This window comes from Podarcis raffonei, chromosome 11 (assembly GCF_027172205.1).
Source record: "Podarcis raffonei isolate rPodRaf1 chromosome 11, rPodRaf1.pri, whole genome shotgun sequence".
NCBI classification, from domain to species: domain Eukaryota; kingdom Metazoa; phylum Chordata; class Lepidosauria; order Squamata; family Lacertidae; genus Podarcis; species Podarcis raffonei.
In genome coordinates, this window is record NC_070612.1 from 31,967,346 (window position 1) to 32,110,207 (window position 142,862).

At 40.8% G+C, this 142,862-nt stretch overlaps 2 protein-coding genes across 7 annotated transcripts; one reads left to right on the forward strand and one right to left on the reverse strand.

Moving 5' to 3' along the window:
* Positions 1 to 11,290: 11,290 nt before the first annotated feature.
* Positions 11,291 to 19,501, reverse strand: TMEM167A (transmembrane protein 167A). The gene is made up of 4 exons (XM_053407660.1): positions 19,375 to 19,501; positions 17,137 to 17,246; positions 16,142 to 16,176; positions 11,291 to 12,849 (listed from the first exon to the last, which is right to left on the reverse strand). Exons 1-4 carry the CDS (start codon positions 19,375 to 19,377, stop codon positions 12,779 to 12,781), a joined length of 219 nt encoding a protein of 72 aa, XP_053263635.1. The 5' UTR covers positions 19,378 to 19,501; the 3' UTR covers positions 11,291 to 12,778.
* Positions 19,502 to 19,599: 98 nt separating this feature from the next.
* XRCC4 (X-ray repair cross complementing 4) lies at positions 19,600 to 121,357 on the forward strand. 6 transcript variants are annotated; one of them, XM_053407654.1, is made up of 10 exons: positions 19,605 to 19,713; positions 26,445 to 26,697; positions 27,938 to 28,089; positions 28,451 to 28,603; positions 33,099 to 33,289; positions 61,444 to 61,610; positions 64,435 to 64,587; positions 66,595 to 66,731; positions 79,220 to 79,367; positions 121,086 to 121,357. In XM_053407654.1, the coding sequence occupies exons 3-10, from the start codon at positions 28,059 to 28,061 to the stop codon at positions 121,192 to 121,194; spliced, it is 1,089 nt and encodes a 362-aa protein (XP_053263629.1). In that variant the 5' UTR covers positions 19,605 to 19,713; positions 26,445 to 26,697; positions 27,938 to 28,058; the 3' UTR covers positions 121,195 to 121,357. The 6 variants fall into 6 exon arrangements, with proteins under 6 accessions (XP_053263633.1, XP_053263628.1, XP_053263630.1 ...); XM_053407653.1 differs by lacking the exon at positions 26,445 to 26,697 and having other exon boundaries at positions 19,601 to 19,713; XM_053407655.1 differs by lacking the exon at positions 26,445 to 26,697 and having other exon boundaries at positions 19,601 to 19,713; positions 79,223 to 79,367.
* Positions 121,358 to 142,862: the final 21,505 nt, after the last annotated feature.

A 142,862-nucleotide genomic window follows, 5' to 3' on the forward strand; every position in this document is an offset into this window, starting at 1 on the left:
TGCACAAAATACAAAGGAATCCTGTCAGAAATATATTTTCCTTTCAAAATATATGCAAAGGGGAACTGAAGAAGGCTGGGATCTTGGTTGCAGGTATGTTGAAGAGTAAATATGTGTACTGCAAATACCTTATGCAATAGAGCTGTCACAAATTTATTGTTCCTAATTACAGAATGTATCATACAAAACAGACCTTGCTTTGCAGCAGCTAAAAGAAACTTCAGATACAACACTGAAAATATCAAACCACTTACAAGGATGAGTGAGATGTAAGTCCAGTCAAAGGGGTTGTGGCGCTTATCTCGCTTTCAGGCCAAGGGAGCCGGCGTTTGTCCACAGACAGCTTTCCAGGTCATGTGGCCAGCATGACTAAACAGTTTCTGGCACAACGGAACACCGTGATGGAAACCAGAGCACACAGAAATGCCTTTTACCTTCTCACCACAGTGGTACCTATTTATCTACTTGCATTGGTGTGCTTTTGAACTGCTAGGTTGGCAGGAGTTGGGACAGAGCAACAAGAGCTCACCCCGTCACAGGGATTCAAACCACCAACCTTCTAATTGGCAAGCCCAAGAGGCTCAGTGGTTTAGACCACAGTGCCACCCACATTAGTATACAGGATGAAAGGCCAGTCTGTAGAGCTGGGTCTCCTCCCTGCTGTTTGTCCCTTCACTGCTTGCTCCACAAACAAACTGTTCTTCTTTGCTTCTAAGTGGAGGAACACTAGTGGGGAAAGGAGAGGGTGGATGTACCATTCAGGTATTGCAACCCTTTATTGCAGGGATTCCAACTATAGGAGGCAGGAGGAGCTTGGGTCACCTCAATATTTGTGGGGAGGGAGCAGAGTTCTCCCCCCCCCCCCAATATTCAGGAGACCACCATCTCCCACCACTGGGAAGAGTGCTGGAGTGCCAGGCAGGGTGGGATACGTCATGTGATGCTGGGCACCCTCAATGTGGAGGGCAAGTCCAGGGCCGTCTTTACCCAGAGGTGCAAGGGGTGCGGGGCACCCAGGCCCCTAATTCTGGGGGCCACCAGGCACCCGCCGCTGAAGCTGCCTAAGCATATTGTATTGAGCTGCTATGTGGCAGCGGGGTCAGCGGCACCTTTGACACGACTGATCTCGCGCCGCCTGCCTGCCGGGAGGAGGGCGAGAAAGAGAATGTGCCTGTCTAGCGACGGGAACGCGCACAGGCTCCGGAACCTTCCCAAGAAGAACTCGTATATATGTGTTCGCAAGGGCCCTCCCAGCTCCTCTAGAAATAAGGTTGTTCCCATAATGAAAGGCTGCCCAAGATGGCTCTCCCACACATGCGCACAGTGCCCGCCCGTCCCATCTTTCAGACACTTCCCTACGCCCATAAGCGCATGCATGGAGTCTTTACACTGACTCCCAATGTGTTCTTTGTCTTTTTTAGAAAAGCTGGTTTTAAACAAAAAACACACAAAAAACCCTTCCTTTTGGAGCTGCACAGGCATGACTGCTATTTATCAAATTATAATAGTGACAGATACATAATAAAAGTTAATTTGGGGCTCAACTAAATTTGGGGGCGCTGGGCGGATCCTTGCACCCCAGCGGTACATATGCTAAAGGTGGCCCTGGGCAAAACATCTCAAGGTTTTCAGAAGACTTGCAATGAACAATTGCCTTATAAACCACCTGAGTTTTGCAAACAGATGCTTCTCCATCCCTAGTGAATTGCTCTCCTACTAAACCACACATGAAAAGGAGTTTTCTTTGTTATTCTAAAGATATTTTCGTATGGTTTACCACACTTAAAATGAGTGAACTAGGTCACCCATATATACACCATACGTATATTTGAAGAGACAATGATGATATATGGGTTTCTTCTTACATTTCCCCACCCCCTCATTTATTTGCTTCCAATTTAGTATTCATCACTTGCGTCAGGTATTTTCATATTTCATATTCTAATAGAATTAATTTAAAATCTGCCATGTTAACATGAAATTCAAAGAGAATTTCTATTTTAGCCTGAAATTTGCTGGATTAACACGAAATACAAAGATAACCTAATTGAGAGGGAAATAGGAGGGAGAGTTTGGTAGCTTTATAGTTAACATTTCTAATTTTTGCCCTTATACCCCTTCCCCTTCCCTTTGAAGGGCACTCTTTGGATAACTGCCATGCATAATCCTTTATGTGCATAGTTTTTAATGGGGTTCGCCCCCCCCAACCCCCCACATCAAACCTTGAAATCACCTGGAGGTCTGTTTTATCTGAAGCTTTGGATGTGACAGGTTGACATAGTAAAACAAGCGCCTTTTGTGTCTCCTGGCTAATCCTCTGCATGTGATGAAAGCTTATGATGACAAATAGACTCTTTCAGCATATCTAAATGATTATTTTAAAGCACGACAAATATAAAAGAGAGAAAGCACAACTCCCTGCAACAGACAACATTTAAAATGCATGATTGTGAAAGTGTTTCTAGATTTAATATGATAAATATTTTTTTAAAAAACCACATCTTTAAAAAATAAATAAATCACACCCTACCATAGGTTAGTAATAAAACAGATGCCTCAAAAAGATACCAGTCTCTAGGACGAGCAAAATAAATTGGAATAGTCTTGCTATAAAAGGAAGTTTGACATAAAATATTGTCATTTCCTAACTGTACATAGTTTCACTGGTAGAAGTGTCTGATGAAAGGAGTTGGGCTAACGGGGTGCTCCTGCCAGCAGAAGGGGGAGTAGTATTTTTTGATGCTATTCTCTTCCTCCTGCAGATCATTTGCCCCTCAAAAATCTGCTCCAGAGGGTTGGGTGATCCTTTGCAGCAGCGTGCCACCCCATCGCCATACTCTAGTAATAGCCTAGATGGAACACCATTTTCCTCAACTAATGGAAGGAGTCCTACCATTCCTGGATGGCTCTTTGGTATCCAGGCCATTGTTCTTTATTTTATCTAGCCCATCCCCCCCCCCTGAAAGTGTGGACAAAGTAGAACCCGACAAAGGCCAAATCCACATGCATTTAAAGCACTGTGATACCACTGTCAACAGCCATCGCTCCCCAAAGAATTATGGGGACTATAGCTTGTTAAGGCTCCTCACAGTGCTACAACTCCCATTCCATGGCCTGCTTGGTGGGGATGATGGAGGTGTAGTCTAACACATCTGAAGGGCACCAAGTCAGCAAAAGTTGTTTTAATGCATGGAAAAGAATAATGTTAGGGTTTGCCCACCGTTTTCTGAAAATCTGGAGAGAGATAACCACTGTCTGTATCAGCCTCTCATTGCTTTTGTTTTGTAAAGTTAGGGGCTGACTGTGTCTCACCTGTGGATAAAGCATAACATAAAGATACAGAGGAGCCTAGGGAAATAATGTGTTGTAGTAAACCTGTCATTAAAAGTGCAGTAAATCACAGGAGTAGTCATGTTTAAGTAGCACATATGGGAAGGGAAAGCATCCATTTGGGTATTCATTTATTGCACTTCCTTGAGTACGTTCTCACATGTGCCACATTTGTGAAAGGCAATTTTTAAAGACATAAATTTTGCAAGAGTAACTTCACCTCTTTAGAGCTATTGGCAGTAAAACTTTCCTCCCTCAGGCAGAGCTGCTGAGAGATGTTTTAAGAGGATTTTGCTTTATCCCGGCAGAAATTAAACTCAACGAGACCATTAGAATTCTGCAATACAGTGGTACCTCGGGTTACAGATGCTTCAGGTTATAGACGCTTCAGGTTACAGACTCCACTAACCCAGAAATAGTACCTCGGGTTAAGAACTTTGCTTCAGGATGAGAACAGAAATCCCACGGCGGCAGCGGGAGGCCCCATTAGCTAAAGTGGTACCTCAGGTTAAGAACAGTTTCAGGTTAAGAACAGACCTCTAGAATGAATTAAGTTCTTAAGCTGAGGTACCTACCACTGTAATGACAGCAAAATACCAGATATCATAGACAACCGTTGTGACATCAGTAAGTAGGACTGCTGTATTCATGCTCATACATTTTATGCATATGCAAAATGATTGTCAGAGTAAAATGTAAATCCAATGTCATTACTAAAAGAGAACTTCAAAATGGCCTTGGATTGTCGCTGTCCCCCCTGCAAATCATATAGATTCTAAAAGGCAGCATTTATAGTCAAATATACCTTTTTAACTCATAAGAGGAATGAAGCATTTAATGCAAGCCAGACTAGTAGAAGGAAGAATAAATGGGTGGTTCATGGATAATGGGTGGTTTGTCTATAGATTCTATAGATAACAATATGTGAGAATTCCCAAATAATGCCAGCAGTTAAAAGGAACTGAGTGGGAATGTGAGAGCCATGCCCCCTTAAGCATGTGCCCTGGGTGTAACCCCCCTCCAGGTGGATTGGGGGCCACTATTTTCGATGGCACCTTGTGCAGCATATCTCCTAGTTCCATCCCAATTAAGCAAATAATTGTCCATATTTGTGAAATAAGCATTACCTACTACAGCCCACAGCTTGCTTAGTCATGGAGTCCTACTGAGTTTAAAAATACTACTTTGAGGCACCTGGACAGCTTTTTGCTTTCTCTTCTTCCATATAAAGGCTGGTAGCCTTGGAGGGCTTATTTGGGCTAAGGCTGGTGGCCCAGCAAAGAACTGATGAACTCTCCCTGCACATAATGTATGACTCAATAATATGCACAAAATGCATTGTACTTGGGGTCAGGTTCAGTGTTAGATGTGTCATGGCTGCTGAAGTGGGGTACAGATGCAAATCGCAGCCTTGGGTGGGTGAGGAGGGGAGGGTTAAACCCTTAACTGCCTGCCGCACTCATGCCCTGGATCAGATCTCTCACCCCACACAGAGTGGCAATCGTTTGAAATTAAATTCCAATATGAATTTGACATAACATGACCTTTGGCCTTTGTTTTCCTTGCACTCTTAGGATATAGCATCTGGATACTGGTCTTCAGATCATACAGTATTTCATTATGAGAAGAAAAGCTGAGGTCTTTTCATGACAGTGAAATCTCACAGAGGCACTCTGTGTGAATACGGTGGTCCTATTGCGCACTGTTGAGGAATGTGCTTCACTTTCTTTCATAAATGTGTTTTCCAAGTGCAAAAGGAGTGGATATGTGGCATGTGGGAATAATGTCTTGTCTTCAGTTCGGATTCCACAAGCACATATTGAATCATTTTATCAAGTTGCAGGATTTCTTTTCCTAAACCAGGGAGGTCATCACCTCCCATCTGAGCGAGAGTAACACACAAAAACAAGAAGTACTTCATTCTCAGTGGCCCATAAGGGTTGCTACAGGAAGCAGGTGCTCAAGTGTGGCAGACTTGGATCCAAACAAACAGGGAAGGGAATATGAGGTTAGACAGAAGGGTGAAAAACCAAACAATTGAACATTCATTTCTCATGCTCAGGATGCTAATTTCCCCGCTCCCTTCCCCACCCCCAGCTGTCATTGTGATGGACACCCAGCATTTGTTAACTTTACAGTAATCATGCTTTTTCTCCTCTGTGTGAAGCCCCACATGGCTATATCTCTCAACACACTTGGCTACAGAAGAACCTGTGCTTTGCCAAATATGTGACGTGTGGGGAATAGGGTGAACAATTACACACAGACTGTCTTCCAGGCCAGGTGGGTCATTAACCAAACAATTTCACCTGAGACTTTGAAATGTTTCCTACGCACTTACCAGAGAGCAGGCTCCATGAAATCAGGGGCCTTTCTTCCAAGTAAAAAAAAATGCATAAAGCCAAGCTGTTAGCACTGCATGATATTCAAACGTCAGAAATATTAATACTAATGCTAGAAAGATCCACAATGTGGATTTCAGGCTTTCACTAAATAAAGTTCTCTGTCACTGCTGACTTTTTTTCAGTTTTGGCAACAACTTTTCTAGAATAATTTTCAGTTGGGCTGACAATATGAGAGAATGGTGGAAAGGGAAGAATGAAGGAAAGAGAAAACACTACTAACCCTTATGTTTACTTACCACTTTTTATTTTATGCTTTATCCATCCTTGATTAGGAAAAAAAAGTTATGGATCTGATCAGGAAAATCTCATTGTCATTGGCTGACTTCATCTCTTTATTATATGAAGTTTGAAGTCAAGCTAAGCAAATTGTGTGAATTTAAAAACAAATAGATGCATTGTTCTGTTCTCTAGTTTTAAGCAGTGCTTTTTTGGGGGGGTACAAGGGGATACGCATACCCCTAAACATTTTGTGAATCTTTGTACTTTTGTCCATTTACTGTATTTATTTTCCCCGATTTGAACTATAAAATGGTGATTTTCTTGAGTCAAACTGAGAGTACCCCTACTCATTTTTTAAAGAAAAAAAGCACTGGTTTTGTGTGATAAAGTTCATGAAGTATTACTGGGTAAGGTTCATTTTAATAATGACTGGTTTCTGGCAATTCTATTTTCTTGTCCATCCTCTAAAACAACATATAATAAAGAGATGAAGTCAGCCAATGACAATGAGATTTTCCTGATTAGATCTGTAACACCCCCCACCCCTAATTGGTGATAGAAATTGATGATGATGAACAGAGGGGAGATTGCAGATTGGGTGATGTGCTATCAGAAGTCTAGAAATAAAGATTAGAAATGGCCTGTTCTTGAGATCCGATTGTTTGGTGGCAATTCAATCAGATGGAAAACACTGTAGTTTTTCTAGATTGGCTTGCCCTAGAATGACAGTATAGTAGTATAGGAAGCACAAACAATCTCTAAGTATGTTGGTAGCAGAAGCAAGTCCAGTTGATACCAGTTGGATTCATTTTCAAGTTAATGTTTGGGATCACAGCTTTATCCTATAACTTCATTGATCCCACTGCCTTTAATAGATCAAAACATTGGTAACTATGTTAAAAATAGCATTGAGAGGAAGAGTGTTGTAATTTAATTTCAAGATTCATTGTTTAATTTGTGTTCTTGAAAATCAATCAATAAATGCACGGGGGGTGGGACTGCAATCCAATTTGTCTTTCATCATCTCAGAGCATGAGGGTGGTCAGATTACCCCACTCCAAGATCTTTCTGATTTCATTTGCACACAAACCATGCAAGCAAGATGTTAAAACTACCTACTCTATGTTCTGACATTCAACAGCCAAAGCAGCTTGTTAGCTTTGGCAATGATAGAAAATGCAAATTATTGTCCAACCTTTTATTTTTCTTACCAGCTATGTAAGGGAAACAACTGTCTGCATCTTACACTTACAAAAGAAAACCCCCAAATTTTAATACAGTAGCAATGAAGCAGAATTCTAGCTGCTTAATTTTTGATCTAGAAAAGCTTTTTAACAATGCAATTCTATGCATGGAGGGAAGTTGCATTCAGATGTGGGTCTTTACTCCCAGGTAAGTGGGTATAGGGTTGCAGTCATAACAGTTTAAAAGCCATGACTTGCAAGAGGATTTCGTCCTTCTCACCAGTCTCAGCTAATTGATAACAAGACCTTGGTTGAAAGTTTGCCACTGACGTCAGAAGTCAGAGAATTTCACGTTTTACAGTTAATGCTTATTCCAGTAAAACAGAGAGCTACCACCTGGCAGTACATTCACTGCCTTCATTAATTAGAGGGGATGGGGTGGGCAGAAACATGTGGTCAGCATAGATGGCAGGGAAATCAGAAATCCTAGTGAACTTGGCTGGTGGATGCAATAAAGCTAGCTGCATTCTTTCATTCCTGTGGTACATATTTAAAGGTGGTAGTGGAAGTATATGTTGAGAAGCATAGCTTGCCAGTGGCTTAGAATTATTATTTCTTTGTGGTTCCTCTGGGTGTGTATAAACACATCCATTATTTTGCTAGACTTTCCCTTACTCACAAAACTCGGGTGTTATTTAGGAGGTTTTCTGGATTATGAAAAGAGGCAGCTGTCAACGTTCTAAAATATGGATATTTATTCATTCAAGGGTAGAATTCAGCATCATGCTATGCTGAATGTTACATCTGAGCAAGCATAGCAGCTTGCCAGACAGAAAGATTTCCCCTCCCTCCATGTGCTGATCTGGGGGTTCCCCTGACCTCCCTGGGGCAATTTTGGAGGGCACAGGCAGCACATGAGGTAGGAGAGGAGAAGCCCTGTTGTGCCTAATACAGGGCTTCCACTGGTGGGGTTCATTAAATGACTCCCACCCCAAGGTATTTGTTTGTTTATTATTTACATGTAAAATATGGGGGAAAGTCCTCTAAAACAGTGAGGGAGAAGACAGAAAGAACTAGAGAAAAATGAACCAATCACAAGCTGCTACTGAACCAAAAGGGTTGTGCCTCCCCCCCCACCATTGCAAAATACTCAGCTGAAATCTAATAAAAGCTTATTTGGGGATATGCATTATAGCCCACTAAGTTTTACTCAAAGGAGACCCACTGAAATTAATGGACGTAAGTTTGCCATGTCCATTAATTTCAATGGGTCTAGTCTGCAAAGAATTTGCACTGGATTATTTTCCCTTGCTTTTGTTTGTTTAAAGCAACTCTCTCAAAATTAGCACTTTTACTGACAAGTTCCTAAAGAGCTGTCGGCACCAAGATATTATTGGAGGGGAGTGGGGTGTTGAGGGGAAAAGAATAAAGCTTTTCATTTAGTATCAGCTTGAGGCTTGGCTCTCTCTCTCTCTCTTTCTTTCTATATATAAAGCGCGCAGTGATTTGCAATACTGTAGGGGCGGAAAACCAACTAACCAAAACCAACGAAACAAACCACTAAGAATCTGGTTGTACAATCGTCCACACTCCAGTATCCATTTCTCTACCATTCAACAAACTGAAGAGGCCATGTGCACTAGGTCACATCCCCATCCTAGGCTTAATGCTCATTTAAAACATTTGGCTCCCCCGCAAAGAATCCTGGGAAATGTAGTTTTTTAAAGGGTGCTGGTAATTGTAGCTCTGAGGGATAAATTTCAGTTCCCAGGGCTCTTTGTGGGAAGCTATGTGCTTTAAATGTACCGTGTAGATGTGACACTATATGTGATTCCAAGGTTAATCAGAATAAAACTCTCTGTCCAATATGGCACTCACAGTTTTAAACCCACAATCATAAAGAGGCACTCAAAAGAAGCAGAACCTACCCTTTCCTCATTCTCTGTAAATGTGACCAGGGAAGAAGCAAGTTCTTAAAGGATGAGAAAACCAATTGGTGAACACGGCCATGTGTTCAGAGGTTGCTCTAAGTCCGTTATCTGTATGTAAAGAGACGAGTCAAGAGCTCCTGAAGAGCCAGAAGCATTTTTTGTCCCATTTTCAACATTTTGAGTCTCTACGTCAAACCTAGGATTACGCAAAACATTAGTGCCCTTGAGGTGAAACTGGACGTACATCAAGAGTATGTGAGGCCATTTTTCCTCACGATTCTCTTCCAAAGAACTTCCTTCCCTGAGGACCTCTCTCTCCTGCCAAGTATTCACATAACTGCACACTCGCTATCTGACTGCACATTTGCCACACTACAGAAGTTCAGTTGGAGTCTGTACTCTTTAACCAGACATGTCGTTCCTAAGTGCTAGAGTCATTCATGTTAATTGCTAGAATTGGAAAGTTCAAGATTGCCAGGAAGACTTCATCTTACTGGAGTATTTAAAGCTAGTTATACACTGCAGGATTCTTTACAATGAAGAAATACAAAATCCGTCCCCCCACCCACACAATACCATCACTGTTTTCTCCATATTTAAGGAATATGCTGTTCACCCAGCTATGGCTTGAGGCTTTTAGGTCTCTTCCAAATTCATTCTCGTATAGGGCAATGCAGCCTTGGGCTGAAAAAGAACGTGTTAATGCAAATATTTTCTGACTAGAGTTTGCGCTAGGCGTATGTGCTAAAGCTCGTTATTAAAAGATCACAATACGATTTAAGGAACTTAAAAACACAACGTAGGCACCAACTCTTAGGGGCCAACCCCATTTTTCCTTGAAAGGGTCAGGGGCCCCTATTGTTCAAAGGGCAGGAGGGCAAATGTGGAGCTGGGTGTGGCACTTTGGTGGCCAGTGGCTCCTCCTGCTACCACCACTGGCCAGGAGCGGTTGCTCCATCTTTCCCTTGTGTGGCAGGGGGATGGGGGTCTCCATCCACTAGGGTGATGTTGCCGTGTTCTGCTCCACCCCTGGCTCCTTGTAACAATATGCATCACTTCACACTTGTTTATCAGTTACATCTGCCATTTTACCACCCATTCATTCAGTTTGGAGAGGTCATTTCAGAACTCTTTGCAATTTTTAATGACCATGAAGAGTACTATTTTTCTAGAAAAACAGGTGCAGGAACTCACCTTGAACGCCTCCCTTGTTCTCTTAAAATGCCAATGGTGCCCACCTAAGAGGTGCCGGAATTGAGTTTTGGCTGAAAAAAAGCCCTGATCCCGAAAAATTGGCTACCTTATTGCTAACCCCTAACTTTAGATTGTTTATGAATAAGTTAAAAATCACAGGTCCTGATACCAATCCTTGGAGAACACCACTTTCTACTTTTCTCCATGCAGACCACTGTCTATTTTTTCCTACCCTCTGCTTCCTGCTACTTAAGGGGTTGTGGAAAACTGAAACTTTTCATAAACATTGTAAACACATTCTGCTTTGAGCTACTTAATTTTTTTTTTAATCCCCAATTGTAACTGTGTTTTAATTCTGGGAACAAACATTTATAAACAATGGATATTATAAACTGAATACTTCAATACAGGATACAATGTAATATATTTTGTATTTCCTGATCACATTTGGAAACATTTGAACAGGCATGAACTTTCTGAAATAAATTTCTCTTAACATTACTGCTTTAAAAAAAGGAACATCTTTTCAGAATAAATTTTGAATCAATGTGCATGATGCGTTTTCTCAAGGATAACAAATTTTATTTGTTTTCTCAGGTTTGTATTCAGGAGCTTGATTATAGTTCTGGAACTGCCATTGTTAAAAACATGGTCAGAAAACAGGTTTTTAGAAACTCTGTGGAGAGGTATATGAACAGATCAGAAAAGCATACATTTTGACCACTCATAAAAAGGAAACAATGCATAAACACAGCATTCTGAAGTAGTCATGGTTGGCCCCTTCTGATCAGGTTTTCAGAAACTTCACACACAACAAATTGTGATGTGCATATTGGGAGTTCTGTGCATTCTTGTTCTGCAAATGCTACATGCAGGATTATGCCATGCCACACTGCTTTCAAAGAATATGAATCCATTGGCTGCTGACATCGCCTCTCAGTTTCATGAATAAATTTACATCTTAATTGTGTGAAAAATACTGCCTGCTAAATATCCTCCAAAATACACACCATTTTCCACACAAGAGTTTAGCAACAACTGCTCAACAATGACCTTTCTTTAATTCTGCGCTTGTTCATCCTGTTATTTATACAATTACTGTAATTTTGAAAAATATAACATAACGTATTGTAAAGAGAATTGTCAGAAGGTTGTAAGAAACTGAACACATCACTGAGTACAAAAATACACTTGAAGGTCCAAGGATATTAGCATTACTTGTTAAATAAGCACAAAATCCAGAGGGTTTCTGGTTGTTGTTGTTTACAGTAGCCCTAATATAAAGATAGCTAAGCAGAAATAGGATGGCCAGATTATAAAAGCTCAGTTCATAAATAAGCCAGTAGTATCAATTGTTCCTTTCTGAATTTTTGTATGAGCTGTAGTGAATATTCCAGCAGATACAACTACTGAATGAATATAAAAGCCAGGTTTCAGGAAAAGTTCTGGATTTCATAATAGGAGAAACAAATATATTTCTCATACATTCAAGACAAGTTTCAGAATTTAATAGCCTGCAGAGATCATAAGCACACAGCACGTTATTATATAAATGTTTATTTTTAAAAAATCAGAATAAACCAAAAATACTTGATTGTTAAGTGTTGACTTTAATACAGAGCAGCGTTTGCCTGAAGTAATTGCGAACAGGATTCAATCTTTGTAAAATGTATTTCTTTTATTTTACAGGTATTTTAACAACTAATTTAAAAATATTTTCAACCTGTAGTTATATGTGTGCCTGTGTGTGTGTATAAAACAATTAATCACAAATTTAATGTGCTTCTAATCTGAAACATTGTTTTGAACTTTTGCATATATCCCTGCTTTACCTCAATCTCTGCTTATTACACCACCACTCTTATTGATAATGGTACAATATTGATCTGATTTTACTTTGTCTCTGCCTATGCTTTTAAGATTTTATTGTTTCAAGGTGATATCCAGCTTTGGCATCCTGCTTGCACAAAAGACAGGCGCTCATGCAAACAGCACTTCTCGTTCGTCTCCTTCCTCCTGCATTTTCATGTTGTGGGAATCCTCCAGAAAAGACTGGAGAAGGCACAGGGGCCATTGGGGAAGGAGAAGGAGAAGCCCAATCATGTTTGCTAATGTGACACTGGAATTCTATCCTTGTGATTTTATATTTTTAAAATCAAAAGTTGTTGCAAAAAATATAAACTTTTTAAAAGGTTTTGTATTTTAATAGCAATTCAATTCTCAAAGAGAGGTTTCTACTTTGTCCATCTTAAAATGTCTCATCTGAAATTCAGAATACAGTTCACATAAAAGAATTCGGCAGAAGTATGACAGTGTTAATTAATAACTGCATTTTTATAATTTAATACACCACTGCTCCCCTAACTGAAATATGGAAACAAATTGTCAAAGGTGTATCTTGTCCAGCATTAACAAAGAAAGTGAAGTGTAGAACATATTTTTCATCTCTTCTGTTTTCCCCGAGTCTTTTATTCCGTATGCGCTTGACAAATATATTCCTGACATTTCCCCATTTTTACTGTATAAATAGAATACTGAAGGCCATCGCAATACAGCACACAGCTACATAAGGGCTCTTCCGCTCGCCTGGAAAAAGAAACAAAATTGAATTACTGGCTAGTTCACATCACACAAGTGAGTATGACTGCTTGAAAGAAATGCAGTAACGTGAAGCAGGGAGATCTGCAAGGGAAAAGGCACCGAAAATTAGAATTCCAAGCACGTTTTTGGGATCTACAGGAAGGTGAAGAGATGGAGATGAAGGAGATATGCTATTTGTATGAGCAACAGTCTATTGTGCAAGCAGGACACAACTGGATAGGATAGACAGAGCATAGACAGAGAGAAGGTACGACCACCCCTGCCCCAATGCAATATCTACAAATATGCAAAATGTGTCAATATCAGCCCAATTTTCTGCCCAGACCACTTCCAGTGAAGGCTATAGGAACAGTACTTGTAAGGTAAATCTGCAGCATTTCAGGGGTAAAGTGCATCAAGGGCACAAGAGAATCACAAATACAGCCTCTCTTTTACAATTTTAAGTTTGTAATCCCCCCTCCTTGTAACCGCTCAGCCCTCCCCTAAATCTTCTTAACAAGCTTCCCCTTGCACAAGAGTTTGAAACTGCTAATATGTACTACAAGCCTTAAACAGACACGGGCAGCCTCCAGCCTGTACACCAGTCTTGTATCATCAGGGGGTACAATTTGGCCCACAAGGTCATAGTTGCTAAACCATGCCATTTGTAGACATCACTGGTGATGCCACTGGGTTTAATGCTGCATTGGCTCTGTTCCCTGTTGGTGAGCACAGATTGAAGCCCTTTGCAAAAGTCCTTTGTGAAACAGCTGTGTGTTTTTCCTTTACCGGTAATTGAGCGGGTGGATAGTGGACGTTGATGTGGGAGGGGAGAAGGAGCCTCTTCTCCCCTATCTCCTGCCAGCTTAAATGGGCTACTTCAAAAACCACTTTGGCAAAGGGCATTATGACAGCGCCCATACTTCCTTTCAGTCTCTGTGGGTTGCTAGGTGCTTGGAAACCCTGCACAATGGATTTTAGGTGGGTGGGGCCTGCTTGTCAATTGCTCAATGTAATTAATGATGTCAGGTAGTTTGACAGGTGGGCAGCCCCACCCACCTGTCAAATTTGGCCTGCAAGTATGATCCTAATAATGATCTGGTCCATGGAGCCAAAAGAAATTCCCCACCCTTGCCCTAAAGCAGAAACATGTCAAAAATGTTTCTCTTGTAGTGAACAATTGTTGCCATATATCTATGGTGGGTAACATTTGGACAAACACCATAACATTTAACTGAATAAATGCTGTAATACCCAGAGTATGTTAAGAATGAAATATAATTCTTCTTCTTTGGTGATAACTCGTAGCTGAGTAAAATTGTCTTCCATGAACATGGTCTTAGCAGTGAGTCCATAAGTGACTGTAGAGGCCAATTCTGGATCCACATGTCCTTCCACAGTGGGGACATAGGTTTCTGGGTGGGAGTTGATCATGGTGAGGGTTTGCCAAACGTGCCTTCCTCTTAGCTCGTTTCTCCTTTTCACCTTGAATTCGTGCATCTTAAAAGTCCATGACACCTTTGGTAAAGGCTGTTCTCCAATTGTTTTCCAGTTATTAGTGTTTATGTTACCTTTTATTAGATTTGCCTTGAGAGTGCATTTAAACCTCTTTTGTTGTGCTCTGGTAATTCGCTTTCCATTCTCGAGTTGGGAATAGAGTAATTGCTTTGGAAGACGATAATCAGGCATCCAAACATGACCAGTCCAACAAAGTTGATGTTGAAGATTCATTGCTTTGACACTGGTCATCTTTGCTTCTTCCAGTACACTGATATTAGTTCACCTGTCTTCCCAAGAGATATGTAATTTTTTTCAGAGACACTGTTGATGGAATCTTTCGAGGAGTTGGGAGATGGCATTGCTAATGCTTCTGTATTGGTGGTGTGCTCAAAGGAATATGCATACAAGTATCCGCTCACACAAGCTGGCTGCTTAGTGAGAAATCTTTCCACAGCAAAGAAACAGTTCACTGAGTCTTTGCACAAGTGAGGGCCACCACAATTACATTACGAGACACTGTCATCATCTGGCACACATTTAATTAAACTGCAAATAGCTGTGCAAATTAACGTCTGCAATTTCACATCTGCTTAGAATTAATGTTGAGGAAGTCCACCTCCTACAGTTTTCTTACATGTTGTACTTTTCTGTTCTTAATTTTCTTGAGAGAGGCATCCATCATCAATTAGGATTCAACGCCTGTTAGCACTACTTTACAAATAGGCAACAGCTTGTCTGCTCAAAGGTGCAGACATTAAAAAGGCTGTTTAAACACAAGGGGCAGAATTGCATTCTACACTGATGTAGCTTTGTGTTTATCCTTTTACAGAAAGAGAACAAGTGCTAAAACAGTCAGAAGGCAGGAGGGGGAGAATCACATAATGTCTGCTAGAATTTTTGGCTCTCCAGACAAGAAATTATGATTCTAATAAGGTCATGCCAAACCTGCCACATCTTTTGTGTCAAAACTAGGCACAACAGGTTTTTGAACAAGTGATTAATTTTTTGTTTTGATAACTATTAGCCTCATGTGCTGCTTTGAAGATTGGGGAAGTGGCATTCTAGAGTGCTTAACGCTTTCCTCCTGTGCCCCTTTCTAAATCACAGCTTCTCTTGTGTTTGCATTTATGTGCTGAGGACAGAACAAAATCTATAGGCACTCATGGCACATGAAGTGTGGTGCTGCCACTGCACCACCCTTCAAGTTGTAGTGGTGTGGCAGGGTAGAGTGGAAGGGAGGATGGGAGAAATATCAGGGTGGCAGTGTTAGCAGATGCAGGTTGACACACTTGCGTTTGCTGCCACAACTAACCCAGCGCTCCCCTCCTCCATCCTGGCAAGCAGAAGTGCCACTCTAGCCAGGACAGCAGTGCCTTACCTCATGCACCACGACTATTATTGAATCTCTCACATCACTCCTCACATTTTTCTGTCATATAGCCTTCCCACAGGCAGCTCAAAGTAGCATACATGCAGTCCTTGCAGACTGATCCCACAACAACCCCGTGAGACAGGCAGAGAGTCTAGAGCAATTTAGTGCTTGAACTTTTGCTAGCAATACTGTAATTCAGTATACAGAACATTTTTGCTCTTAAGTCTACACATTTTGATTCCTAATACTAGTAACACTTACATTAAGCAATCTGTTTATCAAAGTTAAAATTGCAGAAAAGTACATGCTGTGTATTTGAAAATAATACCACTAAGATTTTTTTAAGGCAAATAAAGGCATGCTTAGATGATACACTAACATCCACTAATACAGTATATTTTTGGGAAACAGAACATGCACACTTACCAATCCTGGCACACTTCCAGAATATGCCCAATAATCTGAAAATCCATTTTGAGAAATTAGAAAAATGCAGCATTTCATATTTTAAGCTTATAATTGGATGCCTTTTTAATAGAGATAGAGTAGTTATGGCTAGAATTCGAAGACTGTGTGTGTGTGTGTGTGTACACACACACACACACACACACACACAGTCATACCTCAGGTTACAGATGCTTCAGGTTGCGCGTTTTCGGGTTATGGACGCGCCGAAACCCGGAAGTACCAGAGCGGGTTACTTCCGGGTTTCGGCGCTTTGCACATGTGCAGAAGCTCCAAATCGCAACCCGCGCATGCACAGACATGGCACTGCGGGTTGCAAAAATCTGTGCAGGTCGCGCCTCCTGCACAGATCACGTTCGCAACCCGAGTGTCCAGTGTGTGTGTGTGTGTGTGTGTGTGTGTGTATACACACACACACACACACACACACACACACACACACCATGCTTAATGGCTCAGGCATGCCCAGTAGGATTTTCGACTGTTTTTGTTGCAAAAATTTGCACTTAAGATAGTTTTGTTTCAGATGGCTTTTCTTTTTTGAAGTTAGGGATTTTAAGGATATGTTGCTTTTATGATTTAACTGTTCTTTCATTAATTTTAATTGATTGACACTGGGTTTAAAAAAAAAATCTTAAACCACCTTGTGTGTGCATCGATAAGAAAGGTATCATATAACACCTAATGCCCCAAGAAGCAAAAGCTCATGATTTGTTGTAATGAATTATAGTTTAGCTAGGCTTTCAAAGGTTAAAATGCTTATGACACAGATCTCACGTCAATGATTACAGCCGAGAAGAAAATCCATTAATGGTGATATCCAGTGAAATCAATGGGCAAGTAACTTGTCCATTAATTTCTATGGGTCTACTCTATCACTTGTGTCAGATATCATGCTGAGATTATAAACATGCAATTTATATTCCCCCTCCCCCAAAATTTCTAGAGTTACATACCCAGTTTGATTATTATCCAGTAACCTGGGAGCCAATGATCTTATGTATGCACAGGTACATATAAGCAGAAGGATTACTGTCAGTAGGCTCTGAAAATTGAAGATTGCAGACTGAAAGAAAAAAGTAAAACAGAAGAGGAGTTATGGTTCACTTTTGAAAATCATCTTCCTGCCCCATTTGTTTCTGCATCCCTCCCTGCCAGTGAGTAGAAAAAAGTGAGTTTTGGGGGCCCATTACGTTATGTACGTCTTTACGTTGTGAACAATTCCAGTACGCGCACATACCCTAAATCTCCTAGCAAAGAAATCGGTACAAGAATATGATTTCTTTTCAATACAGTATATAATCTACAGGAACTCTGTATTTATAAGCACTATACAGACCACAAACTAAACAGGCATTTCAACTCTCAAAACAAAAACAACTGATGAAAAAGTTATCTGCAACTCTGGAGTTCCTGCTTGTACCACACAACCACCAAAATGCTCATAATTATGGAAGACTGGGTGTGTGCAAATGGAAGACTTGTGCATTTCAAGGACATACTGAGGGCACCGGAAGTCTCACAGACACATTGTTCTCCTTTAGGGGATACCCTGTCAGTGAGGATCAGGCCACACAGCATTAGGACACAAGGTCAGGTTTTGCCCTCAAAGAAATGCTATCACAAGTCCAGCATTTTACTTTTCCCCATAGGTGTTAACTGCAGCCATTCCTTTTTAAGGTAAAATTAAAGGAGTAAGCTTGGGAACACTACTGATGTCGTGGTCAAGCTTTTTCCTGCTGATCCAAGCCATTGATAATTAAGTCTTCTCCTATCTCTGAGGATGGGCTGCAGCTCAGCTGTTTGTTTGTTAGCATTTAGAAACAATTTAATATTTTTTAAATCCTTGAGTAGCAAGCTGTAGAGCCCATACTTGGCATGCATTGATCCTGGGTTGAATCACTGACCTCCAAAAGGAGGGTGGGAAAGACCTCTGCCTAAAAGCATGCAGAGCCATTGCCCATCCATGTAGACAATGTTGAGTTGGATAGACCAGTGGCCTGATTTGTATCCTATCTGCATCTCATCATCTATCCTATCTAATCATGGATTCTATTTCTTGGCAATGTTCAAGTATGATGGACTGACTCTAAACTCACAAACTCAGACAGCTATAGTTGATGTAAAAAGACGAGAGTGATGTGTGTAGTGTAAAGTGAAAAAGGCAGAGAAAAAGTAGAGTTTATACCAGAACATCTGTGGTCTCACTATTTGAAAGAACTATGGTCAGGACCCAGAATCAAATACCAAGGACTGTGCATCAGATGGAAACTTTGAGCTAGTTTTTCCTCAAACAATAGCCACTCGTATCACACAACTAACCTCTTTTGAAACCAAGCGAAGATTCAAAAGCAACTAGAGATATAAGGTGATGTTTCACTATTCATCCCAACAAAATATCAAAAGCTGTTTGGCGCTCGGCACATATATGCACCTTTCTACTGAATAAAACCCCATTAGTGAAATCCTATGTAAACAGCATGGCTTGTACATGTGCCTTTATCTATAGTTACATGTAAATAATGTAAAACACTACACTGCAGTCCTGTGCACATCCACTTCCATGTAAACTTGGGATAAGATTGTGCTGCTGCACACATGCAAGGGGGCACTAATTCCAATTGTTTAGCCACTGCATTTTAACGGGTACTGTCCAGTGCTTTTTACGTGGAAACCTATGGCATCTTGATGCGAGGACAGTTTAAAGTCACGCAAAGGCCCCTGCAATTTAATGCAAATTATTATTATTAATTTATTAACCAGTCATTATTAGCACACAAAAAAACTCCTAAAGAATCTGAGTGCTGCTTTGGGGAAAGTAAAATGAAGATATGAGACCCTGAGTATAGTATTTAAAATAGCAGGTGAGAAGGCAGCATTTTAAATATAACAAGAAGAACCTCTTGTAAGTTAAAAAGGGGGAAGCAGGTTTCACAAACGATAATTTCACCACCACATTCTGGGAAAGGGAAGATGCTGCAACGACAACAACCTTTTTTTTTAAAGGAAAGGCCACTATTGTAGTGAGAGAGAGGCTGAGCGGGGGAGGAGCGGAAACGGGCAGAGACCACCCCCGGCGCCCATCTCTCAGCCCAACGGCCCCACTCACAAATACAGGCGGACTACCAGAGACAAAGGCGACCTAACCGAAGCCCCCCTCCCCATCCAAATAAACCCCCGACCGCCGCGCTTACCATAGTTACGCAGCGCCGCGAGCCACATCACACATCCGGTAGCCAAGGGGCGGGGCACGGAAGAAGCGGCGCCTTAGCCGCTCCACTGATTGGTTCGGAGGAGGCACAGGCTCCGGATAGGCGCAGGCGAAGACGGGGCCGCCGTTCCCATTGGAGGAAGTGTGTGGGACGGGCAGCGCTCGAGGGGGGTGGAGGGGGCCGAAACTAGGGAAAGGCGCTGGCTTCCCGTTGGCTAAAGGGAAAGGAGGAGGCGGGGCACTTTCAACCGACACACAGAAAAAAGGGGGCGGTATTATTGGTTATAGAAGCCGGAAGTGGCAGTTTTCAATGCGGTGTGAGGTAGGCAAAGTGACGGGCAAGGAGCAGAGCCGGGTGGGGGGGGGGGCGAATGTGTGGGGTTGGAAGCGAGGAAGTTCCTTCCAAGGGGCGCGTTGAAGGAGCGGGCGGGAGAGAAGAAACACGTCTTTTGCCAGCAGTGCAATTCTGTGCCCGCTTACACAGGAGTAAACCCCGCTCTCCCTATAGAACTCACTTCTTGGGCGGCATAGTGGTCAGGACTGAACCCTAAAGAGTCCTATCCGCCCCGCGCCTCTTCCTTGCTCTCTTTCTGCATCAGGGAGGAGATACTCCATTCTGGGCACTTATACTGTATACGAGAATTAGGCGTTTTGTTTTGGGTGGTCCTCACACGTTGCTTACAGGGGCTGATGGGAGTTGTAGTCCAAGAGCATCTGGAGGGTGCCCAAGGCTGCGCTAGAGAGTCTTGAACTGACAAGCCACACTCCGCTTAGATGATCTTTGTGAAAAGTAGTTCGTCGAAATCGGAAATAAGTCATCCTATATGCTTTGGTGGGGTTTTTTTTACGAGAAGCCCCCAGACCTAGTAGGTGCTGCAAAGTTGCTCCGAACACAGTTTGAGTCTTAAGAATTGGTGTTGGGTACCAGGACTGAAGCGGGTTCACGGGCCTTTCACGCAAAAAAAGGTCTGCTGTTTGCTTACTTTATTCATTTCAGCAGCCTAACATTACAACGTTGTTTTTGCAATTGGGAACCAGAAAGCCACCCAATGACCTGTCAGTACATCCTGACCTGACTTTTGCCTGCCCCAATGTAGTTCAAGACAACTTAGTTGGTCCATGGTCTAAATGATAAAAAAAAGCTGAGAACTATTTATTTAAAAAGAAGATTTTTTTTTGTTTTTGTTTTTAAAAACACCTTTGGCTGTACTAAATCCAGGCACTTGCATAGATCTGTGCTATCTGATGCTTCTGAGCTGCTGTATTTGTATATGAAATGAAATTGGACCAAATGGCAACTCCCCTTGTATGCAGGGGTTCTATCTGAGGCACCACTTGTGCCAGCAGAACACACACAAGCCTGCCCAGCCCCCTTCCACCCCAACCCCCCTGCAGTGCTGAAAACGGGGGTGGGGTGGGGGGTGGGTGTTATCACGTGTTACTTTAATGCTTGCAAATGGGAAGTTGCTGTATTTTCAGGGAGAGTTCCCTAGTTTGAGCCAAAAGAGATCTGTATGGAACCTTGGACTAGAGCTTTTTCCAATCATCTTTCTGAACACCCCAGTTTTGTTCCTACTAGGACCTAGGGGTTTTGACCTGAAGTAAAAATTATGTTTAATTTTTTTTTATACCACAGTGAAACTAACCATTTAATGGGACCCAAGGAATCCATAATAATCACTTCCCTGGCTTTTAAGTTGCCAATTGCATTTATTGCTTCTCTGCCCAGCTATGAAAAAAGAGAAGCTATTAAATAACTATTTTCAGAGAGAGTGCCCTTGTATGACTTCTATTCTTGTTAAGAGTGCTGGTAATTGTAGCTCTGTGAGGGGGCTCTCCTAACAACTCTTGGCAACTTAGCAAGCTACATATCCCAGGATCCTTTGTGGAGTGTGGTGACTGTTAAAGTGGTATAAGAGTACTTTAATTGTATGGTGTGGATGTGACCATTGTTGGACTTCAACTCCTATCTGACCATTGGCCATGCTGACAGGGGCAGATAGCAGTAGTAACCCAGCAGCAACTAGAGTGCACCATGTTGGCTATTCTGACTTGGTCTAGAATAGCTTATCACCCAGGAATGCCTGGAGTTGATCAAACACAATGTGCTTAACTATCTTTTTAAAAAATGTATTTCGAGGGGTTCCAGGTAGTAGTTCCCCAAATCTACTGGCTTGGGGGGACACCATTTTCAGCAAGGATGGCTTGCCATAACACTCTTTGTGTTATTAGCATTATTGAAAGATGGGATAAAATGTTAAAATGTTTTAATAAATACTATTAATTAACTACCTTGTTCACAATAGGGGCCTGTGTTTTCTAGCTAGCTTTAATAAGCCATAAAAAGCAAGGATCAATTGTGGTTGAATGGACTTTTCCAAGCACCCTGTCAACATCCTCAGTTAATTATAACTGGAACTGATCCAAGCAATTGAGATAAGTGGGTGACACGAACATCTCAGACATAACTCTTGACCCAACAATAACAAGTTTGAATGGATGTGAGCAACTTTATCTGCAAACATACAACAATTATGTTACAGCAGGCTGTCAGGTATGAGGAGAAATGACTGTGATAGCCATTTCCAGATTGAACAATAGCTCTACTGCACAACATTCCATAGCTGCAATGATGGCAGAGAAAGAGGATCTCTTTATCATTACACCACAGTCTTTCAAATAAACTCTATATTATGTTTGTCCAGAGTTCTCCTATCAGAACTGGGTTGTTTGCTCAAGAGTGTCAGAACCTTGGAACTGAGAACCAGGATCTAAAGACAACAAGGAGGCAGCAAAAGATAACTAGCTAGAAGCATAGACTAATCGGGATCAGAGGACAAACCAGAGAGTAGGAATTGGGACCATGGAGGGAGCCCAGAAATGTAAGAGACACTGGAGCTTATGTAAACTTCATTACTTAACCAAGGATTAGCTAGAAAAGTCCTTATATAACACCTTTCTGCCTAAAATCCAATGGCAAATCTGAGTGGGTGGAACCATGCAAGTTTGGAAGTGTCTTCCCTGAGAGGTTGCAGTTGTGTAGCTCACCACATGGGACATGGGACAGCAATTTCGGACACGTCCAGACTTTTGTGTTCTGATTTGTTCCTGCAACTTGATTAACCTTAATTCCTCAGAGTAATTGTGGCAGTAGCCTATGTCAGTTCCTTATTCTGAGCGTCAACAAGGCCAGAGCTAGAAGGTTTGGTAGAACTGGTTGAAAAATATATAGAGTTCAGCAGTCTGGCAGCAGATTGTTCTACTCGTGTCTCCCAGCTCTGCAAATGAATTCATGACAAGAGGTGCAAGCCAGCTCCATGCTCTTCTGGAAACACATAGTTCACCCAAATCTGGGCCAGACCAGAACACAAGGTCTTGTGTGACTAGCTGTGTGCAATCATAGTCTTATGATTGTTTTGGCTGTCCAAACTCCTAAGCCAGGTTTGGTAAGGTGTTCTGAGCATGGAAGTTGTCTGCAACAATTTTATCTGTGTGATGACAACATGGGCATAGCCAGGGTTTTTGTTGGGGGAGGGCAAGACTTTTGTTAGGGGTGCAGAACTGATGTGATTGATCCATTAGTTAAGTATTTCTATTGTTTTACTTGATCGGGGTGGGGCCAGCTGCCCCCTTGCCCACCCCCTCCCGCTTCACTCATGAATGACACCAGTACTTTAAATAGTTTCTGTCATCTCAGCTGTTTTCCTTTATGGATACAAAGAGGAATTATGTAAATTGAAGATTTGATATGTACTTGCAGCGATCCAGGTTGGTAGTATGAAGCAAGGGATTGGATCGCCCAGTTCCCTAAACTTCCCCTCTCCCTGCTGTACACTTTGATTTAGTTCAGATAGTCCTTTAATATGAGATATAATTGATTTGGGACCTTCAGGAACAGTGTTTATATATTACGTTGGTAGTGGTCATGTTCTCTGGTGAGAGGAATACGTGAACATCCAAAATAGCAGGGTAATCTTGACTATTTGAAATGCTTTTATTCCTCTCCCAGCACCAGCAGACTATGCCCCTGATGTGATGGAGAGCAGAGGCACAATGGCAAGTCCTGGCCCCTAACTTGCTCTCACTAAATTATTCTCCTTTTTGGTAACATTAATGCTCAAGGTATGTAGTGATTTAGACTATACTTGAAATTTGTTCATTACATTTTATTTTGTTTTTAATGTTAATTATGCTTCCTTTATATGGCAAGTTGAGTTGTCAGTAGAAGCTCCATGTTGAGTGTTTAGCTGAATATTATTTGAAATGATCCAGAAGCCTCATGTGGTTATGAGGACGAAGGCCAAATTCAGTCCCATCCACAGGTGGCAGGAAACTGATTATGCCTGCATTTGAGTCTTCGATAATGTTGGCTTTGGTTGCTGTCAGTAGATCCAAAATGAAATGCACTGGAGGACTGACGTTTACTGTGTCCATGTTTGGGGGAAATGATATACAATAATAATGTTTACAAAAAATATTACTTTAGGTCCACCATCCACTCTCAGAAATGAAGAATGTGTTTCCTTTATTGGAGAATAAAATAAATGACCTGAAAATGTGAAATGTAGACTTCCTCTGAGACATTTTGGCAAAAGAAAGCAGAAAACATAGGAAATACATCACTACATAGAGTTGTCTATGTTTCTTTACTGTTTTGTTGTAATATACAGGCTTAGTTAATATGTTCCCATTTGAAACCAATGGGGCAAACTAGTCCCGTTTTCAGTGGTAACTAAATGCAGCTAACTTAATCAGTCCATTGTGTGCAAACTTCAGTAAAATATCTAAATGTTGTAATACCATTTTGATAACTCTACTACTGATGTTGAGTTGAGTAATATTCTAATGGGCTCATTGCACTCCCCCCCCCCAAAGTTCATTTCATTTGTTTGCTTTGTGGATCAAGCTGTGTGTCTGATGCAGCTCACATTTGAACATGGTTTTAAAAATCATGGCACGATCCAGCCAGAGTTAGTGAAATTCCAGTTCCATTGATTTCAGCTTGAAAAATGTAATCATCTTATGAAAACTTATTTTGAAGTCAACAGAACTATAAAGTGCTTATGGTTTTTAAAAAAATACAGTAGCAACCCATAATAGGTTATGTTTAAGTAAGGTTTGCTCAGAGTTGGTTGTGCCTATTAATTGTGCCAAAGTTAGTCATGCCTATTAATTTCAATAGGGTTACTCTAAGTAGAACTAACGCTGGATGCAATCCAATGTTATATTGTTCTAACAAGAAGAAATCATAGCTGATTAGTTATGAGATAAACAAGTTACTGCTTAATTATATATTTTCTGAGTTTTTAGCTTGATGGGAGGAACATAGCAATGGCTATTCTTCCATAAAGTCAAGAGTACCATGACTTGTTCTGGTTTACATTAGCTAAGTTCCAGAAAGCTAGCTTAAGCATTGCTTTGTTTTGTTGCAGCCATCAGTGACCATTTCTGTTCATATAAATTTAACCTGTAAAAGCAAATTAAAACTTTAAAGACTTGACTTGCAAGTTTGAGATGCTCATGTTTCCTTGCCACCTAGGACATACGCAAATCTTCTGCCTGGCTTCTCTTCTACTGAGCCCATAACTCAGCAACAGCATGTCGTTCAGCTGAATCTCCTGCCTTTTAGAAAGGAGATGCAGTCAGCATTGGGATCAAAGAACTAATGATTCCCTAGGTTTGCTAGTACTTCCTCCAGTCCCAGCTAGCATTAGTCCCAGTGGGACATTGCTTTCCTTGCTCTTCATTGCTGTGTGGAGGTAGGACTGTGAACATCCTATTGGGTAGAGTTCTGCTCTTCTAAGATGGAAGGAGGCACGCTGTTTGACTGATGGTGGTCAGGGAGTACCTGTAGAGAATAGTTTTTGGGGTAGATGGTGTGTGTGTGCATGTGTGCACGCCACAATAGCAACTGTAACAGAGATTCTTGCTATGAATTCCCTCAGGAGTGATGGGAAAACAGTCTTTTTTCAAGCATCCTGACTGCAGGAATGAGTAAATGGTTGTGGGGCTCCTGTGTGATAGAAGGTTTGCAAGAATTTTGCCTGCTGCTTCAAAAATAATTACAATAGTACCTCGGGTTACAAACACCTCAGGTTACAGACATTTCAGGTTACAGACTCTGTTAACCTCGGGTTAAGAACTTTACCTCAGGATGAGAACAGAAATCATGCGCTGGCAGTGTGGTGGCAGTGGGAGGCCCCATTAGCTAAAGTGGTATCTCAGGTTAAGAATGGTTTCAGGTTAAGAACAGACCTCTGGAACGAATTAAGTTCTTGACCAGAGGTACCACGCAGAATAATGAGGACACAGCACATTTTGGCATGGAAACGCTCTGCTGTCATACAGAATAGACCAGAAAAGTTGGCAGATTTTTTTTGGCATTGGGTTGAAATATTGGTTTACAAGGAGGGACCAAACTGTAGAGGGGAGTCAAGATGTGTTTCTTTGCCCTGATCCACAAGAGTTCCCAGCCAGGCCCAAGCTCTAAGGCTAGCAGAAGGAAGCCTCGTTTGATAAGCCAATGAGAGGGGCACAGCTTTGCTCCTTTTCCTCCCAGGGCAAAATGAGCTGTGGAGAAAGCTAGTTAGAAGTGCTCTGTACATTGGTTGCAAGTAAGTGGACAGGCAGATGGGGGTTGGTTGAGGCAGACTGGGGCTAACGGGCAGCCCTTACGGACAAGCCTCCACCACTGCTCATGTGTTTCTTGAAACAAGATCAGCTAAGGCTTTGTGCCTTGCGGACAGGATCAAGCTGTAAATGTAATTGTTCAAGAATTGTAATATTTTTTCTTTTAGATCTGCATGTTCCAAAAGTATAATAGCGGAGGTTTGAGACACCTGCTGCTGCAACCTTTCTCCCTCAATCACTCTCTCAAAAGACAGTTGTGTAAGCCAGAAAGAAAAAGCTGGAGTCGAAGTATAAATGACACTCTGTGGAACAGTGAAGGAAACCTAAAAATTGGCTTCTGTATTGTGCCTGAGTGCTGTCCAAAGCAGTGTACAAAATCATTTGTCTACTAATTTTTTAAAAAGTGTCTTGTTTATTCATCAGGAATGTGGACTGTCATTGTTTGTGGAGTAGACTCCAACTAATTACATGCCAGCCAACAGCTGATTCTTACCCAGAAGGAAGCATTGCCTAATAAAGATCATAGATGCCAACACTAAAAGACACAAAGTACTAAAGAGGAGCAGCTCAATCGTCAACTGTCTGATGCTTTCAATACAGCCAGTGATGTACAAATTGGGGTGGAACTCTGTGCTTCCCACCTGCAAGCCAATCTTTCTTCCTTAGCAGTTATATGGTGAGGTGTTGATATGTAATATAATTCTTCAAACCCTTAGGAAAAAAATGCTGGCTTTCCTGTTGCTATAATCAATCAGTTTCCCTAAAGCGTTTCTTTGTATTAATGAAGGGACATAGAGACTGAGTGCTTTAATTTTCCAGAGATGGCAAGTATCTTCAGACTACAGAAGCAGCTTTATTGAATCTTTAAAGGCATTCCAGGATACTCCTCCCGATCTGGCTATTACTGGCTGAGAGATGCTTATCATAGGATTAAAAATGGGTCTTATTTACAATAGCATCTAAATGAGGTAGTGCTAGAAAATATTTGGGTTTTAACAGTCTGCTTTAATTAAACAGTGATCTTGTTGTAAAAGTAAAATCCCAACAGTTATTATTCAATTGGCTGTCATATCAGAAATTTGCAAAAGCTGCTTTTAAGAACTCGTGATGTTTTTAATGTGTGTTTTTCTTTCAGTAACAAATAGAAGCAAACTGTTTTTAATTGTTTATTTAAACATTTTCAGAAGAATTCACAAGCATTACAATAGGCTACTGGGTGTTTTAGGAACAAATGCTGAAATATGGTTGTAATGTGGATGATGTGCACTGAAGGGGACCTGTGTTACAAGTTTGTATTCCCCCTCCGTCCTGCCCCCATACTGTCTGGGCCCTGCAGGCTCTAAGGCCACCTGCATCATCGGCATCCCAGTGCAAACTGTGACTTCCACAGTGAATCAGATCCTTGATGTCTCTGTGGAATGAGAGAGGGGACCTGATCTACAGATGCCTCTAGGTTTGGCATGCACTGAAGATTATATCATTGCATTCTGTAGCCTAGATTAGTTTCTGACAGGCCTGAAATGAGCTGGTGTGGTGAATTCGTGCAGGGTGGGTTGTGTCAAATTATCTTGGGTGTTTCTTTGCTTAACCATAATCTTCTATCAAAAGCTCCCCCCCCCATTTGCCCCTTTATCTACACTGCTTCTTTAGTTGATAAAAAACTTTTAAATAAATGAAATAAACAAGGAACTTATGTGTAATTACTAGAAGCCTTTTAAGCTTTGCATTGGTTACTCTGGGTATTCATGCTCAATCAAGAGTAGAAGACTGATTTTTCACTTAGAATTCAAACATGCTTTTCCAATTGATGAGTTCCAGTTGTGATTTTTGTTATGGTTATAGTCTTTAGGTCCCCTCAGCATTATTTTAAGTGAATTGCTCCTCACTTTTTTCTTTTTCTTTTTATTACAATGCAGCTGTTTTCTAAGTTAACCTTTGGAGCTGAACTTCTCCATTGCTCAAGAGCAGAAGGCTTTGTTGACTTAGATCCAGGGATGCATGTGAACAGCAGTGACCACTGCCTATGGGTTTGCGCACATGTGTATAGTTGTGCTTAGCTTTGGGAGAGGTAAGAATCCTGACACAAAGGTCCCTCTTCCTCTACTTGTTGGCTCAAGTCAACTATATTTAGTACTCCCACCCCACTTGAATATTTATTCTAAAGTATAGTACAGTCTCTTTCAGGTTATGGAGGCCATGCAGGTTTTGTGTATTAGATTTTAAATTCCTACAGGACAAATAAAGGAAGCTTAAATTATTTGGTCCCATAGAGAAATTGAAACATTATCTGTATTAATTCACAGGGCTGCGGTTAGCATAGCTTGCCAATTTCATATTTTGTTTCTCTTCATTGAACTGGGAATAGATTTAAGTTATATATTGTTTCTCTCCGCCCCCCCCCCCCTCAATCTCTCAATTTTCCTAAACAGCCTTTTGGAGAACAATGGAGAAGAAAGTTGTTCGCATCTGCCCTGTTTCTGATCCAGGCACAACTTATTTTCTTCAGATAGCGTGGCAAAAAGATTTGGGCGCCGGTTTTGATGTAGTACTCAGTGATGGCCTATCAGCTTGGACTGGGAAAGGTGATGTATGATCAGATGCTATTTATTTATGTAATTATTTATTTCAAGGATTTCTGTCTCACTTTTCTGCAACAAGTGCACAGAATGGTACATGTGAAATGAGACTTTCCCCAGATTCTTCATAGTCAGGCCTCAAATGCATAAGCAAAACTTCAGAACTTATAGTGTTGAACTATAAGGCTAAGCCACAAACAGTGACTTTCCTGAAAACCTCAGCAGCCAGCCAGGGATATAAGGTATCAAGTGGGCCTTAAGGTATCCTGGACCAAAGTTGTTAAGGGTCTTGTAAATTAATACCAGAATCTTGAACTTGACCTGGTGCCATATAGATGGTCAATGCAAGAGTTTAAGTACTACAGTTTTGTGCTGATGGTAGTCTGATCACAGTGCTGATGGTACAGTCTGGCCACAGCATTTTGCTGTTGAGACAAGTTCAAGGGTAGCCCTACATAGAGTGCATTGCTTGCCAATCCATGATACACTACAGTCACGCTACCCCTGTTGAAGAACACCCATGGTTGGTGTACCAGCAGTAGGTGTCATGAACTGGTAAGATGATGGGGAGGAGGAAGCGGATCCTAGTGAGGGGCATAGCCAAGATTGGGACACATCAGGGCAAGCAAGGAATAGGGAAGGAAATACTCACAGGATAGTGGAGGATGGCGAGGGGGATGGGAGTCAGTGCACCAGAACCAGAGCAGCAGGACCCATCACCAGAGGCAGAGAAGCCACTGTCTCCATGAACTTGGCAGGCTCTGAGGCATAGGGAGCAGCGGAAGTGCCACTCAAGGAAGCTAAGGCAGGCAAGTGCCCATGACCCATCTTCCTAGCTCGCCAGGTGAGGCTCACTAGTTCTGGGAGGAGGTGTGTGATTTCGCAGTTGGAGGAGGCTTGGAACCGGTGAGGATCACATGCCTCATCGTCCAGATACTGCAATCAACATGCAAAGTACAAAAGGGAAGCAGAGCTGAGAGGCAGCGTCTATTCAGCTGCCCATGTTGGTAGACCTTGACTTGGATGCTGTTGGACTGCACCTTGGATTTGACTCTGGACTGTATCCTGACCGTTGGACTTCAGATTTGGTTACTTGGATTGACCCTGGACTGCATTTCTGGACCTTGGACCTTGCTTGTGTGGCTTGACCCCTGGTCTTTGAGCTTTGGACTTTATATACTGACTTGCCACTAGGTAGGCCAGGGGATCAGGACAGTAGGTGGTTGGAGGCACTTCTAGCCACTGCAGCTACCCGAGCCTCCAACAACACAGATGGATCCATGAGCAGCCACATACTGCAAACCTTTCAGAAAGCATGCAACCCTGTCCAGAACAGGCAACCAACCAATTTCCTAATGATCACTTCTGCCATTGTTCCATTCAGGTTGCAGTCCAATGGAACTAGTGTGTTTAGGGAAACTGAGGAAGAGCCATGGTGTTCTTTTTAGGTTTTCATCACTGAATTACCCAGAGTTGGCAGGGCAATCTCCTTTTAAACTGAGCAGTGGCTTGACTCATGGGGTGACACAGAAGAGAAATCTCAAATGTCTTATTGGTTCATGCCTGGATATAAATGATTGTTCTGCATATATAGCTTTAGAGATTAAGTGGTTTACAAAATGTCGAGTATTTGAAGTGACCTTGTAGAGCTTGTTGGCAGGAAGAGTATTACACATATGTGTATGTAAAGTAAGTCTGTTTGCGGGTCCTTTCTTTATGCCTGTTTTGTGCTCCCAAGTGTGGGAAGCAATTGTTCTGGTGATCATCATACTTGGGTGGGTGCAAGTTGCTAAATCCTAATGCTTGTCACCCTCCCAATGATTAATGGACATCAATAATCTACACATTATCTGATTTTCATTGTGAGCCATTTTCCCATGGTTCCTTTTCATGCTTGATTGTACTCTGTAGTATTACTCTGCAAAACTGTTGTGGGAATTACAGATGCCATTGAAAATTTCCTTTTAAAAAAATAATCTTTATTAATTTAAATTACACACTTTTACAAAGAATTTACAAAGAATTTACAATCTCATACTACAAAAAGAACATTAAAGAAAAAACAATTAAGAAAGAAGAAAATACAGAAAAAAGAAAGAAAAAAAGCAAATTTACGTACATAAAACAAACGAATTTAATCTTCCTAATTAATACTTAGCCATTGAAAATTTCCATAACAACTATGGATGCTTATTGAAACAGAAATTTTTACCAAGTGTCAGATGGCCCTGGACAAACAGTGTTCAAAACTCCCATTGTTCTAGGCGCATTTTGTGACAGGGAATTTCATTAGCATGAGCAATTTTTGAGCTCTGGGCACAGTACTGCGCCTAAGATTTCAGATTAAAACTGCAGAGTGGAAGGAAAGGAGAACTTTTTTCTGCCTCCCCACTTCCAGTTATTCCCTGAAGACTGGAGAAGAGACCCTCTTAAGAATATTAGGGGGTGGGCATGGGAAGAACTAGACCATATGAAAAATGAACATAATATTTTAGCTGCAGTTCGTTCATTTTCAGTTTTGTATTCTTGTTATTTAAAAGCACTTCTAGACATTCTGTTGTTGTACCCATAGCCTAGGTTTAAGGTGCCATTTAGCTCCTTGCTTTCGTATCTCAGTTTCTAACACTTTGGACAATGCATCCTTTGGGGAGCCTCTTCATTTGTCAATTGGCCCTGTTGGGTTTACCTGGCCGCTGTATTACAAACAGCACTTGGCAGCTCAGTCTAACCACCATTACAATTTCCCACAATGCCCCAGAGTGATGCTATATAGCAGGGATGTCCAACAGGTTGATCGCAATCTACTGGTAGACCCCCGGGAGGTTCGTTGGGTCCCTTTCCTTAGCGCTGGTAAAGCTCCATCCTCCATTGTTGCACAATCTGCAGAACGGAATATGGAATACAGTGGTACCTCGGGTTACATACGTTTCAGGTTACATACGCTTCAGGTTACAGACTCCGCTAACCCAGAAATAATACCTCAGGTTAAGAACTTTGCTTCAGGATGAGAACAGAAATCGTGCTCCGGTGGCGCGGCAGCAGCAGGAGGCCCCATTAGCTAAAGTGGTGCTTCAGGTTAAGAACAGTTTCAGGTTAAGAACGGACCTCCGGAACGAATTAAGTACTTAACCCGAGGTACCACTGTACAGAGTTTAGTGAGGCTGTTTGTTTCCCCAGCGATCTGTTGGTGAGTGGCTGTCCCCCTTTCTCCCTAAAAATGGCCAACAGCTAAACTTTGAACTCCCCAAAAATGTGGCTCTCCTCCTCCATTAAAAACGCTCAACAACTTTGACCTGAACCCCAAAAATGGGGGTAGATCACTGCCAGTTTTAATTCTGTGAGTAGATTGCAGTCTCTTGGGAGTTGGCCACCCCTGCTATATAGGAGTATTATATGAGATGAATTTGACAGCTAGATGTCTGAGCTGGGGAATTAATATGGCAGTTGATCCGTCTGTCAGGTGAGATGTTTTAAAGGGGAGCTTGGACCAGATACTGGCACTCGACTCTGCTGTGGGGCTGAGGCCTCAGCAGTTGCCCAAGGGTGTTGGGTGCTGATACTGGCCCTGACTCCTAGTCATTAAGAAGAGGGGCGATACATATTAATGGAATGTGCAGGGTGTCACCATGGAGAAATGGCTCACTACAAGGATCAATAAATGTGCAGGGTGGCTCTTAAATGGATTAGTGTTGAAATCTGGGTGGCGGTACATGCTGGTGTTGGAAGACCTGTTGAACTAAACCATTGTGAATTTGGTTGAGTGTAAGAGTTAAGAAAGAAAAGGAGCACAAAAAATAATTGAATAATAACATTAAAATACATTGCAGTGGAATATAAAAGGGAGATATCAAATTATCTGATCCCAGGCATATGTTTACTAAGCCCATAGTGTTTACTTCTAAGTAGAAATGTTGAGCTTACACTATCAAGACCAATGCCAAAGTGCGTACTTGTTTACTCTTAAAATCATCCACATGTTTTGGTTTGATGCTTTCCTTAACATAGGATTGTGAAATGGGCTTTGAAATCATAGAGTAACTTCAGATGGGGTGAGCAAAAACTAAATTGAGTTGTAAAGGTTAAAAAGCAGAAGATAAGGAGCATTAAAGAGGAGAGCTGATTCAAATACTACTGAGCTCTCTAGAAAGGTCCTCTAATCCTGTGAGGTTTGGTTCGAATCCTGGATTTCAGGCTATAATCCTTGCAGAGTTATGTGCACCTAAACCATTTTATTTTAGTGGGTTTATGTGTGCCTTACCTGGATATCATCAGGCAGTTCATATTTCTTTAGCTTTAGAAACTTTTGAATCATTGTGGTGATTTTTAATTACTTGCTTCAGCAGTCAGCAGCAATAAATTGACCTATAAAGTGTTTGATAAATTACAGAATGTGATAAGGGATGGAATATAAAACCAACCATGTCTTGCCTTATTCTGTACTTTGAAGAAATCCTGTAAGAAACTGCATTGTGACAAAAATGTGTATGGAATCTTCCAACAGTGCCTGAGGAAGATATTTCCAAGGAAGCTGCTGACATGGAAATGGAGCGAGAGAAATACATTGGAGAACTTAAAAAAGTGTTGTTATTTGAAGGAGGACTGGCAGACAAATACAATTTTGATATTTCTAAAGGAGGAGTGGATGGAGAGTGCCTCAATTTTTCTTATGAAAAGAATCTGAAAGATGTTTCTGTAAGTATTGCTTTATTAAGAATTGTTACATTATGGTTTTCCCAAGAGAGTTTCAGTATAGTAGACCATTAATCTTCAGTAATATAGTGGACACTGCACAGCAATTCCTTAAACTTTATTTTTCAATAATTCTGTAATGGGTAAGATCTGTGAGGTTGTTTTTAATCAGTATAAGGATTTCTTTGACTTTTTGATTCCAAAATTTAAGTAAAGCAAGAAATCATTTTGTTAAACTTACATTAAGTTTGAGTTATTGTCTGAATCCCAAGGAGTAAAAGGCTGTATAGTCTGATGAAGGCAACAACAATGAAAGCTATGGGAACGGCTTAAATTATAATGTAGCTTTGTATTTACCCTCCTCTTGGGAACATAATTTGAATGAATTTAATTTAATTTATTGCTTTACCACTTTAGACTATCTGGCGTGATTTGAAAAACGACAGAAGTTTCTTGTAAGTTACTAGCATTGATAAATAAAAATATTTATCACATGAGGTAAACAGAGGCTTACCAGATCTCTAATTTTTTTCAGACCTGGTGGTAAACCTTTTATATGGATTTTAGTCACTTACATTTCTTCAATAACTCACACTCAAAGCTACACATGATGTTAATGTTATGTAGTTTTGTCCCTTAATGCTTCAACTAATTATTTTACTTAAAAACAACTGCTTAGGCCATAGACACCAATGTGGTACCTGTGGATATTTATGAGAGAGAGAAAGATCTGCCGTTTTACCATCTTCTATTTGTCCTTCCCAGCAGTGCCCTATGCTTTCCACTTTTATGTTGGAAAACTTATACATGTTTGTTTCAGGGGAAATGGGCACTTTTTTTGAGGAAATAACTACCTATCTGCACCATAGAATTGTAGAGTTTGAAGGGACATTGAGGGTCATCTAGTCCAATCCCCTGCAATACAGAAATCTTAACTAAAGCATCCATGATAGATGGCCTCAGTCCACCACCTCTCATGGGAGTCTGTTCCACTGTTCAACAGCTCTTACTGTCAGAAAGTTCTTTCTGATGTTTAGTCAGAATTTACTTTCTTGTAACTTGAGGTCATTGGTTTGGGTCCTGTCCTCTGGAGCAGGAGAAAACAAGCTTGCTCCATCCTTCATGTAACAGCCCTTTAGATATTTGAAGATAGCTATCCTTTCTCCTCTGTCTCTTTACCAGGAAAAACTTATCAAATTCCCTTCACTGTTCCTCATAAAGCTTGGTTTCCAGACCTATGATCATCTTGGTCGCCCTCTTCTGCACACATTCCAGTTTGTCCATATCCTTCCTAAAGTGTGGTGCCCAGAACTGGACACAGTACTCCAGGTGTGGTCTGACCAAGGAAGAATAAAGTATACTGTCCCCTTAATCAGGACAATTTACTTCTGTTGATGCAGCCTAGAATAGCATTAGCTTTTTTCCTGCTGCATCACGCTCTGGACTCATGTTAAGCTTGGGGTCTTCTAAGACTCCCTAGATCCTTTCCACATGTAGTAGTGGCAATCCAGGTGTCTCCCATCTTATATTTGTGCAGCTGGTTCTTCAAACCTAAGTGCAGAATCTGATATTTGTCCCTACTGAGATTCCTTTCTGTAGTTCTATTTCCATAGTTCTAGTCTCACTGAACCATGTAGGTTCCAAAAGGTGGCTTACCAGGCAAGCAGACCAGACCAGGGAAGCTGTGCTCATCAAGCCTATTGCATGAAAACTGCAATAAGATCAGGCTGCACTCTTTAGTGTACATCATTGGAAATAAGTCCTGTTGACTTTATTTATTTATTTATTTCAACAAAATTTATCTCTCACTTGATTGTAATAAAGCCTCAAACCCATGTACAATAACATATAACATTTTCAGTAAAGGACAGTCACAGAGATATTTTTAAAAACGTTCACAAATAATTGGAACCAACAATAAGCTGAAAACAAGATTAAAACACATGTAACTTCTATATGTCTGGAAAGGCTTTCCTAAACAAAAATGTTTTGAGCAACCATGAGAGAGTACTGCGAAGGCGTTTGCCTGATGTCATTAGGCAGGGACTTCCAAAGTGTAGGTGCTGCTAGACTAAAATATTGATTTCTATTATTTGGCACCTGAAACAATACCAGTTTCAAAAATTGAAGCAGTCAAGTGAGCATATATGGGATAAGACGATCCCACAAGTAAACTGGTCCCATACTGTTAAGGGCTTTATATATGAATGGCAAGACCTTGAACCTGGCTTGGTTGAAAATTGTCAACCAGTTGCAGAGCAGAGATGTGATATACTAACAGGGTCTCCCTCCTGTCTTCAACTGTGCCAGAATTACTGTGTTTAAGCTCCCCTGGTCCAGGGACAGCACTGGTCAGAGTTGAAATAAAAATAGGCCATGCTTCCACATAAATGTGTTCAAGAATGAGAAGCCAGGGTAACAATTTTTTTAAAAACCTAATTTGTATTTTATTTTTTACTCATCACATTTGCATTCTGTCATTTGTGTGTGTTATCTTCATGACAACCCAGTGGCTTGCCCAAGGCCACCCAGTCAGCTTCATGGCTCGATGGGGATTTAGATAAGGAAATGATTGAGGCGGACAGTCTTGTATAGTGGTGATGACATTAACCAGTGGCATTATCTGTGCTTTTGAAGTGTTAACATTTTTCATAACGGGATGGATAATAGTGATGGGTTGTTAAAAGTTAACCCGCTAAGCATGTGGATAATTTTCATAACGATACTAATCAGGAAGGGGGTCTGGGGAGCATAACATAGTATGGGCCTCCTTTAGCTGAAAATTTCAAGGTAACCCAGTTAATTTTATCTACTATATTAGATGTAATAAGTTAAAATAAAGGAAAGGAAAATAAGGGCTGTTGACTGGGGAACATGTACAGTTGGCAAAATCTGTATGTCTTTGGAAATACTTGCTGGAGGAAATAGTGGTAGTTTAGTTTGAGTCATTCTGCAATAAACTAGACAAAGCATTGGAAAATCTACGCCTTGAAGCAGTCTTGCATTGGCATTGAAATGCATTTCATGACCTAATTAGGTGTTTTGCATCCTAGAAATTTATAATTCTGTGACAGCTAGCCCACACATGGGGCAGACATGAAAAATCTTCCAAGCAATGATGTTTTAGTGAAGTACAATTCATTTGAGTCAATTCACAATACAAGCTAGTCCTCCTAAAATTTGATCTTCAATGCCTTGTGAGTGTTGATTTCAACACTGGGCCCACTGAGATGTGCAATTGGAGTCACATTCAAATCTACATCTCCAACAGCTGCACCAATAGAACTTATTTCTTTTTTGGCAGTTTAATTTTTTGCATTATGAGACTCAAATAGATTAGGAATTGGGGGTTCCTGTTTTGTGGTTTTATATTTTGATTTTGTTCTGTGAACCACCCTGAGACTACAGTGGTACCTCGGGTTAAGTATTTAATTCGTTTCGGAGGTCCGTACTTAACCTGAAACTGTACTTAACCTGAAGCACCACTTTAGCTAATGGGGCCTCCTGCTGTCGCCGCACTGCCGGAGCACGATTTCTGTTCTCATCCCGAAGCAAAGTTCTTAACCCGAGGTATTATTTCTGGGTTAGCGTAGTCTGTAACCTGAAGCGTATGTGACCCGAGGTACCACTGTATTGGGTATAGGGCGGTATATAACTTCAATAAATAAGAATACTAATTCTTTGACTTTAATGAATAGAGCAAAAGAAAACTTCCTTTGCCTTTCTGATTATGATATCCTAGATATATGTGGGATGCTGTGAAATTGTATTTGATGTTTGTCAGAAGATGATATTAATGTGCAATGTAGAGAATTAATAAAGGTTGCAGTTGCTACCAATAATTATTCTTCCCATGGAAGAAAAGGATTTACTATACTGTAGACAGAATGTTACAACTTCATAATAGTTTGATAGCCAAAAGTAATGTTCAAATCAATTATTGTGTGGTTTAAACTATGTTATGAAGAAGTAGAACAAGTATATAACACTGCCTCTGTTTCTGTGAAATGCTTTGTTCTAAGTCCACTGAACTTTCAGTCAAAGGACATGAGGCTTTCGTATACCAGAAAATACTAGAGATCTGTATTAGTTGCATCTGAAGCCACTAAATTATATAATACCAATTATTAATGACTTTGCCTCTTAAGACAGCTGTCTTTTGTCTTAAGAGTTTTTAACATGCTGCTCTTTGGAAACGCTCTTAGACTGGTAAGGGCAAACTAGACTGTTGAGAATTGCATTAAAATAACAATAGGCTTGGTACACAGTAGGGCTTGTGTGTCAAAGCAGCTGCAGAGCAAAATGGGCCACACACACTGAGAACTCAGTAAGGGGCCATTGAGGCTCGGCCAGCTAAACTGCTGCCACCTAAACAAACACCATAACAAGAGTCAGTGATTTACTGTTTGATCTAAGTAGGTGACCACTTGGAAGTAAATCTTTCCAAGTACTTCAGCTAGGAACTCTCTGCATATAACAAATAAATGGGACTCCTGCAAGACTTTCTCATTGGAGGTGGCAATTAAATTGATTAAAGACCTCTTGATAAGCAGCATTTGAGGGCTAGCAAACCTTTCTGTATAATAAGGTGGCAAGTATTGTATTTTCTTTCTGCCTCCACCCCCGCCTAAGAACATTGCTAAAATTTTAGTCAATGAAGTTCTGTCAGCATGCGGAAAACGACATGATTTACTAGGCTGAAGAAAGAAACCCACATAATTTGTTTCAGCTTGTCCATCTTTTTCGTAGCGTGTTCTTAAAATACAGGTCACAGGACAGAAGGATAATTTTAATTTTCAAATGGATTAAAGCATCACCTTATATGCATGTGTATATTTTCACATATCCCTCTGCACCATCACCAACTAGAATTTGTGTGCATTTCAGAGTTTCCCATATGGTAATGTCAAGGACCCAAAGGCTCTGAGTTGTGCTTTCCTGTTTTGGGATGCATGCTGGGCATTATAGCTCTTGATATTTCAAGTCAGTGTTTACATTTTCTTGTTCAGCTGAGTTAAAATAACTTCTTGTCATGAGGAAAATCTTTAAATCATGGGGTGGTGACAAGACTTGGTTTCCACAGAGGGAGGAAGAGAGAAAGAGAAGAAAGAGATGATTATGGAATATCAAGTGCATCGTGACTGCTCTGCCACATCATTCATATTGTTAATTTTTTAAAAAATATAAACCTACAGGACGTAAAATGTTTTTCCTACAATTTGCCTTTGCCAGTGTTCTGCATCTTCAGAGAAGGAACTCATGCCCTATTAGATACTATGGAAACAGCTGCAGGCTCAAACTGTGAATTTCTGCCATTTCACATTCATAAAGGCAAATGTTTAAATTTATTGGTTGCACAAAAAATTAAATCCTCAATGTTTCTATTTCTGATAGTCAGGCTTGAGTGCCAATGCATATGTAACAAAAACGGGACCACCCATGTGCAAGCTCTGAGGAACCCAGCATGTTTGGGGGAGCCCAGATGTGCATATGTATGGGGAAGAGGAAGTGAATCTCTAAAGCAAATTCCCCCTAACAGCCCATTGTGCAGTGAGCATGCTCAGTGGCCACCAGATGCTGACTGTGGGGTCTAGGGGATCAGAAATCAGGTAGAAAGACGACTGGAATGGAGTACGGTTGGCAAGGGCATGGCTGGGTAACCGGAACAGTTAACAGAAGCAGGGAAACTGGAACAGTTAACAGGGTATTTTGTCATATTTATGATATTTATGGCTGGATTCAAAAAGAACTTAATTTTTTTGCTTACAAACATGGGAGTCTAGGGAAGCCCTGTGGGACAGAGAATGATAAAAGGGTGGGGGGCAGTTTTGAATCAGTGCCATGCTTGTTGCTTGCTGCTGCTGCTGTTTAAGAAGGCACCTACTAAAGAGAGAATAGTATGCAGGGTCTTTTTGTATCCTAAAAGTCATTCCAGGACTATTTGGATTCTGGCCACACTATACTGTAGACGGTTTTGCTCTTTGCCCCTCTGCCAAATCTCTGATTTAAATTCCCCACAGTTCTGGTTAGCAGTGTCAGTTCCTGAACCTTAGCATTTTTGTCTCTGCAGCTAACAGCAGCTTCTAAGGTGGAGGTGCAGGGTAAAATTCTCCTCCTCACCATGTTGTATCCAAATCTCTTCTCCAGTGGCTGCTTCTTGAAATACTTGTATACTGCAAGCTTCAAGTCCAAAAATTATGGCAGCACTTCAAGCCTTATCTTTACAGCCATTGATGGACCCATCCTTTGTAAATTTGTACAGTTATTAGCTAGTACTGTATTGCAAAAACATCTAAACTGGTGGCCATCATAATGTTTTGTAGTGAGATTTCATAAATGAAATATCCGTCATGTGAAGAAGTAAATTAACATTGTGGTTCATCTTGTTTACCTACCTAAACTGTTAAAAACTTTTCAAGAGTAATTACTATATTTCTAATCTAAGAAAACTGTTTTACACCAGTGATATTTTGTTTCGTAGCCATTTGTTGGATTCCCAGAGAAGCTATACCTTGTTCATAAGAAGACTCAGAGGAATCTCCTGATAGCTGGAACTCTGACTCCCATTACTAGAATGAGATTTAAATTAAACAAATGGCCCTGATTCTATGTACATAGGCATGGCCCAGCATATAATGTCCTGGGAATATTGTCAAATATCAACCACCTCTACAACTGGGAAATGACAATTACAATCCTCATTAAAAACCTGGTGTTTTCCATGAATAATTAATATAAGTCTTATCAAGGTGGTGTTCAGGACAAATCCATTTCATTCTCAGATCCAGGGACTAATTTTCTAGCTCTTCAGATGCATGAGTAGAGTCCAATTTGCTGTCAAAACTTTTTTCTGGTTTACAGGGTTTTTCCTCCCTTCTGTACCCAAGTATGCATATGAGCCAGCTATCCTACATGGCTTAGCTAGTGGGTGATGAAGGGTGCAATAGCCTCAACAGTGTTTGCAATAGGGCTATGTTGTTGCTGTTTTATATCACTGAAAGAAGTTAAATGTAAAACCTCCCCTAAAGCCTTCCATATATCATTTTTCAGGAATTCCTCATTAACAATCCAGTAATTCCATTCATGGGCACAGTTATATAATGAATGTTAGGGTGCTGTGGTGCTGTGGTCTAAACCACTGAGCCTCTTGGGGTTGCCTATCGGAAGGTCAGCAATTTGAATCCATGTGACGGGGTGAGCTTCCATTGCTGTGTCCCAGCTTCTGCCAACCTAGCATTTCAAAAGCATACGAGTGCAAGTAGATAAATAGGTACCACTGCAGTGGGAAGGTAAACGGCATTTCCATGCGCTCTGGTTTCTGTCACAGTGTTCCATTGCGCCAGAAGCGGTTTAGTCATGCTGGCCACATGACCTGGAAAGCTGTCTGTGGACAAACGCCAGCTCCCTCGGCCTGAAGCGAGATGAGTGCCGCACCCCATAGTCTCCTTTGACTGGACTTGACCATCCAGGGGTCTTTTACTTTTATCTTTACTTAGATAATGAATAGTAGTGTGTCAACTACAGGCTTCTTTGGATGAAGCTAATTATTGGATAGGGCTAATTATCAGATCTCATTTCACTTTGACTTTTTATCTGTTTTGGTGGCAGAAGCTGATCTGGTTGAACTGGGCGACAACCTTTGCAATTGTGTCCCTGCCCATCCCCTGCACCATCCCAGTAAGCATCATTGACACTGCTGTGGGAAGGTCATTGACCACAGACTTTTCTGAATCACCTGACAAAGTTGGAAGCAGGGAGCACTGTTTTGTAATGTTTCCACTTATCTGTTGAGCAAGTTCCAGAACTTAATACAAAGAGACTATCGCTCCATCTCAAAGCTATGCATTTTGTCTTTCACTGTTTAATATCTACTGGACAATTTACTGGACAGGGATTTGGAGTTCAGTTTCAGAAATATGTGGCTCTTAGTGAGATGGTGGTTCAGTGAATCTGGTATCTGGCATCAGTAATGGGTTAGATGAACACCTGTGGACGAGCTCACTCTAGATATGACTGAGATGTTAGTGATTTGTGGCCAGTTGAACTTCTGGTTGTGGTTATTATTTATTGAAGGATCCGGTTTATAGCTTGGGAATTTTTGGTGTTTGGTGTTTCTGGACCTGGCTTTTATGTTTAGGTGGCATATGTGACCAAGAATATTTTTTCAATCCAGCTTCCCCAGTCTTCTAGCTCTAATCTCTTAGCTATGGTGTTTGGTCCACTTGTTGCAGGTTTTGTCTATGGGGTTGAAGTTCATTCTTTTTCAACAAAAGCTTTTATGTTAAGTTTGCAACTCTTCTTTGCATCTGGCCTTCTGACTTATCAGACAGATGGGAAAAAGCACTCCTAGCCAGATAATTTCCTAAAGATTTAACAGCTGTTGATATGAAACTTAAACTAGCAAACATTATTCATACTCCTCATAAAAAACCATTTTTGTATGATGATACGAAAATAATGAATATTTTGAACTCGGAGCATAAAATTTATATGGAGAGAGAGAGAGAAATATAGTTTTGAGGAGTATGTAAGCAATTAGCTAAGTTCTTGAGAAAGCGCTTGCTAGGATCCCTCCAATATGGAGAGGGGGGCAAACTTCATGCTATTCTGTTGGTGCTTGCTGAGTGCTGTTGCTACACCAACACATGGCAGCAGAGACAGTTCATTGGCTCTTTATGCGAAGCAGATGTTGCCAGAGAATTATGTGGTGTTCGTGTAAATGTGGGTATCAGAGGGATAAGTCCATATCAAAACTTGTCAGCTTTTTTTCATGGTTGGTAGATAGCGTGGCATTGCCATTTGTGTGTGTCTGCCTGCTCTCTGTGGTATCTCTTTGGGCTATGGCCCTTTGTTGGCATCTGGTGATAATATGTTTTCCCTTAGTATTATGCTTTGGGATTGTATTTTTGCACTGCTACAACATGGCTTCTCTCTGTGTCTGCTCCCACTTTACCCATATCTGGCACAGTTGCAATGTCCCACGTTGCTTTGCTGGTGGAACTTAAAGGTGTGCTTGCGGTCTCAATCCCAGTTACCTTACATGGTTGTGGTGTTCACTTTCTGTGCTTAAGAACCAGAAACTAAACCGAAGGGAAACATCCAAGGTGGAGATCTTTCTATTTGTTAAGTAATCTTTTTTTAAATGCTTGATCATAACCAGGCAAGGAAATTCATAGTCATCTGTGACCAGAAGAAGACCTTTAGGGCTAATGCTGCCTTTAGAGTAGTGATGATAGCCATGACGGGTTAAACCCAGGGATATTGAAAGCTTGTGGATTTTAATTGCCATGTAATTTAAATCAGACGTGCCAGACAGTATTTGTATAACATTTTAAGCACAAAGGTTTGTGCCTGGCATGGTTCCAGTGCTGCATGTGTTCCTCAAATGTTGTTTAGTCATTGCAGTATATTTATGCTATCTAGAAACACATGTATTTAGTTTCCTGAACAATGAGCTTTAATCAAGGCCACCTCCTAGAGATAGACAACAAGGACAACAAGTATGTAGCAAGTACATTGCCAGGATAGAAATTAAGTGTACATTTGCTTGAATCTCCTCTAATTCCCCCCCCCCGCCCCCCGCACAATAGTTTTCTAAGTTGGCGAGGGGGGGCTGGGCTGCTAAAGAAGTTTTGGGCAGAGGACTTACTCATATCAGATTTTATAGTTTGGACAGTGGCCAAAACATTAAAGCACTTAAGGAAAAATAAAACGGAAGTAATTGTCATCCGCGAATGCTTGTATCGGCTTAATACCGGTCCTTGTTGTTCAGCTCTGCGTTTCTCACAACCTGCTGGTATAAAATTTCATTGTAGTTTTCCAGTGGTAATGGCTGTGATCCAGAAAAATGTCTGGCTAGAGTCTCCCCCACCCTGCAAAGGGAACCTCCCACGTTGAAAACTACTTTAAAATAAAGAGGAGTTTTGAAACCAATTCATAATAGTGGGGGCAAGGAAAGTCTGGTCATGCATGATGTCCACAAGCCCTTGATTACCAAAGGTCCTTTCTGCATGATACTCACTTTTTACAAAATAGGTTGATAGTTGTATTCTTGTTCTGGTATTACTTAGAAGCATACACTTAAGGGATAGACATCTGTGCAAATAATGTCATATGGACTCCACCTTTTAGGAACAATAGCTTGGTTTAGTATTGATGGAGTTTGACCAGAAATCATGGAGTCTTTTTAAATATGACCCCCCCACCCTTACACAAAAATACTTTGACCAAAATTTGCTCACAGGTCTAAAGTGTTGGGCCCAGCCATGCGGATAATTTTTTTCTTACATTTTTTCAGGGTCCCAGCCATTAGTAGTGTAAGAAACAGAGAAGTTCTGTCCTTTGATTCAGTCCTAGCCTTTCTGTCCATAGGCATGTTCCTAATGTACACCACAAAATAGCACACTCTCCTCTAAGGTAAAACAAACTTCGGTCAGCTGGTTGTGTGCCAAAAGCAGAGAGTGGGGGCAAACTGGATGACTCACATAATTATTGCCTGTGTGAGTTTGGAGCCAGCGGCCACACCTCAGGAACGGCTTTGCCTGGCCTCCTATACCAGGGGTAGCTGATGGATCTCAAACATTCAATGAGTTAGGGAAGACAGGCTCAAGTGGATTGAGTGGACAAGGCCAATAGTGGGTCCAACAGTCAAGAATGCAGTTTCTGCATGAGGTGTAGAAGGAAATGAGGGGCAACCTCAGACGGTAGCCCATCTAGGAAAAGGAAAACTCTGCTTTGAAACCTCCGCTGCCATGCAATATATCTTTGTGAGGGGGAAAAAGGCAAAGGTGTAAACCCTACACAAATCCGGAGCACAGTCCCTAAGGTAGTTGGATGGCGCATTATATGCTTCCTTCTGGTAACTCCTGCAGCCAAGCTGGTGCCAAATGTATTGCTTTCCTTTCCTTTGAACCACATCAGCAAGGCTGAGGGGGAAGGGGGTCTTGTTACCTGGGCAGCCTAAGGACTTTCATATACGCTGCTCAGGCTTGAATCCTGGAGAGGTCACTTTGGTTCTGCTACTGCAGCAAAAACTACATGAGAGGCAGCAGTTATGAGTTACTGGTCTGCAGCCACAGCAGGTCCTGGAATTCTCCAGTGGTTTGACTTCACCTTCAGAGGTGCACTCCATTGTCTCTTGAGACAGACAAATGCCAACAGTGTTTCAAGGTTGGAAGCAGTTATGTGAAGAGGTCCATGTGTATTAAAACTACATGTTATAAGGGAATGCAAAAGGAAACTCAATACTGTTCATTCATTTCCCATGTGGTAAAACATGTTTCAGTAAAAGTATTAATTTTAGTGGAAAGGAGGGATGGAAATAATCTTAATAAATAATGAAGACCACTTTTAGTAGCCTTTGTCAACCTCACACTTTCCAGCTGCTTTGGACTAGAACTCTCCTCAGCTCCAGCTTGCACTGGCAGGGGCTGACGGGGCTCCTTCTGAGCATGCATCATTGTCCCACCACCAGTATCCTGACTCTGAGCCTTCTTCCCCTGAGCATTCCCTTGGTGGGTTCCCCAGCTGCTGCCTCCCATCACTCCTCTGCAGCCAGCCAGTCCACGACAGCATGCAAATTCATAATTCAGGAGTTCCATGTCTCGCAAGGAGCAGGGAACGAAAGCATATTTCAGGTTCATTATTGAATGTTGCACCTCTCCCTATCTGGGGGGGGGGGGGGGAAATAGGCATCCTTGAGAAAATGGAACTGAAACCTGCCTGAAGGCAATAGTGCTGTGTGTAATTGGCCCAGTTTGCTCATCACTTTAAACCATTGTTTAAAGCAGGGGTCGGCAACCCGCGGCTCCGGAGCCGCATATGGCTCTTTTACACCTTTGCCGCGGCTCCGGGGCGGATACTAGCGAGGGAAGGAGGCGCATTGTGCGCCCCGACACTCCCCACTGTGGCGGGCGCTGTACTGGCTGTGACGTCGCATGGGAGCGGTGCGTGCGTTTGTCACGCACCGTCCCGACGTCACCTTCCCGCCCGCCCACTAAATTGTAAGGGGCATGTACGCTGGTCACTGTTTTGAAGGGGAGTGAAGAACACACACACACACAAAAAGGTAACTTGTTAATTTAACATTGATTTCTATGAGGAGGAGTAATTCTGAGGGGTCAAACAAAGAAATAATAAAAAAGTGACAAAAAAGTTATTTTTATAATGACGAGTTTTGCGGCTCCCAGTTTTTTTTCTTCGGAAACGGGTCCAAGTGGCTCTTTTTGTCGTAAAGGTTGCAGACCCCTGGTTTAAACTATGGCTTCATGTGATGTGTGAACTAGGACATTATCATGAATGAACTAACCATTAACATGTTAGATGAAGAAATGTGATTGGATTAAAGGTTATTGTGGATGTGATACTGAATATGCTACTTGGAAGTACAGAGGCCAGAAGTTTGCTCTTGTTATAACAGCATCCTGCAAAGGAATATATTGGGTGCCAAATAATTTATATACCAAATAGTCATGTTTTCTAGCGGTTCTTACTGCGTTGTGAACTCGGTGACTTTTTCATTTCTGGAAACTTATTTTAGACACCTACGACCAGAGAGCAAGATCATGCTTTCATGAGCCCAGTGGAAGTGCTTGGCACAGTAAAAACTCCATGCTCAAGTATCATGAGAGCAGTCATAGTTAAACAGAACTTCTTGCAGTTTATCAGAACTTTTATTACTTTCTCTGCTTGAGAAAATATTACAGACCATGGATCAAAGTCTAGGGATAGCAGTGGGGATCTTTCCAAAGGTTTCTAATCTCTCGTTATGCCTTCTTACGAACCTTGGCACTTTGGAAGAGGAACTTGAGTCTGATTTGGATGATGAAACAAAAAAGTTTATTCATATATGTTGACTTTAGGATTTCACAATGTTATGGCCTTGATAACAAGATGTCCTGTCCTTGAATGTCCTATGAGGGCAAGCTGATAAAGCATGACTAATTCATTGAAATGGAAGTGAAGGGGAAGAAACAGAGCCTCAGACTTGTGCTTGAAAAAGAGCAATTTGTTCTTATTTGAAGATCTCTGTTGAAACATTTGTAAATTAATTCAGGATACAATCATGGTATATATACATTTTGTACATAAAGAGATAAACAAATAAACAAAAAAGAGTGCTGAGTCTGTGAACAAGGTTAAATATACTAAAACAAGTTTTTTCTGCAATTCAAGAGTAGGAAACTTGTGGTTCTTCTAATGTTGTTGGACTCCTAATGGTCAAGGATGATGGAGCACGTAAGCCCAGCAACATCCAGAGGGAAACAGGTTACTCACCTCTGCTTTGGTTAACATATGCATGCATTAATAGGCAAAACTGAAATTGGCTTATTTTCATTTTTCTGAGGGTTAAAAGGTAAAGGTACCCCTGACCATAAGGTCCAGTCGTGGACGACTCTGGGATTGCGGTGCTCATCTCGCTTTATAGGCCGAGGGAGCCAGCGTTTATCTGCAGACAGCTTCCGGGTCATGTGGCCAGCATGACTAAGCCGCTTCTGGCGAACCAGAGCAGCGCACGGAAACGGCGTTTACCTTCCCGCTGGATCGGTACCTATTTATCTACTTGCACTTGACGTGCTTTCGAACTACTAGGTGGGCAGGAGCTGGGAGCGAACAACAGGAGCTCATCCCATCACGGGGATTCGAACCACCGACCTACCGATCAGCAAGCCCTAGGCTCAGTGGTGTAGTCTAGAGCGCCACCTGCATTCTGAGGGTTACATCTGAATAAATACACAGACAACTTGCATTGCACGCATTTAACTTGCATGATTTCAGCTTTGTGTGCTTGGCAGCCAACCAGCTGAAATTTCACAAATTAAATGCACACAAGGCGGAAAGCTTAAAAGCTCTTCCCACACTGGGTTTTCCTAGTGCACCAGCTTCAGAAAGGTAGGGGTATTCATGCGGAAAGCAGTTCCAGGTTGTTTTGATTGCAGGGATTGCCTATAAATCTGAAATCACATACAATGTAACCTCACGTATGTTGCAAGGTGACGGGGGCGGGACACAGATTCAAATGCATGTTGATGTTTTGTATTCTAATACCTTGCAATGCTTCTTACCATGGAAAGTCATCTTGGGCCGATCTTGGCGGGGGGGGGCTGTGCTGAATGTCACCCCCTCTTCGGGCTGAAGTGGGGGTGACATTCGGCGCTCCCCGACTCCCAAGCCTACAGCTTTGCTGCTCGCTGGGCTTGGGGGAGTCACGGGCGGTGCGGGCACACTGAATGTCACCCCCTTCAGGATGACAGCCGGGACGGCCTGCACCCCCTTCCTAAACCCCTGGCTGCAGCTGATCAAGAAAGCTAGTGTTTGTGATATTCCTGAGCGAAAACAGAAGGATGTGTGGGCCTGGCCATAGGAAGGAGCCAGGGCTATAGTCTTGTCTCCTGCTCCAAGGCTAACTTGGCTGCTGTCTGAGAAGGGTAGAGGCAAGCAAGTGAGCAATAAATAAAAGCCGCCAATGCAAAGAGAAACTACACATGTAATATAGTGTGCCTTAACATTGCATTGTCTAAAAGTTTGAAATTGAAACTTTTAATTTCATCCCTGTTTTTTCCAAACTCCTTGCTTCCATTTCCTGCTCCTTGAACCAGATTTCCTCTTTTCTCCCCCCACTCCTGCACTTTGCCAACAACCCTTTACAAATTAACTGAAAGAAATAACTGTTGATTCTACCTTGGGTATACATTTTTTAAAATGTTTCTGATGCTCCCCACTATTTACTGTTTTACAGCCTGCATCCTGCATATTGCTACTCTTTTTCTTTTCTTTTTAAGTTGGGAAAATGATAGCGGAAACATGTTGGTCAATATATCCCTGCATTAAGCTAGAACAGCTGCAGTTCAGCTTTTTCGTCCTGAAAGCTTGTGGGATTGGCTGAAGTTCATTTTGGATCTCACTAATTCTTCACGCATTTAGCCTTTTGTGTTCCCTTTGGCTCGATTGTGCAGGGGGGAAAACTCTTTCTAAAAATGTTCTTAAGCTGTAATATTTAAAGTAAACAGACTGTGCATTGCTGTGGTAACGAGACAGCACCCATGAATTGTATCAACTTTGTAAACTGAAAAAAAAATATTTAAGTCGTTCATCTTGGACGGTAATCTCCACCCAGGTTTGTATTTGTCCAAAATACAATTTTCCCCTTCATTACTTACTTGTTGACTCACTGTGTGATCTTGTGATGTCACCTGCTACTTCCTTGTTGCAAAAACCTTGGAGGGGATGGGCAATGGTGCAGATACCCTAGTGGATAAATCTTTGTATGGGAGCCGAGTCAAAAGTTTCTGTAGCTAGTCAGCATTGTCATGACATTGTCAGAGAGAGTGCTTGATTGAAAGGGCAAGAGAAGAGTGGAGAATGGGCTACCCAATTGAAAGCTGAATGTTGCATTTTTGTGGGGATCAAGCTGTGAATCAAGCTTTCCTATCTTGCAGAGCTGATGGTTGCACAAGGAGGCATTCCTTTGTGGATATCTTGTGTCACTTGACATGGTGAAGCATTGCAGGTTGTCAACCTGGTCCCACTGCCTGCCAGTGGGCGTTTCAGGATTCTAGGTGGGCAGTAGGGGGTTCTACAGCACAACCTGAATCCTTGTTCCATCGAGCAATTACCATCAAGAAAGATGCATTAGTGGGCAGTAGGTATAAAAAGGTTAACTACCCCTGCATTAGATGGAGCATTATTTTAATTTCTTGCCCAATGCTACTGCAGAAGGGACAAAAAGAATGAAAACAATAAATAATTACCAATAAATAACCTCCACCACCCAATACAAAAATCAAGCACTAAAAGAATCAAAGAAATTAAAACAGGCAATCATTTAAGAACTTACATAGTACAGTGGTACCTCGGGTTACAGATGCTTCAGGTTACATACGTTTCAGGTTACAGACTCCGCTAACCCAGAAATATTACCTCGGGTTAAGAACTTGCTTCAGGATGAGAACAGAAATCACGTGGCAGCAGCGGGAGGCCCCATTAGCTAAAGTGGTGCTTCAGGTTAAGAACAGTTTCAGGTTAAGAACAGACCTCCAGAACGAATTAACTTCTTAAATCGAGGTACCACCGTAATTATTACATATGTTTCTGTCCATTCTAGGGGGTCAGATTTAGAAAAAGCAAGGCATGGATATCGCCTTACCGTAGAAAGAGAGTTGAATATTGCTACTGAAGAAAAGCCAGTAGCAGTGCTGGAGTATGGATTGTTTTAGTCCATCATAGAGTGACCTATCCAGGTTAGTCACAGACTGGAGAGGAGCAGTGGAAAAGCTTTCATCATTGACCTACTCATTTCAGATCACTTTTTACTTTTTCACTAGTGCTGATTAGACTTTGGCTCTTATAAAGCAAGAAAACAATCTTGCAAAGCTCTTTCAAACTTAAGTTGGCCCAATAAAATTCACTTTAATGACGTGCATTCTAGTGCCTGGTGAAGCTCACATACCTGAATGAATATTCCCCAAGGAATTCTACCGTTTTCAATTTAAATGCCTGTTATAATTAGGTAAGTTAAAATATCAACTGACCTAGGTCACAAAATTATGCCCACTTACCTGGGAGTAAGCCCCACTGAAATCAAAGGGGTTTACTTCTGAATAAGATTGCGCTTCAAATGCCGTCCCCCCCCCCCGACATGAGGAAAAGAAGTGGAAAATCATGCAAGGCACAGATGTACTGCCAATGCTGTGATTGTGGATGTGGTTGTGAATGCATGTCTTCCAGACACTGCAATAATCACAGTTGCTGCCACTTGGATTTATGATGATGGGGTTTCCTCACATTCCATTTGTTTAAAGGAATACCCTGGAATGGTTTGGGGCTATTTGCATGTGAAAAAATGTTTTGCTCTTCCCTAATATCATGCATACCATTATCAACTTTCTGAGATGGAAGCAATTTAAGTTTCCTTCATTCGTTTGTCCTGTTGGGAAGACCATGTTTCATGTGTGTCTTAAAATGCATTTCAGCATGCCAGATGTTACGTTCTCTGCGAGTAGCTGCTGAAAACATGATGCAAAATGTGGAATAATTGAACTGTATTAAGACAGCAGACTCCTTGATACCAAGGACTTTGGTATGTAGGGCAACTGCATAGCTTTCAATTTGTTTAAGCCTTAATGAACTTTGGTTCTACTGTTTTTTTGCCTTGCAAGTAGCCAGGTCCAAGTTAAATTATCTAATTTAACAGTACAAATATTTGACAGTAGAAATATTTTAGGATTTTAAATTTATTTTAATGGCTGGCATTGTCGTACATCTAAGACAGGGTCAGGGAATCCAAGGCCCAAATGTGGCCCTCTAGTACTTTCTGTTTGGCCCTTGGGACTATCTCCAGACAATACCATCTCTCAGAGGCCACCCTCTTGAATGCTTTCGATTGGCTGGAATGTGTTCTGTAACTGTGATAATGCCTGTTGCCTTCGTGAAAGGATGGAGAGAAGTGTATGTATTTGGGAATGTGGAAGTCTCTGCTATTTGCATGGCTGGAGTGTAAAATGTCACACAAAGGTAGGAGTCACAACCTTTGCTCAGCCCACTTTTGTGATTGGCTCCACCCCCCTCTGGCTCCCAGAAGGTCGCTCACAGTTTAAGATTTCTTTCCCCATATGAGTACCTTGTGTGGACTGTAAAATTGGGAGCTGCTTGTTGCTCCCTAGGCTATATATAAATAATACAAATCTGCCTGACATTTTAAATTCATTATTAAATATCAACCATTTAAACACATCTAAATCAATGTTATTTATCAGTTTTTAAAAAATATATAATAAATCAGAGTCAGATCTGATAAAACTTTCCAGTGTGGTCAGGTACAGTATTAATAAATAATATTAACTAGCAGCTAGTTCCTAAAAAGAGCCAAGCAGGAAATAGCAAACAGATTTCGGCTGATGCTGTCTCCTGCTCCTCCACACTCTCATATTCTGGTGCAGTTCTTAAAGGCTCCAACAGCAACAGAGACAAGGGGAAGGGGAAATTGGTGTTCAGGCTTCAACCTTGTGCTTTGGATGTTCCTGATTTTTCACGACCATTGTTGATGCTAAAAGCATTTTTAGAAAGGGAGCATTTACATGAGGTGTTCGCTCAAACAAATGGCTGTTTGTTCAGTAGTAAATGCCTCTGAGTTCAGTGGAGCTTCCTTGCAAATAACCGTGCAACAGGATTTTCTGCGGCCCCATTTCAGAAAAGGCATATTTCCCAAACAGATATTCCATTTGCTAAAGAAGTATAGAAAACTTTGCCACAGTAGAGGAAATGTGAACCCTGCTGCACAGAGGATGTGCTCTTGATTCTGTCAAGCTGTTTGTAACTCAGAGTGCAGTTGCAGAAATGAGCATTCAGTCTTCTTGTGCTATGTATGTAGTAACCAGGGTACGCTAATCCAAAATACGGCTTGAGTTGATTAACTTAAAATCATTATTTTCTAAACTTTTGCTGTATGCAGCTGAAAGAAAAAGTAAAGTAATGTTTCCTGTTAAAACTTGATCTGAGTAAAACACTAAAAGTTTGGACACCGTTTTTCTCAAATGTGTACTTTGTATACAACATACATTTTAGGTTAAGCCCCCAATAAATAAATCAATGAAATGACTCTCCCTCGGGTACCACCTTTGTTAACCTTGGCACAGCTGTTGTAATTCAACTTGCACACACAAATATAATGAAGTCCTTGACATCGCAGATTTTCTGTAACTGCTGCTTAATGGCCAGGCATTGTAAACATATATACCCCCTTCTGAAATTGTACTGATTCAAAATGCTTTTAAACTTTTTTCAGCTGAAGTTCATACTTCTCATCTGTGTGGTGGCTGATATTGTACTAAGGTTGAATTAGATCTTTGTTTTTAATGACCATTAATGGCTAGGTGCTGGGCAGCAGGGTCATTATTTACATAGTTACCACAAAATACCACCGTGTACTTCACTGAAATTGAACAGCAACGTCTCTGGAAACAGTGATAACGCTGGCTTACTAGCACATTATATCCTGCCAGACTGTGACTGCATATTCTGATCTTGAAAGCTAAATGGGATCAGAGTCTTGGAGGCGAGACATCCAACGAAACTTCTTTTTTACTGCATGAACGGCTGTTGATCATTCCTCATGACACTCTTTATTCAAACTCTGTGTTTCAGGAAAGGGAAATATGTGATGCCATTCATGGACTTGTCACTGAAAAAAGCATTGTGTGCCATGATATCCCCCGTTGTCTCCCTGTAACTTTTAGTGAGAGAAACGTGACGTGGCATTATGCATTTCCCCACTCCTGCTCCACAGTGCAGTGATGGCACATCAGTCAGGTATAAGGAACCCGCGACCATCCAGATGTGATGTTAGCACAGCCTTCCTCAACCCGATGTTTTGGACTTTAGCTTCCTTCATTCCTGACCGTTGGCCATGCTGGCTGGGACTGATTAGACAATGTCTAAAGGGCCAAAAGTTCCCCATTTCTGAACCAAGAGAGCCAGCAGAGCAGGCTGTCCTGCTGCAGGTTGCCTGGGCCATTCATTCACTTCCTCTTATTCCACTGTAGTTTGCAGCGCCACCCATCTGTGGCCAAGCAAACTGTTGCATGATGACACTTGTACATTTTCATTATATAGTAAGAAATGCTTACATGTTAATTTGCTAAGTTATCACCCTTCTAATTTTTATTTAAGTAACTAAATTTTTTTTTTTCAATCAAGTTAGAGTGCATTCCTCTTATACTGGACATGCTACTCTTGTTTAACATAAGACAGTCTTCTCCAAGCTGGCATCCTTCAGATCTTTTGGACTAAAATTCCCATTAGCACCGGTAGCTAGCACACTTGTGCTGTATAGAGGCTAATGAGCAAATAGAGAGAGGTTGAGAGAAGTAATGAATGGAAGATACAACTGGTGCATTAAGAAAACCTAAGAATTGGCTATTATATTAAGCATGTATGTTAATAATAATAATAATAATAATAATAATAATAATAATAATAAATTTATTATTTGTACCCCGCCCATCTGGCTGGGTTTCCCCAGCCACTCTGGGCGGCTTCCATAGAAACCAAAAATACACTAAAATATCACAGATTAAAAACTTCCCTGAACAGGGCTGCCTTAAGATGTCTTCTGAATGTCAGGTAGTTATTTATTTACATGTGGGTTCAGGGACTGTTTCTCACCTTCAAAACAAAGAATCTGAAAACTTGTGTTTTACAGTGGCAAGGTGGACTTGTAATCGACTATAGAGAAGGGTACACAACTTATTGCATTCAAGTTTATCTTTAGTCGAGAATATTTGTTTAAGAAAGGAAAACTGTTGCTGACCTCTTGCACAGTTAGCACTATCCAATTGGTTTTGATAGAAATGTTGTTTTCATAGTTGCCAGAATTTCCTCTTGTTTCACTGTGAAGTATCTCCCAGTTTTCCTCAAGAGAATTTTATGACACAATCCTAATATTATGTATTGAATTAGTTTTGCTTTGTAGGCTAGAAGAAAATATTGCATGTTAACCAATCTACGGCAATGTTTTCCTTATGTATTCCAAAAACTGCCTTCCAGTTTCCTGTCCTATGTTCTTTCATTTTCCTCCTTCTCCTATGAAATAGCCTTCTCACACAAAACTGACCGATAGAAAATATTTGCCTTTAGATTTGATGACAGGCTATAGAAACTGTAAAACTATAACAGTAGACACTTCCTCTCACTGTCCACTCACCATGATATTTCCTACCAGTATGAGGGCAATGTCCATCTGCAGTCCTTGGTGCCAGCTAGCTTTTGGAGTTGGGGTTTCAGAAATATTTTTCTGCAAGGATAAGGAGTCTCTATCAATAAAGCAGAATCTCTCCTAATCTTCCCACCATATAGATTATTGAAATGTTTACACATGAACTTCCCAATATATTAATATAGAAAGTGGTGATTCAAAAGCCTTAAAATAATACTGAATGTGCCATTAAGGTAAGACGGGGAATATACAGGAGAAATGATTCTGAGGAGATATGGAGGGCGCTTGTAGAATTTGTACTGTTAAAATGGACAGGGGTCAAACCATCGCAAGAGGTGTTGAAATTTTGGGAGGTTGGATAGTTATAATGGAATGGTCTCGGTGGTGGGGTGCACATTTTTATTCTTATTTATTTATGATTATTACTTTGTCAAAATATTTTTTTAAAATTTAACAAATGTATAAAAATAGATAAAAAATTAAATAATAATGTTATTAATAATACTAATAATACTGAGCGCTAATACTTTAAGGCTAAAGTCTTTAAAGAGGTTTGTACTTGCTAATAGGTGATTTATACATAATTTACTAGACAATTCTAGCTGGATGCAGTTTGGAACTTCAGTAGGATTTTGTAAAATATTAGTATTATGAGCATTAATAATTCAATTTATATCCTGCCTTTCTTTCTGGAGGAGCCCAGTAAAAAGCACCAAGAAAACAGGCTATAGTTATTTGAAATGAACATAATGTTATTACTCATACTGGAAAATTGTTTGTAGTACTCAATTTAGAAACATGTATATTTTGCCTCAGTCTAGGCATTATCTCATGCTTATTCATATTCACGGGGGTATACATTGACTTTCCATGCTAGGAACCAAAACACAGAAATGTAAAAGCCTCCACAATGGTTGAGATTTTCACTTTCTGATTACTGTATATTCAAAAGGAGTTGGGTTTAAATTACTGCACACCACTGCCGTATTAATTTCAGTGGTATGTTTAAGAGGTACTTTATATAGTTTCCATTACTTCTCAAATGAAAAGGTCAACACCTGAAAGGGAAGTAGTTCCCAAGACATGTTCTCTGCATACCTGACATTTATTATGCTAGACGTTTCAGTTGTGTTTTATTAAGGCTTTTTAAAAAATCAGTCTGGCTTTGCCTTTTTATAAATATGGCCAATTGAGATGTAGTTTTAACATGCTCCTATTTATGTAGCTGCTACTACATCATATGTTGGTGTGCTGTTGCTTTTCTTAAAAGTGCTGGAAGTCTTAATTATTACTTTTGCCAACTTTGTGTGCTTTGACAGCATATTGGAAGCATGATAGCAAGCACAAATCTATATTTATATAACTCTGCAGCTCACATTCTGGTTGTGACGGTTGATGGTCTGATGTTGTTAATTGACTGCTTATTATTTGGCAACCTTGAGAGGCCTGTGTGAAAACTAGGTTGTTTACACCTGTTATAAGGCTAGGGTTGACTGCCTGAGGCTGCCTTAGGCAAAAGATAAAATGATGTGTTTCCATTCTGATAGCTGGCCTGACAGTCTATTCATTCTTCAACACAAGAGTCTTCCACTTCACCTAAGGGGCTAATTTTGGGGTGTGAGATAGGCTTGCACACACTCCCATGCGAGTATAATAAACATTAACAGCTTGCCTCTTGCATCTTGCTGAGGCAATTAGCAGTAAACCAAAGTCACCATTTCTGAGCATGTGGTTAGGTGTGTTGGAGAGGGTTTCCCCTGCCCTCCCAGGGCTGGTAACTCACCAGCTTGCCTTGCCTTCATCTGTCTGCTTAATTCCTACTTAAATCTGGACCTGTCTTTGTGTCTGCTCATACAAGCCAGATGCTGCTTCTGAAATTCTACTTGAGTATTCTTCAATTCAAGGGTGTAGCTAGCTGCTCTGGCACCCGGAGCAGCAGGGGCGGGGCGATCCACGCAGCGATCCGTGCTCCACCCAGGGCGGGGGCACTGCAGCAATCTGCCCAGGGGGACACCACAGCGAGTTGCCCACAGAGTCCGCCTGGTGGATGCAAGCCCCACGTTGCCATTTTGGGCAGTGTGGGGCCCCGAGCCACTGCGTCACTCCGCGTTATGCCCCCCACGGTATGCCATTTTGTCACCCCCTCTGGGATGACACCCGGGGTGGACCACCCCCCACCCCCTTCCCACACCCCTGCTTCAGTTCTGTCCATGGGTTGTGCATGCCAGCCAGCCAGCCCTGCTTCCTCCATCGCTGACCTTCCTGCTGACTGAAGGAGAATTATAAGGGCATTTGGCTGAATGCAGTTACAGTGCACCTTGCAAACAGGAACCCAGATTACACAGGGCTCTCCCCCCCCTCTCTCTCTCACACCCACCCACACACCCCACTACAGATCTTCCTGCCCAATAAGGGAAGGTCAGGGGTGGAGAAAGAGATGTCACATGCAGATGCCCCTATATCCTCACACAGTACAGTGGTACTTCGGGTTACATACCCTTCAGGTTACATACACTTCAGGTTACAGACTCCGCTAACCCAGAAATAGTGCTTCAGGTTAAGAACTTTCCTTCAGGATGAGAACAGAAATCGTGCTCTGGCGGCGCGGCGGCAGCAGGAGGCCCCATTAGCTAAAGTGGTGCTTCAGGTTAAGAACAGTTTCAGGTTAAGGACGGACCTCCGGAACGAATTAAGTACTTAACCCGAGGTACCACTGTACTCCTGCTTGGGGCCCCTGCACCCTTTGCTAAATATCACCCAGCCATTGAGCAAGCCAGATAAAACTTAGTTAGCCCTTCTAAGCCACTCATGTAGCCTGAGCCTCTTGGTTGCTATAATAATAATAATAATAATAATAATAATAATAATAATAATAATAATAATACCCTGCCCATCTGGCTGGGTTTCCCCAGCCACTCTGGGTGGCTCCCAACAGAATATTAAAAACACGATAAAACATCAAACATTAAAAACTTTCCTAAACAGGGCTGCCTTCAGATGTCTTCTAAAAGTCAGATAGTTGTTTATTTCCTTGACATCTGATGGGAGGGCGTTCCACAGGGCGGGTGCCACTACTGAGAAGGCCTTCTGCTAATATTGGAAATGTTGTGTGCACTGTTTTTGTTGTACCTGTTTGGTTTTGATTTTATGTTTTATTATATATTTACCCTGCTTTCATTGTAAGCGGCCTGGAGAACTTTGTGTGAGGGAGATGGTGAACAAATGCTGGGGTTGGGTGGGGAGAGATATTATGGCCCATCCTTTCCATGCACATTCATTGTAATTTCTGAACAATTGCTCTAGGAAGCCTACATGAATCCATTCTGTGCATATGCCGCCTCTGTTCAGATGGCCATTCATGGAGTAGGCAGGTCCAGCTGTTGATAGACTTACTTCCACCACCACCTGCCCCATGTTCAGAACACATATCCCCTCCTTAAATGTGAACCAACTAGCTTTCCTATGAAAGAGAAAATGAGGAAACCATACAAACATCAATGATCTGTCTTAAAACAAACCCCTTATAACCCAGCTCAGCTTTTGCTGATGTGACACCTAGAATACTGTAACCAAAGTTTTTACTTTCTTTCCAGAATTTTCAGACTAAAGGCTAGTTTAGCTTTTACATTTTTTGTAAGTGTGTTGCGTAATAGCACGGGTTCTTTGCCGCACCCAGCAATGACATGGTTGCTGTTGAACATTATCCCTAGAGATGGTGATGGCACAGCTTAAAAAAACACGTATCAGGACCACTGACTGATTAACTTAGGAAATCAAATGGCATAATGTTTTCCAGATGGATGTTTTGTGAAAACAAGTTTTTCATTGTGTCAATCTCAAACAGGAACACTTGGAAAGTGATTTTAAAAACACGATATAATGCTTTTATTGTTTAAGTTTCTCGCCTCATAACTTGTTGCATTGATGTGGCATTTTGTTATTTGAAATGTATCAGTTGCATTCAATGTTTTACATAGAAAAAGTGGGATATAAATATATTGTGATTAAAAAAAAGTCCTTGTTGAGGCAGGATTATGTACCCAAATATTTCTGATATATTTTCCAATTTTTTTATAAAGAATGTTATGAAATGGTTTTCTCTGCACTATACAGCAGCAGCAGGTCATTTTTTTTGGGGGGAGAATAGAGCATTGTGGGGTTCGTACAGAGCCCCCGGTCATCTCATGGACTATTGACCCGTACACCACTAATCCGCTGCCCCCAACCAGGTCCTCCCTGGTAAATCACTTAGTCTCATTCAGGTTCTTAAGTTAACAAAGAAGAGTGTAAAAAGGTAAAGGGACCCCTGACCATTAGGTCCAGTCGTGACCGACTCTGGGGTTGCGGCGCTCATCTCGCTTTATTGGCCAAGGGAGCCGGTGTTTGTCCGCAGACAGCTTCCGGGTCATGTGGCCAGCATGACTAAGCCACTTCTGGTGAACCAGAGCAGCACACGGAAACGCCGTTTACCTTCCCGCCGGAGCGGTACCTATTTATCTACTTGCACTTTGACATGCTTTCGAACTGCTAGGTTGGCAGAAGCTGGGACCAAACAACGGGAGCTCAGTCCATCGCGGGGATTCGAACCGCCAACCTTCTGATCGGCAAGTCCTAGGCTCTGCGGTTTAACCCACAGCGCCACCTGTGTCCCTTAAAGAAGAGTGTAGAGAGTGTAGAGTGAAGAGATTGCAAACACAAATAAGCTTTAACTGCATTCAAAAAGTTGTTACTCTTTACCTTCTTAGTCTTATTTTATCCTGTCTCTAACTCTTCTATCTCCCCTCACACAAGAACCAACTGCACTAACTGTCTCTCTATTTCCAACTGTCTGCCAACTGCTTTCCCAACTGCCTTTTCCCAACCAACCAACTAACTAAAACCAACCTTGGGCTAAGCCCTTTTATAAACAGGTGGGCTCCGCCTCTGGCTTTTCTATTGGTCTACCTATTAACTCTTTCTCTCCCCCTGTACAGACATTTTCAAATAAACGGGCAAACGCCACAAGCACGAATCCCCTTTTCTTCTTCCAGTTGTGTAGATGGGAGGAGCAAGACAGTGGTGAGATCAGGGAAGCTCCGGGGTGGCAATGGTCATGTCCTGGAAGTGTGAATCTACCTGTGGGACACTGCTGCTGCTTCTAACCCAAACGGCTCCCAGACTTGCCCTGTCCTGGCACATGCAGCCCTGCCATTGGCTGTTGCTGGTCTACATCCCCCCCACCTCACAAATAAGTGAACTTCAGCGAATTCCGCTTCCATTCCCCCTTTTCCCTTGAATTCTGACATCCCCAGTGAAGAGTAGCTGAGGTTTTCCGCATAAATAAAAGCAACGGTTGGCTCATTATGAAGAAAACCATATATAATACGCTGCTGAATTAGGAAAGGATCTATTTGGGGTGGTTGGAGCTGGTTTCTTGTCTCTGTGTACAGTAATTTATGTAGAAGGCAGAATATTGCAGGTGAGGTCTTCCTCTTCCTGGTATCTTAATTATGGCAGAAACTGAACTCCATGGAATTTTATGCTCTCTGTGAAGCTATTAAGGGTACAGAAGACTTCTTGGGGACTGGTGGGAAGGTAGTCTTATTGGGAATGGGGACTTCCTTAGATGAGGGTTTGATAATGTGATGGATCAGAACAATGTGCCCCAAATCAAGACCTTGTTATGTCAAGTGCTCATTATTCTCATTGGAGAGGTTACATTAAGTAATATGTTTGAATGTTGAATATGTAAGTGAATGTCTAGAGAGAATGGATAAAACAGACACCATTAGATGTACTGCTGGATAAGTGCTTAATAGTTATTTTATTTGTATTTGTTTAAAAACCAATAAAAATGTTGTTTTTATATAAAAAACCAATGTACCCTCCACCCTCTTTTTCCTGTTTTGCTCCATTCTTTTCCTCCCTATGTCATCCAGCGGATAGAGCCTGGAAACAATTTGGTATAGAGATCTAGTATTTTATATTGTATAATACAGTTGCTCACTCTGAACAAACCAACATCAAAGCAAAAGAAAGAAAAACCTACAAAACCCAACACCCTGTGGTGTAAGACTGATTTGTAGTTTGCTGAATTTTCTCAACCAAATATCTTTGCAATTGTAGTAATTGGAAAAGTTAGTATTTGGAAAAGGTAAATGTTATCAGAAGAAGCTTGATACCAGTTTCACCCGAAGAGCATCAGCGTTCAATGAAGTCGTTGATTGGCTAGGCAAAAGATACAAGGTTTTAGAAATCCAGGTAGAGAGACAATTCCAAACAAGCTATATTGGTGCATGCCCAGTTAGACTATAATCCTATAGCTGGATACATATGAGTAAGCCTACTTGAATTCAATACCATTTTCTTCTTATTAGGCATGAATATAGGATTCTGCTCTTACTTGCTTTGCACTGTGTCTCTGTCATGTAATGGGTATTATTAAAAAAAAAAGTGGGGGACTTCAGATTGAGACACCAGCGGATCCACTTAGAAATGTCAGTGGAATATATATACTGGACCACCAAAATCCTGGTGTTGGGTTCTTGTTAAATGTTTTCTTAGTACACTGAAAAGAGAAGTGAGAAACAAAGTAATTACATTTGCACATGGTACAAAATCAGATAGCTGAAAACAGCTGGAGGCAGTAGGAAGATATGAATTGATCTGTAGAGATTTCAGCAATGTGCAGAAATTAGTGAAATTTGTCTTGGGGAAAAACATTAACTGGGGAAGGAAAGGGAGGAGTTGGGACATCAGAAAAAAAGAAATTTGTGAACCACCTACATGTTGTACAGTGGTGTAGCAAATGCCCATGACAGAAAAAGTGACGTAGGAACTTAAATTAGCTAAAGGCAGAGCTTTTTTCTGGGGATATGCAGGGGTATACATGCCCCTAAACATTTTGTGAATCTAAGTTTGGCCTCATTGTCATCTTCGCTAGTGGATTACCTTAACTCTTGATAAAATGTAAAAAATTCAATGCCTAATGTCCCAAGCTTTTTGGATTGATAAATTGATTTATTAATAAATTCTGAGTTTCCCAATGACTTTATCAGTTAGCAAGATCTGAATGCACATGCAATTTCTTGTGGCTTGTATTAGACCACTATGCTGGCAAAGACAGATTTGAGAGGTATAGCTTTATCCTATGCAGATGCAATAAAGTCCTATATTTTATGGCACTTCTGTTTCAGAAGGCAGCACACAATCTGTGTTTTATTGGAGTTCCATTTACAGTTGAAATGAAACTAATCCCTGCTCTAATGTCCATTTTTAAATATCAGTAGAGACCTTTCAGATCAAGTCCTAGGAAGGAAAAGTTTTCACCAGTATACAAGCTCTATCTTCTTGCTGTTGTCATTTGTAACAGGAAAGCATTTGTAGAGTGACCATTGAAGATGCCTGATTGAAAATGGGTATCCTGACCTTATCTAGCTAAGTTACTCATTGTTTCTTTTTGTCCTAGTTTAGACTCGGATCGCTGATGTTACAGAAAGTCTCAGGTCCGGCTGAAGTCATTAGTGAGCTGATTAGCTATTGCCTAGACTACATAAAAGGACTACATTCAAAAAATGAGCATCTGCAAAAAGAGAATGAAAGACTTCAAAGTGATCTGGATGATGTGCAAGAGCAGTAAGTTGAAAATAAACTGCATGGGATAGTCTTGGTTTGATTTTTATTCTAATATCAGTGAAATAGCCGCAATAATCTGTGCTTCTAAAGTAAGGATGGATAATGGCTATTTTGGTGATAAAGGGTCTTAAAATAACCATCTTAAAATATCTTAAGGGCTGTCAACTGGAAGATGGAGCAAGCTTGTTTTCTCCTGTTCCAGAGGGTAGGACCCGAACCAATGTTTTCAAATTACAAGAAAGGAGATTCCGACTAAACATCAGGAAGAATTTTTGTCACAGTAAGAGCTGTTCGACGGTGGAACAGACTGCCTCGCGAGGTTGTACTGTAGACTCTCCTTTCCTGGAGGTTTTTAAGCAGTGGTTGGATGGCCATATGTCATGGATGTGTTAGTTGAGATTCCTGCATTCCAGAGGGGTTGGATTAGATGACTCCCGAGGTCCCTTCCAACTTCAGTTTATTGGCCCACTTTCATCTTATCACTGCCTCCAACCACTGGCTTAATAGCTCAACTGCCTCTCCTGATTCAGATGGTACAGATAGAGCTTGTGTCATCTGCATATGGATGATACTTCATTCTGAATCTCCTGTTGATGAAGGAAACTAGAGAATTATTATTATTATTATTATTATTATTATTATTATTATTATTAAATTTATTTATTTATACCCCACACATCTCTGGGTGGCTCCCAACCGAATATTAAAAACAATACAGCACCAGACATTAAAAACTTCCCTAAACAGGGCCACCTTCAGTTGTCTTTTAAAAGTAAAATAGTTGTTTATTGCCTTGACATCTGCTGGGAGGGTGCTCCACAGGGCAGGCACCACTACTGAGAAGGCCCTCTGCCTGGTTCAGTGGCCCCCAACCCCCTGAGACACTCCAGAAGGCTACTGTGGTTAACAGTTTTGAGAGATCAAGGAGAGAGTGCAGTGTTGCACTGCCCCCATCTCTCTCCCAGTTAATCATCAACAAGGGTGACCAAGCCAGCTTCAGGGGCATGAGGAAGCCTGAAGCCAGACTGGAATGTAATCTAGAACAAAAAGGGGAGCAATACAAATAAAATGAGGGCATAAGGCAACAAAGGATGAAAGTAACACTTGCAAACTTAAATTTTGTAAAATGTAAAATGTCCCTCCATATACTAGATGCAACAAGTTTTTGGTCACCTTCTAAGATGTTAGAGCTTGTTCTTCAGTGAAAAAGAAGCTGCCTGGTTTTTGTGACTTTCATAATCCTTGCATGCCACTACTCCGTGCTAAACCAGAAATCTGCTGGTGTTAATTTAAATCTGTTGCTTTTAGCAATAATAAAAGCATACTTCCATCTGCTAAGCTTTGGTTTATCCTCCAGATAGCTATAATTCAGAAATTTGTATGGATTTTGTTTCTTACTGAAAGCAGTTGTAGACGTATTTTCTGCAAATGATAAGGTCCTATGGCTGATGTATAAGCAAGATTGAACTTTCTGAACCTTGCTGCTACAGAATAGGAAAAAACTCCAATCATCACTTTGTCTTTATTTTCTGAAACATTTTTTAAAAATTTGCTTCCCCAATGAAATGTGTAAGGATGCTCCTTTTACTGTTAATCTTCACATTTTACCGTTTCTGTTCAATTTCCCCACCCCTGCTAAAGAGTTTGAGGTTTGATTTATAGTTGATTAGTACATATCATCTTTCTTTTAAGAGTTATTGAGCTGATCTACATGCTAATAATACACAGCCATTTGCATTTAAATTAGATGAATTATTTATCAGCTGTTGAACACATCAAGGCAGACGGTGTTAATAGTTCATAAGATTATTTTCCCATTATGGAATTTAATCTGTAAAGCGGTACAATCTATATTTGCTAATATTTTAAACTGGGCTAGTGACCTAAAGAGCCAAATACATTCTGAAACATAAGCTTAATATGTTGGGTCTTTATGGTTTAATATGCACAAAAAAACCCTGAATCTTAAATTTTAAATTTATAGACACTGGGTGAAATCAGTGCGCCTGCTCAGAGTAACATTGAATATCACCCAATAGTATGACAACACATTCCATTTTAGGAACTGGTTTCTCCACTTGGGTAAACTTGGAAGGCTGCTGTCATGCCTCATGCTTTTGATGTAAGCATCTAAGACAATTTAGAGACCTCTCTTACTCTTTATCATAAACATGAAATGTACATTTGTATTTTTATTAATATTTTAAAGTTTTTAAAGCTTATCTGTGCTAATACATATATGATTATTAATAACCTGCTATACTCTGTATAAACTCATAGCAGTATGTTTATCCAAACAAAGTCTGCATCTATAAGCAATCTGTTCATATGTTGTAAATGCTGTAATGTCTTCAATCCATTGGTTTAAGGAAACCATAGTTTTCCCCCCTTCCAATTCATCAGTACCAGTCTTTTGGCCATAGTTAGGGCACATAGTTAGAGTCCATTTTCGTTGTCCAGTTGTCAACTTCCATATGATAGGTATATAATTCAAAATACTATTTTCTTCTGAATTTTTTTAGTTTTTCTGTACAGTCAGACTTATGTTCATATATTACCTAGACAGTGGGACAGTGTCATAACTTCTGTAAGCAGTGGTATCAATGGATCTAAGACGTATACAACAGAAAATCATGTTTAGAATATATTAGAATCCACTACGTTTGTATAGAAAAGGACTGTCTAAAACTACTTCTTGTTGGAGATTTAATAATCTTTGAAACATCTTTGAAACATATGTTCTTGCATATTCTCACTAAGTTTTGGGGGAAAGTGTTGAAGTGTATAAAGCTGACTGTATGGAAATGTACATTTTGTTTTTAAGGTTACAAAAATGTGTTGAAGCTAAAGAAGAACTAGAGATGGAACTTTATAAAAGATTTATCTTGGTCCTTAATGAAAAGAAAGCTAAGATAAGAAACTTACAGAAAAGTTTGAAAGAAGCTGAAGAAGCTGTATTGGAAACAACACAAGCAAGGTACTCTATATTACTTTCTTTGTGCTACTAAGCATCATGCTTAAAATAAATGTGGTTCTGTTTGGTTGACTCATCTAAGCTTTAGCAGAATGATCTTACAGCAAAAATCACTTTGTTGAGCTCTGAAGTGCAGGCACCTTTAGCAGTTCTGCAATTCAGTCTCATTAATGCCATCTAGAAGCAAAGTAGTAAATCTGAATCTTCATTTGAAACTGTCAAACATTTTGTATATCACAGGCATGCCTGCCCGTCTTTTCTTAATCCTGGCTTTAAAAGAAGGATAAAAGTGTTAGCTAATGAGATACCTGATATGCAGACTGGGCTTTCTTTGAAAATATTTGTGATGATGGAATGGCTAAGACTTAGCTAGAACAGAGATTGATCAAGGTTAGCAAAAGTTTATTCCATGTAAATGCAGTAAAGTATTAGAGCTCGTTAATAATAATCTGAACTTGACGAAAGGAGCTATTGGTGGCTATTTTCCCCACTTAAGAGTGGGGCTTTGTTTCCACTGAGGAAGCTAATTGGGACTGTAGAAGAATGTATTTGTAGGATTTGAAGCTGTATCACCATCTCTAATGGCAGATGACCTTGAAAACATCAAGCTTGTATAATTTTAGGTATAAAATAAAATACCCTATTACTCTGGCTTGTTTCACACAATGCAACAGAAACAGGCACACATTGCAAATTTTGCATGTACCTTGTTTTTACTATTATGCATAGCATTTTCCTGGAAATGTCTTCAGGACCTTACTGTGACTTCATAAGGGAGGGGAGAAGAAATCATGTTGTAACTAGGGGTGGACAAATCAGTATATTTCTTCTCTGTGTACTTTTCCATCTGTTCATTCATAACACATTCATTTCATCTCATCTTGATATTTATCTGTATTGTTTTTAAAGCACAAAGATCCTAAATATGTTTGTATGTATTTCCTCACACAATCCAAATTTCTAAATATATTTTTTCTCACAGTACACATCAATGTATTTTGATGTATTTTATCCTAAAATAATGCATTTGATGGTACTTTTTTGAACGGAGAAATTCACTGAAAAATTTAGAGGAGAGCAAAATCTGAAAGCTTAGTTTCCAATCTGTGATTTAATCCGGAAGGTGAAGATCAAATAGGTTCATATTGAAATTCCCAGAATTAGTCGAGGAGGTGTGGATCAAGTCAACCAGTCTTAGAATTCATTTTACCTTTCCTTTCTGTCCTTGTTTTTCTCTTTCTTTTAGCAACATCACACATTACGTACTAAACTTTTTAATGAGAACCTGCTATAACTATCGTATGTGAAGTGGCCTTTAGACAGATGATAGTAACACTGACCTTCAATGGCTGGGTCAGGACCCACAGCTGGGTTGTGCCCTGACCTAAAGTGGGTCACACCAGCAGCAGCACTATCTTTTAAGGATTTGTTTTTTTAATGGAGAAACACAGAGAGAAAGTGGGGAGAGTTAGGAAAAGGAGAAAAGGAAAAAGGAAAAGAGAGAATGAGAAAGACAGCAGAGAATGACTAAAAACGTATATATGGTGAGGAAATGGGTTTCATTGGAGGTTAGGACTAAAGTCAGTCCCAATTATGAAAATGTTGGAAACTGCCAACTTAAAGGACTTTTGTGAAATCTTCACCACACTTACTTCATTTATTATACTTTTGGAAAGGAACATATTTAAAAAAACATGTAACCACCATAAATGTTATCTAAACTGATGAATCACAATAATGATTTTTTTCCCAAAGAAAAATGGGGAGGGAACCTGAGTTTGGTCAGATTTGTCTAAAACTTTCATTATCCAAAACAATCCAGATATCTTTATTGCACCAGACATTGGCCATGACAAATCTGAATCAAAGCAAAAGGGGTGTCACACCACAGATAATGGTCTCTATTTAGATCTCTTATCCAATTAATGCAATTCAAACAAATACCTGTTCATCTGCGCTGCATATGCAGATGATGATGTTATATCTATTGGTTTAAAATGTATTTTAAAGGCATGAGAAGGAAATGGCTTTGTGCTTTTACAGGGACACCATGTCTACATCTGAAAATAAAGTTGAAACAGAAGATTATGACGGAAGCACTGATGATGAAAGTGAAAATTCAACGCAGCCCTCCACATCAGCAGCAGGTGAGGTAGACCAAATTGTTTATACTAGAGATATCACAGGCATCCCTTTTATTTTACAGGAATATTTTATGATGAAGGCCAAGCTGTCAGGCAGACTACTTTGCTGCTGCCACCACCTGCTCCTCTCCAGCATCCTTTTGTCTCCCTTGCTGCCTTCAGTATGTTGGGGCTTTCCTGGGCTGCCTCCAGTCACTTCAGACAGTGGCAAAAGAGGAGGAGGGAGCAGTGGTGGAGAGGGCAGTGGCAGGATGCAACACCTTCTGTTTTGCTTCAAGCAGCAAAATGTATTGAGCCGGTCCTGTTTCCAGTCCTTATTTGACTAAGATTTGTACATGCTACTGGGATTACCCTCAGGTTGAGGTCTGATCTGCATATGCTATTTTATCAAAGTGCTCCTATGATGTGAATGCTACAATAGTTGTCATGACGCTTCTGATGGTTGACTTCTGAAATTCTTCTTAAGTTAAAAAACAAAAACTTCTCCCTTCCTGTTAGCGGACACTGAATCCACACCAATCTGGAAGGTACTGAGAAAATACAATTTTATATAAAGGGTGGGTGGGAGGCAGCATTGATTAATTTCTAAGAGATGAAAATGATCAGAAATGGATTTAATGCTGTGCCAGAGTATTGTAATAATTGCCATTAAAAAGGAAGCATCTGTCTTTATGCTGAGTTCCAGTAAGTCTCATTCCGAAAGGCCTGGGAGCTCTCTTTCATCTTCATGATGAAAAGCTCTCCCCAGGACACTTTTCCCCTGCATCTGCATAGCATGACAGACACACTTTCAATATGGTGTTATAGATTTGTAAAACTTAGTGCAAGGGCTTTGTAAGACTAGGCAGGCTGGAAGCAATATGAATAATATTTTTATCCCTCCTTTATTAAGTTAAAATATAACCAGGTTCTAAAGTAGCAGAACGTTTGGGATATTGCTGTTCTTAAAATAAATTAAGAGTATTCTGAACGTTGCTGTTCTTAAAATAAATTAAGTTCAGGTTTCCATATTGCTCTATCTTTGCTCTGCACATTTGTTTCTCGTGGCAAATGTGGAATAGCCTGTTCATTATCTATAGCTTCACATGATGGACAGAAATGTAGGAGACCAAAGCTGTTAATTCCAAAACCTTTCTGCAGATGGATATTGCAATATAATAGACATTTGAAAGACAGCTCACTCTTGTGGAACCATATCAGTTCCCTCCTCCTCCTCTCCAAAAAATTGAACCTGTCAACATAGGCTGCTATTAGTAGTAGCCTTTGGGGCTTATTGTATAAATTGGGTTTAGGGGGTGGATTGGCATAGTAGAATAGCACACACAATGAGCTCTGTATTTAGCTTTGTAACAGTGGGAAATATTGAAACAAAAGTATGCAGTACTTGAAGTGAAGGGTTTCTTTATTTCTACATTGGAAATAATTTCATCAATTAAAATAGCATTTGGGGTGCTGTTATTTCACATTAGGGTTCCTGCCCTAATGTGATTTAAATAGCAATAGGTAGAGGATGTTTAATGATTGTAATTTACCAAAAAAAGAGGGGAGAAATGTCTAATTCTGTATTCCAAATGGTTTGAACCCCCTTAACTTCCAGGTCATCAATATATTTTGCAGAAGCCAAATGTGTTGAAACCAATGGGAATTTCTCCAATAAAATGGAAATAATCCAGCAGAAGTTGTGTTGTTAGATTACAGCAGAGGTGGAGAAACATTTTAAGCCCAAAGGCCACATTAAGCCCAAGGGCCCTTCTGAGCAATGTTCTGAGGGCCACATGCTGAAGAGACCAGAGATTTCCCTACTTGTAAGAAATCCCATAGTCAAGGAAATTTGGGAGGAGGTGGCAGTGGCTGATATTATAGAGACACTATTTCCCTAAGAGTGTGCCTGTGTGCAGCGTATATATCATCTGATGAAGTAGACTGTGGTCCATGAAAGCTTATCCCTTAACAAATTTGTTAGTCTTTACCATAAGACTCTTTTTTCACTACCACAAACTAATAAAGGTACCTTTCTTGGATTTTAAACCATTCTAGTTTATTATGTTATGGTTGCTTGTTTGTTACTGTTACAACTACTGAACAATTACACATTAAACAAAAATAAAGATAGAATTTGGAAGAATATGTCTTACTTGAGCAGTCCTTCAGAGATTATATGATTTCTTTTGCACAAGACTGAAGTGAGGAAAGGAAACTTTTATAACGGTAAATCCTAAAGAACTTCATTATTTGTAGCAGAGAAAAAGATCTTTATTGCTGCCTTCCTAAATGTCCGTATACTGACACTACAATATCTCTCGCGATAAACCAAAAGCTTATGGTGAATAAAATTAGCAAGAACATAGTAGCCTTTTCAAGAAAAGAAATAAAGACTTCCTAGCACTTTACATAGGAAATTGCTCTTGCATTAATTTTTAAACCTATAAATAATGTTGAGGCAATGTCAGTCCTCTGACGTTTGGTCTTAAGTAGATTTGAAACAGACACAATGTGTGCATAGCATGAATTGGAAGGATCTTTGTAAATCATTTTACTTTCTCCTGTGTTCAAAACAAATTAGAGTGTAATGTTTACAGGTCTCTTAGCTGTTTATAGCTCTTACCTGACTGCTTTCTTTGGCAAAGCATAGCCACTCTGGGAAGCAGTTTTATTTTGTTTACTTACGTTGCTACTCAGACTGGGCTGTTACAGCTGTCTTTCAGCAAAATGCTCCTCGGATCTCTGATCCGCAAAGAGTAGTTTATCCTACTTTTTGTCATTCTTTCTCATAACATTTAAGTGTTGCAGTTTGGTACAAATTACTGCTAAAAGCACTCTATTCATTACTTGGCTAATATCCGGAGCTTATTCACAGGTAGCTTTGACTGCATTTTCAGGAGTTGGAAAGACTTGGTTGGTTGATTTCTTCATTTTAAAATCTAAATTTACTATGTGTAAGCCATTGTACTTAACAAAGCAAGCTTCTCACTGCACTAGCACACTGCTTATTTGTTGGACGACGTCATCTGGAACAATCTATTGTGCCAGAAGAATAAAAGCACCACTGCTAGGTTGAAATGAAGTTAGCTGTTAGAGTATTCTGATTTTAGCTGATAATTCTGTGCCCTTAAATCAAGGGTAGCTAACAAAGTGCCCACCAGAGGCCCACCAGCTCCCATCAGCCTCATGGCCAATTAGTAGGAATTATGGGAGTTGTAGTCTAGCAACACCTGGAGGGTACCATGTTGGCTATCCCTGTCTTAAGAATAAGTAGTGGCATTCTAGGAATGAAAAGAGAATTACCAGTATTGCATGGCTCTAGGGTCCAAATTAGACACTACACTAAACATTCAGCTGCCATTGCAAATAATAGTTGTGCATCTAGTTACCTCCTTCACAATATCTAACAGAACCTGCCTCCTGCTGTTATGATAGACTGCATTTCCCTCCATCACCACCAGCAGCCAGTGATGATAGGCAGGAACAGGGAAGAAAACTGCAACAGGAAGCCTTTCTCAAGGTCATCCTCCAATGGCACTAGACAACAGTCAAGTTGGCAAAAATTAACCCCTCCCTTCTCCTTTATGTTGGAAGGGCTGTGGCAAGCTTGATTCATTTATTCAGGTTTTGTGGGAATGCCTCCATGTTAAAAACTTTTGGAATAGAGTATTCTCCATCATAACTGCAATTGCAGGCCAACCCCTTTCTCTAAATCCTGCCTTAGCCCTACTATCTTTGGACATAGACGTAGATTCCATCCTGCTCCATAGAGAACTAGTAGGCATCTTAATGACTGCAGCACGATTAGTGATAGCTCAGTGATGAAAGAACCAGATTGAAATACCCCTGAATATATGGGAGAATAATATCTGGGATACAGCAATGTCTGAGCATCTCACCAGACACAGAAAGGCAATTAAAGACATAACAAATGATATACCTTCCAAGACACATAGGCCCCTTTAACTATGTTAACGGCCAAAATCAAGACCTTGTTATACCAACCGCTCAATATTCTCATTGGAGAGGATACGTTAAATAATATGCTTGAATGTTGAATGTGTAAGCGTATGTCTAGAAACAAAGGATGAAACACCATTAGATGTACTGCTGGATGTGTGTTTAATGGTTATTGTATTTGTTTAAAAATCAATGAAATTTTTTTTTAAGTACCACTAGATATTGTTGAGGAGCTGGAACGATATTGGGGTACCTTTGGCCAATTTATTATGGAATAAGTGTTGATGGTATAGATGTGTAAAGTATATTCCACAAGTCTGTGCATGTGTGTGAATATATAAACACAGAGAGAGGCAAAAGCCAGTAGACAGAAATCTGGAACATGGGAAGCTCCTTTATTTCATGTCAGTTGGTTGGTCCAGCTAGCTTGGTACTGACTGGCAGCAGCTCTTCAGGCAAGAGACATTCCCAGTCCTGCCTTGAGATGCTGGGGACTGAACTTGAGATCTTCTACATGCAAAGCAGATGCTCTACCTTTCAGAAATGGCAATATGCCTTTAATGTGATCTTTCAAATAAGTTTTCATATTCAGTTCCGAGAGAAGACACAAAGTCTAATTGCTTTGGTGTTAAGTTGGTGGTTTATTTTAAGAGTATTGGAACATGGTTCCTTTTAGAGTGGTGTTTGTTAAATTGTCTTTTGGTATCCTTGGGTAGCAAGATCAACATAGCTCTGTTATTATGAGTAAAAGCAAGTTTGGAGAAAATAACAGGTGTCCTGGTAGTAAAAAGTCAATGAAAGAGTAAATCACTGGGACACACTTATTTTCTTTCTAGGTGAGATTGAAATAAGAGCCCTGAAATGAGCCTAAATAGGCAGCAGTGTAAGCTAGCAGCCCAAGCCGTGATCAGCTTCTTGAATGAGAATCCTGAGTTGCATCAGGGCATGACCTCCTCACGGCTGACATTTGACCCTCCAGTCAGACAGCTCAGTTGGGCTTTCTCTCAGGCCTGAAAAAGATTTTTTATTTCAAATATGATGACTGGGAAAGCATAGAATGACCTGTGCTTTGGAAACCAGTGGGACTTTCCTTGAGGGGCACAGGCAAGAGATTAAAGAGTGTGTAGAAATTAATGTTTGTAAGCTAGCAAATTAAGTGGGACTCTGCACAGAGGAAGCATTTATTAACCTTGGTAAATATGCAGACTGTTAAATAAAACAAGGAATCTCTCAGATGTGTAGATACACATTCTTAATATTGTCAGAAACTGGTAAAACTAAAACTAAGTTATGTTGTTTTAAAGTTTCAGAATTTTGTTAATAGCTAAAATTCTTATTCCTATATTAATCCAAAAATAACATATTCAGAAAGTATACTCCTACAGGACTTTACAGTCAAACAAATAAAAAAGAAACGCAAGTGCATAAGTAGATGCAAATGATAAAGGGGAAGAGAGAGAGTTGTATATTTTAGAACTCACCTTATTTCTGTGATTGTACATTGCTTTAAACTGCATTTGACATTGTGTTTAAATTGATGTAATTGGAATTGAACAGAAGGAGCGTGTCACTGTTGGTTCTGCTTCATCTTTGTGGCTTTCGATACCATCAGCCATAGTATCCTTCTAAGCCGCCTTGCTGGGATAGGACTTGGAGACAGTGTTTTACCGTGGCTTTGTTTCTTCCTGGAGGGGCAAACCCTGAAGGTGGTGCAGGGGGACCAGTGGCGTAGTGTGGGGGGTGCAGGGGGGGCCGGCCGCACCGGGCGCAACATCTGGGGGGGGCGCGCTCGCACTCGAGTGCTAAAATCCACGGGTTAGGGGGCACAAATTACTTGCCTTGCCCCGGGTGCTGACAACCCACGCTACGCCACTGAGGGGGACTCTTGTTTGACACCTTGGTCATTGGTCTACGGGTCCCTCAGGGTTCTGTCATGCTATTTAACATTTACCTGAAACCACTGGGAAAGATTGTCCATATTTTAGGGGTTCCGTGGCACCGGCTCCATTTCTCCTTTCCACTGAAATCAAAGGAAGCCATTTTGATTCTACACTGGTATCAGTAATGGACTGGATGAGGGTATTCTCTCATAGGAACCTGCCCAGGCTTTGAGATCTTTGGAGGTGGCCATATCCTGGTCCCTCCACCCTCATATGGATGCGGAAGAGGGCCTTCTCAGTGGCTGCTCTGAAATTTTGGAACTCCCTAATGAAGCTAGACTGGTTCCCTCCTTGTTGTTCTTCCACTGACAGACTTTCTTGTCCCAACAGGCTTTTGGGAACTGATTGCTTTTAATGAAAGGGCTGTTTCTGTGCTATTTTTATTGCAGTTATTGGTATTGTTTTAATAGATTTCATATATGTATATAGTTTTAATTTTATCAACTTTTAATTGTTTTTAATGATTGCATTTTCTATGTTTTTAGCGTTTTTAATCTTATCTGTAAGCTGGGAAAAAGTTGGGTTATAAATAATTATAATTATAATAAAAAATCTAGTCACTGGACAGATTGCAACATAAAGTTGGCAAAGCTGCATTGAAAACATGAACTTTATAAGTTAGAAATTTATGGTGGGTGGGAATGTTTAATTTTGGGCATTATATTAATGAACGTCTTATCATTCAACAACTTTTGGTTTGTCAAAACATGGCATCAAGAAAATGTTTCTACTGTCATTGTAGTCACTGCTACTTATGTTAACCATTTTAAAGAAAATAACAGGGCGGGGGGAGAGAATCAACTTGTGGGCTAGAAGTTTCAGATAACAAAATTATAATTCCTCAGCTTTCAGCAGCTTTGTAATGGATCTTTTACCTCCAGTGTATGTCACAGAGGTTTTAAAGCACTATTATAAAGCTTTCATTGTACTGTGAAACAGCCTCATTATTTTTTTGTAGCCAAAAAGTTTTTGAAAGTTCCCATCATGGTTTTTTTTCTTGATGAAGGGAGAGGGGTTCATTTTATATCTTAAATGTTTCATTTTGACAATATGACAGCTTATGTCACTGTTGTTAATATTATTGGTTTTAAAAGCATGTTTTCCCCATAAAGCACTGAACTAGGGCTGAGGAACCTGTCTAGCATGCCTAGTGGTCAGAGATGATGGGTTGTAATCTAGCAGCATCTGGACATCCATAGGTCCCTCACACCTGCTTTAATGAAGAAAAAATCACTATAACTAAACACCAGTTTGCTGGATCCAAGAGTTCTCTTCTCCAATGGAAGGGAGGCGAGTAAGTCTCCTTTGGGAGAAAGCTACCTTTATATATGATGGTGACAGCAGCCACGAAATTAAAAGACGCCTGCTTCTTGGGAGAAAAGCAATGACAAACCTAGACAGCATCTTAAAAAGTAGAGACATCACCTTGCCAGCAAAGGTCCGCATAGTAAAAGCTATGGTTTTCCCAGTAGTGATGTATGGAAGTGAGAGCTGGACCATAAAGAAGGCTGATTGCCGAAGAATTGATGCTTTTGAATTATGGTGCTGGAGAAGACTCTTGAGAGTCCCATGGACTGTAAGAAGATCAAACCTCTCCATTCTTCAGGAAATCAGCCCTGAGTGCTCACTGGAAGGACAGATCGTGAAGCTGAGGCTCCAATACTTTGGCCACCTCATGAGAAGAAAAGACTCCCTGGAAAAGACCCTGATGTTGGGAAAGATGGAGGGCACAAGGAGAAGGGGACGACAGAGGACGAGATGGTTGGATAGTGTTCTCGAAGCTACCAGCATGAGTTTGACCAAACTGCAGGAGGCAGTGGAAGACAGGAGGGCCTGGCGTGCTCTGGTCCATGGGGTCACGAAGAGTCGGACACGACTAAACAACAACAACCTTTATATATATATATAGAGAGAGAGAGAGAGAGTGTGTAGATCCTCTCCTAATAATACTTTTATATCACTGTATACATGGAGGTGAAATTTGTTGGGCCTTTCCCTGTGAAGTTGGTTGGGGAAAATCTCCCTCCCAGTTTTGGGGGTTTTCTGGTCATGCATCCAGCCTTAAATCTGCCTAGCAGATGAAAGGATGTACAGGTGGGCACTTAGGCACCAGCAGGAAAGAGGAAATGGATCTGTCTGAAATCTGCATATGCTAATTATATGTATAGATGCTAATCTACCACAATTTAACTAGAAATACATCTTACCAAAATGGGGAAGACTTTAACCTGTCTACGGTCCTCCATCTTCTGTCCAAGTGCTATTTATAGGCAATTTCTCTCCCTTCTTATATTTCCCCCCTTTTATTTATTTCAATCATTTGTATACCACTTAATCACAACCATCTCTAAGCTACAGAAAGATGCAATACTGCAAAAATGAGTTGAAGCTATAAAATCAGAATTCAGTTTAAAAGCCTGGTGGATTTTTTTTTAAGTGCATTCAGTGCCAGAAGTTCAACAGGGAGCCTATCCAACCTCAACTGCAAGGGAGTCCCACAATACGAAGCACACAGCTCCTTGTGGATCTGTGCTATGAAAGTAGCTAACAGTGACTTTCACAAAGATCTCAGAGCAGGGATATCAGGGATTAGGTGGTCTTTGAGGTTTGCTGAACCCAAGTTGTTAAGGGAGAATTAATACAAGAACATTGAACCTGACTCAGTAGCTTATGGGCAGTAGGTGCAAGCTTTTGAACATTGGAGTTAGGTGCTGGCAATAGTCTATCCCCATCAACAGTCTTGCTGCAGCATTTTCCAGCAGCTTCTGACTCTGGACCAGGTCCAAGGGTAGCCCCACATAGAGCTACTTGCAGTAATCAAGACTTGAAGTCACAATTGCGTAAATCTCTGCAACTGGACTAACCATGTCCAAGAATGGTCATAGCTGGTGAAAGGCCCTCCAGGCAACTGAGGCTATCTGAGCCTGCAGCAACAAAGATGGATCCAGTAGCACCCCTAAACTCCATGCCTGTTCTTTCAAGGGACTGCCACCCCATCCAAAACAGGCAACTGACCTATCTCCTAGATATGGGAACCACTCCTCACACATGGTGCCTCTGTCTTTCCAGGGCTCAGACTCATCATATTCGCCCTCATCCACTCCATTACTGCTTCCAGAAAACAGTCTAGACTCTAGATCATTCACAGTCTCTCCTGAGTCACATGTTATGGAGAAGCAGAGCTGCATTGCAGAAGCATACTGATGACCCTTTGCTCCAAAACTTGGACTGGACAGCCTGTCAAATGAAGGACTTTCCCCTACAAAGTAAGACAGATGGCCACCCTGCTGGGTGCATGCAACTTAGCATGTGATTATTCAGCAAGTAGAATGTCACCATTTACTTTCCAAGCACAGAACTGTGCCTAAGAATACACCCAGACCAGGATTCTGCAGGACTTTCTATAATCTCTCTCTCTGTGTGTGTTTGTGTTCGTTGTCCTTTCTGGCTCTGTGTTTGTGCTCATGTCCATGCAAAAGGTTGTATCTGACTCATCTGCCTTGAACTCATTAGGTGGTCTTAGGCAAACCACTGTCTTTTAGCCTCTCCACCTGCGCTATAGGGATAGGAATAATAATGACCTACCTTGTCAAAGTTGCTGAAATACTGTATGTGAAGTGTTTTGAGAAGCCCAAAACACTATTGCAAATGCTTGTTGTTGGTACATTTAAGCTTTGGCGCAGTTCTGTAAATGGTCTTTCACTGGCTTTCTTCATGGCCACTGGCCATTCTTCATTATCCACCATTGTTGGCCTCCTCCCTCGCTCCCTACCCAACCACTTTCCTCCAATCAGAATTTAGTGCTGCTGAAGTGGTTCAGAAGATATACTCTAAATTGCAGTGGCATGAGCATCTTACTGGCTGCTGCAACATAAACCATCCAGTTGTTGTACTAGAGCCAGTTATCTCAGGTAATCATGACACAAATAAACACTCCATGGTAAATGATCGTATTATCCAAGTGGATTCTGGGATCTCTCTCCATACATGAAATAATAATAATAATAATAATAATAATAATAATAATAATAATTTATTATTTATACCCCGCCCATCTGGCTGGGCCTCCCCAGCCACTCTGGGCGGCTTCCATAGAAACCAAAAATACAGTAAAATATCACACGCTAAAAACTTCCCTGAACAGGGCTGCCTTAAGATGTCTTCTGAATGTCAGGTAGTTGTTTATCGCTTTGACATCTGCTGGAAGGGCGTTCCACAGGGCGGGCGCCACTACCGAGAAGGCCCTCTGCCTGGTTCCCTGTAGCTTTGCTTCTTGCAATGAGGGAACCGCCAGAAGGCCCTCGGCGTTGGACCTCAGCGTCCGGGCAGAATGATGGGGGTGGAGACGCTCCTTCAGGTATACTGGACCGAGGCCGTTTAGGGCTTTAAAGGTCAGCACCAACACTTTGAATTGTGCTCGGAAACGTACTGGGAGCCAATGTAGGTCTTTCAAGACCGGTGTTATATGGTCTCGGCGGCCGCCCCCAGTCACCAGTCTAGCTGCCGCATTCTGGATTAGTTGTAGTTTCCGAGTCACCTTCAAAGGTAGCCCCACGTAGAGCGCATTGCAGTAGTCCAAGCGGGAGATAACCAGAGCATGCACCACTCTGGCGAGACAGTCCGCAGGCAGATAGGGTCTCAGCCTACGTACCAGATGGAGTTGGTAAACAGCTGCCCTGGACACAGATTTGACCTGTGCCTCCATGGACAGCTGTGAGTCCAAAATGACTCCCAGGCTGCGCACCTGGTCCTTCAGGGGCACAGTTACCCCATTCAGGACCAGGGAATCCTCCACACCTGCCCGCCTCCTGTCCCCCAAAAACAGTACTTCTGTCTTGTCAGGATTCAACCTCAATCTGTTAGCCGCCATCCATCCTCCAACCGCCTCCAGACACTCACACAGGACCTTCACCGCCCTCACTGGTTCTGATTTAAAAGAGAGGTAGAGCTGGGTATCATCCGTATACATGAAAACTCTCCCTCCTCTTTACTGCAGACCTGACAATATATATAAAAGCAAAGTCATTGCAGATTTTCTAATGGCGGTTTTCCAAAAGGAAAACATTTAGTGGAATCGTGCATTCACTTTTGAGAGGCAGTGAATTCTCAACTTGAAGCATTTGTTCTGGTTTTAACCGCATATAACCTTGACTTCATTCCCCTCCCCCGCCCTCTTGAAGTCCCATTGTTCATTTGAGGAGGTATTAAATAAAGTTTATTATTAGCTATAAAAAGTAATGTATCTTTTTGGTTAGGAAATCTTTCTTAATAGCAAGCACTTCTCTGAATTAATTAAGATCTTTGGGAAGATATTGTGAGTGGAATTGTAGCTTGGCTGCCTAACAAGTTCTATGTAACATTATAGTAGAGTCTATCTAAGTAAAGCAAACCTTTTTGGAATAGGAAATATAGGCTTTGATCCAAAGAACCATGGATAGCATTCTGCACATACACACACAACAGGAGTCCCCCCACCCCACCCTGTTTCCACTCACCCATTTCTGTAAATCTAGAATCATGTGTGAAACACGAAGGACCTATAATTGTGGTGGGCATTCAAGAAAATGAGAGAAGCCCTACTCCTAGCCCAAACAAGTAAGGGCTAATTGTATCTAAGCCACTGTTGATGGGTTTAGGAATATAGCCATATCTATATAATCACAGATTTGTAAAGTATTTGATAGTCAAGCTTCTAGACGTTTTGATAAAGTCGTATTCTTAATGCCCTGCACGAGCAAAAATGGATATTAGAGTATTTTTTTTTGTAATTTCTTTGGGTGTCCAAACCAGCTATTCATTTTGTGTGTAATGTATAGGAATCCCAGCACATTCAACCTAAATTTTATAAGAAAAACACAGCAGCAGCAACAAAATCTGAGGCAATACCCTTGTATTTATTTATTTTTACTTGTGATTAGAATGGCCTGTATAGGAATGCAACTACACACTCTGCCTTTAAAAGTTTTGTGTTATTAGTACTGTGTAAATACTGGGCCCATCCAGTGGTCCAATTCATGAAACAGTAATGGAGAAAAAAGCAAACCTGCTCTAAGATTTTCACCTAGGGAGGAATAAAAATGACATTATGCACTATGCAGCTGCTTTGCAAAACAAGACCGCCAAATCTGGAGAATGAATTTCCTGTCTTCTTCTCTTGCAAACTTTGATCTCTTCAAGTTTCGGCCTGTGCATTCTGAAATAAATTGCTGTAAGAAAGAGTAGATCCAACCAAGAAGTTTAAGCAAGTGAATAGAGCTATCATTAACTGATTAATGCATTGTTTTATGATTTCAAAAATCTTTCCCAATTCTCCAACTACCAAATACAAATGTTATGGCTAGAATCGTTGTAAAACCAGATTCACTTGGATTCCATTATCTGCATTTGGGAGATATAGCAGAATGTGGATATTAATAGGTAGGAAACACCTAAATGCTATTATTAGTCATGAAGAGTACTTCCTAGCACCTACTATGTTTGGGGTGTATGGAGTGTATTTATGTTTTGCCTGAAAAATTATGTGCTGAGCAGTGCAGCTTGCAAAACAGTCATATAACATTCCCATAAATGATAATCTATTTTGTCATTTTCTACCTCTTCTCTCTTTAGTAGCTAAACCCAGAAGAGACTCATTACTTGGTAGCCCAGATATTATTGATGTTGCACCAAGTAGAAAGAGAAGGCAGCGGGCCCGAAATGTTCCAAGGGCAGAACCAAAAGTGGCACTATACGAGTCCCAAACGGCAGCAAAGAAAAGGTAAGAATGGTTTAGTATTTATATCAATTGCCAAAGGTACCGCTTGTAGCATCTTGAATTTAGATTTAGACTGTGCTACAAATCCATGCATGCTTGCACCAAAGTAAATTCCAGTGTTTTCAATGGAGCTAACACGCAGCTTTAAGGATAACATAGACTGTTAAGGATAATTTAGACCTGTGGTTCCCAACGTGGGGTGCACGGGGGGGGGAGTTTGATTTTTAAGGGGGGCAATTTGAGAATGAATTTTTAACAGTAATGGCCTTTTAGGCTTCCTCCACATGAATAGTTCACTTTTTGAATAATAAGAATTATCTGTAATGTGGGTGGGTGGGTGTGGGTGTGGGTGTGAGGATTTTAGAGATACTTAGGTGAGGCAGGCCAAAAAAAGATTGGAAACCACTGATTTAGACTGAAATCCAATTACTAGGTCAAGCCATAAAAAATAGTATTAATTTTTCTGCGTTAAAGTAGTAATATCTACGTAAAAATAGATATCTGCATAAAAATAGATGGGTAATATCCAATCACATAAACAGAAGACTTATGAATCTCTGAAGATCACAAAATATGTACTCTTAATGGATTCCCTTGAAAACATAAAACCAAATAAACATAAGTCTTATAAGTCTCTGGAAGTCTTTGAAGACCATGCAAGTCTCTGAAAGAAGCAATATATCAGATTCTTATCTGGTGAAAACAGCCTTGGATATTACTGACTATTGTTTGCAACACAGGGGTTAAACTGTAAAAATAGATCGGGCCAGCAGCCTGGTCTCAAACTGGCCAACAAGCAAGATGCCCACAAGCAAGACTTCCTTCCTGTGGTTTCCAGCAACTGGTATTCATAGGTGCCTCTGACAGTGGAGGTAGAACCTAACCAGCATGACTAGTAGCCAGGTGTTTTGAGGTAATTTAATATTTTTCATGGGGATTTTTTTATCATGCTCCCTTCCCCCCAAATTATATTTGTAGTTCCTGCATGTTGTGGTATTCTTTCCCTTGTGGCTTTCTTTCCCATGTAATTTACTTTCCTGTCATGCTACTATAGTGTACTGTACTGTACATAGGCCTGGCTCTGGTAATTGTCCTTTTTAATGGCACAAAGAAAGCAATGAGGAAACCGTAGTGTCCTCCAAAATAACAGGGAAAATAAACAAAAAGTTGTAATATTATTTATTTAATAGCACGTATTTGGTTCAAAGTTCTTAATAACCTGCAGTTCAAACAAAGCAATACACTTCATGAAGAGATTTCAGTATGCGTATAATAGAAGCAGTTAAGTACGGTAAGTTGGTTGGCTGAAATCCCGTTTGCAGTCAGACTACTTAAAGCCCATTGAAGTCACTGGGATTCAAGCAGCCTAATGGTGCATAAGATTATTGCCTTAGGGTGCTGTCTTGGAAGATGGTTATGTTAATATCCCTGCTGTCTTATGAAAGCATTTCCAAATGATCTCTGGGGAACAGAAGCAGTGTGTATATCAGAGATTCTTGAGAGCGCTGACACTAGTATTGAAAACCGATCCTTCAGAATCTGTAGCAAGTCAGTTCTGAAAATGTTATTCTACTATAATTTGCAGCATTCCGCAAATAATAAATTTACTATGAAGAAGCAGGAACAAATCAACAAGAGACAATTTCCTAAGATTAGTTGGGATTTACTTTTACTATTTGTATTAGAGGTGCCACTTCCCAATGAAGATTGCTATGGATTGTTGGAAAAAGCTTTATTTGAGCAAGCAGCTCCCTTCCATGTACATCTGTTTTGTTTTACTCTTTACTCCACATTTAAGTTAGTGTCATTGGTGACTGTGTTATGGCAGAATTTATAATAGTATAGGAGTAGCTTGGGATTTCATTGCATCATCATGCACATATGACTCAGAAATAATTCAAACATATCAAGTGATATCAAATTATTTCTTTCAGTATAAAAGGAAAGCCATAATACTGGAGGCAGAATACCTAGCAATAGGCTAAAATAGTCTTGAAGGTGCGTGAAAGCAGTGAAGATTTTTGTGATCATAACCCTAGCTATACCTCTATATTAATAAAATAGGAGCCTTAGAATGGAGTGAGATTTTGAATGCTGACTCAAAGAATTTGACTCATTTTCAGTGCTAGTAAATACACATGATTAATTTATCCTATCTACAGGAAAGAGCTTTCAGCCTGTTTAAAGGGCCATGACTCATACCGCATCTGGATCTGAGAGGCAGTGTGGTCCAATGAATCGTTTGCTAGACTTGGACCTGGGAAATCTCGGTTCAAATCCCCTAGCTCAGGTCCAGACTTGTTGGGTGGCCCTGGGTAAGCTGCTTTCTGCGTCAATTCGCCCATCTGTAAAACTGAACATTAAAGGTTGACATTGCTCCGTAGCTGGGAGGATGAATAAATTGGTTAAAGAAGTCTTAAAATGAAAACTGTTTTAGAATATTATACAAGTATAATGCCCAAGTAGGCATTAATCTTATGACATGAAAGCAACCTAACTGCATGTGAGAATTTGGAAGATCCCCCCACCAACAGGGAAAGAAAGCTCAATCAAATATGCAGTGAAGAAGTAAGTGCTGACTGATCCATTCTTTATGTTCTTGTCTTTTTGCCCTTACCATTTCCCCTTGATTTTTAGGGGAAACTGGCCTCTAAGAAGTGAAAATAAATAGGGGCAGAGGGGAGAATCAGCTAGCAGGTCTTATTTCCCTTTCTTGCCTATTTGACCAGTCTTCTTTGCTTGTGTCAAGAGGAGCCTACAGAATTCTCAGCAGGCACAGCCAGTGCGGTGGTCTCACCTAAAAAGGTTAAAGGTAAAGGGACCCCTGACAATTAAGTCCAGTCGTGGCTGACTCTGGGGTTGCGGCGCTCATCTCGCTTTATTGGCCGAGGGAGCCAGTGTACAGCTTCCGGGTCATGTGGCGAACCAGAGCAGTGCACGGAAACGCCATTTACCTTCCTGCCAGAGCAGTACCTATTTATCTACTTGCACTTTGACGTGCTTTCAAATTGCTAGGTTGGCAGGAGCAGGGCCCGAGCAACGGGAGCTCACCCCGTCACGGGGATTCGAACTGCCAACCTTCTGATCGGCAAGTCCTAGGCTCTGTGGTTTAACCGACAGTGCCACCCACGTCCCTTTGGTCTCACCTAGTGACCAAGCTGCGGGAGGCAGTGGAAGACAGAAGTGCCTGGCGTGCTCTGGTCCATGGGGTCAGGAAGAGTCAGACACGACTAAACGACTAAACAACAACAACAGTGAGTGTTATATTTGGTGAGATGCAAACAGCACAGTATCAGCTTTGCATGTGGAAGATCCCAGTTTCATTCCCCAGCATCTCCAAGTAGGGCCAGGAGACATCCCTGTCTGAGCTCAGATGGTAGAGCATGAGACTCTTAATTTCAGATCATGAGTTCAAGCCCGATATGGAGCAAAACATTCCTTCATTGCCATGGGTTGAACTAGATGACCCTCATGGCCCCTTCCAACTCTAATGCAACCTTGGGAGTCACTGCCAGTAAGTCTCTACAATACTCAGCTAGATCGTATCAAGAACCTTCTTTCTCTCTCACCCTCATCACATCACCTTCTGCTAATTACGCTTGGAACGGAAGGAGCTGATTCAGAAACTCTCCGTTGTTAGAGGAAACCTGATGGATAAAAATTAGGGTTTTCCTCCTTGTGGATGTGACATTGACCTTCTCTACCAAGAGGTTCTCAAGGGAAATTTAAGTGCAGTGCTGTGTGTACCTCCTCCTTTCAGCAGTCTATATTATCTCCTTGGGAAATGTCTCACTAAAGTTGCCTAGGATTTTCTTCAAAACCTTGTGTGGATGTAAACAGCTTTTCTTTTGATAACCCCCTGCCTCCTTAAAAGCATGGCAAGTCTGCAGTACATCATGAATTCCCTTGGGATTCTTTCTCTTCTTTTGCCTAATTTATTGCCTGTGGCTCACATTTTTAAACACTGAATTCAACCTTTGTTTAAAATGTGGTTTGCTACCATCAATGATTCAAGTAGCAACAGCTTGGGCTTATCTTGAATTTCAGCTTTCTCAGAGGGCCATGCAGATGTTGGTATTACTGTCTCACATGAAGCAATATTTTACTGGAAAGGTTTAACTCTGTGAAATTGGATGCCACTTAAAAAGGCATCAACCTTTTTCGTGGCCCAGCGAGGGTATGAAGTTTACACTACGGTCACTCTTTTTTCCCCTTTAAAAAAACCCCTATTTTCTTTCAAACCTGTATGTTAGCATGTCATTCCACTTTAGAAAGATTTAGTTATTGTAATTTAAAGGGTATTTTAGAACCTGCATAGTGTGCTTCTGTCGCAACTTAACACAGGTAACCATTGTTGGAGGAAACCTTTGCCTAAATGCCTAAAACAGTACTGCAAACAAGGGTTTGTTGTATTTATTTATTTACTTTATTAAGAGATTTTATGCTGTCCTTCACCAAAGAAAAGTCACAAGGAGTTTTACCAAAATAAAGCAAGACACCATATTCATAAATAATGCAACTGGCAAATAATAACCCATCAGCTTCTAAAAACCTGGTAGCGGGAGGTAGAGTTGGGTTTTTACTAGGCATCTAAAGAAATATAAGTTGTGGGTGAGGCACACTTCAGTGGGGACGTCATTCTGCTTTAGGCCTCAAGTGTCATACAAATTTCTTGCAGGTGAATGAAATAGGTTTACCGAAATCAACTCAAATATTTATCCAGCCACACCTTTGTCATGTATGGTAACTGGGTAAAACTCAGTCCCACAAAATGAAGAAATGCAAGCTAAGCTAGTAAATGTTACATCTGGGGTGGTAATTTGTACATTATAGACATTTCCCTGATTTATGCATGGTGCTATTGATTGGAAAATACAGCTTTGAATTTGCAAGCATTTGCACTGCAGAATTATCCAGTTTGAGGACTGATTTTCACTCTTTTGTTCCCAAATTTGCACTGTAAAGATTCCACCATAAAATATGGAGGAAGGGAAGTTTTTCAGTTTCTTTTCAGCAGTTTCCTAGTCCAAAGAGCAGCTAACCTAATCCTTGACACGCAATATAGTACCCATTTATTTTGTATGTAAGTAAAAGAAGTCTTGAATGATGACTTACTATGGACAGTGAAAGGATCAGTTCACAAATGCAGTTTCTTACAGGGAATAGACATAATCTCTCCTTGGTCATTTGTTTACAATTACAAGAGTGAAATGTTAGTGACAATCTATTTGGTATCTGGATATAGGCAAAGTAGTTCACAGAAATCTACATACAGCCCATTTCACACTAACATTCTGATGTACAATTACAGGTAGATGTACAATTACAGAGAGAAAAGTTGATGCTGTTTGTGTGTAGGCAGAACTGTCCGTTTGTCCTGCGAACACTGGCTATCTCTACCCTACCATTATCAATTTTTGCAGCCTGTAATAATGGAAGGAAGTAATAGATGGAACAAGGAAGAATATTCATTGTTCTCCTTGATCCCATGACACAAGTAATCCTAAGTAAAGCCCCCTAGCACAATTGCATTCAGTATATACCCATTTTTTTTTGCTTTTGAAGCATTCAGGGCTCCTTTTTTAATGGAATGCTTACATGAATAAGAATGATGAAATGTGGGGGAAATTGAATACATTTTTCTCAGCTGACTGCCTCTCTAAATCAGTTCTAATTTATATGAGGAAAATATGTCCTTTATTGTATTTCTGAATCTGTTTTGGTGGGTCTGGCTTGCTTCCTTTGTCCTTACAAGTAGAATGTAAGTATTGCAGTAACTGTTTTCATTATGGTGAATTCCTCTGGTGTACATCATAGCACATTAGTTCATCCCTGCAGGGGCATTTCTGCCTAGCAAACCAAAGCACTCATTTTCTAATGATGCATTGGTCATGGGGTCACAGACAGAGCTACCAGGCACAGCGCACTGAAGGATGCACAGGAGCTGCTTCTATATATATTCTCCACAGAATTAGGTCTAGTCAACGCTGGGCAAGAAACTGGCTGGAGCAGGGAGACTACTCAAGTATAGGGGGAAATAAAAGTTCAGTGCCAACATGGCAGTGTAGAAGAACATCCCACTGGTTTTTCTTCTTGATACTGAAAGGAGGAATGGCATTCCCGACTGATGACGTTCTGCCCAGTTCTGTAGATAATGACCTTAATGAATGCCTGTGTGTCAAAGATTTGTCTTCTACTTTGGAGACACTTCTGTACCCGCATATTCTAAATGCTGAATATTTGAAAATGTGGCAGCGGCCCAAAGGGCCACAGTAAATGTAATAATGTGTACCCCTGTAAATCCTTGAGTGTGCTTCTAATAGAGAAGTTATGGTAGCCCATGTGTTGTATTATCACTACAGGTGTGCATTATCTTCACCCAGGGATGCAAATGGTCTTTGTAGTCAGCTCTGCAGGTCACATTTGTTTGCCATCACTGGAAATGCACAACTTTTATGTGTTGGGGAGGGGGGCTTCAAGGGAGATTGTGCAATGGATGTGCAGGTGTCGGGTCCCCACTTTGCAGCTGGATTGCATGGATCCAGGCCCCTGCTGATTAAAAAGGAGAAGGAAGAAGCAAGGCGGCAGATATCCAATTCCAGGTTCCCCAGCCTGCTGGATATTCCCTCTGCCAAAGGAGAAGAGAAAAGTGGACCCCTCAGTGTGGGAAAGACTTTTGAGGCCGAAGGTGGAGGTAAGAATAAAGCATAAGGTACAAATCCCTAAAGCATTCTGATGACACCCAAGGAAGATTGTGTAATCCACAGGCCCGTCTTAAGCATATCCAGCGCCGTGGTGCAAAGATCCATCTGGCGCCCCCCTTTCCCCAGAGTTCTCAACCTTTTTTTAGGGGTGGAACCCCAAATTTGTTGACCTTTTGATCAATGTGGAAAATGAATCAACCCACAAAAAAGTCACTAAAAGTCAATGTATATCAAACATTTTCTCAATTGGAGCCACAGTTAATTTGCTTTCATCTTATTAACTCATACTGTATGCTTCAAATACCAGTTAAGAGATTTTGTGTACTATTGGTCAGATAATGTTGTTAACAGCAATAGAATTCACAACCACAAAAATGCTTGCCCCTAGCACATTTCACAGCTTCAACTGCTACAGACTGTCACTGAAAACAATGCATACTCCCAGCCTGTGAAAAGTAGTGGAGCTTAGCTATCAGACATTTTGAAAATGTGATAGGGCCACCATAAATGTGATAATGTGTACCTCTGTAAATCCTTGAGTATGCTTCTAATAGAGAAGTTATGGTAGCCTGTCAATTTATGAAACTGATGATTTTGCAAGTTGCCGTCTCCCCCCCCCCCAATTGAGGCAGAAATACAGCTAATATGTGAATCATAAATAACGTTGGACTCCTAACTCCTCATGTTTCTGAGTTTTACTGGCCTAAACTCAGGAGATAGGCTATTTTCTGGCTTACAACAGTCCTAGCAGGATAACACAAGGCACTGTTGGTGCTTTTCATGATATACTTTGGTAGGTTAATGCTTCAGAGGCAGGTTGACCCAGAGCCTACATTGCCATGTTCCTCTGTTCAACCCTCCTGATGAAGATAGACATCACGGGAAAATATCAGACTAAGGCTGCAGTCTTACGTAAGCTTCCTAGGGAGTAAGTTCCACTGAGCATGGTGGGTCTTACTTCTGAGTAAACGTGCAGGATTGATATCTGCAGTCCTGTGTGCACTTATGTAGGGGTATGTCTCATTGAACGCATTGGAACTAACTTCAAAATTAAATAGATATACAGCAGTGGAGATTGGTGCATTATGGCAATTGCAGTACTGCCCCACCTGTCTTCTTCTGCATCTAGCCAGCCCCACCTGCCTGCCTGCTTACTTAGAGCCAGTCTAGGGGGTGGTACTTCCTCCTCCTGATTCTTGGTGTTGGACACTTGTGAAGCTCAGCAGAGACAAAACTGGAATTAGTCTGCCTGTCATTGGCTCTGACTCCCATCTCTGGTTGGCTTCCCTGACCTCTGCCCTACCAGTCCCAAGGGGAACCAGCCACCACTGATATACAAAAAAATATACGTAAAGAATTGCACTGTAAAGCTTTCATATAGTAGTAACGTATTGTAAATGGGGAGGGGGTGATCTTCCATTTATGGTTTTAATTCCTCCCTATAGTGTGAGGCCACAGAGCTAGACCTGTACTGTCGTTTCTCTCTGTCTGGCTGCACCTAACTCGTGAGTGTTCTCTTGTCACCGTGTAATTTGGGTTTTTCTGTTTAATGTGCAGCATAGCATGCTTTCAATTACAGAAACCAGCTAGAGGACGTGAGTTTTGGGTAAACCTTTCATGTTGTTTTTATTAAATATGATGTGATGGCTCTCGGATACTCATTATGTTTCACGTCAATAGCATCAGATAATTTTCATACCGCAAACCTTTGATCACACTGTGGAAGTACTAAATGCATCGGACAGAATTTATTTTTCTGGTAAATTGCATTGCCACCAGCAATACAGCAGCTAACTATTTTCAATTATGTAAAATGGAACTCTGATTTAGAAAATGATTTATTGTAAAGGTTTTATTGAGAAACTAGTACAAAGAAAAATAATAAATTAGTTTGATACTCAACAAAGCCGCAAATTCCAAATTTTTTGGCAGAGGTGTTAAAATATGCCAGAACTAAACACAAAGAGATCGACAGCATCGTTGTCTTCTTCTCCCCCATCCCAAGTGACCATGGCTGTACCCCGCCCCCCCATCCATATCTTGTGAACAGCCTCTCAGAGGAATTTGCATAGCAGATAGTGGATGACCAGTTGGAATCCCAGTCCCAGTTCAGACAGCCGCTCCAGGAGAATACTATGCTCCTTGATATCAAGTGACTGAAAGATCAAGAACCAGGGTCACACTTCCCCATCTCTTTCACAACAAAGGGTGGCCAAAGTAGTTTCTGTGGCAACGCCTGGTTAAGGAGCCTAATGTAGTAAGAAAAAAATCTGTTGACTGCCAGAACACTCAAAGAACATCAAGCAAACTGATCTCTTTAGTGAAATTCATTAAAGCAAGGAAAATGAAAAAAAGCAGATGTTTAAGTAGTAGTAGTAGTAATAATAATAATAATAATAATAATAATAATTTATTTATATCCCACCTATCTGGCTGGGTTTCCCCAGACACTCCAGGCAGGTTCCAACAAAACATTAAAAATACAATAAAACAAATGTATTTTTCCTCATCTGGGAGGAGTGTAGGTTAAACTTCTTCAACCTCTATGTTGTATTCTCTGACAAACATGTTTGGGACTACAACACACATCAGTGTGGCCATTTTGGTTGCTCACAATTTTCTAAGTCATGGATACCATTTGGCAAGGCACATGTAACACATTGGCCGTATGTTATTAGAAAGCCACTTGAATGTAACAGAGATATTCTATTCATATGTTTAAAAATATAGTTCAGAGTTTCTGTTTGTATAAACTGGCACAGTTTCTAATATCAAACTGTATTAAAAGGCTGCTAAACTATTCATAAGTACATGATTCTGTCAATCTAATGTATATAAAGTAATCTCATAGGCGTAAGTATCTCATGGTTCTTTAATGTAAAGCATTAGGGCCATAAAACAATATACGGCAACAGAGACTGAATGGTGCAGAAATATTCAGACTAGAGTTCTCTGAAATACTGAATTTGGATCCTATCATGAAAAAAAAGAATGCTTCCTTCAGGCCCATGTGTTTTATTCTCTGGCAAACAGGTCAGGCCCATATGAATTTGAGTAGATTTCTCTCTGGAGAAAGTCTGTCATTGTTACTGCTCCTCACACGGGTAGGCTCACAAGGGTTACAATAAGGCTGTTCACCTGCTTAATTGACTAGAGGTAATGTGCTGTGAAATTACAGAGCTGTGAATGAGTTAACATGAAAGAAACTGAGCTACAACATCTGAGCCAGTTCCAGAGGTCCAAAATGAATGCTGTGTTAGCTGTGAAATATTTGCCATCCCAGTGGAAATGTATTCCTTTTGAAGGAGTGTCACCCTTCTTGAAGAGTAGAACCCAGCATTTTTTGTTTGAAAGCTGTTAAACAAAAAGGCTTGGAAATAAAATATTTGATTCACGTAGAAACTGGTATAATAATTTGTGGCGGTGGTGGTAATAAATTATATACCCGTTAGCTAGTCACTCACTTAGAGAATTTGGGGGAAAATAATTAATCTCACATTAAAGGTGAAGTTACCTAATTTGCACTTTCTGAAATAAAATGCAAGCCAAAACACAGCCATCCAAAATTCACACTTCACTGAATGAAGCAATGCAGTCTGCTAGGTTGGAACCAGCCTTTCCGTGAGCAAAGGAGGCCTTCCGCAAGTGGGAAGGCACCTTTAGATAGATATAATTCAATTTTAAGAGGCTAGGATTCACCATGTTTTAAGAAATTCAAATTTTAATTTAACCCAGGTAATTTTAAAAAAGAAAAAAACTTACTGTTTTAAATTTTATTAACCCCTTTCCCCATTTTTCTTATGCTTTCTATGCTGGGTATGGGTGTTAGACTACTTTTCACAGGGTAAATGAGGCAAATGCATTACTGATGTAGTTCTTGATTATATTTAGATCTGCCTCTCTAACTGTTTTACTAAATGAAAGGTGGAGATATATCACTGTATAAGTAGAGTTGCACTTACAGTGATCATCAGATTGTCCCAAATACAATCTGGCAAGGTCTGGAGAGACAGGAAACCTATGGCAATCTCCTTGATCTGCTAGTGCAATTTCTAATTGAAAGAAAGAAAAATGTTTCTTCATTACAACTGATGCCAATCAAACAGTGAAATACATAGGAGACGTTGAAATATCAGCTGTATGACTCAGGTGGCTTCTAAAGCACTTGAAGCTCCCTGCTGGAGTATTGGCAAAAAAATAATGCAACATCAAATCATGTTATTAAAATACCTGTGTTATCAATATTTTGAATCTGTCTCAGTTAGTGAAGGCAGTTCACAGTAAATACTCTTATTTCTTCTATTAATCCATCTGTGAGGCTAATCTCTCTTTCTTTCTTTCTTTCTTTCTTTCTTTCTTTCTTTCTTTCTTTTTTTGTTAAATGTCTCTTGGCAAATCAAGAAAGTGGGTAGCTGTGGGTTCTGCCATGGCTGCAGATCATGTCAAGTTATAGATGTGAGAATTTAGAGATCCCTGGTATCTAAATGTAGCAAGGTTTCCAGAACGTCTAAGCACAAAACCAGACAAAAATGTCACAGGAGTGTCCACATTTAATTTTTGGCAAGCTGTTATGACACTGCATTTTTTCTAGTTGCTGCTGAATTTGGCATTCTGCTAAGCAGATGACCTGTATTATTGAATACTTCCATTGCCTCATGTTTTCTGTTTCCAACTTGAGTGAATGAATTAAAATGGGAGGATAAGGTCTGTATTGTTACTTATCCAGAAAGCTGGGTTAACTCTTTTCTGGCTACCCATGTTTTTATGGAAAGCATCTGAAACTATAGTCACATGAAACATAACAAACTAAGAAGTGGTCCTATACCTTTTAGGCTATAACTGTAGGCTACCCTTTTATGAATAAGCATGGAACCTAAGCAGGGTAGCAAAAGTCACCAATATTTGAAATGGAACTCCAGCTAACAAAAAGAAGTTTTAAAAACAGGTGAAACTGTGCCATTTAAACAAGCAATGTTTTGTTCTTTCCCAAACAGCAGTTTTCTTTCCATTACTTCAGCAAAAACATTTAGGCATGTTTAATCTTAGGAAACCTTTCACAGTGCCTCAAGTACCTGTTTCACTGCTTTGAATAAAGCACTAGGGTTTAAATTTTGCAGAAATAAATCTCACAGACTCACGGTGAAAAGACTGAAGCATACAAATTATTCTTATTGTCTAGTCTTTTAAAACATGGGGTGAGGAACCCAGAGCCCCCCAGATGTTGTTGAACTCCAGCCCCAGCCAACAGTCAGGAACAATGAGAGCTGTTGCCCAACATCTGGAGTATGTGTGTCCCATTTTTAAAAGGATATTCTCAGTATCTCTTATATCTCATTCTCTCAGGTTGAGGGCAGAAGGCCTTTTCACTTGCAAGGGCTTTGGAAGATCCTACTCTGAGAGACTTTACTGCACTAGGTGGATATGGATACTTCAGGCTTTATTTTCTTAGGGTTTTTCTTGGGCTTTTCAATATAATTTAAACTGTTTTTACCCTCAGTGGGCTTGGGAATTTTTTCTGTATCTGTTTTTTTTTTATGTCAAATGATTTGGAAGCAATAGCACTGAAGAGCAGGGTATGCATTTTTTAAAATGAGTAAAGTTGTGTCAATAAGTCAGATGTTGTGTTTTATCTGTCCTGAATCTTCCAACATTCAGCTTCATGTCCACGAGTTCTAGTGTTATGAGAGAGCCAGAAAAACATTCCTGTATCCACTTTCTCCATGCCATGCATACTTTTATAATTTTATTTCATGTCACCTCTTAAATGTATTATTACATAAAATTTACACGTATTTTAGGGCACACTTGTATCCACTTGTACCTTCAGAAAGTAACATTGGTTTCAAAGTTAGCTCTTTGAAGCAAACAAACATTACCAAAAGGAAAACCTTGGGAAATCAAAAGTGCAGTTGATTCCACAAATCAACAAGAGTCGCTGAGTTGATTCAATACGATATAGTTAAAAGGCTAAGGTCTGACTTACTGTATGCCCAGGTTTTAGAACTGACCCTTGACAGCTCTTTTGTTGTTGTTTTTGTTTCAATTTTTCCCCATTTGTTGGTTTGGTGATCATGGAAGCAAATATGATATGGTGCTGAATACCATCTCCTGAAGCAGTCTCAGGAATGTGTGGGACACACTATTTATGTTACATTCTGAGCCACAGATCTGAGATAGGAGCACTGTTTTCCTAGGTTGGGCTAGAATATTTTGGCTGCTACCATGCTTTTAATTGTCTAATTGTGGCGGAAGTCATTGAAGTGGCCATCTCTAATCCTTACCCTAACTACTGACCCACCTAGGAATGTGGCTTTGATAAGATTCTCCCAAGTGCTGCAATGACCTATAAAATCAGCAAAGTGAAAGCCAGGCAATAAATGAAACAAAGAATGGACTTTATTTCTTTTTTTGTACAGCCAAGGCATTGTTGTTTGGACAACTGAATAAAAGAAGATCATGACATGGAAGCAATCAATAGTTCTCTGATAACAGACCATTTCCTTTTTCCGGATTTAGCATTGTCCTTACTTTTGTGCTGCTATTCAAACATTCACAATGACAGTCCAATAAAGAGTTTGGTCTATAGGAAACACTCCTTTTCCAGGTGAACAGTTTGTATCTATGTGTGAGGCAAAAGTTAGCCATTCAGTTTCTTCCTGTGGCTTGACAAATGTTACAAAGTTATCTCTTGTACAAGGCATTATTTAATGTTGCACAAATCTTATTTTTATTTTAGTTAAAATTTTGAACAGGAAGGGCGTTTTGAATGCACGTTTTCCAAATTCATTAGTTCTTTAAACTTAACATATGATTTTAATTTCTTAGATTTCTTTCTGAACGCCAACATTTCTTATTAGATTCACTTTCTATAAATTTGCATAGTTTTTGTGTTGTACTCAGTGAACAGTTTCTTCCTTTTTTTCAGTTCTGCACTGCAAAAATGAAATTAGCATTGTGCAGTTGAACTCATGACTTGAGTTTTACATTGAAAATGAAAAAGGTAACCTCACAACGAATATTTATTGATGAGTGGCTATGTATGTTTTAACAGCAGTAGCAATAATACAGTAGTAATAAATTAATGTTTTTTAAAAATACAATTTCAAATGTTAAATAATTTTTTTAAAAAGTTTCACTTGGTTTTGACTTTTTTTGGTAGACTTGAATTTTAAGTTGTTTCATTTTTATCATGAAACTGAAACCAAGCCAACTCTCCTGATAAAATGGCCTCATAAAGTTGCAATCCTGTACCTACTTACATGAGAGTAAGCCCCATTGAACTCAGTGGGACTTACCTCTGAGTAGGCATACATAGGATTGCACTGCTAATGTCTGTATTGTCATGTTGCATGCGTCCTATAGCTCAAGTCCATGCATCACTTTGCTGAAAATTGAAGAGCAGCATGGCAGTAGCAGTTTGCTGCCATGCCGTGAATTAAATTGCTGTCAGGTTTTATATTTCTTGAGTGTTAAAATGGGTAGCTCATTATTGCCTGTTGAATGAGAGAGATGAAAAGTAAAGGGAAGAAAGTAGTTTTTCCAGAATAATTTAATCCCATATGCAGCCCTCGCCAATAACAGAAAATTAATCAAGCAGTGTAAGCCCTAACTGTAATAATATCCCCCGTGCCCTACTTTTGACAGTCTGCATTGGTAGCCGGAATGACACCTAGGACATTTGAAAGCAAAATATTAAGCCATGTATTGCCATTGCTGAATTTATGAACATTTGGCAATTCCTTGGGGCTTTGTGCAGTTGAATTCTGGTAGAGGGCGGAGGTGCATTCGTATTCCTTCAGCCTTCTTCTTTCCAACGATTCTGGAACATTGAGATTGATTCCCCAGATTTATAAACATTACTTGCCATAGAAGCAATTTTGTTGTCAAAATTAATAGGAGCCAAAACTGGAGCAGCTATGACTTATACAGAACACCTGGCACATGGGAGTGATGCCGAGATCCAGCTCTTAATTCCTAGTTAATAAAGTGCTGCATGTTTCAGGGAGAGGTTTTGTGGGAGAGGATATTCATTCATTCCAGTGCTCAGTTCTAAATGACTTATCTCAGCTTTCAACTGTGAAGACCGTGGACTAGTTTGTCTGAATTAGTTTCCTGTCTTAGCCACTGCAATTATCAAATATAAGCCCCTACGTGCTGGCTAAGGCTTCAGTGTGTGCTCTCCATACCCCCCCCCGCCACATCTATAACTGTATATCATTTCTAGGACCTTTGTGAAGGACTGCCCAGATTTCTGTAAACTGCAAACCAGAATTAAGAGAGGGTGGAGGAGTACAGGAGAAAGTGTGGAGACTGAGACAAGTCTACCAAAATGTAAAGCCAGATAAGTTACAGAAGGTAGGAAGCAGAAGCGGCCCCCACACTCTACTCAGATAAATTGTCCAGTTAGAGAAAATCTGGGTGAAGGTGTAACAAAATGTCACTTAAAGGGAAAGCTGCAACTGGCTTAGAGTACCAGCCCCCTGTATTTAGGAACATAGGAATCTGCCTTATATTGGTTTGGACCATTGGCCTGACTCACCTAGCTCCATCTAGTTCAGTATTGCCTATATTGTCTGGTAGTGGCTCTCCAGAATTTTAGCCTCCCAGTCCTACCTTGAGATGCCAGGGATTGAACCTGGGACCTTCTGTAAACAAGGCATATGCTCTGCCCCTGAGCCATGGCTCTCTCCCTTCATCATCATCATCATTTTCATTTTTAATTTGTATACCGCCTTTCTATCTTACAATACTCAAGGCTGTTTACAAGCTGAAGAAACAAAAAATGTACATCTTATAATCTAGTGCAATACAAAAATGTGATAATAAAACATAACTTTAAAATAGGCAACCTCCATCAAAAAAGTAACATTCAGCAATCATTCGAATAGTATAAAATAATAATATCAACATATAAAAGTTAAACAGAAATCCACTCAGCAGTTACAATAATATCTAAACTATAATCAATAAAACAATGGCAAGCCACAGTACATAATACAATATACATTGAGAAGCAGAGGGTAGAGCAAGGCAGGTGGAAGGAGGCTCTCGCGATGGAGACTCTCCCCTCACAGTTCTTCCTCCAGGAACAGCTCCCTTATGAGGACTCCTAGGGCCGGAGGGTGGGGCAAGGCAGGTGGTAGGAGGAAGACCAAGAAGGTAACTTCTTTATTAAACATGTCATTTTTTTTATTGACAGCAGTGTTAAGGAGGGAAGCAGGGGAAGCTTGCCCCCCACAAACCCCCCAAACACAGGCAAGTGCAGGGTGTTAAAGAACAGATTCTAATAGTGTAGATATAAATCCATGCTATTGCAAACAAAAATGTGCATTAGTGATAGAGGTTAAGATTTTCTAGACACGTAGAGGGATGGTAAAAGTAACACACTGAGGTTCATTGTTTTGAATGTTTATTCTTTGGGGAAAAGTAGACTCAGTGCAAATCCAGCACCCTTAGCATGGTACAGATCAAATAACAGACTAAGGAGAAAATACTGTTAATGTTAATGCTCCGACAAGAGGTCTATTTGTCCTTCAGAATTTTTATTTGCTGTGGTATTATCAGCAGGCTTTTGTACATTTTCCTTGGGGGATCTTATTATTTCCTTAAGTCATAGCAAGGTCATCCATTACACAAACACACACACATATTGTCTCTCTCATACCAATTATGATACAACGGTCAGCCTGGGGAAATATAGCTTGCTAGTCTAAAGCAATGAAATGGAAGAGCCCAGTATCTCTTTAAAATGTTTATACCAAGATACAAATGAATGGGTCAGAGTAGGAGAATAGTCTGATACGTTTTGACTAAACCCTTCGAGTGTGGCTAATATGATAGCTTGGGAAAGATGCAAGATAAAAATGAAAGAAGCTAGCAAAAGTGATCCATCCTGTGCTTCTGTATTTTTCTATATTTAGCTCAGAAAGAAGGATTTCAAGGGATATAGAGAGCAAGGCAAATAACCAGTTTAAAAATTGCTACTGAAAATGTCATAGAGCCTTTACTGCAGATTTTCAAAATACATTAATTTACATGGCATTAGGAAATGTGTGGTTTGTACATTTATTCCATGCACTAAGTGTAAAAACAATTGTAGATATGCTGCTTTAACTTGTAAAAGCCAATCATGCTATCATTTACACTGACCACTAAAGCAGATTGACTTGATGCAATAATTTTGGAATAATCGTTCTTGAAAACAAATGGTGTGGTTAAGAGAAGGCCATGATGGAAAAGCAAGTTCACTGAGTAGCTCAGGACAATCATTGGCTCATTTTATGGCCTTGTGTATGTTGTTCCCTATATCTGGAATAACCTCCTGCAGCTGAAACCACCTTTCTCTACCCTTACACCTTTCTCTACCCTTACACCTTTCTCTACTCTACTCAAACATCACTACTTTTGAAAAACCCTTCCCTGGACCACTGTAGCATCAGATGGTTTGCATTTTCTCTTGCCAGTTCATCGTTGCCTGCTTTAATTCAGAATGGTGTCAGTGATTTGAAGTATGGAGCAAAGAGGAGGAACCTGTGCCTCTCCAACTCCCATCAGCCACAGCCAGCATGGCCAGTGGTCAGGGATGCCATCATCCACTTCATGTCCTTTTTGTCAGCCCCACCACTTCCACGGCAGAGCTGTCACAATTACCTACTACTAGAAGTCATGTTAGCTTAAGTTTCTTTCAACGTATGTGTTCAGGCTTGAAAAGGAAGCTTGTCAATGAATGTCCAAAATATAAAACTTGCAAATCCATGAAAAGTAGAATTAAAATAATAAAACATTTAATATTTATCTGCTATGAACTGTAAAATATTCTGCATGAGTTTATATCGCTGGATTTTCTTATCTAGTTTTTTTTACCCTCTCTGCAGAAATGCTAGCTGCTAAATATGTATTTCAAGCGTAAACAATATGTTTGTGTTTCAACAGGATAAATCTTTAAAAGGACAGACCTTAGAATTTATAGCATTACTTTGCATTAAATCGCCACTCTATGAGATTAATATGCTACTTTAATTACAAAAAATGAAAAGTTCTTAAAATTCCACGGTAAGGACAGTTTCTTTAGTTTTTATGACCATCTTCATTGTGGCAGAAATGACATGGATTTAGTAAGTGCTTTTAGGAATCTCCATGTGGAAAATACTGCAGTTGCCATGACAGAATCAAACAATACAGTGCATTTTAATGACATCCTCTGCATAGAATGTAGTATCTCAGTAAAGCGTAAAACCATAAATGTCACATTTTCCCTTCACAAACAATTGGGAATCAATAAATCTTTACTGAAAATGAAACATAGCACCCTTAGTGGTGAAAGAAAAGTGTGGCATAATAACGATACAGCAGCATAAAACTATTATATGGCTAACATATTTCTGGCAGTGGGTATTTCCCACTGGGCTTTTAAAGTAATATCTCCCTCTCTGCCCCCTCCTCCATTTTGTTTACAATGTTGTAGAACTAATGGCATGCATTAAGCATGTTTTAATCCCTTCCCCCCTTTCTAACAGACAGAAGCCACCAAATAAAATGTTAAGGCCTCTGTTTTGAATATATTCCCCATTTTGGGTAAGAGGTGATTCATAAAGCATTCCTGTTTGATAGGTATTTTTTTGTAGAAAGCTGAGCTTATTTTGTGATGAGCTAGTACAGGAGTTGAGAACCTCAGGCCCAGGTCTGGATTCCTGGGCTACAGAGCAGTGTGTGTGTGTGTGTGTGTGTGTGTGTTTGTGTAGATTGATATAAAAGTGAAGTAGTAAGGTCAGTGTTGTTACACATAACTTCATACTAGTGCTGTTACACCTGCTGTACACATATTTTTGATGTGTCAAGAACAAATAATTGCACCTTAGCATTTATAGTTATGTATTGATATATGCTTTTGTGAATATAAACTAGGTATTATCCAGAGCCCTGAAAACCAAGGCTGGCTATTAAAAAATTGTGTAAGAAGTCTACCCATACTAGGTTGGTTATTTTATTTTTTATTTTTTGTAGCTATGCTTCCAGGGCAGGTTAAAAAAATATTGCCATTAAAATAAGTACAATCTATTTCAAAATTGGGAATTAAAATCTCAAAAGCAGGTATCAGAATAGCAAAACAAGCAGAGACCAGTGCACAGCATATCCTCAACTAAAGGCCTGGTTAAAGAAATGCATCTTGAACAATCATCAAAAAGCATACAGTGATGACACAAGACACACCTCAGAAGAGTGCATTCCACAATCTGGGGGGCCATCACAAGAAAGCCCCTCTCACATGCCACCAGCCTGTCAACTACAGATAGCTGGCAGCGCTACCAACCTTTTAATGACGGTTCCACACATTATACAACAGCAGGCCCATTATACAGTAGGAGCCATAGCCTATCCAACTGCTGGGAAATGGTTTGCAAACATTTTGTTTTAAGGGGAAATGTAAAGCATCTCATGTACGCACTAGAAATGTGAGAATCATCCAATAAGTGTGTCTGCAGTCGGCTATCAGATTCAGACAGGCTATTGCGTACTGGGGGCAGCTGCCTGCTTGAGTCTTCCACTCTCTATCCCCCATTTTATTAGATGCCATATATGCTCCCAGCCTGCTGCATTGCATTGATAAGCTTGGCTCGTATCACTGGTGAGTTCAGAATCCCATGAAACCCCATTTGTTTAGCACCCAATTTGCAGAACCAGAATTACTGTGGATCCCCAACATCCTCTGGGCAATCTAAACATTGAGATGACTTTATCTCAGTTAAAAGGAAGTAGATGGTGTGCTGGATTCACAGCATTCATTCCCAGGTTTAGGATTCTCTTCTCTTTTTTTAAACCAAATGGAAACATTTTGGCTACCCTAGGCAGCCTTGCTCATTTCACATCTAATTGAAAAGAAAACATCTGAAGGGCTGCTAGCTAAGAAAAGAAAAACGACAACACAGGAGATTCTGATCACATAATTTTCTATGTTCTATCTTGCTTAGCTCTCAAATAGGAATCAGTGGCTTCTGACTCCTACAGAATCACTATGCCATTCTGGTATTTCATTGGAAAACCTAAGTAGCCAGACTCACTATGAAGGGGGTATTGGCAGAGCTAGGAGGCTTCCTCAAGCATCTGATTTTGGATGTCATGAAAGTAGCAATTTAATTTGTTGTTCTATTTTTACTGCCAGGAGGAGGCAGTTGTGAGATATTATGTCTTGGGTACTGTTCTCCTTAACTGGAGAGTGTAGGGAGAAGGTGCCATTTACTTTCCACCTCTAGCATCAAAAAGTCTTAGGCCAGCCATGGGAAAGAGATAGCCCAATTTACTCCTCCCTACCAGTTCCACTTGCCTTCCCCACCTTCCCATCTTGTCCCCTCCAGACTTCTCCACCTCCAGTATCCCTTCTATGTAAGCCATGGGTGGGGCACCTATGGCCATCAAGATGTTGTTGGGCTGCAAACTCCCATCAGCCTCAACCAGAGGGACCCTCCAGAGGGCCGGGGGACCCTCTGGAACAGCATGGAAAGTGTCACAGGAAGAATCTGAGGGATGTGCCTTGTCTCCTCTTACGATGCCTCAACTGGATCTGACACTGTTCTGCAAGGAGGATGGCAGCATTGGATCTCACCCTGTGTTTTGAAGCCAGAAAGACATGCCATCAGCCAGTGAGCTAAACATGTGCTTACACCATGTCGATTCATCAGAGTGTTGGCAGGAAAAAAATGTAATGGGAAGAAACACTGTTCTGTAATGAACAGCATCTCCTAATAACTTTTCAGCACATCTAGCTGTAAACAGCATTGCTGCTTCAGGATGTATGGCAGCGTGCCGAAAATGAAACTGCTTTTTTTAAAAATGTGTAACAGGAAAATTTAGAAATCTATCCAAGTTTGCTAAGGTCATCTGCATGAGATGCCTACCACACACTAACCATGATCCTTGACTGGATGCTGTGCCAGCACAGAAATCACTCAAATCATCTATGGTACACAAAGTCCAGGGTGATTCTTGGACATCTCTCTTTTGTGCTGGTTTAGTGGGTGGAACAGAAAAAGACCAGGAGTGACTTGGGATGCTTTTGCCTCCGGCACAAGAGACTGGGAGTTGCTATGGGCTTGTTACATTTCCTCCTTAGCAGCTGGTGACCTCACAAATGTTCCTACCTTGTTCTTTCATGCCTTATGTATAAGATAAAAAGGTTTATAAGTGCAGCTATTTACTGAAGTCTGCTGATGTCATTTTTTGAACAGATTGTTTCAATGCACAAACAATGACCCAAGTGTTGTATAATGGTGAATTAATGTTCAGTTTTTGGCTCTCGTCTCCCTGTAAAGCCTGTTAATTTCAAATAATTTGTGTGTGTTTTTACTTGTACTAAAGGGTAGAAAGTGCTGAAGTGGGGGGAGAATCATTATTAGATTTTGGCCCCTTCCCATTTATACCGACTGAATGGTAGCAATTTTGAAAGTATTTCAATATGTTCTTTGATATTCAAATTGATCTTTACATCATATGTTATTAGAGACACTGCTGCCACTTCTATACTTAAAGGTTTATTAGCACGTTGGAACTCATTTTCCAAAATGTATTATTATTGGCTGTGAAAAACCTCTTTGTATTAGGTTCTAGCACATGCCATATTTGACTGAGGAGCAAATCTTTCTTGAAAGAATGCTGATGGGGGAGAAATTAGGCAATTAAAATGAATAGAGCTGTAAAACAATCCAGTCTCACATACGCGTTCCCTTGCTTTTTGTTTCTGTAGCTTAAAAGGGGGATAAAATAGAACCAATTACGCTGCTAGAATCTGTATGAGAGAGAGTGCTCCAAATTTCACTACTCTGAAAATAAAATAAAACCAGTCTATAAGAATGATTTCTGCCCTGTTAGCCCACAAAGTTAAGTAACTTGCAAATTATAGGCTGTTGTAAATCACTGCCCAATATGACTTTGGGTAGGAAGTGATTTGGAAGTGTCAAGCAGGGTCCAAATGGATGATTCTCATGGTGGGAGAGGGCATCCCTCTCTCCCCAGAATGTCTGGAAGAGCAGAGATGACCTCTCGACCTCACATACCACATCCGACCACTCCAGGTCCAAAAAACCTAGGAGCTACTAATGACAGAGCCACACTGCCAGAGGCAAAGAACAGTTAAACAAGTAAGGTGTACAGGACAGTGAAAAACAGGAGGACAATGTGGACTTCCCTTAGGAGGCCCTTGACTAACTTCCAGAACACAGCACCCACCCCTGCACTGGATATGACCAGCTTCTGACAGACGAGGTGGGTACTGCCTGGAGGAACCACAGGATGTCCACCATTTCCCTAAAAGTGGGGTCCCTCCCACTATTCCTGCACTAGTCAATAAACACCCTCCATGTGGAGCCATACAAGCATATTTGTGGAACTCTTCCTGGAGACCAGGAGCATAGCTAGACATTGTCTGACACCTCAAGCTGCTTCAGCCAGAGCCACTCAGCCACCAGGCTATCAGATGGAATAGTTCTGGGCCTGGGTAAACAAACAGTACCTGAAGAAGAAGATCCTTCCGATGAGCCAGACACAGAAGGGATGCCCTGGAGAGATGGAGGAGCTCCAGGAACCAAAACCTGCATGGCCACTAGGGTGTCCTCAGAACTACTTCCTCCCTCAGCAGTCAGACTCTGTGCAAGACCTTGGGCAACAGGAACCGGGGTGGGAATGCATAGCCCTGAAGGTCAGTTCTCCATCAACACAACTATATGCCCATCTAGCTTAGTACCCCCTACACTGACTGGCGGCAGCTCTATGGGTTTTCAGGTAGGAGCAAGTCAGAGCTACGGCCTCTCAACCTGCTCAGCAAGACAGCATTCCTACCTAAGCTCTACAAGATGATTGTGTCCATGCAAGACACCATATGGGAATCCCTTCCAGACGATGGCAGTGCTTGGAGACAGACAGATCATGTATCCACAGTAGTGACCAGAGGAGGAATGATCACTGGGAGAAGCACAGAGAGAATAACCTGTAGCAGCAAACCTGGATGCCCTCGTCTGCCCCACCTGCAATAAAGCATGTCTCTCCTCTATCAGGCTTTGCAGCCACAGTTGTAACTTTCCAACCGTTTGACTTTATCTCCAAAGGTAAAGTCTTCCAGTGTCTCCCGAGACTGTTGGATGCAAACAGCAACAACTATCCTGGGAGACTGGATTTGTATGTTAAGATTAGTTTTGGAATCAAAAGTATATATATATATTTCTAGCCATTTATACTCACCTTCAAAGGAGCTTGGGTCTTCCCAGGCCAATCCTATACATTTTAATCAATGGTCTTAAGCATACTTGTCCCTGAATTCTTTTTCTTTTCTTTAACATAGTTATGGATTGCCTTTGTGCTCACAAGGGTTATACAGAATAATTAAAACAACTATACAAATCAAAATACAAAGCCATACAGCAGAATTTAAAGCCCATTGAAAGCCAAGTAAAACTAAACTGCTTTTATGGCCTGCCTAAGGCTAGGCTAGGATGTTGGCCAACCTATCTGCCTTGGGGAGGAAATTCCACAATTGGGGCACTCCTTACAGGAAAGGCCTTGTCCTAAATACCTACCAACCTAGTCTGTCTTGAAGGTGAGGCATAGATTGAAAATTTCGGATAGGTTTATATTTACAGGCTGTATATAATAACTACCATTCTGGATGAGATAAATGCTTTCCTTTGGACACAATTGTATGTTGTTTGTTTGTTTTGGAGGAATGATCAGTTGATTGCCAAACAACTGGAATTCAGACTGTGAGTGATTTTCATAATTAGAGAATGAATACATAATCGGTGGCTTCTTTTTCATAACCATAAAATAAATGCAAGAGCTTCTTGAGGTAACAGGCAATAAACACGCCCCACCCTCGTTCAAAAGAGACAATGACAAATTCTCATTCAGCAAATTTCAGCTGCTTAAAGATTCAGCCTGTCTGTCCCAGCAGTCAACCACTTGCTGTTTCCTAGGGCATCCTTCAGAATCATAGTAATTAGTTGATCAGTGGCATGTGCCTGCAGGGTCACCATCAGCTAGCTTTTGACACTTTAGTGTTTCATTCCTCCCTCTCATTTTAGATGAGCCGTGGTGTCATTAGCATAAATTTACTATCTAAGAGTAAAGCTTTTTATTCTTCCAGAGAGATATGACATAAAAGCTCTCTCCATTTTTTCAGATTGTATTATAATATGCAAATCTCTGCTGCATGCTTATGCTGCTACTGTGGTGTCCTCACCCAAAATGTACAGCGAACAAAGAAAGCATCCCCCAAAATAGAAATGCACAAATTTATTTGGTAACAGACAAAATCACTAATGTATTAAATTGCAGCCACTATTTCCGAGTACAAAATACATTCTTTTTCTTTTTATATATATAAAATGATAAGCATCAGAAAATGGTAAATAGGAATGCACTGAAACTGTACACAGGTGCAGGATCTGATTTGTGTGATAGATAAATAAATAACAATCCGCACAGTGTGTATGATCATGAGGTATTGCCAGTGAAAACTCAGTGACTGCATTCAGATATAAAAGCAAAACATTGTTTGCTATTATGAACATAAGCAACCGCGGGCTAGTGTACACCCTCCTCTACTCCTTCCATATGTAAGGGGTAGAGATCAAGTACCGTATTTTTCACTCTGTAAGACGCACCAGACCACAAGCGCACCTAGTTTTTGGAGGAGGAAAACAAGAAAACAATATTCTGAATCTCAGAAGCCAAAACAGCAAGAGGGATCGCTGCGCAGTGAAAGCAGGAATCCCTCTTGCTGTTCTGGCTTCTGGGATAGCTGCGCAGCCTGCATTCGTTCCATAAGACGCACACACATTTCCCCTTACTTTTTAGGAGGGAAAAAGTGAGTCTTATAGAGCAAAAAATACGGTACTTTCCTGGATTGCTGTAAACAATGGTTTGCCATTGCATCTGAATACACCCAATAGGAAGCTATATATAGGCTTATATTAGTTTATGCATGAACGTGCATATTTAACTATATGATACATGATGTTCTTGTGTAATAATACTTTTTGAAACCTATTCATTAGCTTCATGTATTAAGCATTGTGTGGATTCTATTAATATATCACAAGGATCAAACTCTCCATACAGTTTGAATGTCTGCATTCTTGCTGATTTTCTCACTATAGACGTTACACCCACACCCACCTACCCACAATTATTAAAAGTTTTCAGTGAAAAAATAACATGAAATAAAATGAATAATGTGAATAATGTGCTTTCCCCTGAGCAGGCAGGCAAATGCCATTGAACGTTGTCTTATATGTTCACAATCCTTTGTTTAGTTATTTATAATTAGAGTTTTTTTGTCTGTAGAGTATTTTGTCTGATTTCTATTTTATGGGGTGCTTTTTGCTCTGTGGTTTGGACTTCTGAGCTGTCCTCCCACTTTGAGTTTTACAGACCAGAAATGTCTGAATGTCTTTATCCTTTCTTAATTCCCCGAGGGAAATTAAACTGCTTCTATGTGCGGCATAGCAACAGAAGTCTACACAGACAGCTAAATAATACGCAGTTTGGTGCTTGGTATAATTGTGCATTGAGTTCAATCAGTATTTATTTGTTTATGAATTAACTCCTTGCCATGATGCTTTCATACAATGACGTGAAAGGAAAATGCCGGGCGGGGAGGGGTGTGTGGCTGCGGGACAGAGCGCAGGCTATTCATGCAAAACGTTCTAGGTCTTGAGCTAGATCAGAATCTTGCAACTTTCTTTCCCATAGCTAGTTTGCTGTTGTCCTTGGGAGGGTGTGATGAACCTCAGCCATCTTCTCAGTCTTGCAGCTGCAGAGTTGGGTGCAAATTGTCTCTGCAATTGTGTCATCACCATTGCCTCCTCCACCGTTTCAAAGTTGGGAAGAAGGCTAAGGTCCCTTTGCCTGCTGGAGCAAATTCCATGGTGTTGGGGCAAACTGAAAAGCCCTTGCTATCCTTTCTAGTTTCAGACATGGGGAGGGGAGCGGGCAGTTGTTCATGAGCTTCCAGTGACAAGTGCAAGGATTCTGGCAGTTGCAACCAAGGTGAGCCAGAATGTTTGATCCCGCACATTCATAACTGGAATGGTTATTTGTCTAAAAAAAAAATTAAGCAGCTGGAGGGAGAATCGGATTTGAACTGTAGTGGCCATTTCCTTGACTTAACAGCACCCCCAAGTTTCTGTAAGTTGGAAAATATGAAGTACCCATATTAGATTAAGGTAATTGGTATTCTTTAACAGATTTGTAGAATCCAAATATTTGCCTATGCGTTGACCACTTTATGCTATATGTGGTTGACCACCATATGTTAACTATTCATTTGTAATTGTTGGTTAAATTCTATATTTATTTTTCTTCTGTCTCAGCAAAGGCACTAGGATCTTTGTATGACTTTCAAAAACATAGTGAAGGTTCATAATATTCATAATGATATTTCATATCATCAGATTAGTTAAAACATTTTCATCTCCTTCAGCTGCAAAATCATTTGCAAAAGTGCCTCAATCCATGAGGCGCACAGTTTAATCAGCATATTTGATTTCCAGAGAGTGTTAGCATAAAGGTTTTGGATTTGCATTTACACATTTTTTAAAAAAAAATCTTTTAAGAAAACCTATTGTCTGCTTATTTGGCTTATTCCTTTGGAAATGTTGAATTGCAGAGTGGAACTTGGTTTAAATTGTTCCAGACATTGAAAATAGTGTTCTAACGTGAAAGCATCTTAAAAGGAAGAAGTTTTGTTCCAGCAAAAATACAGCAGTAAATTATCCTCCTCAGACCATTTTGGTTTCCCTGGGATTTTGTTCCCACCATTGTGAGATGAGTAAGCAATTGACATTAAATTGTATGGCCTGTAATTCGTGTTGTCCCAAAGCCATAGCACAAGCAAGCCTGCCTTTCAGCCAAGGCAAAACAACCGATTAGGCAAGACATTCTGAATCCCTGGACTGGGTCTTCCTGCTGGGTCTTCACAAGCTTTGGCATATCTCCATATTGGAAAAGCTAGAATTTCTGACTCAGCTGTTTGTGCATCATCAGGAACAACGTTAGCAAATAGCAAAGACAGGAAGATTGAGACTTAATGTGGCCAAAGAAACACAAACACCAGGAAATGTAAAATCTGGGAATTTCCAGGTAACTGTACACAAGCAGTTCATAACAAACCAACTGTTGCTGCTGTACTAGTCTCAGGGAATAGGGAGCGCACAAAGTGTTGAAAGTTGGGGTAGTTGGTGTTTTTTTTGCTGGTCCACCACCTGTCAGTAGTGAAAATGTTTGCCTCAGAATAGCTTTTCTCTTTACCTAGCAAAGACCTAAGTATTCTTCTAACTTGCCTGATGAAGAGTTCTGCCTTCCTTAGAAAGTTGCGTATTCCTACAAAGTAAATAGCTTTTTACCTATTTTATCTCTCTAAACGCAATGAGAAATATTTCATTCCTGGCAGTCTTTCAGTTCCTCAGTAACCTGAAGATTTGGTTTGTGCTTAGTCTGCGGAGAGATGGGTTGTCAGAGCACCCTAATCTCAGAATAGCAATCACAGTTTGGAGGGTGAGATTTTTGTTCTGTGATGGCTCAAATAATGAAAGGAAGCACAGAAAATACAATCACATTGCACCAGGAGATGAGAGGATTCTGTACCTGGACCCCATGGGTTATCATAATGTTTTTACAGGAAAGTTTACATGGCTCAGCAGCACAAAGAATTTTGTTTTAAAGAAATAGCTCATAGAGGTTTTTCATTTCCCATAGTACTTTACTAGGCAAGGCTTGATCTGCCAATTTGAAGTTGGCCCCTGTCACAAGAACGAGACTGAAAACTTAGCTTTGTCCCTGAGTTGTTGCATTTTGAATGCCTTGCTGAGATCTACCTTTATAAAAGCTTAGATTTGTGTTTTAAATGCTAGGTAGAATGTCATTCTTGAAGAATGTTGGAAGGAAAGAAAAAAAAAGATACCCATACATTTTCTTCCCCATTAACAGAACCATCTTCGCTGGATAAAGAGTAAACAACTCGCAAAGCCTCAGGGTTTCAGCTATGCAGAGATTTGTTAACTTGAATCAGTCAAGCAAGACAGGTACCTAAGAGGGGGTCTGATGCGCCTATGTTCGTTGATTTAATCAGAGTTAGTTTGGTTCATTATTCTCATATCGATTTAATTCTTGCTCTTGCTCTTGTATTGATCCCAACTGTGTACATAAGGGACATTTAGACAACAGTTATTGTCTTTTATTCAGTCAAGAATCAGTCAAGAAAACATGACAGCAAACTATTAAATTAAGCATATTCTCCAAGGAGTGCTGCCTAGAGGCAGCATCTGAAAACAGACAAAGGCCTTTCCCACTTTCTTTGACTTTCCGCCCTGCAAATATTTTGTATAGATGATACTGGCATTGACCCCGGAGGTTACACATGAACAAATCTAAAGCCATACTTACGTTAAATTAACACTGCATGGTAGCTCCCTCTGCCTGGCAAGCCATTTGTCTGCAGCAACCTGCCATGTAGTATTGTGCAGTAATGCTAGGTTCCCCCAGGTGGCCAGCTGGCAAAGACTAAAGACTAAGGTTCATGTTTGCACAGAACAATCTGTGCATGTGCAGTTGTATGCAGACTGGCTCAATGTGCATCTCCAAGGAACATGCATAGTTACACTGAATATTATAAATGTGCAAAAACAGCAAACACAACATCAGTTACAACATTGAAAATGAACAGTATACATCAGGGATGTCCAACCGGTTGACTGCGATTGACAGGTCGATCCCTGTTTGATAGTGGTCGATCGCGGTCTATGCGGGCTCACTTTCCTTTGTGGAGGAAAAAGAGCAAAGGCCTACCTGGATCATACCAAAGGTCCATCTAGTCCAGCCTCCTGTTCTCACAGTGGCCAACAAAATGCCTAATGGAAGCCCACCAGCAGGCATTTGTGCTCTCCAGCAACTGATAATTAGAGGCAAACTGCCTCTGGTCCTGGAGGTAATACATAGCCAGTACGACTAGGAGCCATTTTTCTCTGAATGAAAAGGGCTGCATCTCAGACCCCTGTTTCCCTGACCTTTTGGTTACACTCATTTGCCCACCATGGATCAGATGTCTGAAAAGGGCTCATGTTTGTTCTGTAAATACATTTAAATAGCTACATGATCTGCTGGTAGATTTTGTTGGCAGTTGTCATGCTACTCAAGATAAGCTGTTGTAGAACATGTGGTCTTGCCTTTGCATGAATGCAGGTATGGCACTGTGTTTTTATAGCCCATCTTCCTGTTCTACCTCTCAGTGATATCAAAATTTGCAGGATAGCTGCTTCTAGAACATTTGTCACATGCATCTCCAATCAGAAGATCTGCATGGCTAGAAACCCTAAGTAGGCTTGTCTGTTGTAGATTTAAAGAATACAGATGTCTCCTATCTAGAAGAGACTACATTTAGCCATTGCTGTCTGCTGGCAACTGCTTCTTGATTCATTTCCTTCAACCTCTTGTCTACCAAACACATTACTCTTTTTGTTGCTGTTTTGGCTACCACGAATGATTTAGAGGAGAGGGGAGGAAGAATTGCGGCCAATTTCACCAGCCAATACTATTGATGGTAGTTTTATGAAAGTTCCCCTGTGCTTGGCATAATGGACTGATTGATTATGCTTTGTACACATCTCTTCTTTGCTCCAATGGATAGATGTGAAAAATAGTTTTGAATGCATATTTTAACACTTTTTAATGTTAAAGTTGTGTTTACTTCTCTGTTTACTGCTGCTGATTCTCCATTCCTCATAACAACCTGATTTGCACATAAAACTAAGTCAAGACATGACTTGACATGAACATGTGGATTCCTGGAGAGAAAAGTGAGGCCACCTGGTTCCTCCCACAATCCTCCTGCTACTGCAAACTAAGCCATGGTTTGGATTAGCATATTCTTTGAATCTGGGCTCATGGTTTGTCTCACTTCAGAAAAATCATGAGCTGTAAACAAGATGTGTAATTTGTTTACAGCTTGTGGTTTGTCTGGAGGAGACAAATCACAAGCTGAAGTTTGGACAATGTGCTATGCCAAACCATGGCTTAGCTCACAGTAGCACAACAGCAGCAGGATGAACTGGGCTGCAGGAAGAGCAGAGCAGCCACAATTTCCGAGAGCCCATGGTTTGGTTTAGTTTTACATGCAAACTGAGTCAATATGTACGTCTTATTGCAGGATGTAAATGAATACCTCCATGAGTGATGAATATCCAAAATGAATGTGCTTCCTGATATCCTCCCTGCCCCCCACCGATCCTTACAGAATAATAATTTCTGTAAAGTTCTCCTGCAGAAATAGTACTGCAGCAACAAAAGAGATTATGCGTGAAGTATCCCAGGTTTTGTGGCAGATGGGGGAAAATAATATAGACCACCTAAATTCAGTGCCTTAAGAGCAAGCCTTTAGACTAATTCTGACATGCTAGTCATCCAGGAAGTACCGTAGGTAATTATTACAATTAGGATCAACATGTTGGCATTCCAGATTCCTTCCAGCAAAATTGTAAATATAGTAATAACCTGTCTCAAGAACTGGGTGCCTTGAATTTATTAGTAATTTTAGCCCACATAAATCTATATTCTATATGCCACCGCAAAACTTCATAGGAACATGCTAAAAGTTCTTAAATGCCTCTCACTGAATCAACACACATGCCCTGAATCCCTGAATACTGAGTTCAGCAGTGAGAGTTACATGGACTTTAGATCAGACTCATTCCGTATGCTTTAGAGGACATAGCTGGATTAGTGAAATCTGTGGATATAATTAGTCCCTATTATTAATATGCTAGTTCTTGTGAACCACCTCCTGGTGATGAAATTTAATTGGGTTTTTCAGACCAATGCTTTTTATGAGCTAATATTTGATTCAGTTGCTGAAAGTAGACTGTCGTGATCCCTACAGAACTATTGTAACGCACACCACTCAGTAGTGCTATTTACTCAAAACTTGTCTCATGGTTGTGAATTTAATGACGTGATTACAAAGACTGTGTGAAAAGCCCAGCCACAGGATCATAATAGTCTGGGAGAACCAGCACTCTCACAGATCAAGGAATCTATTGCCTTTAAGGAATGCCTACATAGAAGCTTCCATGTCTTAATTTGGCGCTTAAGAGCATAACATAGCATTGCAGGAATCAGTATCAATAACAAAAAGTTCCATGATGTATGGAATGTTGCAGACTCCCACCTGCCTCTGACCCCACCAGTATCCTTATGCGCAGATGAAAAACCAGTTCAGGGCTATTGCAGGTGCATTACAACACATCCCATTCTGATTCCATATGCCATACATGGCATTAACTGTACATGGGCCCTCAAGTTTTTATGGCAAGAATTGCTCTATAAGTCTGCAAAAAGGGACCTAGTTTTTCATGTTATCTCCTTGGTTTGTTTCCTACATTTATAAAACTCCAATATGTAGTACAGTGGTACCTTGGTTCTCAAACTTAATCCGTTCTGGGAGTCTGTTCGACTCCCGAAACCATTTGAAAACCAAGGCTCAGCTTCCGATTGGCTGCAAGAGCTTCCTGTACTCATTCAGAAGCTGTGTCTGATGTTCGGCTTCCAAAAAACGTTCACAAACTCGAATACTTACTTCAGGGTTTGCGGCATTCGGGAGCCGATTTGTTCGGGAGCCAAGCCGTTTGACAACCAAGGTACCACTGCAAATTGTCACCCCTTTTACACACCACTTGCAGGAATAGGCAAAGCATTGTGAAGGAGCCTGCAGGTTGTGCCTTTGGTCTGATAGCAGGAGCTTTACAAAGCACCAGAGTGCTCTCAACCTTTTATCAGGGTGGGTTTCTCACTTGGAGTTCTCTGTGGTTTTGTAATTGCCAACTTGACGCAACCTTCCTCCAGCCTTACCCTTCTCTGTGGGATCTGGCATCAGACCGGAACATGACTCTTACATAGACCCTTTTGTGTAATTGGAAATTCTGTGTGATGGTGTGCTGCCTTCTGTTGAATGCAAGCAGGGCCAGTGGAAATCTGATGTTGCAAAAAATAAAACCCTTTTGTAGCTTGTAATTATATTATATTTGCATACTTCAATTATAAATATATATAGTTCAATTATAAATATATATATGTAGTGATAGTGTGGTCTCCAGAGTAAGAACATCACTATTGTTCAGTATTAAATGCCCCAAATTCAGCAAGATTATAGAAGCCAGTGCAATTTTGTCTGTCTAAGCTTAATCATCTCCCGTAAAGATCCCAAAAATAGTTTAGCTATTTCCCCAAAATTAGCTTTTGAGCAATCCCACGTGCCAGGTACTTATTTGTGCAGATGTGTGCAGTGGCACACAAATAGAGAGATAAGTTCTGTAACATGAGAAGCAAATAGCACTACTCAGATGACAACAAAAGTGCCACACTGAAAATGTTGTGCTAATGTTCTGGTTTGGAATGGAGATCCAGAGATATTCCATTTTTTTAAAAAATAAATTTTTATTAATTTTTCAACACATATTAAAAGACAATACAAAACAATACACAAACAAACAAACATATAAACACGTATAATTTCTTAACCTTATTTTTCTTTAAACCTTCTTTCAGCGACTTCCCCATACCTCCTTTTTCTGCACCCCTGTTTTAAAATCTTTCCAGCAACCCCTACTTTCAATTACTTGTAACACTTTCTTTAAATCCTTTTTCTCATATCCAATTGTTTGTCACTGCAATTCTATTTTATATTACCCAAGACATTTTAACACTCATTAATTTTACAACAGTTCTTAAGATAAACTTTAAATTTCTTCCAATCTTCTTCCACCGTCTCTTTCCCTTGGTCGCGGATTCTGCCAGTCATCTCAGCCAGTCCCATGTAGTCTATCACCTTTGTCTGCCATTCTTCCAGTGTGGGTAGCTCTTGTGTCTTCCAATACTTTGCTAAAAGTACTCTTGCTGCTGTTGTCGCATACATAAAGAACGTCCTGTCTTTCCTTGACACCAATTGGCCTACCATGCCCAGGAGGAAGGCCTCTGGTTTCTTCACAAAAGTGCACTTAAGCACCTTTTTCATTTCATTATAAATCATTTCCCAGAAGGCCTTGATCCTTGGGCACGTCCACCAAAGGTGATAGAAAGTACCTTCAGTTTCCTTACACTTCCAACATTTATTATTGGGCGTATGATAAATTTTTGCTAGCTTAACTGGGGTCATGTACCACCTATAAATCATTTTCATAATGTTCTCTCTTAAGGCATTACATGCCGTGAACCTTATACCGGTAGTCCATAACTGCTCCCAGTCAGCAAACATAATTTCATGTCCAATGTCTTGTGCCCATTTAATCATAGCTGATTTAACCGTCTCATCCTGTGTATTCCATTTCAACAGCAAGTTATACATTCTTGACAGATTCTTAGTACTGGGTTCCAAAAGCTCTGTTTCTAATTTCGACCTCTCCACCTGAAAACCAATTTTCCTGTCCTGTTTAAAAACTTCGTTTATCTGATAATAATGAAGCCAGTCTCTTACTTTAGACTTCAATTTCTCATAACTCTGCAGTTTCACTTTTCCCTCCTCATACTCTGTAATTTCCCAATATTTCGGCCATTTGGATTCCATATTTAATTTTTTCACTTCCTTAGCTTCCATAGGTGACAACCACCTGGGGGTTTTATTTTCCAACAAATCTTTGTACCTAATCCAAACATTATATAGAGCTTTTCTAACAATATGGTTTTTGAAACCTTGATGGATTTTAACCTTGTCATACCATATATATGCATGCCAGCCAAATCTGTTGTTGAACCCTTCCAAATCCAAAATATCTGTATTTTCAAGAAGCAGCCAGTTTTTCAGCCAGCAAAAAGCTGCTGATTCATAATACAATTTTAAGTCCGGCAGGGCAAACCCCCCTCTTTCTTTTGCATCAGTTAATATCTTAAATTTTATTCTGGGCTTTTTGCCCTGCCAGACAAATCTAGATATATCTTTTTGCCACCTCTTGAAACAATCCATTTTATCCACAATCTGCAATGTTTGAAACAGAAATAACATTCTCGGCAAAACATTCCTCTTGATAACAGCAATTCTGCCTAACAAGGAAAGTCTCAAATTTGACCATATTTCTAAATCTTTCTTCACTTCTGCCGATCCAGAGATATTCCATGCAGTAACAACAGCTATCAAACAGAAGATAATCTTTTTTTTTAAAGGAAAGACATATGGAAAACTTTACATATGAGTTTATCCTCAGAAAAAGTTCTTCTCATTGATTTTAAATATATGTTTGTACTTCATGTTAATAGGATAATAATCATATCATTACTTAGATTCTGCTCTTTGCATTTGTTACAATTACCTTTCTTGTAATTAGAGTTCTAAAACTTTGTAGGGAGTAAAATTTGTTAATTTCTGCCATTTCTGTCTTGATTTTTTAAAAAACGCTAAATGATTTCAGTCTGTGAACTATGCCATGTTTTCAAATCTCATATTTTTCAGCATATATATTGAATTCCAGCTTTGCAATGTAAATAGTGACACACACACCTAGTTAATGAAAGACAGCAGATGAAAGCTTTCCCTGTGATGCTGAACCATAAACATACAATTGCTGTTTATCCTTTGGAAGGGGAAAGCGAAAGCCTCAAGTGAGAAACTGATGCCTGACAAATGTCTGCCAGCCATTCTTCCTGTTCCCCTGTCCAGAGCTGGGGAGCAGGCAGAGAAAGATTAGGGAGTTGAAACTTGCACTGGCTTTCAGAGAAGAATAACCCAAGAGAGATGGGACATTAGTGCTTCCCAGTTTCATCTGGGCAACACTGTGTTATTTTACATGGGTTGCATCTGGTCTACATATGCCCTGTGTGTTATTTATTTATCAATCTTTCCATTGATATCCTGACTTTCTGTGAGAAACAGACTTAAAGACAGCTTATAGTGATTCAGCAATAAAAGTCAAAATAAAACAATAAATTAAAGTCTCTCCATTGTCAAATGAAAGAAAGAAAAAGAAAGAAAGAAAGAAAGAAAGAAAGAAAGAAAGAATTTCAATTAACACCTCACTTCTCTTTATACCAGTCACATTAATTTGCTTTGTACTGCAGTCCTGAACATGTATTTGCTTCAAAACCTGTAGGATTGGTAAATACCATTTAGGAGAAATGCATGCTTTAGTCTTGCAAAGGGCTCCCATCAATTTTGGGGGTCGATCAGTCCAACTTCCTGCCAAGAATGCAGCTATGAATTCTTCATAAACTTGCAAAGTGTAAATTATTTAACTTGGAAGCAGGTTTCCTGTCTGCAAACAAAGGAAGAACTGACAGCAGAATGCTCTCTGAATTGCAACTAGACTGGTACTTCATCCCTTGGTGTATATTAACATCCAGAGAAGACTCACCTCTGCTCTGTCTGTCCTTTCTATCCAGCTATGGAATTAATTATCTCTTGGTAGAGTGATGGCACCCAGCTCTAGAATCATTGTTTGATCCTGAAATATTCATCCATCCAGAGAGCTGAATCTTTGTCGGTTTCACAGACCTCATCAATGAACTGGTACAGACAGTGGCAAAAACATCGGAAGGACAAAACACACAGGCATGAAAAGGATCCTCACTTCTATCACACTTCAAAGATGAAATAAATTTAATTGTCCAGTAGCACCTTAGAGACCAACTAAGCTTGTTCTGGGTATAAGCTTTCGTGTGCATGCACACTTCTTCAGATACTTCAAAGATGAATATTAACTCAGTTTCCCCTGCCTCTTGGCTTTATGTGGCTAAGAATCCTGCCGAACAGGTATTTATTCTGCCAACTACGGTCTGCATGCTTTTTTGATGCTACCAACAACTGAGACTGCCAATAGCTACCTACTGTGTAGTACTCTTTTAGCCTTTTGATTTCATCTCTAGCTAAAAAATAGATGAAAGCTGTTCAATCATTGTGATTGCAGCACAAATCCATTTCATGACCTGGCTAAAATAATTCTATATAGAATTGTGGGATAGTAGGGGAAAACACTCATTTGGGGAGAGAAAAGAGAGAGAGAAGCTACCTGAGCTTGCACCGATATGAATGAGAATACACAGGTGATGAACCAGAGGCTCCTGGAATGCTAGCAAGTTGGGAGCATAATCAATTCACCTTTTTTAAAATATAAATGTTACATTTTTAGAAGCCAAATTAAATCTTACTTTGTTGAAGCAAACAGGTAAGACTGATTATGTCCACTTAAATTAAATTACCACACTATCTGAATCACTGCAAGTTCTTAATGGTGCTATCTGTTGAGAGCCACTTGTGAAACCAACAAACTCCTCTCATTCAAATTTCATTCAAATGCATGGGATTTGAACATTACATTTTAGCATTTCCTATGTAGAAGGAGTTTGGGGCTATATCCAGGATTCAATATTTTTACTTGGCCTTTGAGGGCCAGGAGAAGGTGAGGCACCTGAGACATTGTTGTCTCAGGTGCCTCAGCTTTAGAGTGAACAAGTCTCGACCGTTTCAGCGCAACCACCAGAGAGAAGCCATTTGTATACTAAACGGAGGTCTTGGACTTTCTAGTGTGGTCTTTATGAACTAACCTCCGCCGCTACTTTGATGGAGGAGTTTAATGTAAAGGTGAAGTTTTTTGAAGACAATATCTGCCCTCCCTCAAACTTTTGTTCCCCCAATTCAGCAAGATGAACATTCTAGATTGAGAGGTGACAGATCAATAGTGGCTGCTGGGTGTATTCAAGAAGGCATTCCATAGTGATGTATCTAAATAAGAAATCATGAGTGGAATGACCAACACTATTGAGTTTGCTTAAGATGATTAGCTGCTGTAGGGTTGCTGGAAGGGAGAAAGTATTGAGCACCAGCATATCATTGTAAATATAATTTAAAAAGACAAAGTAGAAAATATTGCAATATTGGTGGATAGTTTATGTTGTATTGGGTTTGTAAAAACTCTTGTCTAAAATGCTAGGCAAACCCAAACGTTTGTGCTGTGTATATACTTTTTTGTGGTTTTGACTAAGTAATCAGATCCCTTTTCCCCCTCCCTACTGAGACAGTGGCTGTAAAACGATTTCTCAGTCTAGATGTGTGGTCTAGTTCCTTTATGCAGGAATGAGCTTAAGTGTAAATGAACCACAGGAATGTATGTCTCTTGTTAACTCACCTCAGGCTTGTGAATATTTTTTTTAATGGTATATGGATTTAATTCTCAAAACTTGAATTGTTGACAAGCGGGCAGAAATGTGTTTTAACTACATATAATAATTATATATCACTTTGTTAATTCTCCTAATGTAATAATATTAAACTGAATATACTTGTTGCCACCGCTTATTTTTACAATATTAAATTTAGTTTAAGAAAAGAAGTAGATCTTTATTAAGATGGGTTCATTCTGGCCAGTATGTATTTGTGAGTTAAATTATTTTATATATCAATAGTTATCATTCTTTAAATGATCCAGCCAAGCTATATCCAAGCAGATCACAGTTAATTCTTTAAAAACAAAAACACTAACCTCAATTTTAAATGTAATTTAACAATTGAAAGCAGCAATGGTGAACATCGTGAAGCCTTCAGTCTAGAACATGCACATATGATTTGTTGAATTAGTGCCTTTAGATCTTTTTTTCAGATGCATTATGCCGATTGTATTTCTGATAAATGCAGGTGCAGTTTTTACTTCTGCCAAACACTTATGCTGGGTAATGAGTGCTGAATTCCTTCCGGACTGTTCAGTTGCCCAGTTTCTTTGAAAATGTCTTTCTAAAATGCACGATTAAGTAAACTCTTCCCTCCCACCGTATTCCCACACTTCCCTCCTCCCCAGACCATCACATGCATTTAAAAAGCTCCTCTCTCCTAGTCATGTGACAAAGTTAGAAGTGGGGGGTGGCAGAGGCAGATTTAGAGCAGCACAACCAGTTCTGTCGCACTGGGCGCTGAGCCTAGAGTGTGCTGCAGGGTACTGCAACTATGACATAGTGAATTGAGCAAAATGAGAAGCAGGGATTGCCGAATTTTTGCCTTGCACAGGGTGCAGCTGAAATTTGAAAGACTGAGGTACACCCCTGGGATAGCAGGCAACCAACTGTGCCTAGTTAAATCTTTGTGGGTCTTGATTTCTGCGTTGGGCTTTGCATTATTAAGCGATGTAATCTTTATTTTTTTTATAAGAAAATCAAAATAATTGTGCTCTTTTTGTTTTCTTTTGTTTCATTCCATGTCTGGTCACAAAGCACTGCTCACAGAGAGATGTGCAGGAAGCCACAAAGTTTTTGTCGTTAAGGCACTCCTACAAGACTGTTTCTAGGGGTCTGTTGGGTCTTGAGAACTTCATGATTGTGCAGGGCCTGAGCTTAGTCCACAAAAGCCAAGTTTAAGGAAACATCTCAACCATACTGAGTGGGAGACCAGCCAGCCTGTGCTGTTATATACCCAGGGAAATTCCTCACACCCTCCCATTTCATCTGGGTTATAGTGTTACTATCTCATGCCCTACCAATAGCTCCTCATCCCCTTTGTGTCCAGGATTTCATCCAGCTTTTGCTTGGCTTAAAAATGATAATGATTTTGAAGAAGCAAAACATCTCAATAACAAAAATTAAACTGGTTGGATAATTTCAACTTGGCCATAGCCAACATGGTGCTCTCCAGATGTTGTGGATTACAGCAGTCATCTTCTCTGACCATTGGCTGGCTGGGGCTGATGAGAGTTGGCGTCCAACAACTGCTAGATGCTACCAGGTTGTCTTAAGCAGCTAAGTAATGTCATGATAGGGATGCCGGTGCCGCTGTGGGTTAAACCACAGAGCCTAGGACTTGCCAATCAGAAGGTCGGCGGTTTGAATCCCTGCAACGGGGTGAGCTCCCGTTGCTCGGTCCCTGCTCCTGCCAACCTAGCAGTTTGAAAGCACGTCAAAGTGCAAGTAGATAAATAGGTACCGCTCCAGCGGGAAGGTAAACGGTGTTTCCATGCGCTGTTCTGGTTCATCAGAAGAGGCTTAGTCATGCTGGCCACATGACCCAGAAGCTGTATGCAGGCTCCCTCAGCCAATAAAGCGAGATGAGCACCGCAACCCCAGAGTCGGCCACGACTGGACCTAATGGTCAGGGGTCCCTTTACCTTTACTCATGTCATGATGTAATGAAGGGATGTCTATCTTCCTGACTACATTACCATCCAGTACAATGGTGATGAGTATTTTACCCCACCCCTTCCATAGAAGAAACCACTACCATGAATATGTTGCTCTGCACAGTGATAGGAGGTGAAGGAACCCCCATAGGATCTGAAAACATGACCGAGTTAGAAATTCTCACCCTGGCATACACAAAGTTTAGTGGGAAACGTGTCAGTTCCCCATCATTTTCATACAGGGGAGTGATTAACTAATGATAAATTTATATAGAGCAGAGAGCATAACCAAATCCAAGTAGTTTTCCAGTGTAGTTGTTAGAATTTCTAGGAAAACATTTCCTAATACGTGAACCATGCTACAATATACCCCACACTGGGAATTTAAGAACAAAGCCCCAGTAAATATGTCAGCACAGCCTAGGACATGATGGATGTGCCAGCACTGGCAAAAAACCAAGCATCCTACACATATGTAGATCTTATATAAAGTCTTGGCAAATTGTGCCTCCAATCTGAATTTTTCTTTTTTCAAAAGGAAAAGGGCAAAGTGTTTATTCCCTGTCTTATTAACAATAGCACATATCACTTTGGACATAGATGTTAACATGTAACTGAGTTTTAGGTAAACATTCCAAGAGCTTTGAAATATTTAATTTGTTGTCAGAATTCTGAAATTTGTGTGGCTGTAGGAGCATTTAAGTTGCATTATCTGTCGTATCACCTCATCATTAGGATAGGCACTCAATCACACTAAATAGTGGGTGCTTTGCTTTGCCTGTTCAGATGTCTCACATCTGCTTTTTCAGTTTTGTGTGGCTCGTTCTCAGCTGAGAAAACAAATACTTATCAGTGCTCTTACCTGCCCTTCAATTTGTGGTTCAGCTCTCTGTATTATTCACACAACTCATAAACAGAGTTGATGTTTCACATTTGAGGGTGCTAAACTGTGGTGAAGTTAGAATTCTTTTTTCATTACATTATTATCCTGCTTTTTCTCCAAGGAGATGAACGCAGTGTGTGTACTTTTTCCCCTTTGTTTTATCCTCACAACAACCTTAGGTTTGTCTGAGAGATAGCCCAATGTCACCCAGTGAGGTTTATAGGTGAGCATGGATTTCAACCTGGGACTCCCCAAGGAGACATCTTCTCAAGTTCTGGCACACTCCCAAAGCAGACTTTCTTCATCTGTGGTGGGAATGTTCAAAACATCACTGGAAAAACCACGGTGGGACTATAATATCCTTGATTTGGGGATGTATTTTAAAGTTTTGGTTCCCTGGCAATCCTGCTAACTGTCATAGAGTTCACAAAGCTCCTTTAACTAATGTGGTGGTGGCAGCAGCAGCACAAACTGTATGAGCCAGAGAGCAGAGATTCCATTGCTTACTGTGTGTTTAAGAAAATGCTTTGTGTATTGTAACAGTGTGGGGAAAAGAGCAATGCCTCTTCATGCCCTTCTGTCCATGCCCCTGGTATCTGTGCATCTGTGCTTCAGAATCAAGATATAAGATGGCAGCCCCTGTGCACTTAGTATGAGGATACGAGGCTCTCTTTATTTCTTACTTTTCTAACATTTATACCCTGCCTTCTGTCATGGAACCCACAGGGATATACATGTGTTTCCCTGGTAGTCTCCCATCTGAACTGGCTAGGCTCATGCCTGCTTAGCTTTGGCAAGATGGTGACCTCCTGTCGGGGCACCAACTATAGAGGGCTCTGGGTGCCCAGGCACCCACAAAAAATTGTTGTGGGTGCTCACCACAGGGCCCCCGACACAACTTCCAGTGCCTCACGAAGCACCAGAAGTCAAGTCTGAAGTCTTGTGAGGTTCCAAGGCCAGGTCACGGGCATGACAGCATGCTGTCATGCGCACCAGGCACCCATAAAAGTCGGCTCCCCTGCCTATTGTTCCTTCATACCATTTGCTTCTTTCAGCTAAACACATAGGTGCTGCTGGGGTGTGGCTAGATGGATGCGCTGATGTTGGGAGTGTGGCTAGCTGGCATGGTCTCATTTTACCCTCAGATACTGGGGAGAAGTAGGAGGAGGTTGTCCAAAGAGGGCCCTATGATTGCCCACATCTCTTGGTTTGCGTGGAATACCTGGCTTATGTGAAAAGTTACTTGTGTGGTACATAGCAGAAGTTTGGATCATGCAATTCCTGTGCCAGCTGCTTGACTGTATCAACCTGCTAACAACTCTATGAATCAGGATTTATTAGTAAACTGCAGATTTTTTTTTAACCACTGTAATTAAAAGACAAGCAATGAAGGTAAAGAAATTGGGAATCTCAAAACACATGCTTCTCAAGGATTTCAAATATGCACAACAGGCCCAAATACACTCTCTAGATTTGAAAGCTCAAATCTTTTTGCTATTGTAAGTTTTTTGTTTTGTTTTTTTTTGATATTTCAACTATTGGCAAGGCAGAAGGTAGAGCTTAAGACCTTGAAATTTAGGAATTTGCTCCTAATGTCAAAATATTAGAAAATAGCTATAAATCTCATGCGAGAAAAATGAGGGGGCAACTCCAGCCAATTTTCAGCTATGCCATGCAGTGGTAACTGAACTAAATACAGCTTAGCTGTCTTTTCCATTTACTTGCTTGCTTCTGCTTAATTCTTTACGTTGGCATCACAGGTTGGATTGGCATCTTGAGGAAAATGAGAGAGGGCATTCAAATGGAAAAGTGACAACTAAACTATTGCAACCTGAATAATTTTCATTGCTGGCTTTGCCGCAGATGAGCAAGTAGCAAATATGAGCACAATTCCTTCCTAAACATGAATACAGTCTCCAAAGACACTAAACTTTCCTTTAGATATCTTCACCTACCATTGTTTAAAAATAACCAACATAAATTTGTTTCACTAAGGTTATCTACTTTAAATCTCTAGAGCTGATTCTCCTCCAAAATCGTCAGTCAAGCAGCCGTCATCGAAAGAGATGCCTTCAGAGTCAGAAAAAAACACTGGTGATCCTGAAGACCTCTTTGATGATATCTGACCAATCTGGAAGAAGACTATGACCTCACTACAAGCTGTTTATCTCCAATTAATTATTTGTCTCAAAAGGAATATTTTTATCTAGAAGCGGGGGGCTATTTGTTCTTTCGGAGAACATTTTTAACAATGGTTTTATCTTTTTCTAATAAAGTTTTTTTGTGTGATCCCCCTAGTGGTCATCATTTGTCACTCAAGATTTCGAAGCTGGGTTTGTCTACAGTTGATTTGTGTGAGGGAAGCTGATGTTCCCTTGGGGGTTAGGGAGAAAAATTAACTAGACCACCAAAGTGGCAGCAATAAAAACAGTGAGGGGAGATTAAGACTGCAATCCCCACAGAAAGGTGTCTTTTAAAGTCTAAAACCTTTTCATAGATAGCCATAAGATATTTCCCAAATTCAAGGCTGACAAATATTTTCTAATTTGCACCATTCTGCTATGGAATCCAATGTCCTCTCTGTCTCTCCTTGGTTGCCACTTTTTTAAAAAGTCCCAGGGTGAAGGCTGATCATCATTAGCTCCAGTTATGCAGTGGTCTAAGCTGCTACATCTTGCTCAAGCCTACACCATTGTTTCATATTTTTATTGATGCAAACCACTTTGGGACCTACTGGCAAAAGGCGGTAAACAAAAGTCTCAATTAAATAATAAACAGAAGGGAGCATAGAACAAAACCAAATAACTTCAGCCTCCCACTATACCTCTCACATGTATCACTTCTTATTGCGGAAGTTATTCCAGAGGGCAAGTTTTTATATGACAACGCCTTCAAGGGCAAACAAAGTCACTTGTGAAAGAGAGCAAGAGAAGGTAGTGCAGATGAAGAGGTAGATGTTTTTGCAGGCACTGCCAAAAAACACAGAAGAAACGGAACATTATTTTTTTACTACAAAACATGCTTCTGGAAAACACTGTCTGTTTCAGCCTTAATCGATGCTAGTTGCTACTGGAGCAGATGGTGCAGTTCAACTCTGGGAAGAAGAAAGAGAAATGCCAAAATTAACAAGATTATAGTTGCTATATGGAACTCCCATTTTAGCAGTCACACATTTATGATTCTCAATTCTTTTAGGCCCACTGGGGTTTTTGATCTAAGTTTGTTTTGGATGGGCATCTACTAACCTTTGCTCAGAGTAGACCTATTGAAATCGTTGGCCATGGCTAATTTAGAGAACATTAATTTCACAATACAACGCTTTGGTTTTTTTCAGTTTGACGTTTGCTGCCACATTTTATAGCACTGCAAATTCAACAATAGTTCAGCTTGCTTAACGCATAGAGGACTAAACAAATAAGAAGAAAGAAAAAAAATTGAAAATAGGACATTGAATCCATTATGGAAATAAGAAATATGGATGAAAAACACTACTCTTTCTATAAACAGTGTGCAAAGAGAGTATGTTATGAAAAAATAGGTAGATTGTTACCAGGTGCTCCCTCCTGTAGATGCTTTCCAATGTATAACCATATTTAATTAGGAAATAATGGGAAAACACACTTTTACTTTCTACTCATACACTTTGGACTTGTGTTGGCTGCAACTTCATATGTTTGCCCATCCTGGAATCTCAAATGGGTTGGATCTTGAGGAAATTAGTCATAGATTATAGTTGTGACTAACTTCCTCTGCATCCAACTCAACTTTTTCCTTGGGATTGTAGCCATATCTTCTTTTAAAAAATGCTTTATGTGTAAACATCTGCTCAGCTATATACAGTTTTCATGACTTTTTATCAATGCCTCTACTGTTAAATGCGAAATGTACAGAGATTATATGCATCATCTTCAAACCATTAAAAACTATTTTTTACAGCCAGTGGTGGAGAGTTTGACTTTGGGCTAGAAAATTATGGGTTTGTTGCAGTGCCAAAGCAAAATGCACTTCCATGGATTTGTAATCCCATTCACAGGATGTGAAAATGAAGTGGGAGAGGTATTTTTCAAGATTACTTTTATGGGCGAAGTGCTCCTTGAAAGAAAGGTAAGGAAACAAATGTGACAAATTCCAAATCTGTCTCTTGATGCAAAATATTCATGTGGTTTTTATTCTTACGTTGTCACCCTCAGCTTATTGTTCCTTTCTTCTTGGCATACAGAACAGGACACAATAAATTTAACAGCATATATAAAAGGCCAAATGCAAATTAAAACCACTCAGATGTGCCAAATCGGGTGTATACGGGCTAAAATTATGCATGCAGGTTTATTATAGATAAGTAAAATCAAATGTTGTGCATTCAGTCTTACACCCAACCTTAACATTATTTTCAAAGAAATCCAGTTGATGCAATAAGCTAAAATATAAAGCAGAACCACTCAGGAAATGATTAGAAACTAGTTTACCTTTGAGTGGATCCTGTTTATTTTATACACTTAAGAGGTGTAAGAGTCCTCTGTGTGGTCAACCCAATAGTTGTTTTTTTGTTCATTCTCTCTCTCTCTCTCTCTCTCTCTCTCTCTCTCTCTCTCTCTCACACACACACACACACACACACACTTTAGTGCATGTTCCTCTTTGATATATTGTCTCACTGATTTCAGCAGTTTCCAAGGTACTTGGGGTCTTGTTGCTTTTTTTCAACCAGTGGAGGACATTCCATAAGGCTACTTATCCTAGTATAAAGCACTTCTGCAAAGTGCCCCAGTACACAAAATGATGTCAAGTCATTTTTATGCTATTTAATTAAAGAGCAGCTGAAAGTCCCATAGTTTCTGCATATGGTTCTGATTACTCCGGCTGAGCATGAATCCTGTATTGGATCAAAGCTTTTTTGCCCTTGTATTTCCCTCTAGCCTTGTGTTTCCATTCTCCCCACCCCCTACCCCGCTAAGCTTATACAATGTTCTCTTTCATTTAACAAGACGATTAAAGTGTAGTTTTAAATATTAGTTTTATTTTAACAGTAACCTGGAGGTACTACTCAACAGGGCAAAGGTAACTCTAAAAAAATTATGTCTGGGTTCGTGAAAGCAGTCATTTTGGAAGACCGATACAGGAGAATGGAAAATGATCTGCAAATGATTGCAGTCAGTTTTCTTGAGATTTGCTCAGCCCTGGAAAGGAACTGCATGAAAACAAACCCTGCTCACTCTAATTCTGCTCACGAGAAGTCTCTTGAAAAGAAAGAAGACAACTAGCTTTGGCTGGAACAGTGAAGAAGCTCAGCTGTTTGGGGATATTGTTATTGCCTCGCTGGAACAAGGAGGAAAGTCTGTGACGTGTGTTTGAGAGAGTGAGATGGAACAGATCGGTGTTATTAAGTCATTTTGTACATCCGGTTGCTGATGCTTTCAGGAGAACTGCAGTACACAGATGCGTAAAGGTAAAGGGACCCCTGACCATTAGGTCCAATCGTGACCGACTCTGGGGTTGCGGCGCTCATCTGGCGAACCAGAGCAGCACATGGAAACGCCGTTTACCTTCCCGCCGGAGCGGTACCTTTTTATCTACTTGCACTTTGACATGCTTTCGAACTGCTAGGTTGGCAGGAGCAGGGACCGAGCAATGGGAGCTCACCCCGTCGCGGGGATTTGAACCGCCGACTTTCTGATCGGCAACTCCTACGCTCTGTGGTTTAACCCACAGCGCCACCCGTGTCCCTTACACAGATGCTTACATGTGGTTATATTCCCATATATCTGCACCAATCCAGAGAGCTTTAGCTACCCAGCAGCTTGAGTGAGATAGTGTATACTAACCATACTAATACCAGTATACAAGTGTGTACTAATCATGCAGTATCAAATGCTCATTTTTCAAACCCCGAATTTTATAATTTAGCTTTTTTAAAGAAGGTTATTGGGGATATGATTTAGCTAAGATTGTTGGTGGAGGGGGTTACATTTCATGAAGGGGTCTCAACTCCTTTTCTCCATCATTTGAGCACTGCTCTGAAGAGAGACCTGGCTTGGACTGCTCTGAGCACTGTGCATGTCTGACTGCCCTTCAGTCTGGCTGTTGTGGTATGCACTTCTCTCTGTGATGATCCTTGCTTATTTCCTATTGCTAGACCTGGAAAAGAAATCATTCTGCTAGGCAACTGCAGCCACAATGCTGATGTGCCCCAAAGACTTACTTTGAGACAAAGCTCAGCCCTCAATCCTGTTTTCATGCTCAGGAGCTCAACTCTCAAATATGTGAATTAAAATGGGATTTTAATGATGCAAGGGATCCTTTTGAGCACATGCAGAACGGCTTCCCTTCATCGCCACGCAGCCCCAAGTAGCTGTTTCACTTCTAAGATTGGGAAAGAGGTCTTCTGGCCCAAACAGCCTGGCTTCCAGGAACTGGGGCCTCTAGATTTTGAGAAATAAAGCACTGGGTATTTGGTGATGACGGCTGTGGGTTGCCTAGCAACATCAACAGAGTGATTCCCCTTTCCCTCTGACCCTGCAAAATGAACACTCAGGGCTGGCAGACAGCAGAACACATGTGAGATGGATATCCAGGGCCTGGATATGTTGAAAAAGGTGAAGGTGTGTTTCAAGTAAATCTTGTTCCTAAACTTTGTAGCTTTCTATGGAAGAGTTCTGATAGGTTGGGCCACGAATCATGAAGTCTAGAGATCCCAAGAATGCATATGCAAGAGATTTTAGGCTTTCTAGTTTTTCCTCAACTGGTGTGGGTTTCTCGGAGGAGTTTGTTTACAAAACTCAGATCCGTAATGGAAATTGCTTTCAAAGGTATCCTTAAGTTTGTACAGAGACCTGGAAGTCACCATCCTTCCGGCAATGTAATGTGGTTCCAGACAAGGAGTGCAGCTGCCGTGTTTAAGCTGAGCAACATTTATGATAAGTTAATCAGGGGTGATTTATGGAAATAATTGCCGAGAAAGAAAAATCACCTCTTCTTTCCTTACACTTGTTGGGCACTGGAAATCCCTGGCAAATTGGCAGTCTTCCCAATAATGAATCGGGTTAAGTGTGTTCCTTCTTCCCATTTGACTTTGGGAGGGCATCAGTCAAGGTGAGAGTGATTCTGATTTATGAGGGCAACTCAGCAATGAGATGCAATGTAAGCTGTTTTCTTTTACACTTGATCTTGACACATGGTTCGCCTGCAGAGCTGTGGGTAGCGGCGTGTCGCTGTTGCATTTCCACCCTTTTCATTGAGCTATAGGCAGATATGAAACAGCAACCTTTCTGCTGCCAGAACCTTTCCTGTTGCAATATAATGAAACAAAAACACAGAGTGATGGGATAGGCTGACAAAGGGCTGAATAGAAGTAAATGTTGCCCTGGCAGCTTCACCGCAGAATAGCAGCTCCATTAGAGTTAGAAAGACACACACTCCCTTCAGACAGTCATGGCTTCCGCCAAAGATTTCTGGGAACTGCAGTTTGTTAACAGTGCTGAGAGTTTTTAAGAGACCCCTATTCTCCTCCCAAAGCTACAGTGCACAGAATGGTTTAACAATTGATCCATCTTCACAGGGAACTCTGGAAATTGTAGCTCTGCCCCGAATCTTCCAACATGCAGCTTCTTGGATGTTGTATAGCTCCAAACCAAGATTGGTGTCTTATCACAAATCTGAGTACTTTTCTTGAAATATGTAAGAATTCTCTCAGTGTTCATATACATTTGGGGACTTTTCCCCAGTGCAGTGTGGGACATGTCAGCTGCTGAAGTCCTCAGAGGCCATTCAGCAACAAGCATCTGCTCTCATGTCAACCTATTTTTCATCTATCAAATGCCTGGGTGTTGTATGATCAGCAGAAAAAGGAGGGGGAGCTGAGCAAGAGCACCTTCTTATGCACCCCCTAATTTATATCAACAGGATTACAAAGAAAAATATTTCAGTAGTTTTTTTCCTAAAGGCATATTTTAAATCATCAATAAAAGAGATTATTTGAAATCAGTGTTTAGTTGGGAAGGTGGAAATGTGAGTCATTGTTTATGAATAACTTGTTGCTGGCAACACTGATAACAAAAGTTGGAAGGGCAGAGGAAGTCCCCTGTTGAATTGACAAAAATCTCAGGTCAAAAATTAGTCCTCAAAATTAAATTATTGATTCAGCTTTAACTCTCCCTTGTCTCCCAAGAGATTACCAAGAATTGCATTGTCAGGAACAACTCTGATGCAGAAGTCCAAAGGGAAGCAGGAGTCCCCTGCTGAACAGACAAAAATCTCAGGGCATTGCCCCATGTGTTTTAAGCAAAAATCTGGAATGCAAAAATAGTCCTCAACATGAATATACTGATTCTGCTTTACCCTCTTCTCTTGAAATATTACCACTGCATTGTCAGGGACAAAAGCTAAGAACTTCAGGTGTATAAGTGGCTACCTGTTTTCATTCTGGATTGGAAGGGGAAGCCAAAATGTTCAAGGACTTGAGCTGCCTATTAGGAAAGACTAACTAAAAGAAGATGCTTTACTTTAGAAAAGAGGTGACTACATGGGGACATCAAGGTTAAAAAATGATGCATCATGTTGAGAAAATTGGGGGGGGGTCTACCCTTTCCTACGATGCTAAGAATCAGGGGTTACCTAAACTGATTGGCAATAGATACAGAACAGATAAGAGAAAGTACTTCTTCCCATAATGCATAATTAAGGCTGCAATCTCATTGGATGAGTAGACTTATGAATTATGCAGCAAATGCTAGACTTCATGACCAGGAATTAATGAGCGTTGGCTATGAGCTTAGAGGGCTTTCAATGGGAAATAGACCAGTTCAACAAAGATATGCATCAAGGGTTATTATGTCATTAATCCAACAGAACCTCTATCAGAAGCAGCAACCACTGAATACTATTTGCTAGGAGGGCAACAGCATGGAAGGGCTGGCTACTGCCTTTGTCCACTGCTTGTGGACCTTTTCAATACATCTGGTTGCCTGTTGTGATACAAGAAAAAGGACTGGAGATCAATGTAGGACTACAGCTCCCATCATCCCTGACTGTTGGCCCTGCTGGCTTGGGCTGCTGGGAGTTGGATTCCAGTGACATCTGGCCACATGTTCCCACCCCTGGACTAGATGTATCCTTAACTGAAGCTTCCAACCTCTTATTTCCTATATGGGCTTCATTAGCAAGAACTGTGGTTTAGCTTGTTACTGCCAGCAATCGTAAATTTGGAGAGATTAAAGCACACCTAGGAGTGCTTCATATGAAGGCAGTAGTGGACTGGCAAAGGGGAATGTGCCTGAAGCAACAGCAGCTCTGTCTTCCCCTCTTCCAAGAATGCACACAGAGTGGGAGAAGGCAAGAATGAATGAATCAAGCACATGGGAGGGTGGAATTAAAATATCACTATATACCAAATGTTGAATCTAAGAGGTCATCTGTGGAGAGTGAAGGAGACGGAGCCACACCCCATGTTTCAGACCAATATAATTAGTCTTCAGCGAATCTCTACCGCTGGCCAACAAACTGGTTCTGCACACTGAGATGGCACATTCAGAAACTGTATGTTCCCAGGACATCTGCATCAATAACAGTTTTGGACATGTAGTTCAGTTCAACTGCCTCCATTGTGAGATGATGCAAGTATTTCCACCTCTGCTTCCTGGACAGGCTGCATCAAGTGTCCTACTTCGTCCCTGAAAGAGTTGATGTAGGTTTCCTAGGGCCAAATAGGTGTAGCAGGAAATTTGTGAGTCAGTAGATGATAAAATCTCCTCAAAAATAAATAAATGAGGTTATAGTACATCTGGAAATAGTGTTCTAAATCCATAGTTTGAAAGCCCTTTAAGAAAAAAGTAGTTAGAACTATGAAAATAAACTTTGGATTGTGCATTTTAGAGTGTGTGTTATTGAAGTGAGCATTCCTGTCCCAGGCATGTGACAAGGAAGCAAAGTCTCTTACACCAAGGGAAATGCAGCTGGCACACCTGTATGCTCTGGGTCAAACAATGTTTCATGAGCATTTCCCTAAAACCATATTTTGCAGAGCTGATGACTAGTGTCGTCACCTGATGACTAGTGTCGTCACCCCATTGAAGAAATATTACTTTTTAAATCACATTAATTTTAGTTGATTAATCTAAATTTGCCCATGGGTAAAAACAATTACTATGAAGCAGGGAGCACACTTCCTTTGTTTTTTGTTTTTTTCAGATAATGGGCACATATATCATCATGGCCTTTATCTTAGAAGAGGCATGCTAGTGAAAAGGGGAATGCCACTTTCAAAATGGTTTAACTACCTGCAGTTTTTTAAAGGACTTCTGCACAAAATCTTACGCTCAATTCCTTCTGGGCACCTTTTTAGTCAATTAATAGAACTGATTGATCAGTTAAACATTCCAGCCCCACCAATGGCTCTTTGCTTTAAAGTTGCTAAAATCCTGACAATTGAACCAAATTCCAGCTCTTTCTTTCCCCAAGTATTTCCCCATTGCTTATGCAAAATATAAGACTTAACTTCATGTGAATGCTGTTCATCTATGATACGTAGAGCTGACCAGTTGCTACTTTCCATTCCAGAGGAAGTTGTACCCCATGGGCTCATAAAATGATACTGTGCACAGAAATACTTTGTGATCTTTTAGTGTGGAAGTTGCACATAAGGTACATGTTCCCAAATTACTACCTATTACAGTGATACAATTGTAGTCACAAAAGCAAGAGATTATCCCCAGGGCTTGCCCATTCACTTCTCTTCTCATCTGTTGCTTTGTTGGTTGGGGAGATTATTGCTTTTGTTCTTTCTCCTTATTAGCCCTGGCAATTTAGGGAGATATGTGGCTGTAGTGTCTAATTTGCTGTTTGCCTCTCACACTGGCTCATTAAAATCTGAATGCATTGTGAAGGGAACAGAAATATCACTTGGGCTTATCTGGTGTGAAACTGGCTTAGTCATGCCCAGATGGTGGTGTCTGCTGACTGCAAACAGAAAGACCTCAGCTGGAGACACTGAGGATATTATAAGGATTCTCTGAGATCTCGTGATACCAAATCTATTTCCCAGGGCCTCGGAAACAGGTATCCAAATTAGGTTTACTTCATACTGTAATTTTCACTTTACACAGCAAGCATCTTTTCAGTGTGTCCAAAGCACATCCTTCAATGACCACTGAACAGAAGAGGCACATACTGTATGTAAATAGGCAGTGCAAATGCATTGGAAACTGTGACTAGCCACAAATAACTGGCACATACTCCATTTTTACAGTTAGAGACACAAACGTCTGCCAGTATTGTTGCATTCATCATGAATAAGAACTATTGAGGGAATTCTAATCTGTGTTAATGAAGTGCTTTGGAATCTGGAGGTAACATTTAGTCCATCTCAACTAATGTTAGTTAATTTGGTCTGTTGAATTTAGAAATCATTTCCCACAAGGGAATGTTCTGAAACAGAATAGCATCTCTGCCAGATCTTGTGGGCAAACATTGTGCTTCTCCAGATCCAGAGGAGCAGATGACTACAAAGGTAGCAAGGTTTCTAGCTGAGGAAATCAGAATAAGGTCCACTGTTTGACTGCTGATTCAGGACCCTAAACTGTGTTTTATATAATTGACTTTTTATTTTGTTCTGTGTATATCACAATGTTCTTTTGTTGCTATGGCTGATGGCTGACACAAATAAAGTTCCATTCATTCATTGTGCTGCTCAGTAAATAATAACATTTTGGCATGCATATTTTAGCTGTGAGGGGCAGATGGGGCTTGTCAACAAGGTAGCCCATCTAGGAGAAGGAAAACTCTGATCCTTGCAGGATATCTTGGGGAGAAGAAAAGGCTAGGGAGTAAACCCTACACAATCATGAACTGGCAGGACAATGGGAAGGAGGAGGGAGATCCTGGCAAGGGGTGCAACCATGACTGGGACACACTGGGACAAGCTGGCGATGAGGAAAGAGAGGTTGGTGTAGGAATTACTCGGAGGGTGATGGATAATGACTGGGGGATAGGGGTTAGTGCACAGGAAGCAGAGCAGCAAGACCCATCACCAGAGGGGGCCCTGTCTCCACAAGCATGGCAGGCTCTGAAGCATAGGGAGCAGCAGGTGGGGCACCCCAGGAGGCTGAGGCAGGCAAGGGCCCACAGCCCAGCTCCCTAGTTGGTCAGGTGGGGCTCACTAGCCCTGGGAGGAGGTATGGAGTAGGCTCAGAACAGGTGAAGGCTACATGCCTCATCAAGACCAGGTGCAGCAATCAGCATGCAAAGTATAGAAAGGCAGCAGTGCTGAGGGCCTGTGTCTGCTCCGCTGCCCATGTTGATGGCTCTCAGCTTGGATGCTCCAGAATCTCTGCAGGACTTTCAACACGTGAGTTGATTCTGGATTGGGGACTTGACATACTGACTTGCCGCCAGGTAGGCCAGAGGTTCAAGACCATTGCCAAGAGGGGGGTCTTGTTGTCTGGTCAGCCTAGGACCTTCATTCACACTGCCCAGGCTTGGGCCCTGGGGAGGTTACTTTGGTGCTGCTAACACAGAGGTTTGACTTTACCCCCCTAAAGGCGCACTCCATTGTCTCTCGAGACAGACAGATGCCAACAATCTATATGCTGAATATTCCATAGATTTATGCTCATAGTTATTTAAAAAAACCAGTCTAAATGCATAATTACGGTATAATATCACTACATCACTAAACAAATAGTTTAACAATTCATTTAAAATACGTATATCACATCGCACAATGGTGGAAATTTTAATTCAGCCAAACAATACCTGAGCTAGTCTGGTTCCTGAGACCTCACCCAGCCATGTAGGAAGTAGGAACAGCCAGGAAGAGTTTTTGCAGTGTTGCTGATGGCTCCTAAATTATGAGAACTATGGTGAAAAACTAGGAACTCTGGATCTCTGCTCTAGTATAAGGAGGTGACTCGCTCCAAATTCCCACTGATTGGACTTTGAGGCTGAGTTCTGTGGATTGCATTGCTAGTTCACAATATTGTAGAAATTAATTTCAATGCTGGGAATTTGATTTGCATGCTTGAGCTAATCCATGTTTACAAAGGGTAGCTTTTCAATTTCAGGCTTATTTGATAAAGGGAAGTATGTGTGTGTAGCCAACATTGAATAGGACTCCTTGACTAAATGTAGGTTTTCATGCTTTTTCTATGTATCTCTTCCTCTTAAAATCTGAAGGACCCTGGAGGAAGATTCTTTGCAGCATCTAAATAATCTGTAGCTTCTTTATTGGAGATCTGTTTAGTTTGTGGGAAACTGCACATTTTCAGTGGGAATTCTTTTTACAGCTGCCTTATTCTGTTTATCTGGATCTGTCACTAAAGTAAACTTGCATTTGGTTGTTTAGAATACCGTGGTGGTTTCCAAGGCCCCCTTTCTGCCCATGTTCATGAAAGGGTTTGGTTTATTATCATAACCTTTGCTTAAAGGTCCTAACCTTGCAGTTTGTACTCTGATTAAAGAAGAGGAAAATGGCAGCTCACATTCAGATAAGGGTCTTGTAAGTCTAGCCAGTTCCATCCAACATCTAAGTTATAACGGGGATCATATGCCCTGCCTGGCTCCTTTTGTGCCCTCCAGTCCTCCTCCTCTGGGCTGCAAACCAGATATTCTTCACCTAGTACACTTGTTTGTATTCAGCTCTCTTAGGGGGATATGTATACAATTCCTAGCTTCATGTCCCTGGGGTAAAGCATGATTTGACTTGAGCACCTGTGCTTTTGGCATCATAACACCAATTCTCAGGAATTCTGTTCCCTCAGAAGTGACTCCCCAATATTTTCATGTTTTCAGTGTGTTTGTCTGGAAATAGAATATTCACACTCCTTTGACCAAATACTTACTTAAGTACTTGAAAATTACAAGTTATTTTGTTTATGTTGGAAAAATTAAAATATTTCTCAAAGACTTTACAACTGAAACTAGATTTGAGATTAAGGGAAGAGGCTTGTATTGGCTTCACTCGTCTCCTTGAATAAGTAAATGTGGTGAGGAGACAAAGAACTTCATCAGGTACATCTGAGGTCTTAGGCATGTGGCATGTCCAGTATGATGCTTTCTTTCTTTGTTTGCTTATTTTAAACAGACTCCTATTTGGCGTTAAACTGCTTTTGAACATCTTCTCAGTTAACAAAACAGATTGGCTCAATCACTTTTGGGATATATATTTGTGTTCAATAACTGGGTGGCGTGGTAGCATGAGACCACAGCACTGGCGTTGCCTCACCATTCAATGTGTTCAGCTGTTCCCATGCGCAGATCTAACACATAAACAAACCACTTCAGCTGGATATCAGTAGGCAGGGAGTTTCAAAGTATAGGTATTTCCACACTAAAATATTGATTCTTTACAACTGTACAACGAGTATTATGCGGTACCTGATATAATGCCAGTTCCACAGACTGAAGTGGTTGAGTGCAGTACAGATGTAGCCTCTGTGAGAGGGCTGGGGATGAGACCAACAGGCACAATTCCACTCCTGAATCTATCCCAGATCTGAAGACATAAGAAAACTACATTTTATTTCTTCACCAAGCATCACTGATGGGAAAGAATAATCTAGAAATACAGCCAGATGGCATCTGCACTAGATGCAGAAGTATAAATAGATGACATCCTTTGCTCCAGGCATGAGAAAACCTGTTGGATAAGCCATTCCCTTTTGCTTTGGCTGAGTGTTTGCAGCAATACTGAACAAAGATATATAGCTGGAGCTGGCACTTAACCAAATATTTTCAAGCAGAGGGACTAAATCAAAGTATTGTGCCATTATAGTCGTGCTAATCTTTAAAGCTGCCATATGTCTTCATAAGCAGCGCATCCAAGGAAAGCTGCTTGATAAATGCTTTCATAGTATGAGAGAAACAGATACCCTAAATGTGGCCCAATACTTGTTATGAGACGTGTTCAGCTGCAGAAAGAACTGAACCCCCTACCAGTCTGTGAGGGGTGCTATCTATTTTGCTCAAGGGTGGGGACAGGAATCCCAAGACGATTTAATTGAATATGTGACTTAGCCTGTGAAGAATGAGCTGTGTATGCATTACAGAAAATAAAGTAGACTCATCTTGGTCCAAAGTCCTCAGCGGGTGAGGCAAGACAGTGAGATATTTCCATAGGTTTGGCTGGGACAAACAGCCATTAGCACCTCTGCTCCTCAATTGGTCTCCTATAATGACTATTTGATACAGCAGTGATGGGCAACCTATGGCTCTCTAGATATTGCTGGAATGCAACTTCAAATATCCCTGACCATTGGCCATACTGGCTGGAGATGATGAGAGCTGGAGTCCAACAACATGGTTGCCCATCCCTGCAATACATGGTCAGTCTTCAGCCATTACATAAGAACTTGAATGTACTTATTCTCACACTCCCACCATGTTCCTTTATTCAGTGGTGTAGCTAGCTGCTCGGGTGCCCAGGGTGGTGCAAATGCCCTGCACTCGGGGGGCAGGGAAAGCCGCCCACGGGGCGGGGAAAGCCAGGGCAGAGCACGCTGCGTAAAACCTCCATGAAGTCCGCAAGCCCCACGTTGCTGTTTCAGGCAGCGTGGAGCCTGCAGGTGCCCGAGCCACCGCGTCACTCCCCAGGTGAGACGTGTGGCTCAGGCGCACTGCAGGCCAGGCCCTGCGGTCACTCCCCTCAATGATGACACCTGGGGCAGCCCACACCCACTGTACCCCCTTCCTATGCCACTGCCTTTATTCCTTCTGTATCATGCCTATTGTGTTTGCCACTATTTATTTGTAAGCTATCCTATGTTGATAGAAAACTATATATAAACCTAAGCAGGTAAGTAAATGGCCAAACAAATCCCCACATATTTTCCTGTGGATACACAGCTCTGGGTAAGTGGGCTTTTTCACTGACCCAGAGAACCAAGGTCCACATTGCATTGCTGTCGCTGAAGCTAAACAGATCTGACCCTAATAGGCAACTGCCTGCAAGCCGTATGTTGTTTCTTTTGAGCTCTTTGCGGGAAGAGAAGGACTAAAGCATAAAACAGAATAACATTCATCTCAATGCTACTCTCTTTTCACAAAGGAATATGTGTAGGGAACTTCCCCCTTTGCTGGAATGAATAGGGAAACGCTTATGGGCAGACGAAGCTGGTGTGTGTGCAATGTATCTAAGCCCCAAACCCAGAGGAGATTATGATTTCTCAGTTTTCTAGCTGTTGAGTGAGCCATCTTACCTAATAGCTGTAATTCTCAACAAGATGCAATCGATTAAGGTTCTTGCAAATCAAAAGCACCATATTAATGTTATTACTGTACATTTAAGAGACCCACAGGACTATTATCTATGTATATTTTAATTATCACATAAGGCACATGTAAATATACATTATGTACTGGTTTGGTGGTTCATAACTCAAACTGAGTTATGAATGAGCCTTTTAGCCACACACTCTACTCCTTTCCACGAGGGAGCAAACCCACCAGGAAGTCTTCAGATTTCCTTGCCATCTATGGCAGTCTTCAGTTAACTATAGTTTCTTCTGAATCAGAAAACTATGTTTAACAGTTTTGGAACAAGCCATCTTCGAGTCAAGGCTTCAGGTCCTGGTTTGTTCCAAAGCCACAAAGCATAGTTTCCTGGTTTGAGTGAAATATGAAACTATGGTTAATGGAATACTTCCTGGTTTGCTAGTTCACTTATTCATGGAAAGGAGCGAAGGGACTGCATGTGCAACTAAAAGGCTTGTTCATGCCTTGGCTTATTGAACAGATGGTCAATGATGCATACTGAATGTGTGAACTGACTCTGTTGGAAACCATAGTCAGTGTTTGTATCCTTTCAGACATTTCCTCCATGTGTTCACTGGATGTGTGCAGTGGGGACTAACCCCCAACTTCTGCACATTCTGTGATAGATATGTACAGTGTCTCTGTGCATATGCAGCTGTATGTCCATAAGCTCTTCCACATGATTGGGAACCCTAATCATGCAGCATTCCCGGTCACGTTGAAGACATTATATGTAGACATTACAAAATGTGTAAAAGTCAGGACAAGGGCAGGACCAGCAGACATGTGGAGGTCAGGGCCACAATCTCTCTCACTGTCTGTAAAATCAGTGAATGTATGGAAGAACTGTCTTCAATGGCCTTGAGATGAGTTAAATGGCAGGTTTTATCTTCAGTGTTGGCTACGCAGTGGCACAGTTATTCATGTATATAGCCATTTGATGCTGCAGTAATAATAATAATAATAAATTATTATTTATATCCTGCCGATCTGGCTGGGTTTCCACAGCCACTCTTGGCAGCTCCCAACAGAATATTAAAAATGCAATAAAATATCAAACATTAAAAACTTCCCTAAACAGGGCTGCCTTCAGATGTTAATTTTATAATGAATGATTTTAGAGTGTTGTTTGTGTTGTACTTTTGTATTGTTTTATTGTTGTTAGCCGCCCTGAGCCCGTCTTCGGCTGGGGAGGGCGGGATATAAATAAAATTTATTATTATTATTATTATTATTATTATTATTATTATTATGTCTTCTAAAAGACAAATACAGTGATACCACGGGTTACAGATGCTTCAGGTTACAGACGCTTCAGGTTACAGATTCTGCTAACCCAGAAATAGTACCTCGGGTTAAGAACTTTGCTTCAAGATGAGAACAGAAATCATGTGGCGGCGGCATGGTGGCAGCAGCGGGAGGCCCCATTAGCTAAAGTGGTACCTCAGGTTAAGAACAGTTTCAGGTTAAGAATAGACCTCCAGAACGAATTAAGTTCTTAACCTGAGGTACCACTGTAGTTGTTTATTTCCTTGACATCTGATGGGAGGGTGTTCCACAGGGCAGGCACCACTACCGAGAAGTCTTTAAGTGATGAGCATACACGTGTGAACCAGCCCTAAGAAAACTGTAGTTTAGTCAGGTTCAGACCTTCTTTTAAATCTGAACTGAAAATAACTTTAAAGTTGATTGTCATGCTGGCTCATTAATTGAAGATGATAAGCCACAGATAGAATGCAGGGAATGAATGAGCAATGTGCCTTGCATTAAAAAAAAAAAAGCCCTAAAAAGAAAACAGCCATCTCATCAAAAGTATTTGAACTCTGAGGAAACTGGGGGAACACGTCAACATGGAATAGGATCCTGTTCTCCATCAGTGCCCTGGGATACTGTAAGCAATGTAGTGTGAGAACTCAAACACAAATTATGAGTCAAGGGGGGCGGGTGTCTTTGTTTTTAGAGTAACAAAAAAAAAAAAAAGTTTGCCCAGGGAAAAAGAAGAGATACTGATGACAAATTCAAGTAACATAATATGTACCTAAGGTAATGAGTAAACCTTGTAAACTGTGCCAAATCTTATGGACAGGCTTCTCCGGCAGTAGAGGTAACTACTTCAGGGATAGCTGAGCATGTTTCATGACAACCAGTCTTTTAAAATAATGGGTTACATACGCTTCAGGTTACAGATTCCACTAACCCAGAAATAGTGCTTCAGGTTAAGAACTTTGCTTCAGGATAAGAACAGAAATTGTGCTCTGGCGGCGCGGCGGCAGCAGGAGGCCCCATTAGCTAAAGTGGTGCTTCAGGTTAAGAACAGTTTCAGGTTAAGAACGGACCTCCGGAACGAATTAAGTACTTAACCTGAGGTACCACTGTACAGTGGTACCTCGGTTTAAGAACAGTTCTGTTTACGAACGATTCGGTATACAAACTCCAGAAAACCGGAAGTAGTGTCCCGGTTTGTGAACTTTACCTCTGTCTAAGAACAGAAGCCGAACAGGGAAGGGCACTGGCAGCGGGAGGCCTCATTAGGGAAAGCGCACCTTGGTTTAAGAACGGACTTCCGGAATGGATTAGGTTAGTTAACCGAGGTACCACTTTACAGGTTTCTTGAATAACGGACTCTAGACCTGGATGCCAGTTTTTGCTTAGGGCAGATCCACACCATACTTTTAAAGCACATCCAACATATATTCCCCAAAGTATATTGGGAACTAGTCTTTGTTAATGGTGCTGGGAGTTGTAGTTCTGCGTGAAGAAAACTACATTTCCCAAGATTCTTTGGGGGAAGCTGTGTGCTTTAAATATGCATTGGATGTGCTTAAAATGTATGGTGCAGATCTGCCCATAGTCTTATGGATTGTCTTATCTAGATTCTAAGCATGCTCACTTGGATGGAAGTAGAGGATGACATGCTTTAGTCATGTTTACTTACTTTAGTTATTTAACAGAATGAATATACTGGTTGACTAAAAGGAAAGAAAGAAACCTCAAAGTGGTTTACCACAATATAAAATAAAAATTTATTGAAACCCCACCCAGTAAAAATAGGTATTAACATATTCAAAAGATGATTAAATTCAACAGTAGTTTTAAAAAAAGAAGAAATAAAACACATGCAGCTTCTACATATCTGGATAGGTTTGTCTTAAAAAAACGTTTTAAGCAGGTTCTGAAAGAGTACAGCAAACTGCCTGCCTGGTGTCAATTTCCATTTATTAAGGTTGAAGTTCTTGCAAGTGCCACTACAAATGCTGTGCTATTGATTGTGATCGAAATGAAACCATTGCTTCATGCTTTTGGAAATTATTTGCTTTGTTTTATAAAGTTAAGGTTTTCACTAAACACTCAAAATAACGTCTCATGAGTCTGATTACCTGAGCTAACAGCAAGGCAAGAAACAATTGCCTCTAAAAGTTACTATAGCTGATCGGACTATAGCTTCTGGGCTATAGGTCTCCAGAAAATGCTAAACATTTCCAAAATAACAAAAGAAATATTTACCTATATTTGTTTATATTGTTTTAGATCAGATATGTGTTCTGCATTGAGGCTTCTCCTGTACCTAAAATAGTGCTCCAGTTGAGATTTAACCTCATTCCAAACCCAACCTATCATTACATATAAAGCATACAAGACAAATATTACTACCCATAAACTCACTATGTTGGAGAGTCTCAGGCCTACTTCTTAAATGAGGTAGAAAAATATGTTTTTGAACATTATTATTATTATTATTAACTATTATTATTATTACCACTTAAGACAGCAAGTTATGTCCCCCATAAAGGTAAAGGTAAAGGTACCCCTGCCCGTACGGGCCAGTCGTGTCCGACTCTGGGGTTGTGTGCCCATCTCGCTTAAGAGGCCAGGGGGCCAGCGCTGTCCGAAGACACTTCTGGGTCACGTGGCCAGCGTGACAAGCTGCATCTGGCGAGCCAGCGCAGCACACGGAAATGCTGTTTACCTTCCCGCTAGTAAGCGGTCCCTATTTATCTACTTGCACCCAAGGGTGCTTTCGAACTGCTAGGTTGGCAGGCGCTGGGACCGAGCAACGGGAGCGCACCCCGCCGCGGGGATTCGAACCGCCGACCTGATGATCGGCAAGTCCTAGGCACTGAGGTTTTGCCCACAGCGCCACCCGCATCCCATGTCCCCCATAGCTCCATTATAACTGTGCTTACTTCTCTAATGCTTATATATCTTCCTGAGGCATCATACACCCTTTTTCATTCAGGGTGACTTTTACTTACTAAGGTTTGGACCAAAAAGATTCAGGCAAATCATTTGCTATGCTTGTTTCCAAGAGCATTCTTTATCGCTCCTCTCTGTTTTCAATGAATGAACTAGGCAGCTAACAATTCAAAAATTAAAATAATCAGAAATATATTGCATGTGTTTCATTTTATATTTTATCTAACTTTCTAGCGATAAAAAATAATAATTGGAAAACACATTGGAGTGAGCAGTATTTTGCGTCCTGAAAAGGTGGTGAAAGGAAACATGGCCAGGACAGATGGATCTCCTGGGACAGGGAGTTCCACCACTTGGACACTATAATGGAGAAGTCACATGCTCCAAAGGGTCAGCTGTGGTCAAGACTTTCACTGCAGCCTTTTGAAACAGCTGAAGTTTCCAAACGCTTTTCTAAGGCAGCCACATATAAAGCCTATTTAGAGCCATCTAATCTTTATGAAACTTAAGGCACACGTCACCATGGCCAGGTTGACCTTTACTTGGAATGGGAGCAGTTTGCATGCCACTCTAAGCTGTACTCTTGGACATAAGCTGCCACCTAGAGATCTAGTAGGAATTATAGGTGACAGAAGACGCCCAAACGACACAGCTGTACAGTGGTACCTCAGAAGTTGAATGGAATCCGTTCCGGAAGTCCGTTCGGCTTCCAAAACATTCAAAAACCAAGGCGTAGCTTCCAATTGGCTGCAGGAGCTTCCTGCACTCAGTCGGAAGCTGCAGAAGCCATTCGGGATCCAAAGAACCTTTGCAAACCGGAACACTCACTTCCGGATTTGCAGCATTCGGGAGCCAAAACATTAGACTCACAAGGTGTTCGGAATCCAAGGTACGACTGTATTTTGAAAGGGAGTGTCACCTTCTCAGAAACAGGATTAAGCACTTCTTTGCCTGGACTACCCATTCTCTCTTTGTGTTACAGACCCCTATAGAAAACACAGTATTAATGATAACATATAGTCATACCTCATGTTACAGCTGCTTCAGGTTGTGTTTTTTTGGGTTACGGACCGCCAAAACCTGGAGGTACCGGAACGGGTTACTTCCAGGTTTCAGTGGTTGCACATGCGCAGAAGCGCTGAATCGCGCTTTGCACATGTGCAGAAGCACCGAATCCCAACCTGCGCCTGCACAGGCGTGGGTTGCAAATGCTGCGGGTTGCGAATGTGCATCCTGCATGGATCACGTTCGCAACCCGAGCGTCCACTGTAATAATCTATAAAATGCTAAAATATGAAATCTAGCATAGGAACTTACTGGGTTTATATGCTGCCCAAGCAGAGTTTAACTCGCAGGACAGGCTCTCCCAACCCTTTGGAGCAGACTAAGAGGGTGTTGGGAGATTTCTGGGCAGAGGAGTGGGAAGTTCTTCTGAAGAAGCAGAAATCTGCTGCATGAGCAGAACAGTGTTGGGTACAGCCCAAACGTGCTTGTAAACGCTGATGTTTCATTTTTAGCATAGCACTTCTCAAGCAAGCTTTTCTACATAAAATCAGCAAAGTGTGAAATATTTCTAAATTAAATCTCTGTCTCATGTATTTTGTAAAAGGAGAACATGGTTTTCAACATATGTCTTAACTGCACGTTAATTGTATATATGTGGGCAGGGGATCCCCGCCTCCCCTTGCTTCAAGTCTGGATGGAGAGTCCTAGAAATTGAATCAATCAATCAAGTAACATTTGAGATCCTGGCTTCTGCTAATACAGGAATGACTATGGCTAGCACACTTAGGGTTGCTCCATTCATGCGGGGGGGGGGGAGGGCTGTCTCTGCTAAAAGTTTGCCTTTCCTGCAGCTGCTAAAAACAAAGGAACCCAGCCAAAGAAATTGGTGACAACTCTTCGAAAGCTAAGGTTGAGGTTTTCCTCATGAATGGTGTTACTCACAGACATTGCCTGGTCTTGTAGGGACATCTGGGTGAATTACAGGTAAAATCCAGGCCTTAGAAATTAGTAAATCCACAGAGTAATTTGTGACTCTAACTTAACCAAACTCTGGCTTTACTTGTGTTTAATGTGGCAGTTGAAGGACGGAGTTTGAGTCGGTGAGCAATTTCCAGATACTCTAATCTAAGAAACATAGCTTTGCATAAGACCTTAATTAGTGGCCTCTCTGCCTTTCGCCCAGTTACCAAAACAGCAACACAGTGGTGATTATTACCTAGATAAAAGAGTTGCTGATAATCCTTATCAGCTTCAAATAATTGCATTATAATTATGGTAGGTAATGTAAGAGATAAAGCACCACCTAGTGGACAAAAATCTCATCCCCTGCAGCTCCCTTAATTTATGTAGGTATTATTTCCCCAGCCCGAAGTCGTTAAAACCCAGTTTTCAAAAGTAATTTTCTGGAAATACCCAGATTTCATCTACTGTGTCTTCACTTAGTGGAATGCTAAGAGCGGTCAGCACTACAAAATCTGAGAAGGAAAAGTCTGATCCTAGACTTCCATTGCCTTGTGGGATATCTTTGGGAGAAGAAAAGGAACAAACCCTACGCAAATCTGGAGTGGAGACCCTAAGATGGTTGGATGGCGCCTTTATATGCCTCCTTTCTGCAACTCCCACAGCCAAGCTGGTACCAAATGTGTTGCTCTGCTTTGGACCACACCAGCACGGCTGAGTGTGGGGTCTTGTCACCTGGGCAGCCTAGGACCTCCATACACTTGCCCAGCTTGCACCCCAGAGAGGTCACTTTGGTGCTGTTAACACAGCGCTTTGACTTCACCCCCAGAGACTCACTCCCTTGCATCTCAGGACAGGCGGATGCCAAGAACTTACCACCTGCTTTGAAAACCATTGTTGAAAAATGGGCCATGGATATGACAAAGGCATACATTTAAACAACAGTTCCTGGATTCCACTCCAGATTGCATGTGGGGGCTGCTAGGACTAAATATTCCCGCTTTCCCAAACGTGTTTCTTCCACATAAAACTGAGCTACCCTGCACCTGAAGTGTAAGGTTATTCACTCGCCAGCTCTTTCTGAGAACTGGACCTAAGATTAGAGAGTGGTCTGAAATCACTTGACACAATTTTACTGCTTAAGTGAAGTAGTTCAGGCCTTGGAGACAACATGGAAGGCAGATCAGCTGAGGGACCATGTTTAAATTGCTCTAAGCTCCCCAATGGAAGCGAACGAAATAATAAAGGCATATTTTTACGTATACAGTGGTACCTCGGGTTAAGTTCTTAATTTGTTCCGGAGGTCCGTACTTAACCTGAAACTGTTCTTAACCCGAAGCACCGCTTTAGCTAATGGGGCCTCCCACTGCTGCTGACCAATTTCTGTTCTCATCCT

What these genes read in the sequence shown, in the direction of transcription:
- TMEM167A (XM_053407660.1), bottom strand. An exon ending in CTGGATAATAATCAAACTGG is followed by an intron (nt 16,177 to 17,136) that starts GTATGTAACTCT and finishes ATGGATTTTCAG; the next exon opens with ATTATTGGGCATATTCTGGA. An exon ending in CTGGAAGTGTGCCAGGATTG is followed by an intron (nt 12,850 to 16,141) that starts GTAAGTGTGCAT and finishes TTCTTTTTCCAG; the next exon opens with GCGAGCGGAAGAGCCCTTAT.
- XRCC4 (XM_053407653.1), top strand. Translation starts at nt 28,059, where the DNA reads ATGTGTATAGTTGTGCTTAGCTTTGGGAGAG. An exon ending in CTGGATGATGTGCAAGAGCA is followed by an intron (nt 61,611 to 64,434) that starts GTAAGTTGAAAA and finishes TTTGTTTTTAAG; the next exon opens with GTTACAAAAATGTGTTGAAG. An exon ending in CAAACGGCAGCAAAGAAAAG is followed by an intron (nt 79,368 to 121,085) that starts GTAAGAATGGTT and finishes TTAAATCTCTAG; the next exon opens with AGCTGATTCTCCTCCAAAAT.